The sequence below is a fragment of the Neomonachus schauinslandi genome, chromosome 2, assembly GCF_002201575.2.
Source record: "Neomonachus schauinslandi chromosome 2, ASM220157v2, whole genome shotgun sequence".
NCBI classification, from domain to species: domain Eukaryota; kingdom Metazoa; phylum Chordata; class Mammalia; order Carnivora; family Phocidae; genus Neomonachus; species Neomonachus schauinslandi.
The window spans coordinates 39067852-39174070 of NC_058404.1; the positions used below are offsets into that span (position 1 = coordinate 39067852).

A 106219-nucleotide genomic window follows, 5' to 3' on the forward strand; every position below is an offset into this window, starting at 1 on the left:
GGAGTGAGACCCTGTCTCCAGGATCCCATAGTTCCATCCTACTGTGATCACAAGAGAATTGAAGACTCAGGCTAAAAGGAGAAAGGCATCCCTTAGTCTACCAATCACAAGAGTCCTCATCTGGAAAATGTCAGAAAACATTTTGGAAAGCAGTTTGGCAATAACTATTACAACAATTATAACTGCATACTTTTTTGAACTTGCAATTCCACTTCTAGGGACTTCTATGAAATTCTTGACATGTGCACAAAGATACACATTCTATGATTATTATTATTATTATTTAAAGATGCTATTTATTTATTTTGAGAGTGAGAGAGAGAGAGAGAGAGAGAAAGGGAACACAAGCAGGGGGAGTGGGAGATGGAGAAGCAGGCTTCCCACGGAGCAGGGAGCCGGATGCGGGGCTCGATCCCAGGACCCTGGGATCATGACCTGAGCCGAAGGCAGATGCTTAACCGACTGAGCCACCCAGGCGCCCATTAACACATTCAAGGATGTTTATGGCCGCGTGTGTAATGGCTGACATTTGGAACAGCCATGAATGGGTTAAGAAGTGATACATCCAACCAACGGGATATGAAGCTGCTATTAAAAAGAATAAGAATGGGCAGAGATATATTTTCAAGACAGTGAAAGTATTAAGTAGAAAAAGATTGCAGAAAAGTATCTCTGTGAGTGGCCTTGTGTGTGTTTTCACTTTCTGTACAATACATTGCTGTATTGTTCTGATTTTCCCCCCTGAAATATATTGCTTTGCATTTTAAAAATGCATTTAAATAGGAAAAGTGTATGTCATAAAACTTATGCATGAGGACCCAGTTTATAAATTTATAGATTTATATGGAGCCCCTAGCGCAGATTAGCCAGGGATCGACGCTTACCAAATCCTAGCTCTGCAATGTCAGGAAACATCTAGGTGCAAGAGATCCTTCTTGATCTTGTTGCAGAAAACCACAGCATCCCTGTGAGAAGAGCCAGTTTCTCCAGCAGTTTTTCTGCCCTTTGACTGTCCCTACACAGCAATTTCAAGTTTCCTGACTAAGGAAGATGAACTGGTTCTTTAGACCATTGATACCACCATTTGTCTGGCTGCTCATTTTTGCCAGACAACCGTTCAGTGACTATCAGATGCTGGTGAAATAAAAAGGATGTTCCCCAGGAGGCTCTGATCTCTATCTTATTGCTTCTTTCACAGATATCTTTGGTCTCACCGTACACCGGCCATAATGTGATTGGACTCTAATAGGGTGGGTATGCCTCTTTTTAAGAGACCCAGACATCTTCTCCAAATATGAATCACAGAACAGAAAAGTGAAGTGTAGGGACCGCTTTTGGCAACCAGCTTGAACCATGGAAAGCTGAGTAAGGTAGAAGGGCCCATAGCGACCCCCAGCCCCCTGGCTGAATACAGACAGGCCCATCAGGCCACCCACTTCAAAATAGCCATAAGCCCTAGCTGACCGGTGGGTTACTTACACCCGGACAAAGGTACCAAAGAAGGAAAATTCCATATGTTCCCATACCTCCTCCCCTTCCCCCTTTTTTTTTTTTTTTTAATAATTTTTATTTATTTATTCATGAGAGACAGAGAGAGAGAGAGGCAGAGGGAGAAGCAGGCTCCCAAGGAGCAGGGAGCCCGATGTGGGACTCGATCCCGGGACCCCGGGATCATGACCTGAGCCGAAGGCAGACGCTTAACCATCTGAGCCACCCAGGCGCCCTCCCTTTCCCCCTTTAACGACACCCCCACCACTGCCTCCTGGCAGATGGTCTCTCCCTCGCTATCTGGTCTGCAACTCCTTGCAATGTATTCAGTAAACTTCTTTCTCCTTTGTTCTGCCTCCCGTGAATTCTCTTAACACCCGCACACTGCACTGCCAGCCTCCCCCCCCATCAGAACACCCCACATTTGGTGGCCCGCATTCCATCAGGAGACCCCCCACATGAAGGAGCAAATTTAACAATTGCAAAAAGACTCTGCTTTACTAGAAGATCTTTAAGAGGTTCTTTTCAACAGGGACTCTTTCTGGTTCATATGAAAAAGGATTCACTTTATAAAAATTGGTTAATACAACCTTTCAGAAACATCTATTACTAAGATTAACTGCAAGACCTTTATTGTTGGGGGCGGGCCGGGGCAGGCAGCCATGCTGATAACTCTTCTGAATCCTAGTGAGACATCAAAACCTGCTAAGCCCTGCTCTATGGCAATGCCTTTCAAACAAGCCCTGAAGAGGAACGAGAGGCTGTTGTGAGTCCCCACATTCTACTAACTTCTCTGTAGCCTGGAGCCAGTTGCTTCATCCCTTTTCCTTTTCTTCATTAGCAATGATGGAGAAATATATTTACGTATTATCTTCCAGATATTAAAACATATTATGGGGACACCTGGGTGGCTCAGTCATTAAGCGTCTGCCTTCGGCTCAGGTCATGGTCCCAGGGTCCTGGGATCGAGCCCCGCATCGGGCTCCCTGCTCCGCGGGAAGCCTGCTTCTCCCTCTCCCCCTCCCCCTGCTTGTGTTCCCTCTCTCGCTGTGTCTCTCTCTGTCAAATAAATAAATAAAATCGTAAAAAAAAATAAAACATATTATGAAGCTACAATAATTAATATAGTCCCCCCACCCCAGAGAATAAGAGAGAGCTGAACTGAACAAAATAGAGTTCAGAAATAGACTCAAAACAAATGAGAGAGATGTTTCTGCTAAAGGTGGCATTTCAATGAAGTGGGAAATAAGGTGGATTTTTATTTTTTATTTTTTTAAAGATTTTATTTATTTGAGAAAGAGCGAGCACGAGGAGGGAGGGGCAGAGGGAGAAGCAGACTCCCCACTGAGCAGGGAGCCCAACGTTGGACTCAATCCCGGGATCCTGGGATCATAACCTGAGCAGAAGGCAGATGCTTAACTGACTGAGCCACCCAGGAGCCTCAATAAGATGGATTTTTTTTTTAAAAGATTTTATTTATTTATTTGACAGAGAGAGACACAGCAAGAGAGGGAACACAAGCAGGGGGAGCGGGAGAGGGAGAAGCAGGCTTCCTGCGGAGCAGGGAGCCCGATGTGGGGCTCGATTTGGGGCTCCATCCCAGGACCCCAGGATCATGACCTGAGCCGAAGGCAGACGCTTAATGACTGAGCCACCCAGGCGCCCCAATAAGATGGATTTTTAAATAAATGGCCAGAACAATAAGCTAGCTCCTTGGGGGAGCAGTGCTGAATCACTTCCTTATTCCGCATAAAAAAGAAATTCTAAATGGATTATTAATCCTAAAAAAAAAGAAAGAAAGAAACTACAAATGTACAAAGAGAAAGTTAGATTTTTAAAAATAATCTTGTAGTAGGGAAGGCTTGTCTAAACAGAATATAAAGCCCAGAAGCCACAAAACATCAGTAAATTGGCTATCATAAATGTTTAAAAGTTTTTCACAATAACAAAAAAAATAACACTAAGGAGTGTCAGAAAATAAGTTGGGAAAAATTTTGTCAAAAGGCTAATTTTCTCAGTTTACAAGGAAGGTATATGTATCAATAAGAATAAAGAAAATATGGACTTATGAGAAAAAAAATGTGACCAGGTGGTATGAAATACACATGGCCAATAAACCAATGAAAAATATTCAACATCGGGGCGCCTGGGTGGCTCAGTCGTTAAGCGTCTGCCTTAGCTCAGGTCATGATCCCGGGGTCCTGGGATCGAGCCCCACATTGGGCTCCCCGCTCAGGGGGAAGCCTGCTTCTCCCTCTCCCACTCCTGCTGCTTGTGTTCCCTCTCTCGCTGTATCTCTCTGTCAAATAAATAAAATCTTAAAAAAAAAAAAAAAGAAAAGAAAAATATTCAACATCAATTGTAACACAAGAAACCATAGTCAAATTGAGAAAATATTAAAATTTTGCTAGTATTTAGAGTTAGTAGGATTTGGTCCAACAGATATTCCCATACCTCACTGTTGGGAGTATATGGGAAGCAGTATAATTTTCTTTTTCTTTTTTTTTTGAGTTTTAATTTTTTTTTATTCTTATGTTAATCCCCATACATTACATCATTAGTTTTAGATGAAGTGTTCCATGATTCATTGTTTGTGCATAACACCCAGTGCTCCATGCAGAATGTGCCCTCCTCAATACCCACCACCAGGCTAACCCATCCTCCCACCCCCCTCCCCTCTAGAACCCTCAGTTTGTTTTTCAGAGTCCATCGTCTCTCATGGTTCGTCTACCCCTCCGATTTCCCCCGCTTCATTCTTCCCCTCCCGCTACCTTCTTCTTCTTCTTTTTTTTTTCCTTAACATATATTGCATTATTTGTTTCAGAGGTACAGATCTGAGATTCAAAAGTCTTGCACAATTCACAGCGCTTACCAGAGCACATACCCTCCCCAGTGTCTATCACCCAGTCACCCCATCCCTCCCACCCCACCCCCCACTCCAGCAACCCTCAGTTTGTTTCCTGCAATTAAGAATTCCTCATATCAGTGAGATCATATGATACATGTCTTTCTCTGTTTGACTTATTTCACTCAACATAATACCCTCCAGTTCCATCCACGTCGTTGCAAATGGCAAGATCTCATTCCTTTTGATGGCTGCATAATATTCCATTGTATATATATACCACATCTTCTTTATCCATTCATCTGTTGATGGACATCTTGGCTCTTTCCACAGTTTGGCTATTGTGGACATTGCTGCTATAAACATCGGGGTGCACGTACCCCTTCGGATCCCTACTTTTGTATCTTTGGGGTAAATACCCAGTAGTGCAATTGCTGGATCATATAGTAGTTCTATTTTCAACTTTTTGAGGAACCTCCATACTGTTTTCCAGAGTGGCTGCACCAGCTTGCATTCCCACCAACAGTGTAGGAGGGTTCCCCTTTCTCCGCATCCCCGCCAACATCTGTCGTTTCCTGACTTGTTAATTTTAGCCATTCTGACTGGTGTGAGGTGGTATCTCATTGAGGTTTTGATTTGGATTTCCCTGATGCTGAGCGATATTGAGCACTTTTTCATGTGTCTGTTGGCCATTTGGATGTCTTCTTTGGAAAAATGTCTGTTCATGTCTTCTGCCCATTTCTTGATTGGATTCTTTGTTCTTTGGGTGTTGAGTTTGATGAGTTCTTTATAGATTTTGGATACTAGCCCTTTATCTGATATGTCATTTGCAAATATCTTCTCCCATTCTGTTGGTTGTCTTTTGGTTTTGTTGACTGTTTCCTTTGCTTTGCAAAAGCTTTTTATCTTGATGAAGTCCCAATAGTTCATTTTTGCCCTTGCTTCCCTTGCCTTTGGCGATGTTTCTAGGAAGAAGTTGCTTCGGCTGCGGTCGAAGAGGTTGCTGCCCGTGTTCTCCTTTAGGATTTTGATGGACTCCTGTCTCACATTGAGGTCTTTCAACCATTTGGAGTCTATTTTTGTGTGTGGTGTAAGGAAATGGTCCAGTTTCATTCTTCTGCATGTGGCTATCCAATTTTCCCAACACCATTTGTTGAAGAGACTGTCTTTATTCCATTGGACATTCTTTCCTGCTTTGTCAAAGATGAGTTGACCATAGAGTTGAGGGTCCATTTCTGGGCTCTCTATTCTGTTCCATTGATCTATGTGTCTGTTTTTGTGCCAGTACCATGCTGTCTTGATGATGACAGCTTTGTAATAGAGCTGGAAATCCGGAATTGTGATGCCACCGGCTTTGCTTTTCTTTTTCAACATTCCTCTGGCTATGCGGGGTCTTTTCTGGTTCCATACAAATTTTAGGATGATTTGTTCCATTTCTTTGAAAAAAGTGGATGGTATTTTGATGGGGATTGCATTGAATGTGTAGATTGCTCTAGGTAGCATTGACATCTTCACAATATTTGTTCTTCCAATCCATGAGCATGGAACGTTTTTCCATTTCTTTGTGTCTTCCTCAATTTCTTTCATGAGTATTTTATAGTTTTCTGAGTACAGATCCTTTGTCTCTTTGGTTAGATTTATTCCTAGGTATCTTATGGTTTTGGGTGCAACTGTAAATGGGATTGACTCCTTAATTTCTCTTTCTTCTGTCTTGTTGTTGGTGTATAGGAATGCCACTGACTTCTGTGCATTGATTTTATATCCTGCCACTTTACTGAATTCCTGTATGAGTTCTAGCAGTTTTGGGGTGGAGTCTTTTGGGTTTTCCACATGAAGTATCATATCAGCAGTATAATTTTCTAATCTTTTCAAGGAATAATTGGAAACATAAAATGTTTTTGGATGTATAAACTTGATCCAGCATTTCATTGCTAGAAATCTGCTCTCCAGACATATGTCCAAATGAGCCAAGATATATGTGCAAGAATATTCACAGCAGCACGCTTTTGTTAGCAAAAACTGGTAACACTCCAAATGTCCATTAGAGGTGACTGGTTATATAAATCATGTTACATACATACCATAGAATAATACTCAGCTGATAAATCAATTAGGTGAAAATGTATGAGCTGCTAGCAGCCTGATCTTGGTTTCCAAATATCATTCTCCACTAAAAGGAGCCAGGACCCCTGGGAGAAAAGGCTGATTTCAGGGCAGCTGCATAGAAAGTATAAGATGATCCTAAAACAGCTTTTCACGCCAGAATGTAAGGAAGTGCTCAAAGAATGATGGGGACCCATCAAAAGGACACTTAAATTTGAAGTGGCTTTCACTGGCCATCTGGAACAGTTTGAGCATCAGAACAAATAAAATAATGGCATTAGATTATAACTCATTGAATAATCTAAGAATCTAAGAGTTCATGGGACGCCTGGGTGGCTCAGTTGGTTAAGGGCCTGCCTTAGGCTCAGGTTGTGACCCCAGGGTCCTGGGATCGAGTCCTACATCCGGCTCCCTGCTCAGAGGAGAGCCTGCTTCTCCCTCTGCCTGCTACTGCCCCTGCTTGTGTGCTTGTGCTCTGTCTCTCTCTCTAAAAAAGAAAAAAAATCTAAGAGTTCACACTATTATAAACAAACACATAAATAAATAAATGTCAGAGAAAGGAAAGCTCTTTTTTATTGCAGAACGCCAGCTTAAAAAAACCAACTTCTTTGCAGTAGAATTCCGACTATAAGAATAATAGCAGGAGCCCTCTAGCTGCCATCTTGCGTCCCCGTGTGTGCACCTAATGTCAGCTGGTCCGCCTGAGACCCCCTGAGCGCCAACCCTATTCCCCCATGCGGTCCCACTGAGGATCCAACAAGATGAAAGAAACTATCATGAACCAGGAGAAACTCGCCAAACTGTAAACACAAGTGCGCATTGATGGGAAAGGAACTGCCCACCGAAAGAAGAAGGTGGTTCATAGAACGGATACAGCAGATGATAAAAAAACTGCAGTTCTCCTTAAAGAAGTTAGGGGTAAACAATATCTCTGGTATTGAAGAAGTGAATATGTTCACAGACCAAGGAACGGTGATGCGCTCTAACAACCCCAAAGTTCAGGCGTCGCTGGCCGCAACACTTCCACCATTCCAGGCCATGCTGGGACAAAGCAGCTGACAGAAATGCTACCCGGGATCTTAAACCAACTCGGTGCAGACAGTCTGACTAGTTGAAGAAGACTGGCTGAAGCTCTGCCCACACAATCTGTGGATGGAAAAGCACCACCTGCTACCAGAGAGGGTGATGATGGTGAAGTTCCAGATCTTGTGGAGAATTCTGATGAAGCTTCCAAAAATGAAGCAGACTGAATTGAGTCAACGTCTGAAGAAGATACAACTTGAAGAAGTTACTGAGAGCTGCTATTTTATATTATGACTGCTTTTTAAAATTTCGTTCATGGATCTGACTCTCCAATATTTTTAAGCCCAAGCCCCTTGGACACTGCAGCTCTTTTCAGTTTTTGCTTATACACAATTCATTCTTTGCAGCTAATTAAGCTGAAGAAGCCTGGGAATAAAATTTGAAACAAGGTTAATAAAGTTCTGTGCCTAGGAAAAAAAAAAGAATAATAGGAAAGTCATCAATGGATGCTGAATTGAATGGATGAAAAAGTTTGGTGAGGAACTGGACATTTACACAAATCGCCTTAATTACAAAGAGAAAATAGTAACTTTACAAGGGTAGAAATCTGGCAGACCTCCCCTTAACCAAGTGATCAAAGTCAAGGACACCAGTAGTGGGGGGGATACAATGACATCATGCGCCCCCTGAGATGCTACCCTGAAACAGACACAACATCAAGTCAGACAAACCTGTGTTCCACAAAATAACTGGCATGCACGCCTTAAAAAATGCTAACGTCAAGGAATACAAAGAAAGCCTGGGGAATTTTTCCAGATGAAAGGAGGTGATGGGATAGGAAAATCAAATGTCATTGCGCATCGGTGGGAAAGGAACTGGAACTGGAACAACTGACAGAATTTAAGTACAGACTGTGAATCAGGTAATAGTATCAATGTTAAGTCTCCTGACTATAAGAATTGAACTGTGGTTACATAAGAAAAGGTCCTATTCTTAGTAAATACTCACTGGAAATTAGGGGGAGGGGTACAGTGTCTCCAACATACTTTAAAATGGCTCAGGAAAAATAATATGTAGATGGAGAGATAGATACAGAGAAAATGATTAAAAGGGGTGAAATGTGAATAATTAGTGAATCTGGGTCATGAGTTCTATTATTCTTGTAGGTTTTCTGTAAGTTTGAAATTATATCAAAATCAATATATATGCTGGCATGGAAAGCACTCCAAGATGAATTCTGGGGTGACGAAGGGACGGTGCAGAGCCACGTGTTTATTTTGTTGCTTTTAAACAATGTCCCTTCTCCACCCTGTGTAAAGGATGTACAAGGTATGTTTCACAATGTTGGCTCTTGGGGGACAGGCTAGGAATCAAGACCTGGAGAGAGGTTTTTACTTTTCTTTTTTTTTTTTTTTAAAGATTTTATTTATTTATTTGACAGAAAGAGACACAGCGAGAGAGGGAACACAAGCAGGGGGAGTGGGAGAGGGAGAAGCAGGCTTCCCTCCGAGCAGGGAGCCCGATGCGGGGCTCGATCCCAGGACCCTGGGATCATGACCCGAGCCGAAGGCAGACGTTTAACGACTGAGCCACCCAGGCGCCCCAGGTTTTTATGTTTCATTTTGCATCTTTCTTCTTGTCAAATTTTTCCTTCCCTGTGGTAAAAGATGTTCCATACATGTTAATTTCCTTCCTTCTTTTCCTTCTTCCAATAAAAACTGAAATGCTCCCACTCATAGAAAAGGGCCTGAACTTGAAGATGGAGGCCCACGGGAGAAAGGAGAAAGGAGTTGGGTGCGACACACTCAGATAGAGCCCCTGGCTCCTGAGCCAGGACGGGGGGTGGCCCAGGGACCAAGATCCAGTTTTCCTGTTTGGCGATCTGGTGGCCCTGAGTGTGGCCCGTACGTAGCCTCCTGCAGAAAGGAGAAGCTGGGACTGGCAGGTAGGTGGGACCGAGCCCTGACAAGGGGAAGTGCTGAAGGCAGCCTGGGCTCAGGATGGCTTTGGGTCTGACAGTTGAATTGCAACACAGCCCGGGCCTGTGATTAAAGTTCCCATCTCGGCTGGCGGGCTGTGTGGTCTTCCTCCCCACCAGACTGTGCACTGGCTTTTCCCTTTCCTCTTTGTTCCTCATTCTTGGCAGAGGCTCTGCAGACTCGGTGATTAGTTGTCCTTCCTGCCTCTGCTAGCTCAGCCCTGCATTCTTCTGGAGCCGTACCCTATTGGGTCAGTGATTTGATCATCTCTGGCCTCTGACTCTTCAACATGAGAAATCCAGCTCAACCCAGCAGTCTGACCATACCTTAGCAGTTCTCCAGAAATGGTTGCTAAGAATTTAAGTGAAAATGGGCCAAACTGCAAAACTATTGTGACTGCATCAGCGGGTGCCAGGGGCTGGGGGTTAGGCGCTAGGGGAGGGGGTTGATGGCAGGGGCATGGGGGAATCTTTTGGGGTGATAGACATGTTCTGTAGAGTGATTCTCATGATAGTTACTAGGTTATATACGCTTGTAAAATAACTCATTAAATTGTACACTTAAAATTGGTAAATTTTATTATTATGTAAGTTATACCTCTATAAACCTGATTTTTTAAAAGGACCAAAATGAAGTAGAGAAATTATCTGTGTATTTAAATTATCTGACATCCTCTGATAATAAAATGAATAGGGGTCTACAGTTCTTTTTTCTCCAAGGAATTATCCCTCTGGGTCATGCCATTTTTGCCCACTTTGCAGACCTGCCCACTGGACCAGTGTGAATTGACTCAGATTGGCGTCTCTACCTTCTAAGGGGAGGCATAATTCATAGCAAATCACTACAGGTCCCTTTTTCTTACAGAAAGTGGTGGCTGGGCAGGGACAGAGAAAGAGATTAAACACCGCATGCATGGCCCGTTTAGCTCAGAACTTGCTCATGCCAAGGGGAAGCCTTCCAGGGGGTCACAAAGGGTCTGGAGTAGGTCATGTCAGCCCGAGAGGCTGCAGCTTGTGAGCTGGTGGGTGTGGCATCAGCAGGGACACTGGACAGGCTTTGGGCTGCAGCCTAAGGCCCTGGGATTCAGAATAGAAGTGAGTGGCTGTGCTGGGTATGTCACAGGCCCTGGTTGCAAGCTCCTCCTCAGGACCAAGCTGAGGTTGGGGGTTGTGGCTGAGGAGAGCTGGCTGCTCTGCATGAAAAACCAGGAGGGATCCATTCTTTGTTCAAGAGCAGGAGGTCCGAGAAGCTGGGGGAAGGGTTGGTGGGGGCTAAAATCCAGGTGGTAGAAATGGGAACTTCTAAAGAGAAGTTGTCTGATGTTTAATTTCAGATTGCTGTGGCACTGTGATGTCCATTCTCTCATCTCTCCAGACTTTTGGTGAACTCTGTGAAATATCAAGTCCTTCTGTGTATGATCATTTGGATGAATTCGAAGGAAAGGACTGACTTCCATGCCTGGGCAAAGAACAGGATCCACAAGCCCAGGGTGGCAACATGATCCTGAAACTGATTAAATTCTTCCAATACAGAAAGAATTATAGAGCACCTTCTATGCAGTCATAAATGCATCGATTGATTGATTGATTATTACGTGGAGGCCTGTACTAGGTGATGTGGGGCACCAAAGAGGCAGGCAGGGGCTGACAGTATTGGAGGAGGCAGGCAATAAACAGTAAACTAATATTGTGTCAAAATTAGTGGGAACACCCTTTCTGCCGCTGTGCTAAGGTGCTCAGTCCTTCTGAGGAAGGCTGAGTTGGAGTAAGGCCCTTACTTTGTCTGGCAACTAGCACCATGCTTGACACCTGCTAGCCTAGCACTCACCTGCACTCTGGCTTTGCTCTGAGTTCACCTGCATCTATCCACTCAGCCCTTGACGGGGACCAGGATATGCGACCTGAAAATATGCCACTTTGGCTTTTGGATTCTTTTGAGCTGAAGGCAAACATGACCCAGCAGACTCAAGAAAAACTTTTAGCTCCCCCCTTAACCCTCTAAAAGAATTTAAATATGAAGCCTGGCTTAGAGAAAGAGAGGGAGAGAGAGCTATTAGCAGAGAAAACTTTTATCTGAATGACCTATCTGGATGGCAGGGTAAACCTCTTCTTACCAAACATGTGATCTTCTTATTGTCTGGTGACTCACCCTGGCCAATGTCAATATCTGGAAGCTGAGCTGCAGGGTAGGGCTGGTGCCTTGCCCCGGCAGGAGGTCCCACCACTTCCTCTGCTGCTGCCTCAGCACAAGAGAAGACACTGGAAGCAAAGAAAGAAGCAACCGAGGGGTCCAATGATGACAGAGGCTTTGTTCTTTATGATTAGATCTCTTTTGTAACATGTTCCATAAAAAGATGAACTCTCTAAAAAAAATCAGCGAGGTGTAGGAACAAAATACCCAGTGGTGGTAAAGAAGAGGACCTATTTAAAAAGGGGGATTAAAAATTTTGCAGGGGCGCCTGGCTGCCTCAGTCAGTAAAGCATACGACTCTTGATCTCGGGGTCATGAGTTGGAGCCCCTGTTGGGCATAGAGATTACTTAAAAATAAAATCTTTTTTTTTTAAGATTTTATTTATTTATTTGTCAAAGAGAGAGAGCACACAAGCAGGGGAGAGCAGCAGAGGCAGAGGGAGAAGCAGGCTCCCCGCTGAACAAGGAGTCCGATGTGGGACTTGATCCCAGGACCCCGGGATCATGACCTGAGCTGCAGGCAGATGCCCAACCGACTGAGCTACCCAGGCGTCCCTAAAAATAAAATCTTTTAAAAAAAAAGAACTTTCCAAAGGTAGGAGTTCAGAATCAGATGTTAACTAAGATACATGCCATCCACCTCACCCACCATCACACACCACCACCTCTTACACCAAATTCCTGGAGAGATGTGAAAGGCGAAAGGACCAGAGGCCTTTTACTGTTAAGGGGCAGCGGAAGGTGTGAAACCCTTCCACTGTGAATCACAGAAGACAGGGATCTCAGCTGACTTCAGGATTATTGCATTTAAAAGATAACAGCATTAATAACTGCTATTCAGAGAGGGCTTAACAAGCACTAGGCTCTGTCCTAGGCACCTCGTGTATATAATCTCACTTATACCTTTGAACCGTGAGAAATAGGTTTTATTAGCCCTCATTTGAGAGATGAGAAAACTGAGGCTCAGTGAGGTTTAGTAAAGTGCCCTGAGTTCTCAAAGCCAAGAAAACGCAGAGCCAAGATTAGAACCCATATCTCTCAGACTCCAGTCACTATGTATAACCAAGTGCTAAAGAATACAGTGTCTTTGCATTGGCCAATTCAGTCATTCATTCAGTAAATTTACATTGAGTTACATCTCTGTCATGTACCAGGAATTGGGAATGTAGCAGTGAACAAAATCTCTGCTTCCACGGAATAAAAGCTCCGAACGGAAGTGAGAGAAGAAACACACCTGCCAGGTGGTATAAACACACAAGCCCAGCCTGTATTCAGTTTTTCCCTGCCACCATTGCCAAAGGTTGGGCAGCTGTCCTTTAGTTACTTCTTTCTCTTTAATTTGATTTACTAGAATAAAAACATGTGTGTGCAAAAATGAAGGGAGCAGGCAAAGTGATTTCCTCCCCCAAACTATCTTTCTCCAGAAAGAGTGACTCAAGTGCCCTAAATCCTCAGCTTTCAGTGTTTCATGCAAGATTTGAGGCACAGTGGCCTGGCAGTCTCTGCTTCTCTAAAGTTTCACTATTGGCCCAGATCTCATTCCCAGAGATGGAAGTGAGCCGCGTTTTCTTTCCTTCTTTTGCAGCTAGCTCTGTGCTTATCCCCTAGGGGTCCAGGCTGAAGTTCATGCTCGCCCTCCGCCCTCCGTCTCCACCAGCCCTTCCGCATCTCCTACCAGCTCCCCTAAAAGAAAAACGGTTTCTTCATGTCTTCCAACTAACGAGTTTTCCGACTTTTCTGGCAGAAGAAGTTTTGTTTGTTGAAGGAGCAAGTTCTGACTTGCAGAGTCTTCTCTCTGCAGGGCTGGAGTAAAACAAAATTGGAAAGATAGAGTTGCTGAAATCACTGAGCCAGAGCTGGCTCTCTGGGGGCTGGGGAAATCCTTTCTATTCTGAGTGGTCTGTTTCATTGCCTTCCTATCTGTTAATCTGTCTCCTCTTACTATGTATGACTCAGTTCCCAGATTATTCAGATAACAATTCTTTCCTCATTCAAAAGAGCTCAGTGCTGCTTTGCCTGGCTGCTAGTAGGTTAAGAGAGCAGTTTTCTTGACTGATTACAGAAAAAGACTGCGTAAGAAGATAGTTATCTTTGATTTATCCTCAGAAGATTTTATTTTAAAATCAACCCTTTAGAAAATTTATCCTTATCACTAGTACAGTTCTGCCTCTACAGCAGAACGAATTAGCACACACATTTTATGGCTTAGTCCTTATTACTCATCAGTTGATGGCTTTCCGTGGATCTTATGTCCTCAACAAGATTCTAGGTACCTTTGATGAGAGTTACATTGCTTGTATCCCCTGGATTAGTGGTGCTCAGGACTGTGCCAAGCACTCAGGCTGCTCAGTGTTTCCTGATTACCCTATAATCACTGCTCAAAAGCACGCTAAGCCCCAAAGCAGGAAGAAAAAGGGATATGTTTTTTTGCTGCAGCTGAAAAATTTTTTTTTAAATGGTCTGCTCATGTCTCTAGAGAAGGATAGAGACCAGATGTAGGCAGTGGACATGTCTTATCTTGAGGGAAGACAGGGCTTAAGATGATAAATATGGTGGGATATGATAAAATCTGGAGGCCCCTTCCTGGGCCATCATCAAATTTTAAAAGATCTAAATATATGTTACCTTATCAGAAAGATTTATGTTCCATTGAAAACCAAGTTATTTTGAGCTGAGCAATTGATAACTCTTAAATTATAATGGTGCAGAATAAATCTTCGGCAAAGCTGTGGCTGTCTTGCTAAGTTTCTCAGGGACAGTGATTTGCAGAAGTGACAGGATTAAAGAGAAATTTTTTATTTTTTATTTTTAAAAAAGATTTTATTTATTTACTTGACAGAGAGAGGGTGCGCATGAGCAGGGGGAGTGGCAGAGGGAGAGAGAGAAGCAGACCCCCCCGCTGAGCAGGGAGCCTATCTGGGGCTCAATCCCAGGGCTCCCAGATCATGACCTGAGCTGAAGGTAGACGCTTAACAGACTGAGCCACCCAGGTGCCCCTAAAGAGAAATTTTTTATGATGTCATATAGCAAACAGACTTTACATAGGGCCCAGAACATCTAGGTGCTCAATAAATATGTTCTATTTTATTTGTTAAACAAACACTTATGTTGCACTTGGAATACATCAGGCACTATTCTAAGTGCTTTACAACTATTCAGTCATGCTCCTTTCTCTTCCTGCTTTGAAACTGAGCTTGCTAATTAGCATAATAAGGTAAATACTGGGGGCGGGGTGTTCTGGGCACTGATGACCTGATGACCCACCTGTTTGGTTTGACATATTGATGTGGGGAACAAAAGCAGAAGGAAATGTAGATAAAATTAAATTTCCTTATAACCTGCAGCCCATTGACAACACTTGAGGCAGGTGGAGTGTAACAATCCTCCAGGAAACTCCTAGCTGTCTTAATGTTGATGCTTTGCTAGAGGGAAAAACAACCTTAGCTTGACAAGAGCAAGGCCTCCAGTATCCCCTGAGTCTTCTTTAGCATATTAAAATCCTTTTTTTTTTTTAAGATTTTATTTATTTGACAGAGAGAGACACAGCGAGAGAGGGAACACAAGCAGGGGGAGTGGGAAAGGGAGAAGCAGGCTTCCTGCCAAGCGGAGAGCCCCAAAGCGGCTTGATCCCAGGACCCTGGGATCATGACCTGAGTGGAAGGCAGATGCTTAACCGTCTGAGCCACCCAGGCACCCCAAAAGTCCTTTTGGAAAGTTCCCTCGGTCTTTACTTCCCCCAACTCCCAAGTATATAATTGGTTGCTCCTCACAATCCTGGGGCAGAAGCTCTTTCTGCCTATGGGTCCTGTCCCCGTGTTTTAATAAAACCACCTTTTGCACCAAAGACGTCTCAAGAATTCTTTCTTGGCTGTGGGCTCCGAACCCCACCACTTCAAACCACAGCATATTGGCTCCCAACGTGGGGCTTCGAGTCTTCTCGTCTGGACTCTGAGCCTCGGTGAAAACTTAGGGCGTACTTCGTCTCCTCTCCCTTTATTTTCATTTCAGGGGCTTTTCAAGGAGTGTGGTCTTATTGGAACACTTTCATGTCAATTGCTCAGGCTGAAATCCTCTAGCCCGTGGCTACTCTATGGGGAGGAGAAAGTCTGCCCTTTGGCTGGATGTTAGTACCCTGGCCGGAATGGTAATAATACCCAGAAACTTGCCCTCCCTTCATTTCTGTCCTTATACAAAATTGTCTGTCTTGGGCACAGGACAGCCACCTATGTCACCAGGACGGCTGCCAATCTTAAGACTGCTGTGTGAAGTTTCCTCCTCATTGGTCTAATGTGATCCTCCCAACATCCCTGGTCTAGCTGCTTCTGGCCACGGGACCTCCACTGGGAACCCACCGAAACCAGTACTGGAAGGAATTAAAACCCAACCAGGGACTGTTTCCTAGAGAAGTTGGCTGCAAAGACTACATGTGTTGGAGTGTTGCTTAGACCATGATGGATTTCTATCTTTGCCGTTTTCTGTCAATGTCCCCTACTGACTACTTAAGTTACAAAATTGGTAGAATAAAAGTTCCACACTTAATGCTGATAACTCTAAAGACATGTGTATCTTAATTAAACCAACAAATTTAAATTAGTTTAAATACCGAATTATGTTCCACCTGTGTCCACTTAAAAGTCAATCAATTTGATCCCCATTTTCAATTTTTACCTGGGGTGCCAGTGGGGAAATCTGAAGTGGGTGGTGTATGCAGGCTCTCACTCTCTCACTGTTCCTCCTAATAGATCCAGGTTACTCTAGCAGTATGTGGGGGCTTCTCCCTCATTCATTTCCTGGGTTAATGGCTATAACTGGAGCCAAGAGTCTCTGATTAGTCTACCTCAGCATGGGGACTTTATGGAATATTTCCAAGCAACTGCCCAAACTCCTTTTGTTTCTGGTAAGTTCCCTGTCTTTCCTGGCCTGACATGGACTGCCTATTTCCACTTTGGTGGAAAAAAAAACATGGCGGCTGCTCATCTGTCCGAGCTGACAAGTTTTAGAACTGGGAACCCTTTTTCTCTGCCTTCTGGAGCACTTCACCTTTTCTGCCTTCCCCTCCTCCTCCTCCTGTCTCTGCACCATCTCGGGTGCAGCCTGCATACACCGCCCACTTCAGATTTCCCCACTGGCACCCCAGGTAAAAATTGAAAATGGGGAACAAATTGTTTGACTTTTAAGTGGACGCAGGTGGAACATAATTCGGTTATTTAAACTAATTTAAATTTGCTGGTTTAATTAAGATACACATGTCTTTAGAGTTATCAGCATTAAGTGTGAAACTTTTATTCTGCCAGGGTTTGCTGAAAGTCAAATAAGTTCATGTTACCTCTGTTGCAATTTGTCAGCAAAAAGAGGACTTAAAATGATGGTTAATTTTTTGTCTCAAAGTTTTCATGGGTAATTGTTAAGATAGCTTTCAAAGTCTTTGGTAAACTAAAAATTTAAAGTTTTACCTGGATAATAAATGGGATTGAATTCATTGGACATCTAGGCCTTTTCCAAATGAGATAAAATACTAAGTTTGATTATTGAACTTAGGTTTGTGCTTTTGGCTTCTTATTGCTGAGGATACTAGGGTCTATTGGTAAATATGCTTTGTGCTTTATTAAAAGATTGTACTATGAAAAAAACCTGTTTTTAAAATTGTGAAATGTATTTATAAAATTGTTATTGAAAAAATTCTGTCATAACAGTTCACAGTTGGTTACTATTTAGTTTTCACTGGAGACTAAGGTTTCCAAGAGTGCAAAATTCTGCTAAATGTAGTTAAGACTGATGGAAATAAGGGAAGCAACTCTGAACGAAAAGTTGTAAAAGATTTATATAGGGAAATCTTTGGAAAGGAATTTTTTCAAAAAGATCATTTATTTCAGAGAGGGACAGAAAGAGCAGGCATGAGTGGGGGGAGGGGGAGTGGGAGAAGCAGACTCCCCACTGAGCAGGGAGCCCAATGCGGGGCTCGATACCAGGACCCTGGGATCATGACCTGAGCTGAAGGCAGACGCTTAACTGACTGAGCCACCCAGGCACCCCTGGAAAGGAATTTTTTTTTGTATGTGGTCAGGGTTAAAGTCAAAAGGAAAGGATTTTAAAGGTACACTGGTATGAGATTGAAATTCTGCTTTTCTCTCTGTTCAAAAAAGTTTTCTTGGATGTTGGTTTGCACTTGATAAGAAAATATAAACAAAGGGTTGTTTGTTTGTTTGTTTTTGTCTGCCCAGAAAAACAAAACTTATGTTTTCTCTTTATCAGGTCTTTGATTACATAAATCTCAAGGTAAGTTTTCAGCTATATAACCCTACATATCTGCCTTTTGAATCTCCTATTGTCACCTTGGTTAAAGGTTAAATAAATAAGTTATAAGCTTTGTAATGATCTGTAATCCACTATTCAGGCATGTGCTTTATAACTTTGAGTTTTTTTTTTTAACATACTTCCCAAGGTTTAAATTATAAATGAAGTCTTTTTGACCAATAGGCTTGCTTATTTGGTATGTTAAGTTATTCTGGAAGCACTGTTAAACAAATAATGAGACTTGAATTGTATTGCTTGGGTAAATGCTATAACTATTCTAGAGATTACATGCAATTCCCAAAGTTTCAATATGTTTTGGTATAAGGCCATCACTTAATATTCTGATTATTGATATGCTATGTGTCACAGAAATGACCAGATTTCCTTGCCAGCTATATTGTAACCTCTCATCAGAACTTTAACCCCATGTCCATTTTTGAGTCTTTTATCATTTATAGTTATTGTTCTTATTCTCTCGTGAAATGTGTTTCATCTTCAAGGAGATTCATAAAAAAGCCTTTTGACAAATACAGGTTTTTGATATCTTTAAAATCCTAAAACTAAAATTGGTAAAAATTTCCAGAACTAAAAGCTGCATTCACATGGAACCAAGAATCAGTAACATGAGACTAAATGAACTGAAGAAGATGATTATGGTTTTTGTGACTCTTGTTTGAAACATTGCTGGTTTTGTAATGTTTGCTCTTCCAGATTAAGGAAATTTCTCTTAAGATATCCATCATGTACAGAAATAGGATAAAATATTCCTCTGTGAACAAATTGAAGCATTTAACTTTTCTCTCTAGCAGAACCCTCTGAAATTCAAAAGGTCTCAATAAGTATTCTTTCTTCCACGGCAATCATAGTCATTTGCATAGGTTCAATAAGAATCTGTTCTCCTTTTAACAGGACATCATTAGAAACATTAGTTATTTTTCCAAGGCTTTGACTGGATTATCATATTTGAGAGACCTGCATAGACTCAGATGTCACCAGACAGCTTTAAGGAACTAAGGTTGACTTTATGAAGCAAGAAGCCAATAGAGCCCCATGGAAATGTTGGCCTGATACCTTGCTTACAGAATTTCCAGCAGCCTTACCAGGTGAGTAAAGAATGTCACTTCCTGGCAGGTGCAGGAACCTCAGGATACCTTGGGGACCTCAGGAAGAGGAATTCTCCCAAATCTACAGGTATTGCAGGCATGTCTGATGGCAAGTTTATTTGACTTGGTTTCTGGCCTAGAGATGCTACTAAAAGTTCAACCTGGAGATTCCTTACAAAAAGTTCCAGCAAAGCACATTCTAAAAGATCTATATCATCAATCATTATTCTTGCTGAGCTTATGTAAATAATTAGGCCAAGTTTGTTAAAACTGGACTTGTTTATGAAATGAATTAGTCTTGATTTGGTTATCTCTGATTTATTTATTTATTTAAAGATTTTATTTATTTATTTGACAGAGAGAGAGACAGCGAGAGCAGGAACACAAGCAGGGGGAGAGGGAAAGGGAGAAGCAGACCTCCCACCGAGCGGGAAGGCCAATGCGGGGCTCAGTTCCACGGCTCCCAGATCATGACCTGAGCCGAAGGCAGACGCTTAATGACTGAGCCACCAAGGCGCCCCGCTATCTCTGTTAAAATAAGGGTGATTAGACTACAGAGAAAATGTTTCAATAACACATCTTTGTCGGTATTCTAAGTATTGTGACTCAAGAAAACCGGATTACTCTTTTACTGTTAAGGCTTCTCAGAGTGAGAATTGCCCCCAAAACAACCAATAGGGTTAAGTCCCTTTGAGTTACTATATGAAAAAAACCTTTTCTCACTGTATACCTACCAAGAGATGGATACTATGACGCTCTGTTAAATTATTCACTTGAGGCCAGGTTAATTCATAAATCTCTAAATAATGAAAATGCAAACTATATCCTCCCTAAAACTGATCTGATACTCACTAGCAACCCACCCCATATAAACCCCAGAGAGATGGTTTATTTAAAGGATTGGAAATCTAATACAGCAGGGGATTTAACTCCAAAATGGAAGGGCCCCTATTGGATCATATTATGTGCTCCCACTGCAATACAATTAGAGGGGCACTCTTCATGGGCTGCTAGATCTAGAATAAAACCTGTACCTCCTTCACGGGAAACTAAGGAGCAAACTAACATGCCTTTTTATTCCTGTGAACCTGTGGAAGATCTCAAATTTCTCTTTAAACGACAATAAAGGACTGGAGAAAAATTTTAGTTAACTATCAATGCCATTTTTATTGGGCTTCTCTTTCTTATTATAATATTAACCTTATTTTGTTGTCTTTTCTTGTGTCTCCCTGCCTGGTGCCAAGACTTCTTCACTGCCATAACTTCCAAACGACAGATAATCTTTTCTACTCAAGGGGGTTCATATATGTTGTCTACCTTGGATTGGCTGCCTCTGACTTTGGTAACTCCTATACACCTCTATGCCCCAGGAGGTGGAAGGAGGAAGAAGTTACAGAAGATAAGCACTTCCACCCTCAACAACCTTAAAGATTTAAGGGTCAGAATTGTTCTGAATGATGTGGGGAACAACGGCAGAAGGAAATGTAGATAAAATTAAATTTCCTTATAACCTGCAGCCCATTGAAGCAGGCAGAGTGTAACATTCCTCCAGGAAACTCCCAGCTGTCTTAATGTTGATGTTTTGCTAGAGGGAAAAACAGCCTTAGCTTGACAATAACAAGGCCTCCAGGATTCTGTGAGTCCTCTTTAGTATATGAAAGTCCTTTTGGAAACTTCCCTTGGTCTTTACCTCCCCCAACTCCCAAGTATATAATTGGTTGCTTCTCACAGTCCCCGAGGCAGCAGCTCTTTCTGCCTATGGGTCCTGTCTCCGTGCTTTAATAAAACACCTTTTGCACTGAAGATGTCTCAAGAATTCTTTCTTGCCGTGGGCTCTGAGCCCCACCATTTCAAATCACATCACTATGTTCCTAAGAGTTAACTTTGGCCTCAGGCTCCGTGCAGGCAGGAGTGTCCAGTGTCAGGCATTCCCATTAACTCCCTACAACAACCCTGCTGGTTCGTTTCTCGGACGTGTGTACTCTCCTGTCTTCCCTGCTGCTCTTAGGCTGAACAAGATGAAACCACTGATGTTTGTCGCTGGTGTTTCAACTGTTTCTGTTTTATTAAAAAATGGCAATTTCATGCAATTCAACCTAATGTTGCCCACATTTTAAAGAAGAGAAATGGAAGCTTGGAGTCGTTAAGTAATTGGCCCTAAAATCTGAGAGTAGTCAATAGCAGTATTAGGATTCAAAATCCAGTTTGCCTCCTTCTGAAATTCTTAGTATGATACTTTTAACCGAATATTAAGAGCTTGGAGCTAAGAACCAGCCGCTTGGGTTGGAATATCAGTTCATCCACTTACTAGCCTGTGCCTTTGACATATTTTCCTCTCTGCACATCAGTCTTCTCATCTGCAAAATGGAGATACCAATAATGCAGTTATTGTTCCATGTGTAGGGTTGCCTTGAGGATTTGAATGACGAATTCTAAGTACAGAGTGTATGTAGATAGTGCCAGGCACTTGGTAAGCATTTTATAAATGCGAGCTATTAAAGTTTCCTTTAATGCCTTTTTTCCTGCTTGAGTAAATCTACCAACACACACCACCTTTGTGTGATAGCATAATGCCACAGACCTGAGAAACTCCATAGCAAAAGACCTTAATAATGTCAAGTAGGTAGGAGTAGAACGGTGAACTTCAGGGCTGCGAGCTTCTCTCACAATTTCCCTACATCACTGCGGCTGAAACTGCAGTTTCTCGTTAACACTACGAGATACCCCCCCCTTTTCTTTACTTTTTTTAAGGGGGTAGTGGGGGCTGACACGTCTAGGGAGTACAGCTGTGATTTATCATTCTTGATCCCGAGCCAAAAATCCTCCAGATAAAGGGGACGCAGCCTGAGGAGAGGAGGCCCGGGCAATTCTTGTAAACAGTCCCTAAATAAATCCTGGCGGGGGCGCGGGAAATTCCACCTAGCTAAAAGTCTAGGAAGCGGTGTCAAGTTCACCCCAGGAGGGCTCTGGTGAGGAAATCCCCATCTCCCCTTGTCCAGAAACTGCATCAGGTTAAAGTCACTGTCTAAACAGAGTTTGACGCATTCGGGTTCATTTTAGGGGCACTCTTTTATTTCAAGGAGCACAGCCTGTGCAGGGCTGACCGGAGCCGCCTAGAAGCCACACGCAGCCCTCCCAGAGTCACCTGGGCGAGGACGAGGGGGTCCCCCAGCGCGGCCGCGAGTACCGGGCGTGGTCTGGGCTGGCGCCCCCCGCGGCTCCTTTAAGGGCCAGCGGCGGCCCACGTGCTCCGTGACGTCAGAGCAGGAAGTGTTTGAGGAAGTCGCGCTGGGCTGGCAGGTTTAAGATTCCCGCATTTTAATGTCTTCGGGGAGGTGCCAGAGCCCCCGGTTTTGCCGCCCCAGCCCCCGCCTCCCCCGCCCCGGGGAGCGTCTCCCTTGCCCCGCGTCCCTGCCGACAGGTGAGTCCCTCGGGCGGCCGCGCGGGGGGGCCCTTGGTGGCACCTGCAGACCCCGCCTCTCCTCTGCACCGGCGAGCTCGCACCTCTCTCCTCACTTGAGGCTCCCGAAAGAACTTCTGTCGAGTTTAAAAGTCGGGGTTTCTGGGCGTACAAACCTGTCTCTTGCGCGGGGTGGGGTTGGGAGGCCCGGAACAGCTCTGGCCCGGGTGGTTCCAGGTGGCCTTTTGGAGGTGGTGGCTTTGGGAGAGAGAGCCATGATTCATTTGGACTGTGTGAAGACACACGTGACCGTGGGGAAACGCAACGTTAGACTCTGTCCCTGCCACCTTGAGCAGAATGCGCGCGGGGCAGGGCGCCCCTTGCTGGAGTCTAGGCTGGGATGCCCTTTCGAGTTCAGGGGTTGTGGAGTAACGTCTCCTTTGAGTGTCTTTCCTTTCTGCCTCCTTCCACAACAGCTGAGGTGGGGGTGGGGGAAGGTGAGAAAAAAGTTTGCTACCAAAACCCAAAAACAAACCAGACAACCTGGTTTATTTACAAAATGAAAACCAGCTGAGGTTTTTCGTCTCTCGCATCGAAGGTAAATGTTATTTCTTACCTTCTCCGTCTATCTCGAGTTTCATTTTTTTTAATCCTTTGTGCCCCACTCCAAATTGCTTACAGAGTTAGCACGGCATCAGTATGAGCTGGTCACCTTCTCTGCCAACCCAGACATGTGGGGCCTGGGAGATGAAAGAACGACTTGGGACAGGGGGATTTGGAAACGTCATCCGATGGCACAATCAGGTAGGGCCTCTGTGGAGTTGGGAAGAGCTAAGGGCGAGCGAGGGTCAGAGGTGGGGAAGACAGGTTCCCCTGGAATCACCTCTGCCCCACACTCTGCTGGGTGGGGGATGGGGCTCACCTTTGGCCAGGGGCTTCTTGGGAGAGAGTGAGAAGGTGGAACTGGGAAGGGGCTTCAGAGCTGCAGAGCTGACTCTAAGTGGTCTCCAAACTTTACTGACTATGCTCCCCAAATAAATAGTATAAGTATGTTAAGTTTTTAGCCTCAGTTTTATGTATCTTAAATTAGTATCTGTGCTACCATCACACTGTCATGTACTAATATATTACATGTTACAAAACATACAAAAATAGAAAAATTTAAAGGATGACCATAGTAAAATATATTTAAGTGTTTAAAAAGTTGCTTTAAAAATATTTTAAATATGTACTAATTATGATACCTTCCCAGTATTGTTTGCAATACTGCACAGCGCAGGATATACAGATCCATATGAAAGTGAGAATTATCGTTAAGGGTAGTGGATGAAAATCCATGTTTCAAAGAATTTTTATAATTTGGAATTATTTGGGCTGATTTCTTTTTAGATCTGATTAGATCCTCATTGTTTTTACTCCTGTGTCTGAAATGAGTTTCTCACAAGAGGAGCGTTAGTTCTTCCATTTTCCTGTTTGCTTGTGCGGGTGTTACATGTACTGAAGTTCTCTGCAGGAATTTCTTTAGGCACTTGTCCATTTTATGAGAGTCATTTTATTGAAATTGGATAATACAATCCATAATCTACCTAAGCCGGGGCCCCTGTCCACCAGTGCCTGTGGAATCACAAGTGATATGCGCTCTTCTGAAAAATAATGTGAGGAGGGTGTCATAAAGCTAATATCAGAAAAGCTTAATTTCTTTTTAATTCTTTTGGATTCCAGTCTTGGGTAACCCTGGTGCACATACACCCAATTTGGAGACCACTGCTCTAGGGAACCCTCAGTCACCAAATAACTAAAGTTAGCTTTCTGACTCCAAAATCAGACCTGTGAGGTCCTCGAAGGAAGGCACCTGCTTTTTGATCAGGGGCTGCTGAGCGCTTTTATGGGCTGAAGGGATGGCAGACTGTGCCCCGCTTCCTAGGAGCCCGCTGCAGAACCCCGCGGGAGAGTCATCAAGCCTACTGGCCAGCCACAAGAGAGCATCATTCCAGACAGCTACCCTCCTTTATCAGTTGGAAGACATTCTAGGCCCTGCCCTGAGTCCTGTCAGCTCTGAGTAGATGGAATGGCCCCTGGAGGAATGCGGGAGCCAGAGCTGAAGGGCGGTAATTCCCACGTTCAACCCGGAAGCCAGAATTCCAGCAAACGCTATGGCGGAGTGGGCCATAGAAACACAACTGGCTCAGATGTGTTCTGCTCTGAGTATAACCATGGGCCTCGCATTACAACATAAGAGCCAGATCATTCTATGGCCCCACTTAAACCTGGTCTGGGCTGCTTCTAGATAGGCCACAGCTTTTAGATTCTTGACTACAGCATCTGTCTTGCAGCAGCTGAACTAGAGTTGTTTGGTTTCCCTCAAAAGGAGTTCTGTCCAGCTGTGCCATGTGTCTGTCCTCTCTAGCTCAAAATGGCCTCCGTCTGCTCTGTGAGTTTGGAAAGCTATTGTCAGATGGAATTTGTTCCTGGCTTTATAGATATAGGCCTGAAAAAATGTGTGTGTGTGTGTGTGTAGGCTGGTCTTCTAGAATTACTACTTTCAAGTTCCTTCCCCTGTTCAAAACCCTTAATTTGTTTTTCATTTTTATTTTATCTTTTAATTGAAGTATAGTTGGCATACATTGTTATATTAGTTTTAGGTGTACAACAATGATTTGATGATTCTGTACATTATACAGTGCTCACCGTGATATAGTCACCATCTGTCCCCATACAGTGTTCTTATAGTATTATTGACTGCATTTCCAATGCTGTACTTTTCATCCCCCCATGACTTATTTATGTACTGAAAGTTTGTATCTCTTAATTCCTTCACCTGTTTTACCTATCCCCCAACTCTCTCCTTCTGGAACCCATCAGTTCTCTGTATTTATGAGTCTGTTTCTACTTTTTTTTTTGTTTGTTCCTTCATTTGTTTTGCTTAGATTCCACATGAAGTGAAATCATGTGACATTTTTTCCTCTAACTTATTTCAATTAGTATAATACCCTTTATGTGCATCTATGTTTGCCACAGATGGCACGATTTCATTCTTTCTTATGGCTGAGTAATATTCCATTGCATATATATATATATATATATATATATCCCACATCTTTTTTTTAAAGATTTTATTTATTTATTTGAGAGAGAGAGAATGAGAGAGAGAGAACACATGAGAGGGGATAGGGTCAGAGGACGAAGCAGACTCCCTGCCGAGCAGGGAGCCCGACGCGGGACTCGATCCAGGGACTCCAGGATCATGACCTGAGCCGAAGGCAGTCGCTTAACCAACTGAGCCACCCAGGCGCCCCTATCCCACATCTTCTTTATCCATTCATCTGTTGATGGACACTTAGGTTGCTTCTCTGTCTTGGTTGTTATAAATAATGCTGCAGTGAACATAGGGGTGCAGATATTAGTGTTGTCAAATTAGTGGTTTTGTTTTCTGTGATTAAATACCCAGCAGTGGAATTACTGGATCATATGATAGTTCTGTTTTTAAGTTTTTGAGGAACCTCCATCCTGTTTTCCACAGTGGCTGCAGCAGTTTGCATTCCTACTAACAGTGCACAAGTCTTCCTCTTTCTTCACATCCTCGCCAACACCTGTTATTTCTTGTCTTTTTGATTCTAGCCATTCTGACAGGTATTAGGTGATATCTCATTGTGGTTTTGATTTGCATTTCCCTGATGATGAGTGATGTTGAGCATCTTTTCATGTGTCCATTTTCCATTTGTATGTCTTTGGAAAAATGTCTGTTCAGGTCTTCTGCCCATTTTTTAACTGGATTATTAGGGTTTTTTTGGTGTTGAGTTGTTAAGTTGTTATATTTTGCATACTAACCCCTTATTGGATATATCATTTGCAAATATCTTCTCCCTAGGTTGCCTTTTCATTTTGTTGATCATTGTTCTTTTTTTTTTTTTCTTTATTTTTTAAAAGCCAAACTCCTCATTCTGCTGTTTGAGGCCTCTTTACAGTCTAGCCTTACCCTATCTTTCTAGCATTACCTCCGCTTGTTGGCTCCCAACAAGTTGGTTGGCTGAGCCTTCTCTGGGACAAGCCTCTCTCTCCTGGACAGCTTTACGTAATTCTGCCCATTCCTCCATGATCAGCTCTAGACCACTTCCTCAGTACACCTGCCATGGACTCCTTCATTCTATGGAAATTCGTTTTTCCATTGAATTCCCTCAGCTCCACTCATTTGGCATGCTTCATATACTGCCCTTTTGTCTGTGTATAAGAATGTGTCTTGTCAAGGCTCTTAAGTTCCTGGTCAGCTAGGGCCCTGTCTGGCTTTGGCTTTCTTTCAGTTCCCCCATAGCAATTGTCTTTATATTATACACATGTTAGGTGCATAAAGTCATTCACTTTCTCTAAAGATCTTTTTTTTTTTTAAGATTTTATTTATTTATTCATGAGAGACCGAGAGAGAGAGAGGCAGAGGGAGAAGCAGGCTCCCAAGGAGCAGAGAGCCCGATGTGGGACTCGATCCCAGGACCCTGGGATCATGACCTGAGCCGAAGGCAGACGCTTAACAATCTGAGCCGCCCAGGCGCCCCTCTAAAGATCTTTTTGGAAAAGGGAAAGAGCCATTAATCTGTCATTACAAATGTAAGCTCCCAACTATCATAAGTGTGACATGGAGAGGGGCCCACAGCAGTGATACCTTATACCAGGAGGTGGGATCAGTCAGGAGGTCGGGAGTGGGGGGTTGGGGGGAGAGGCTGCTTCAAGGAAGTGGCACTTAAGTAGAGACCTGAGTTATTGGTAGAAGTTAACTGGGCTTAGCCGGGCTAAAAAAGTGGGAAGAGAGTTCCAGGAAGAGGGAGCAGCCTATTCAGAACCCCTGTGGTGGGGCAGGTCTTGGCAAGCAGGTGGGACAGAAAGGCGAGCAGGACCAGAAGGGAGGAAGGGGGGAGCCAGGTGCAAGGGAGGCTGGAATGTAGAAGGTGACAGTGAGACCCTGCCAAGAGCTTTCGTTTTTATCTGAAGAGCAACAGGAAGCTGTTGGAAGGGGGTCCACTCTGACTGCAGGAAGAGTTTGGAAGGGGCCCAAGCAGTGATGTGCTGGGAAATCGGCTCCCCAAAGTAACATCCTGAGTAGTAGTGTTTACCAGTTTCCATGGGGTAACTACTCCCACCGTGGCTTGTTTCAAGCCACTGACAGTTTAATTAGCAGGTCTCACTGAATTCCCGAATGTTTAACAATCCGCTCTCAGAAGAGCTGGTACGAGGACACCCTGTCACATAGGGAGACCAGTCATGAAGCTTTTGGAGATTGGACAGGTGAGAGATTGGACGGGGCTGAAGGTGGCTGGAGGTGGAGAGAAGTGGGCAGATCTAAGAGCTATTTAGGACCTAGTAGGGGAATGGAAGGTGAGGGCTGAGAGAGCAGGAGGAGTCAACTTCACAAATACTTAGTGAAACCTTGCTGATGAGCCTGGCTCAGTCCGGGAAGCTCTCCGTCACCCTCCTGGGTTGTTACTCGGGTGGGGAAAGCCTTAAGTCTGCTGTGGGTGCTTAGGAGGTTCTTCAGTTGATGTCCATGATCAGAACAGGAGTAGTGTATTCTTTGGTGGATGCGCCGGTGTTCAGAGCCTCTTGAAGAAAGCTGGTGGGATAGGTGGTTTTGACAATTTAACTCCAGTCATATCATGATTATACATATATCTGTATACACATATAACGATTGTACTTTGCAACCATGTACGTTTCCTAATATTCCATATACTTTATCTTGTCTACAAAAGAGAGACTTTTTAGTTTATCACAAGAGCAATTGCATTAAAGAATCTAAGCCTTGGTATCCTCAGTCACATTTGTGATGCCCAGTAATCAGACCTATCATGTGCCATCAGTGGGCTAGGCATTTTACATGTTTTATCTCCAGCCTGCATAACCTAAAAGGAAGAACTGTTACCTTTTTTTTTTTTTTTAAGTTTATTTAAGTAATCTCTACCCTCAAAGTGGGGCTCAAACTCACGATCCCGGGGTCAAGAGTCACACACTCCTCCAAGTAAGCCAGCCTATTATCTTTATTTATGTTTATCGCCGAGGCAATTGAAGCACAGAGAGGTTAGGTCATTTACCTAAAGAGGCTAAGCTAGTAAGTGAAGGAGCTGGAATCTGAACCTACATTGATTCAAATCCCAACTTCCTGCTTTCTCTACTGTGGCTTGTGGCTTTTCCATGGTGGGTGATCCAAGGTTATGGACACCTCTAGAACATTCTCAGGTCTCTTCAATCAGTCTAAACCATTTTGAAGCACTAAGGGAAAAACTCTCCTTTGGAGGACAACATGCATAAATCTTTCTAAACAAATATTTTAGTGAGTAAGGGCAGTGTACCAAATGCCCCTACCCCTGTTTCCCTGAATCTGTTACCAAGCATGGGCCTTGGCAGTCCTTGCTGTGTCTGTACTCCCATAAATCCTCAGCCAAAGGGTCAGCACAAACCATTTATCAGTACAGACTAGATAGGCTGATGTTTTCAATAAGACCTTTGTTAAATACAGAGGAAGAAGAAAAAGATGACTTGAGTGACCTCAGCCTGCAGCACCTTTTGGGAATAAGGGGGGAAAACCACATGACTCCCAGTCACCCATACCTGGGTTCCAGTCCTGGCTCTGTTACTTGCCAGCTTCATGGCTTTGGGCCCAAACTTCCCCCATGGATTTTTGAGGATGCTAAGATATTGATCTCCTTGGCTCTCAGCATGTCTGGGCATGAACTAGAGCAGCTGCTTTCTGAAAGGATCTGGAAATGTCCCAGGGTGCCTTGCAAATATATTCTCTGTGCACTTTGCTGTGAAAGAGGCTGGGAATTGCTGTCTGGTTTCTCAAGGATGCCTTTTAGGATGACACGAGGTAATGTATGTATTGGCTATCATAAAGCTATAAAAGGTAAGGTGTTACTAATTATCTCTTCTACGAAGTAGTACTGACTTTGACTTGTTTCCTCACTGGACAAGAATAAGCTCACTTCAGCTTATGTGTGTGTTTTGGAAGTCTTAAAAGACTTCATTCAACTCACTAAGACTGTATTGAGCACCAGCCCAAGCTCCATTAGGAGAAGAAAAGAAACGACCTTGTCCTCGGTGTGCTTATGCTCCAATTGAGGAGGTAAAATGAATACTTAGCAGTCTATTAAATAGGTCTAAATATGGGCACCAAATTGTGTTGAACTATGAATGGCTGCGTCCTGTACCAGCAATGCTCGATGCGCTATCCATGTTCTCGTGAACGCTCAGGGGAGAGGGAAGGCTTCTTGAGGAGAGGGAACTTGAGCAGAATCTTGGAAGGAGACAGACTGTAGAGTCTGAAGAGAAGACAACTCAAATGGGTAGAGTAACATCGACACAAGGCCAGAGAAAGGAAATGATGCTACTGTAATTTGCTCAAGGCTCACTCTGTGTCAGACACTCCATCTCGTTTTGCCTGAGGGGCAGAGTCCTCTCCCTCTTATGGATAAAGACCCAGAAGCTAAACTAGTGGGCTCAGTGTCCCACATATACCAGGTGAAGGATGAAGGAGGTACACCCTGACTTATTTCACCCCATAAGCCCCTGTGGGTGAGTTTGGAGGCCACTATGTGTGTTGGCTGTTTACACCAAAGGGAATGGGTTGAACTCAGAGCCTTCTCAGCATAGACTGCTCAGCGTGGTTGAGTCAGGGGTGAAAGCTGTAGCCAGACCCTGTACCTTTTGACTCTCAGACCTGAATTCTGTCCCTAGGATCTCTCTAGGCCTAGCTTTGCACTTCCTCTCTGAAGTGTTTATCTTGGAGGGCAGGGCCTGAGAAGGAATGAGCTGGTTATTACTAATTATCCCCTTTTACCACAGTGGCCTGTTGGATGGTTGCCACGGTAACGGGAGACAGGTTTCTGAGCCAAAGGTTTGAATGTACCTCTTGGCTTCCAGCGAGTTTCCCTTCCTCATGTAAAGAAGGCTAACTTTGGGAAGCTGGGTCAGCTCCTGAGTAGACTGGCCTTCAGCTCACTTGTGCTGTCACACCTTTCGGTAGCTCTCAGCCATCTGAGGAGGTGCCCCCCACCACTTTATACCACACCCCAGTTCCACACACCTTTTATGTTTTCATGTACAAAAGAATCACAGACTTGAGGGACCTTCATGATAAACTGCATTCAGTATGGATTACACGGTTGGTACCTGTCTCCATTTTCTCAAAATACAAACCAGTTTTAAATTTTGTCCCACATGAGGTGTCCCTTAACAGAAGTTGGAGGCTGAGATGGTTTGGGCCAAGTCTGGGTTTCCACAGAACGGAGCTAAGACTCTAGGAAGTTCTAACCCAAATAAAGTCATCCGCTGCTCTTGGAGTTTCATTGCTAGTGAAGAACAAACTCCCCAGGGTTTCAAAACCAGTATTTTTAGTCTCTTTCTGAACTGTTTAACTGAATTTTGCTTTCTAGAGCAGGTATGTTTTTAGCAGCGGAAAGTCATTCTGTTTGGGTTTCTGTTTCAAATGAAGTATTACTCATGGAAAACTGGAATGTTTTAGAATACTGCCTCAAGGGTCACCGTATAAGAAAAGTTTAAGTGTGTCTGTAACTGTATGAGACATTCCCAAGCCTAGGGAGTTAGGATTTCCCCTGCAACCGTAGGGCTAAGCTGAGTTGTCCACAAACAGAAAGTGAGTTTTGATGTCTGTGCCCAGTTAGTCCACAATGTGTTTAGTATTCATATTGTGAAGTTCACTTTTTAGTTTGAATTAGGATACTGAGGCCAGGATCAAATCTTCAATCTTTAATATCAGTCTTCAATATCAAAATCTATTTCTGGACTCTGGGTTGGGCCGGGTAACAGCTGTGTGTTAGATCCAGTGTTTGTGTTGAATAGAAGATTGCAATTATCTAGAGTTATCCAATGTATAGATAGATTACCTAAAATATGTTCTAAATCACTTGATCTACCTTTGGGGTTTGATTTATTTGTCATTTTTATGAAGACAGAAGCGTACTGTCTGTGGTAGGCAGAATAATGGCGCCTCCCAAGATGTCGGCATCCTAACTCCTGAACCTGTGAATATCTTTTAAAAAAAAGTGGAAGAGGGAGGCGGGAGAGTCAGTGTCAAAGTGATACAATGTGACAAGAGTCAACTGGTCCTTGCTGGCTTTGGGGATGGAGGGAGGGACCCTGAGCCAACGAATACAGGCAGCTTCAAGAAGCTGGAAAGGTCGGGCGCCTGGGTGGCTCAGTTGGTTAAGCGACTGCCTTCGGCTCAGGTCATGATCCTGGAGTCCCTGGATCGAGTCCCGCATCGGGCTCCCTGCTCGGCAGGGAGTCTGCTTCTCCCTCTGACCCTCCCCCCCTCTCATGTGCTCTCTCTCTCAAAAAAAAAAAAAAAAAGCTGGAAAGGTCAAGGAAATTTATTTTCCCCTAAAGCTTCCAGAAAAGAACATGGCCCTGCTAACATCTTGATTTTATTTTTTTTCATTTATTTATTTAAAAAAAATTTTTTTTTTAAAGAAAGATTTTATTTATTTATTTATTTGACAGAGAGAGAGAGAGAGCGAGAGAGGGAACACAAGCAGGGGGAGTGGGAGAGGGAGAAGCAGGCCTCCCGCGCATCAGGGAGCCCGATGTGGGGCTCCATCCCAGAACCCCGGGATCACGACATGAGCTGAAGGCAGACGCCCAACGACTGAGCCACCCAGGCGCCCCTAACATCTTGATTTTAGCCCAGTGAGATCTGTACCAGATTTCTGACTCGAGAACTGTAAGGAAATAAATTTGTGTTTTAAGCCACTAAGTTTGTGGCAATTTATTAGTAGCAGCAGTAAAAAAAAACCAAAAAAACTAACTGTTCTGTGTATGGAAGTTAAAATAGGTGCAGATCTTTAAATATCTTGATTTAAGCTCTGAGTCATTCTGAGGTAACAGACCGTGGGTTGCAGTATCTTGTTCTAAACTGTTACTTTTATCAGACTGTCCATTAAAACATTACGTGCTGAATGGACTCCCTTGGCACTGTTACCTCGTTTTACACTTGGCCCATCAGTTTTAGAACTGTGCATTCCAGTCTCAGTTTCCATGGAGATCCCACCTGACTGGAAACAAGCATCTCTAATGGCATGTCAGAGCTGCCATTGATGAAGTTACCATAGAACTGGGCTAAAATGTTTGAGTGTGAACACTCAGGGGAAGTGAAACCTGAAAGCAAATTTAAATCAGTTTGAGAACAGACAGGAATCGGGAAGTTCATGATGTAGAGGGTGTGACGTTTTGTGAGATCTAACAGTCTGTACATCAATTGAAGAAACAGTATTTTCACACGTTCCCTAACTCATGAAAAGTATTAGATGGATTTCTACTCGAGTTCACTTGTACAGCTGCACTGGTTGGTTCAATAGCAACAGGATTTATGATTTTTTTTTTTTAAAGATTTTATTTATTTATTTGACAGAGAAAGACACAGCGAGAGAGGGAACACAAACGGGGAGTGGGAGAGGGAGAAGCAGACTCCCTGCCGAGCAGGGAGCCCGATGCGGGACTCGATCCCGGGACTCCAGGATCATGACCTGAGCCGAAGGCAGTCGCTTAACCAACTGAGCCACCCAGGCGCCCCAGGATTTATGATTTTTGAAAGAGATCAGCCCTTCTTCAGAGAGTGCCTCTGGATCTGGGCCAAAGATCGGGGTTCTAATAGCAACGTGTGAATGATCTGGCAGGACCTGATTATCCGTGCCTGCTACCACGGGCTGCACCCTCAGGAGTGTATGTCCTTACAAAAATAGGCATGTGGCTACTGCATGGGTAGGCCTTGGAAACGTCATGTGAAGTGAAAGAAGCCATCACAGAAGACCACGTAGCATGGGATTCCATTTGTGAAATGTTCAGAACAGGTGAATCTGTAAGGATAGGTGATTGCCCTTGCTCAAGGGGCTGGGGGAAGGGTGCCTGCTAATGAATATGGGGTTTCCTTGGGGGATGATGAACATGTTTTAAAATTGATGTGTGGTTTTGGTTGTACTATGCTGACCATACCCCACACTGTTACACGGCACACTTTAAAATGGATGAATTGTGTGGTATGTGAATTATATTTCAGTAGAGCTGTTAAAAAAAAAAAAAAAGTAGGCACGTGAGGGAACTGCTTGACACACAGCTTGACCACAGCAATGTTGGGATCTGGTAGAAGCAACTTCTGAGAGTATCGTAGAGGTGTTGTCTCTTTTCTGGCACTGGCGCTGTAAGAGGCACAAGAGGCTTCTTTCTGAAGCTCATCTTTCTCGGAGGTCAGTTTTAGGGATTGGTCTAACAATCAGTGACTCAGTGGTTTTCTTAGACTACTTCCGCCCTTGTTTGGAGACTTCCATTTTTCCTTTTCTTACTGGGTGGGTCTGTGGTCTTGCAGGGATCACGGCCAGTTTGGTAGCTGCGTGCCCGCCATGCAGTTCCTGCTGCAAGACAGTGCGTGCGCATGGGGAGGTCCTGCCGCACTTCTCCAGGTGCCTGTTTCAAGATTTTATTTATTTATTTGAGAGAGAGAGAGGGAGAAAGATGTGTGAGCGGGGGGAAGGGCTGAGGGGGAAGGAGAGGGAGAGGGAGGAAAAGAATCTTGAGCAGACTCCCAGCTGAGATCATAACCTGAGATGCCAGCCAGAGTCTGACCTTCAACCGACTGAGTCACCCAGGTGTCTCTCGACGTGTCTTGTTCAAGTCCCATTCAGCACCATATGAATTGCTACACTTACAAGAATGGGGATTCTTTTCAGGGTGCGTTTCCTAAAATGACAAAACTAAGAAAATGGTCTGTCAGGGCCTCTAGAATATCCTTCTTCACTTGGGCGAGTAGTAGAATCTTGGTACCGTTCTGCCATCTTTTCTAGCTGGAGGATTTGCTGAAAGCCTCCTGGAGGTGTGGCTCTTCCCTAGTACGTAGGGCTGTTGGGGAGGTCATTCGTTGCTGCATGGACACAGAATATACAGGTTGCTGGTATAAGTCAGCTTGCTCACTGGTGGCGGGCCCAGCTTTCAGGCCCCTGCCACTAGAGGCATGGCCAGGGGCACCCACTGTCCCTCAGCCATCCTGGAGGTCCCATGGGCCTGAGGAGGCTCGGCAGCAGTGGCTCCCTGTGGTGGGCAGAGCACCCGAGGCCAGAGTTACTGTCCCTACTGCTTCCAGCACTGTAGCCGTAGGGCTCACTCCTCTTAGTCTGTCCCCTGGGGCTCCTTGGTGCTGCCTAGAGTACCAAGGAAAAGGGATGAGTTAATCCTCAGGACCCAGGCAGGCAGTTAATTATTCACAAACGTCTTATTGATTGCCTTCTCTTCCATTCACAAAATCTCTTGGCCAAGGGCATTGTGCTAGTTACTAGAGAAGAGGTTAAAGTGCGTGAAGATGGATAAGCCTGTAATCTAACCAAGAAAAGAAAATAAAGCTCTGACTCTACAGAAAATAAGTCTTTGGTAGGTGTGTGTGATGAAGTGGCCTGTTTGGAGAGCAGAGTAAGAGCCCCTTGAGGTGGGCTCCTGGAGTGCCTGCGCGCCTACGTGATTAAGAGCATAGACCAGAGAAGCCCGGGACTGGACAGGTGGTCTGATACAGCTGCAGCTTCAGATGCGCGGGCTGGGGGGGTGGGGAGAGGGGCTTCTTGGCAGAGTGGCTGGAAAGGCAGGGTGTTGCCAAGCTGCAGAGGATTTTAAATGCCAGGAGTACTTGTGTGACACGGGTCTGCTCTGCCCCCAGCAGTGTTATTGAACGCTGCTGAAAGCTGGACACTGCTAGGTGCTAAGCTTCAGGGGAGCTCTGAAAGGTGGGTGTAGGCGTTCTTATTTTACACATGAAGAAACTGAGTCAGACCAAGTGCTCTGCCCCAGGTCACAGAGCTAGGAAATGCTAAATTGAATCATCCTCTGTGTTCCAGCTGCTGTGCTAGGTTTGCCCTCTCTGTGGAGAGAGGAAACTCTTGCATGAAATATGAAGGCAGTGTGTCATTAACTGTTAGGTTGAGTCACATGCAAGTGCCATGGGCGTGGGTCAAAATGGTCAATACCAGCAATGTCCTATGGTTCTATCTAGCAGTTGGGGCTCAGAGAAGTGAGAAAGCTCTTCGGCAGGAATGGTGAGCAGAGGTTTCATGGAGGAGGTGGGAACTGAACAAGACCTTGGTGTAGACTCTGAGTGGCTCGAAGTGAGAAAGTCAGGCAAGAGGTGGAGGTGTGGCGGCCAGCCTCACAGGCTGGCAAGTGACTTGGGGACATCTATCAGAGGACACATATGTGGGCCTTAGGATCCCAGAGGTCTTGCAGTCCATGCTCCGGGCCCTAAGGAGACAATTCATATTTGACCCATGGCTTTCTCGGTGGGTTTGGTTGTGAGTTCTGCTCCTCTTGTCCTTGTGCGTGCTCTCTCTGTAGGAAACAGGTGAGCAGATTGCCATCAAGCAGTGCCGGCAGGAGCTCAGCCCCCGGAATCGAGAGCGGTGGTGCCTGGAGATCCAGATCATGAGAAGGTGAGGGCCCCACACACCAAGCCAAGACAGGTGGGGGGGACGAGGAGAATGCAGCAGCTGCGGGGCTGTGGGGCATTGCAATGAAATCTGGAGGGAGCCCTCTGAGCTTCGGGATCTGGACCAACAACCCCACCTGCTGCATCTGGAAAAGAGAGTCCTAAATCTCAGTCCCTCAGGATAACAGATGACTTCTAGAGGAGTGGCCCTTAGTGTCCAACTCTGGGCTTTTGGTCAGCTTTATTTCTTATATTAAATAATTTAAGATAGCCATCACAGTGACTTGTCCTTTGTCACAGCAGAGATCCTTTTTTTTCCCCTCCTATATTTCCGATTCCAAGATGGTATGTGCCTCTCCACTGCTGTAAACCGATCGAAGATACTTATTCCTCCAGTGTGGAGACAGGGACTGTGAGGCCCTGCCTGGGTGCTGTCCTCCCAGGTAGTGAGGGGTTTAAGTAAGCATTTAGGTAAACTAGCAACCTAGTTGTTTTGCAAGACCTCAAACAGGTGCTCCCTCCGTGAACCTCTTAAAACACACACACACATACACACACATACACACACACATCCCCCCCAATCCCTGCTTGAATGGCCTGAGATTGGAAGTCCCTCTACTTTTTCTGCTTTTACAAGCAGCTTCAAAGTACAGTGAGGACTTGATATGGGCACTCTAAAGAAAATTAAGTTGCACATGAGGCACTCACAGTCCTTGAGCTCATGGTGCTGAAAGTAGAGCTGGGTGGATGCTAACTGACCCGGCACCGAGGTAAGTAGCCTGTGCCTGACCTCTGTCCTCCTGTTTATGCCGGAGGGCCCTCGGCTTGTCTGGGCCTTCGTTGTAAAACGTAAAATGGACAGAGGGGGGATTGGGTTTGAGCCAGATCCTGGGTTTTTCCCTCATTGCTGTCTCCTTCCTAGGCTGAACCACCCCAATGTGGTGGCTGCCCGGGACGTCCCCGAGGGCATGCAGAACTTGGCTCCCAATGACTTGCCCCTGCTGGCCATGGAGTACTGCCAGGGAGGAGATCTCCGAAAGGTGAGGCTTCCAGGGTGGCGGGGCGCAGCCTGTCTGGGCAGGAAGCAGTGGGGACACCGTTCGCCCCTTTCCTCACTGGGAAGCTCGGGCAGCCGTGGTGACTTCAGTGGGCTTGCTTTTCCTTCTCAGATCCCCCTCTTCCATGCTCAGGGTGGGGCGACGTGCGTGATGTGAATCAAGAGACTGAATCAGAAGCTCTTACGGGAAAGCCAGGGAGGGGCTTGCTGTATGTATGTCCTGCACGGTGATTACTAAAATGACAAGAAAAAGTCACCAGGTTTTGAGGATGGGGAAAGACTGGACCAGTTCCAAAACAAACTTTCCTTCCCTGGGCATGTTAGGGCCACCGGCTGTCCTTCAGCGTCCAAGTCACCACTGTCCTTATTAGGAGGGCTTTTGTCCCCCAGATGTGGCAGCACTGCAGACAGGGTCACAGAGTGGAGCAGGAAGGGAGCTGGCTTAGTAATCAGGGAACTGGGCTGATGTTCCAGAGCCACCACTGACTCACCATCTGGGTTTTCGTCCCTCTAGTGCATTCACTTCTCCTTACTAGAGCGTGTACTTCAGGGTGGGTGACGTCAGCCCTTCCTTGTCTTGGGGACGGTCGTGTCTGGCCCCCTCCCCAGTGTTACGAAACAGGATCATACAACCTGCTTTTATACTTGGCCTTGTTTGATTTTCAGCATCCCTGTGATGCTGGTATAACACGATTCCCATGTGAAGGATGTAGATCATGGCCCAGGATGGTGAGGTGGATTCCAGGCCTCACACAGCTACAGTAGCAGAGCTTGGGTCACAGCCCATGGGAAGCCAACTGCAGGCCACCTCTCCATCTAGGACACTGAAGAATGCCACATGGTATGAGGCAAAATAAAAGTTGTCTCTGGACAACTAAGTTGTTTTTGTATTGAAAAAGAGGTTGCTCTGTTATTTATATCCAAGAACATCGAAGAGCCCGTTTCCTGAGCTGGGCATACAGACTTCACTCAATCAGTTTTGGCTTCTACATTTGCTCACGTGCTGGCCAAGCTCGTGCTCATCTCCCTGAACTCTTCCCTCTAGAAGAAGGGTCACGATATTTTGGGGGGGCGGGGAGGCAGGATACCCCAGCATTTCTCTGTTTGGCAGTTTCCTGGACCCAGCATCATGTGCTGTTTCCATTACTTTTTTTGGCCCCTTCCGTCTTCTTTTTGTAAAGGAAACTTTCCGCAAGGGTTGATCTGCCTGAGTGGCTTTCTCCTGCCATGGGAGATAGGCGGGTCAAGGGAGTGGTGCAGCAGGATGTGAACAATCATTGGCACGACCTACAAGCTGGGCACTGATAATGGATGAGAAATGGGGAACTTGATAGTGCTTCAGTTTTCCTCTTTATTTTCCTAACCTTTGACAATCATCTGATTACTAAATGCAGTTATTTAAAATGGGAGCTAGAGTCGTGTTGTTGCAGTTGAGTGAGTGGTTCTTAGAGGGCAGCGTGGGAGTTGGTGGGCGTGACCTGATTACGGAGGGCTCGGAAGCCCGGCAGGGAACTTGAGACTTGATCATGCTGGCCGCGGAGAGCCAGTCAGCCAGGGAAGAAGATGACGCAAACTGCAGCGTGATTGACCTTGCATGGGGCACAAGATGATCTGGGGGAGGCGGGCAGCCCTTGCACTGTAACGGGCCTTTGTCCGTGGGGTCCCCCCACGGGGGTGGGCAGCGCAGGGAGGGCGCCACTGCCCAGAGCACCTGAGACCTCTGTTCTCTCTGTGCTCCAAATGAGGTAGCCTGTCTTTCCCCCCTCTCAAGAGTTCAAAGCCTACTCCCCTGCGCACCGAGAGACCAGCTTGGCCAGCATGTGAGCAAATGTAGAAGCCAAAACTGATTGAGTGAAGTCTGTATGCCCAGCTCAGGAAACGGGCTCTTCGATGTTCTTGGATATAAATATTGGTTAATGACTATAACCCTCAGCTGGGAAGTTATTTTCTCCATTGTTTTCATTTGAGACCAGCCGCCAGCAGCATATTGAGCCAGGGCCAGGAGGGCAGAGAGGGCAAGTGTTTGAGCTCAGGCCTCAGCTAGACACGGCTTCATATTCCAGGACTGTGCTGGAATGGCTGTGTGAGCAGACCTCACGGAACCTCTCCAGTCTCAGGCTCCTCACCTGTGAGGTGCAAATTCCGACAGTATTTCCCTTGGTGGCAGTGGAGGGATGGATGAAATGAGACAACGTAGGTAGAGCTTCACTGAGCTAAACCGTGTAGAGGTTTGCCGGGTCCCAGGCTCGTTAAATATTCCCCACTACCATCATCACCCCACTGGCCACGTTGCGGAAGCGGTCAGAGCGTGGTGTGCAGCGAGTGCCTTCCACCCTGCCCTCTTTGGGACACAGGAGCAGTGGTCCCACTGTGGTGGAGCGTGGCCTCTGGCCTGCCTCCCTCAGAACTGCGGCTCAGGTGAGCCTGAAAAGCCCTCCTCTCAGAAGGACTCAGACACCTCACCTGTGAGTATGTGAGCTCTTCTGGGAGTTCTCACTATTGCTTCCTCCTTCCCTGCCCAGGCCACCTATTAGCCCACATCCCCAAAGCCCAGGGCTGCGGTGAGCACTCAGATGACTTCAGCTGGGACAATCACACTGTGGGCTTGTCGGTGGTCGGGGACCGCTCACTCTGATGCTTCTTCTCACCTTCTTGACAGTACCTGAACCAGTTTGAGAACTGCTGTGGCCTGCGGGAAGGAGCCATCCTCACCTTGCTGAGTGACATTGGTAAATCCCAGCCCTGGAAGTCAGGCTGTGCCCTCCGGGGAGAGTCTGTGGTGCGCCTGTGAGTCCTGGCGGAGCACAGAGGGGAGCTATTTTGGTCCTCCGTTCCCTCCAGAGGGTGGGGTTGAGGGGGCACAGACAGAATGCGGAGGTCAACAGGGGACTAGTCAGGCAGGTGCTGAACTCAAATAGATTTCTCTTCCTTCCGGACTAGGTCATGAAGTGAATTGTGGTGTATATAGAATAACAGATTTCCTTCCCATTAAAAAGCTCCACTCCCTACTTTCCTGGAATGGCCAGCAATGGAATGGGTTGTCATTTGAATGAATTTCATCCCTTGGCAACTAATTTTTCCACTTCTACATTGGCAGTTCTTTTGCCAATTATAGGCATAGGAAAAACTGCTCCCGCTTTATCCTTTGGTGCTCTTACTGTCCTCGGACTTGGATGAGGGTGTCTGCCACTGTCTCTGAGAAGGTCAGGGAAAAGAGTGACCTCAGATCACAGAGCTCAGATGCAGTCTTCTGGAACCTGCTGCCTGCTCTGGAGGGAACGTGGACGGGGGTCTCCGCAGGTTAGCACATGGCTCCAGCCTTCAGACGTGAGAGAGGGCCTGATCCAAGCCTCTTTTTTTTTTTTTTTTTTTTTTTTAAATCTCCGAGGTTGTTGGTACAAGTTGATAGTTTAAAGTTTAAAGTTATCCAGAGCTTATCACTGAGTGTTTGCCCCCAGACGTGGGCACTGATACAATTTTCATCCCTCTCCCTTGCGAGCTCTTTGAAGCTGCATGTTTTTTTCTTTTCGTTTGCTCAAACTTTTTTTTTTTTTAGAAAAATGTCAAGTGTATAGAAAAGTTGAAAGAGTAGTACAGTGAAACCCACATACCTTTCAACTGGGTTCACCAGTCATTACCATCTTGCCACATTTGTAAATTTGTGTTTTCTAACTTTTGTCCTGGAAGGATACGTGGGCCTCCAGTCTCTAAAACGCTTTGCCTCGTAGGTATGGGTCCACCTCTACCTTACCCTGCGCCACTTTTCATAGAGGGTGGGCAAGAAGGAAATGAAGGCAGGGAGAGCCCAGCAATGACATCCAAGTTAGGATCCAAACAATCTGACGCAGAAAATTCCATCTCCCTCTCTGTTTCCCATGTCTTTGTCCTTTGGATGGAGTTCACCGTGAGGACAAGTTGATGTTGCACTAGTTTTATCTCACTTGAATGGTGTCCACCACCGGCCAGGCTGATTCCTTCATGAGTTGGCCTGTGTGGGTCTGCTGGAAGGGCCCTCTTTGTTTGCCTGGAGGATCTAGTCCATAGGTTAAGAATCCCACCTGTTTTCCTGACACTTAGTTTGCCACATGGCTCGCCAAGCCAAATTTTGCTTAGACAATACTTGTCTTGTTACCCCAGTGACCAGATTACTCATTTATTCTATGTTGAGTTCCGTTAAAGGCAGGTTAGTAGGTTGGGAATATTCTTTTGCTCTTCATGGGAAACTTATTTTATTTCTCTCTGGTTAGAGCTTTAAGTCATTTTTTAAAATGTTATTCTCTCAGGTATTTTTCTTTCACTGATGAGATTGTGCATTTCAGCAAATAGTTATTAAGAAAGTCTTTATTGGCTGGAGTACACAGAACATTCTACTTCCTCATATAACTTTTACTTCCTCAAGTGATTCTGTAGTGATACTAATAGTGCCTCTGCTGGTCGTGTCTTCTTTGGACTGGGCACATTTTGTATCCAGTTACCATTGACTATTGTGACAGCCGTCATATTATGTATTGAAGTTGTAGGTGTGTGTTTAAGTCCCACGTAAGTCAGAATTATGAATGCTGATAAGCGCCCAAGTGCGTATGTAGTTCAGCTCTCCTACAGGTGGATGAACATTCAAATTCTTTAGGTCACTGATTCCCTCTCTTTCCTCTTCATGACCCTAAAGTGGAAATAATGAGGCTTTGATGTACTAATGCACTAGAATTAAATTCTTGAAGGCAGAGACTTGAGTCATTACTGTATCTCCAGCGTCTGCAGTAGTGGTATCTTATGTAGCAGCTTCTCTGTAAATATCTGTCAAGTGAATGACCTAAATCCCAAAGGAAATTAAAATAAGTAAGGACCTGCTTAAAAAAAAAAAAGTTCATAGATAATAAACAGTCCCAGGTCAAACGCCCATTCCTCCGCTCATTGGCATTGTGATTTTAGGCATGTTACCTAGTTTTTAAGAACATCTGTTTTATTGGCTATAGAATGGGACTATCACTTGCCTCATTAGAATTGTTACGAGGGTCAAATGAGGTGCTGTACCAACAGCTGCCAGCACAGTGTCTCCTGCCCCTAGCATCGTGTGCCGCTAGCACAGGTTTGTTCCATTCTCAGTTCCTTCCCCCTCTGGATTTGGATTAATAGCATCCCTTTTGAAAAACCTCAGTCACCCTGATTTGGGATCTGGTAAGCCAGGCTGCTGGTTCCCTTGTTGAAACTTCCCTTCCTGGAAATGGTTACCTTTCAGAGCTGTTCCTGTGGCAGTCACTTTTTGGAGGCAGTCACATCCCCTGGTATTGTGGTTGTGGAGGTTGTTGATAAGCTTGTATTTTACTTTCATTCCCATTTCTGATTTGTGTACAAGATTTATCACATTTATTTCTTTTGCAAGGATCTCCCCACTGAGAGTTCAAAAGCTTTTCTTGGAGCTCATCTAATATAACTCTTTTGTATTCTGAAACATTTCCTGAGCATATTTTGTTCCAGTTTGTTCCAAGTGCTGGCCTCATGTTTCCTTTGTTGGAGTTGCCACTGCTGTTCTCTGCTGAGTCGACTTCAGATAAGGGGCAGAGCCACACCCTTGACCACGGGGTCCAGAATTCATAATCTTCTCTTCTGGATTAAACCTGTTTTAACGTAAAACCTCTTCTGCGCCAGTAACCTTACAGAGATGCCTACTCAGAGCAGCATCAAGATAATAGAAAAGATTTTTCCAATGAACTTTATATTGGCCAAGAAGATACTACAGAGTACACATGAGAAAATGAGCAGTTGCCTGGTGAGCATGTGCCAGGACATGCTAGACATATTAGACAAATTCTTTTTTCTTTTTTTAAGATTTTATTTATTTATTTGAGAGAGCGTGCGAGTGAGCACAAGTGGGGGTGGGGGGGGGCGTTGGCGTGGGCAGAAGGAGAGGGAGAAGCAGACTTCCCGCCGAGCAGGGAGTCCGATGTGGCCTGAGGTGAAGGCAGGTGCTTAACTGACTGAGCCACCCAGGCATCCCTAGACAAATTCTCTTGTGCTGGTAAAAGATCAGGAGACAGGTACAGATGCAGCTGGAAATGATCTGGATTTCCATATAACCCTAAAATAGCTCAAGGAAGTTACATCTAAGTGGACTCTATTTAAACAGTCTTGCTCATTATCCTTTGGAAAATATTGGAGTGTGTTTCCTTTTGCCAGCAGAGGTTGAGGGACAGATGGACACATGCCCATGTCTCCACCATCTGATGGGGACCTGCCTATGCCTTGGCCAGCTGGGTGGTCCCAGTTGTGTGATCTCATGGCCTTATTGGGTCTTCAGTCTGAGTTGATCTTCCTTGGTTCTCCGGATCGCCAGTTCACTGTGGGGACTGACCATCTTGTCCTCTGAACCTTCAGGAACCCCACTCCTCATCTCATCTGTGCTGCATTCTCAGAGTCACCATCTCTGTTCCTGTTGGAGCTCCTCCTCTCAGGCAGCAGTACGTCTACATTAAAAAGCAGAGAGGGTTTCAAAGAGAATACAGGGCTTTAGGGAAAAGAACTTCATCTATGAATCAGAAAATTGGCCTCTCTATTTAGTGTTTCTCTCTAATTGTGGATTTATAATACAGGAGGATTACCTGATCTCAGAAATTCAGATCATTGGTATATAAAGTATGTTGGAAAGCATAAGTGAACTTTGTAATAATAGAAGACAACTGCCTTTCGGTCCTGGCTTCTCCATGTTCCCAGCTCTGTCACCTTGGGCAAGGACCTTTTGGTCTGTTTATTTTTTCATTTCTTCTCTATGGAAAACTGTGGTAACTTTCTGGGCCTACATGTCCTCAACTTTAAAATGAAGGGGTTGAGCTAGGTGGTCTCTAAGGTCCCTTCTAACTAAATATTTCATTTTTATTATTCAGGGGGCTGGTTTTCAGAATGGGCACTCCAAAATGTCTTTGACACCCTCTCCACTGTCCCAGCCTGACTGCGTGCCTGGTGTCTCTCACCTCTCCCCTAATGTGTCATCTTCCGCCAGAGTTTTGTCTAGATGCTTTCTGTTCATTCCTGCTCCATCCCCTTTGTCCTTGTCTGCACCTGGGCTGACTGCCCACTGCTTTCCAGTATTCTGTTTGCCAGGCTGTTCTCACAACATCTTTATCAACCATATTCTCTCCAAAGTCTGTGTATTCAACCCTGAGCTCTATCGTCAACTCTGTACCCATGTCTGTGTACTTCTCCCAAAGTCATTACCAAATGGAAGTCCTAGATTTCTTCCTTAAGCCAGATCCTTTCCCAGCATCCCTTTGTTGTGTCACCAGCCCATCTTCCCATCGGCAACCCAGACATGAATCTCGTCTCTTAGAACCTGCCCTCTTCCTGCTCCATACCCTCCCATTTAAAGGCTCCAGATCCTTTCAGCCCTCCTTTGTGTCACATATCCCGTTTTTCCTCTCTGTTCCCACTGCCTGCTCTGTGTCAGTGTCCGAGCAAATCACTGTCATGATCCCTCACCCGGCCTCCCTAGCCCCATCTTACTCACCCATCTTCCATGCTTTTGAAGAGGACACTTTTATCATAATCCTTCAAGGCCAGACCTCTTCACCTCACTTTCTCTCAATCCACTGTCGCCAACTTAGCATCTATATGGCTCTCAAAACCCCCTTAATCAACCTCCTGCTACCCTTCGCACATGGCCGCTCTCTTTAGAATGCTGCTCCTACACCTCCCCAGCAACCCTAAGCCTTCCTGTCTTCCAGGACACGGCTGTAGACCTGCCCTGACCTGTCACTCACAGTGATTCTCCTTCTCATGGCTTTCCTCCGCCCGCTGCCTCCTGCACTCGGTACTTGGTGTCTCTGCTATCGCTGTGGGATCTCTGCCCGTGCTTGACTGTGGAGACTGACTTCTGGCATGGGGGCTGCTGACCAGACTCTGCAGTAAGTGAAGAAAATGCCTTGCTTCAGTGGCACATTTCCCACAATACCTAGGAAATACAAGACACCTTATCAGTACTTGTTGAACGAACGAGAATGGTTGTGCACTTTTCCCTCAGCACTCAGTGTGACTGCCTTGTTAACTTTGCTGATTAATCATAGGGGCTATTTTAGCCAAGAAACCCTCAGCTGGATGAAGTCTTTCTCCATGTGTTCACACTGGGCCTTCTGATATGTTTTGTTTGGAAAGTCTAGTGACAGCAGAGTGACTGGCACATAGTAGTATGAAATGTGAAAAAACAAAATTCAGCTGAGTCGATTTTAAAGATCTTATTGGCTTTATTCAGTGATTCATGAATTGGGCAGTGTCCAATCTAGCAAATAGAAAGGAGTTCTGAAGAGCTGTAGAAAATGAAAGACTTTGATAGGCAGAAGGGGGCAGGACAAGGAAGTTACTAGTAAAGAGTGGATTGTTTCAGGTAAGGTCACCTTTTTTTGGAGATGGCAGGGGTCCCATCAGGCAGATTACCTCATTAGTGCAGACCAGGTAATTCCAGACTGACTAAGATTACATTCTTGGGAGAGGCTGAATCTATGGTTAGGTTAGGTATTAAGTCTCAGTTTGGTGACGTGGGCTTAGCACAAGTGACTCCATTTTGGGCCTTTTATCTCTCTCTCTTTTTTTTTTTTTTTAACAATTCCTCCCTTTTGATTAGACTTTCAGCTTAACTAAGAGATGTGATCAAAATTTAAGGCATTAGCGCCACTCCAAGCTACTGCTCTGAAGTTCTTATAGCTCTTGCTGAATCTCTGTGGTATTCACAGGTCACGACTTGAGGTTCTCATTTTTCAGTCAGTAACTCTCTTCATTCCTTTTTCGACATTCCAGTCTTACGGAGATCATTTGGTGGCTAGTGGCAGTGAACATGCATTTACAACTTTTTGAGGAAATACAGTGCACCAGGGAGATGACTGTGATTATTATATGCAGGGTGATTCCTGATGTCTAGAGTGCACTTCAAAGCCATGGTCTCAAGACCCAAGCCAATCAAAATTAAATAAAGAATGACTGTGTTGAGTCCCTTTGTTAGGCCAGGCGGCTTAGTTCAGTGATTTTATGTAGCTGAGTTCCAGCTTCCCCAGAAGTGTCAATGCAGGGGCAGCAAGCACTGTCGCCCATAGCACAGACACCTTGCTCAGCTGCCGGATTATCAAGAAGGACTGTCCTTTTATTGAGCGCAACTTTGGTCAGAGTCTAAGGATTTTTGTCGGGCACCTGTTGCCATAAGAGTTCAGGAGAGCTTCTTGATCATTTGTACCCCTAACTGGGAAAGCAAGGATCTGCAGAAGGGAGCTAATTTTGAATGCCTCCTGGTAATTCCCATTTGAGTCTATGGCACGGGACTGGCATGGAGGCCGGTGAAATTTAGGGGTCTGTGGTCCACACAGGCGGTTTTTATTCTCATTACCCTTGCCTTGTGTCCCTTTCTTTGTGTAGAGCCTGGATGCAAGGTTCCCTGGGTTTGGGATTGTTTTTTTTTTTTTTTTAAAGATTTTATTTATTTATTTGAGAGAGAGAGAATGAGAGACAGAGAGCATGAGAGGGAGGAGGGTCAGAGGGAGAAGCAGACTCCCTGCTGAGCAGGAAGCCCGATGCGGGACTCGATCCGGGGACTCCAGGATCATGACCTGAGCCGAAGGCAGTCGCCCAACCAACTGAGCCACCCAGGCGCCCTGGGTTTGGGATTGTTAACCAGGGACCAGGAAATGGGCCCCCTGGGGTTAGGGAGTCTGACACAATAGAGAGGGGGCAGAGTTTGTTCTAGAGAAACTGATACATTGGAAATCGGATGTTTGTGATAGGCAGAACTGCACAATCACCACCATTGTTGCCTACCCAACAGTTATTTGGCGGTTGGGTTACCCACCTTAGCAGTGGCTTGCAAGATACAGAGGACGGTGTTCTCTTCCCAGGCCAGTGCCAGAGTAAAGGGCAGAAAAGGAGGAAGAAAGGATTTCATATTTAAAGTATGAAGTCTTGATCTGGTGGCTTGGGTGGAAGTAGACTACTTTGGTGTTAGCTATTTCTCTTCCTAGTCAATTTGATTTTGAGGTCTTTAGCTGGTGTGTAGTCCCTGAAGTCTGAAGGAGCCCTTTTTAACTGGTAGACGTGGACCTAAGTCCGTGAAGTCTGGCTGCCATTTGTGTGGTGAGGAGGACCTAGTGTAGTCCCTTCAAAGGAGATTCAAGGGCAGTCTTTGTCCTTATTGATTCCAAATCAGAAGGGTGGGAGAAAATTAGAAACGTTAGTTTGGAGAATCATAGCTAGATATTTGAAGAAACTAGAAGAATTCAGGATCCAGTCCAGTTTACGGGTATATAACAAAACCTCAAAGAAAATTAACAGGACTAGAATCTAATATTTACAAAAGTGCAAACAATTTTTCTCTACAGTTACCCCTATTTTTTAATTAAAGATAATTGCAGTAAAACCGATTTGTTTGCATTCAACTTGGCCTGATTACTTAGATAAATGCAGCAAGAATTGTGATTAGTCATATAAGCTCCTTTTAAGACTACTTTGTGGAACTTTTCATAAAGAATCAGAATTCTTAAAAGCCTCTGAGGCCAGGAAACCACTCCAAGGACTTACCATCAGATTTTACCTGCAGTACCAATAATTTGGGTGAATTTCTCTCTCCTTGAGGTTCCCCTAAATATCCTGAGGTTTCTGGGCCTGCCAGGAAGTGACCTTTCTTACTCATCTGGTAAGGCTGCTAGGAACCTTTTATAAGCAAGGTACCAAGTAATTTTTCCAAACAGTTCCTTAAACTGTCCCGTCATATCTGAGTCTATAAACATCTTTCTTAAATGTGACATTTCAGTCAAGTCCTTGGTAATATAGCCGATGTTTTTAATTTTGTCCTGTTACAAGGAGAACGGAGTCTTACTGAACTTACACAGATACCTAACTATATTACCATGGTAAGAATACTCAAGAGATTCTGGATTCTGGAGGGATCGGGCAGGGAGAAAAAGGAAAGGTTTCGTTCATACTTTTGTTACAAAGTTATGCTTTATCAAATTGCTGTAAGTCATAGGTAGCTTAAAAAGTTTCCTTAAATCTGGAAAGGAAAAACAAAACATTGAGGAACCAGCAGTGTTTCAAACAAAAAGTCATAATCATCCTCCTCTGGTCATTCAGTCATTTAATTAACATCTGTTCTGCTTGAATCCAGTTCTTCCATTAGTTCTGGAAATTCTTACTGAGGACAGTTTTATGATCTTAAAGTGATCAGAAACCTGTACTCGCCAAAGTTCTTTCCAGAGTACAGACCTGTTCTCTTTGAAGATGGAGCACTTGCACAAAAACACTTTCTTAAGAGCATCAGAGTAGAACAGTAACTCTCTGCAAGTGACAAAGACTTAAAAATGCCCATTGTTAAAAATCTGATGAGAGTTCATTTGATAAGGACATTTAGTAATTTCTGTGATATACAACATTTTAGGATAATAACTGGAATTATCATTGGTAATATTCTAGAACATGTAGATTTCCAGGAATTTCATACAGTTTCTGGAACACTTCCAAATCCACACAAGTACAGAATAAAGAAAGCTTAGTATTACTCCCCACTTGACAATGCTTTCCATGTAATTTAACATAGCAAATAAGCCCAATTAGTTTTCCACACCCTGTTGTATGGAGAGAATAAATCTTTTGAGATGTTCCAGGAGCCCTCTGCAAAATATCAGGTAGTTCAAGGTCAGAAAGACTTCATTTAGACCAATAGTCCAAGAAAACTTTGTCCTTTTAACAGAGAAAAACTAAATTCTAATTTTGTACCAGCTTATTTTTGATCTTAAAAAACTCCTCTTTTATTCAAATAAATTCATTTTAATCTTAGCTAACTTGACCACACATAAAATTCCTTTCCCAGGATTTCCTTTTTTACAAACCTTCTACATCTTTTTTACATTCAGATTTTGTCCTGTGTTTTTCCTCTTTTCCATTCTGAAATAAGTAGCCTCACTTTAAGACAAAATGTCTTTTCCCTCAACAGAAATGCCTCTCTGTTCCTCATACCTTCTTTTACCAAAAACACACACCCTGCTTTCCTTGCGTACAGAGATATTTCTCTTATCATTTCCAGTAGCTTTGATTATGTATTATTTAGAATTTTTAACCCTTAGAAACTTTATAGTGAAAACTAAGACGTAAGCAGTTGTGAACTGCCTGTTACACCAACATTCATTACCATGCAAATGTATGAATATATTTAATAATTTTTAGAAGCATATGCTTTTGTTTAAACTACCCAGGGAAACTTCATGAGACATTAGACAAAGTCAGCCATCATCCTCTTATTTTTCCTGTTGACGATATAATATAGATATCATACGTTCATATCATATTATCATATAGATAATATCAGGTTATTTGACTTGTAAACCTACGTAGAATAAATGTTCTATGTCTGCATCATATTTAATGCTGACAACACTGAAGACATGTCTATTTTAATTGAACCAACAAACTTAAATTAACTTTAATACTGAATATTTTCCCAGAACATATGAACCAGAAAGGCATTTGGGTTAGTTTCTATTATATTTCTGAGAATTTTAGGAATACTTCATATAAATGCTTGTTTGTTTTTAAGCCAATTAAATAGAGGCCTTTTGCATATGAATTTTGGCAGTACCATTCAGAGGAAGAATATACCACACATCTGCAACACACGTACGTATAGGCACCCATAAATATACAGACGTATGCAAACAGAGCCCTTATAGCTTTCGTTTTAAAATTGTAGCAATAAGGGCGCCTGGGTGGCTCAGTTGGTTAAGCGACTGCCTTCAGCTCAGGTCATGATCCCAGGGTCCTGGGATCGAGTCCCGCATCGGGCTCCCTGCTCTGCGGGGAGCCTGCTTCTCCCTCTCCCACTCCCCCTGCTTGTGTTCCTGCTCTTGCTGTGTCTCTCTCTGTCAAATAAATAAATAAAATCTTTAAAAAAAAAAAATTGTAGCAATAAGATGGGTATGATAATGCAAAACTCACTAATTTATAAAAGAGAATTTGGATCCAAATCAGATTTCTGGCAGATGAAATAAGGTTATCTACTTAGGTGCTTAAAGCTTTTTTACCAATATTCGTGGGGAAGACACTTAAGATTTGTAGTTGTCCTTAAAAGTAAATGTATGGAAGCTGTGGACCAGATTTGGGACATGGGAGCTTCTATAGCAATTTGTATTTGTAAATAACCTCCCCCGCTTTTTTCTTAAGTCCTAGGAATTGGGGATGGTCTAGATAAGAGTTCCTGGAGACAAACAGGTAGAGCATTTACCTCTCAAAGGCTCAGGGAAAGAGTGCAGGTTCCTCTAAGAAGTACTTTTGGGGGTGCCTGGGTGGCTCAGTCAGTTGTGTCTACCTTCGGCTCAGTTCGTGATTCTGGGGTCTTGGGATCAAGCCCTGCATCAGGCTCCCCGCTCAGTGGGGAGCCTGCTTCTCCCTCTCCAGCTCTGCCATTCCCCCTGCTTGTGCTCTCTCGTTCTCTCTTGTCAAATAAATAAATAAAATCTTTAAAAAATAAAAAAAAGATTAAAAAAAGAAGTACTTTTGTTCCCCAAAGTCAGAATTTTCACAGTCCTTACAAGACTTTTGAGAAAACTAGGGGAGGTTTTGGGATTGGTAAAAAGGATAGGTGGGCTTTGAATTGTTTCTAGAGCTGCATTTCTGGTTTTGTAAAGATTTGTAAGGCAAGGACAGTTGCTTTTAATTTCTCAAGGAATTGGGCTGTAACTTAAGTGATAACGTAGGCTGATTTACCCATTTAAACCACATTATCTTTAATTTGCTTTTTTTTATATATCAAGGAGAAGATTTCTAATTAAAATCAAAAGATTGGGGCGCCTGGGTGGCTCAGTTGGTTAAGCGACTGCCTTTGGCTAGTTGGTTAAGCGACTGCCTTCGGCTCAGGTCATGATCCTGGAGTCCCGGGATCGAGTCCCGCATCGGGCTCCCTGCTCAGCAGGGAGTCTGCTTCTCCCTCTGACCCTCCTCCCTCTCATGCTCTCTGTCTCTCATTCTCTCTCTCGCAAAAAAAAAAAAAAATCTTAAAATCAAAAGATTGCTGTGTTCTAGATTTAGAGCCATTTGTCTTTGGAATGTTTAGCAAATCCTTCTGCAAAGGCTTCAGAAGTTTTTTTCTTTCCCTCTGGATACATAGTTTTATTTTAGTTTAGGGGAGAAGGCCTAAAAAAAAAAATTGCCTATCAGGCTCTGAGTATCAGCTTCCAATTTGGCCAACTTCTGACCACAGTGTTATTTTTAAAAAGTCCTTTCAGGGGCACCTGGCTGGCTCAGTTGGTAGAGTGTGCGACCTTTGATCTCAGGGTTGTGAGTTCAAGCCCCATGTCGGGTATAGAGATTACCTGGAAAAAAAAAAAATCCTTTCAAATATTTTGTCAAGTTGGAGCTGGGACAAACAGTAAATATTCCTGGCAGTACTGAACGATCCTTTGGACTCAAGAGGCCTCCCCAGAGAAGATGCAAAAGATATTTTCTTTTCTTTCCTCTCTCCACTGGGTACTAGAAACAGATACCAGGAAGAGCTGACTCTAGTAAGAATTCTCAGCTTAGCTGGCTTCTGCCAGTCTTTTAAGGATCCCATCTGTAGACTCTGAGTGGGGTTTAAAGTAGAGAGTGTAGCTCCTGTGTCTACCAGAATTTGGTAAGGATTTTCATTAGTTTTAATTTCAGTTTCCCCTTAGCTGTTTAAGGGAATAATGTAGCACTTTACCAGAAAATCCCTCAGAGTCTCATAATTGGGGGCCTTCCTTCGGAGGCAGATATGTGAAGGACATGCACAAAACCTTTGAGAAAACCTTTTTTCCAGTGTCCCAGTTGATTGCCAATGAAACATTGATTTCCAAGCCAGTTTTTTGATAATGCACCCCTGGGAGGAGGCAATGCAGAAGACCTAGGTGTTTTATTTATTTTTTATTTGTTGAGAGAGAGAGGATGGGAGGAGCGTGTGTACAAGCAGGGTGGGGGGACAGAGGCAGAAGGAGAGGGAGAGAGAATCCTAAGCAGGCTCTACATTCAGCACAGAGCCCGGTGCGGAGCTCAGCCCCACAACCCTGAGATCACTACTTGAGCCAAAATCAAGAGTCAGACACTCAACCAACTGAGCCACCCAGGTACCCTAGGTGTTGTTCTAGATACCTTTTGTGTCTGATTTTTCATTAGCCTTTTTGCAATGAAACTTTCTTTTTTTTTTTTTTAAAGATTTTATTTATTTATTTGACAGAGAGAGACACAGCGAGAGAGGGAACACAAGCAGGGGGAGTGGGAGAGGGAGAAGCAGGCTCCCCGCAGAGCAGGGAGCCCAATGCGGGACTCGATCCCAGGACCCTGGGATCATGACCTGAGCCGAAGGCAGACGCTTAACGACTGAGCCACCCAGGCGCCCTGCAATGAAACTTTCAATGAAGCTATTTTGAAATCTTGAGACCTTTTGAAAGCTTCTATACATCTATTAAAATAGGTATCCTGTTCTATTTGTTTGATTTGGGAACCCTTGCGTTTAAGTGTACTTCTTCAATAAAGTATCTTGTTTAATTGGAATGTTCCTCATATTGGTCATTGTAATTCTAGGTTGTCTTTAGTTAGTAAGATTTTGTCATTTTTGTAGATATTTATAGCTTCCCAAACCATAGTTCTTAGTCATTAAATAAGCAGGTTGCTGGAAGGTAGTGCACTCAACTCTTTGGAATTTAAGGACTTTTTTCCTTTCTTTTTTTTTTTTTTTTTAGCTAAGTCTTTGATTCCCTTGGAGCCAACCTAATACCTAAGGGGAATGTGCTGGTGGTTTACTGATTATAAGGTGTTGTACGGGATACCTCATCATGTGGAAATTTTCTTAAGGTTGCAGGTGCCCTAGTGTCAATCTAACCCAACCTGTAACCAATTTATTCTTAAGTTAGGTGACCAATTTAAAACACAGGAGTCTCAAGAGTTAGGTAGCATGCATTCTAACAGCTTTTACATGCTCATTTGTGCCCACTAGTTTTGTGGATTTTGGCTTCTGAGATTAACAATAGCCTTCATCTACACAAATCACAGTGGACCCAATCTGACCCTGGTCAGTAACCACCAGCAATTCCTCACATGGAGCTGGGGACTGGGGAAAGGACTAAAGCACAGATGCCAAAGAATGGGGACTGCGGGCTGGGATTCTAAATAGATGGAGAACTGTGAACTGAACCGCCAGCAGTTCCCAAGGTGGAATCTGGGGACTGAACCAAGGGCTAGGGATTCCAATCAAATGGGGAACTGTGGAAAGCCAGTTAGGTGGGGAGCCATCTTATTGCCAGTTAGTGCAAAGAGCCGAGCTCAGAACCAAGAGGAACTTACCAATGGCCCTTGGACAGCAAAAAGGAGAACTTGAAGGGTTCGAGGGTACCATGCCTGTGTTTCTTGTTGTTCCCGAAGTTATCAGAAGTTTCCTTCGGATCCCACGTTGTCACCAAATGCGTTGGGAAAACAGAAGCCAGCTGAGTAAATTCCTAAGATCTTGCTGGCTTTGTTCAACTATTCATGAATTGGACAGCATCCCATCTAGCAAACAGAAGGGAGTTCCAAAGAGCTGTCCAAAATGAAAGACTTACAGACAGAAGGGGGAGGGACGTGGTAGTCACTAGCAAAGAGGTGGATTGTTTCGGGTAAGGTTACCTTCCTTTGGGGGATAGCAGGGATCTATCAGGCAGATTACCTCACTAGTGCTGACCAGGTAGTTCTAGACTGACTAGTTAAGATTACATTACTGGGACAGGCTGAAGATGCAGTTAGGTGAGGTCTTTTTTTTTTTTTTTTTTAAAGATTTTATTTTATTTATTTTTGAGAGAGAAAACATGAGCAGGGGGAGGGGCAGAGGGAGAAGCAGACTCCCCACTGAGCCAGGAGCCCAATGTAGGGCTCGATCGCAGGACCCCAGGATCATGACCTGAGTCGAAGGCAGATGCTTAACTAACTGAGCCACCCAAGCACCCAGTTAGGTTAGGTATTAAGTCCCTGTTGGTGATGTGGCCTTAGGACAAGGGGTACCATTTGGGACCTGTTTCTTTTTTAACACAGTCAATTTTTATTGAGTGAACAAACATCCTGTTCTACTTCTTAGTCATTGGTGACTTAAATCAGTTGGCGACTGTCTTTCCTTTCTCATCTCTTTCTCAGTTTTTTGGTCCATTTATCTTTCCATTTCTTTTCCACGGAATGTATCCCAAGCAATAATTTTTTTTTTTTTTTAAGATTTGATTTATTTGAGAGAGAGAGCATGAGCAGGGGGGAGAGGCAGAGGGAGAGGGAGAAGCAGACTCCCCACCAAGCAGGGAGCCCGACGTGGGGCTCGATCCCAGGACCCTAGGATCACGACCCAAGCCGAAGGCAGACGCTTAACCGACTGAACCACCCAGGCGCCCCAAAACAAGAATGTTCTTAAGGGAGTTTAATAATCCCTTTAAATTTGGGCTGTGGTAAATAGGGATTCATCGATACAATTCTTACAAAACTGCTTTTCTACATGGAAATCTCGCTGGTCCTGGCTGGTCCCTGATTCGTGGTTGTAATCTGAAAAAAATACGTAAGAGCTGTGATTTGAAATTCTGGTTCATCAGTAAGAACTCCAGAGCGTAGCATTCTTCAGTTAGATATTTATATCTTCTCATGAACTAAGGGAAAGTTGGGGTACTTACCCGGTTGCCGTTCCTGAAAGGGATAACAGAGAAGGCTGCTGTTCTCCTGTGGCAAGCCCTTAACCTGGACCCTCTCTACAGTCTTTCCTAGGAAATGTCACTGTGTAGCTTAAAAGTTCACAAAGAGTCAGTACTTCTTACAACTCTTTTCTAGAATTAGAATGTGAGAAATTAACTTTTAGGCTTTATGCACTGTGGTATGATTTTCAGTTTTTATACACGTGTATTATCACTATCACTAAGGGTTTAGATTTTTTTTTTTTTTAATATTTCTCTGAGAGAGAGCATAAGCAGGGGGAGCCAGAGGGAGAGGGAGAAGCAGGCTCCCCGCTGAGCAGAGAGCCTGAAGTGGGACTCGATCCCATGACCCGAGCCGAAGGCAGACGCCCAACTGACTGAGCCACCCAGGCGCCCCAAGGGTTTAGATTTTTTATAAACTTTCAGGTGCAAAAGTATTTTTCTTAATCTCAAATTCTCATTTTTCCATCCAATTAAATTAGGTTCTCTCATCTCGAGACAAGTTTGACTCATTCTGTGACACTGCTCCTCAGGTTCTATTTTGTAAAATGCAACACAGTCAGGCTGTGCCTTTTACAGACTGATTCAGTAAGGGGAGCTGTTTCAGAGTTGTTGCCTATCGAAATTTCGACTATCTTATTCAGTCCAACAAACTACATATAACAATACTTGAAGAATTCTTTATTTCCGGACGTAATATTAAGTTGACAAAGGTATTTGAGAACAAATGTCCTGAAACGAGGGTTAAAGTTAGTTATGCGCAGTTGCTTAAACATAAATAGACAGCTATTAATGGTAATCAGAGGATTAGTTACCAGCTTGTATCACTCCTCACCAAAGATCAAATGATATTTCCTGATCAGCCCGGTGTAGAGAATAGTGCTTTCAGGCTGATCTGACTGTTCTTCTCCATCACTGGGGGGCTTCTTGGGACGTCTCCCCAGCTTGTGGCCCATGGTATATGCGATGAGATGCGCACACCTGACTTCAGAGGAGTTATGTTAGCCTGGGTGTATGTACTTGCTCAAAACACAGTGTGTCTTAACTTTCATATATTCTGTTTGGAGCAACAGGCCCACACTTTTAGAGATCATGCCCTGACACTCTTGTCAGATACCAAAATGGGCCTGTTGTGAGTCAGTCAGTGTGCACACATGTTGAGTTACTGCATGCAGGGCTCACAGCCAGCCACGAGATCTGCTTCAGTTGCACCATCCCTGCGTGCAAGGTGGTGTTTGTGCAGTTATTCGAATGTTTTGCTGTACTTTGCCTTGATTCTTTAATAAAAATTAGGAAAACACAGGGGCACCTGGGTGGCTCAGTCGGTTAAGCGTCCAACTCTTGATTTTGGCTCAAGTCATGATCTCAGGGCTGTGAGGTCGAGCCCTACGTCGGGCTCCAGCCTCAGCATAGTCTGCTTAAGATTCTCTCTCTCCCTGACGATGGACTCTGAAAAACAAACTGAGGGTTCTAGAGGGGAGGGGGGCGGGAGGAGGATGGGTTAGCCTGGTGATGGGTATTAAAGAGGGCACGTTCTGCATGGAGCACTGGGTGTTATGCACAAACAATGAATCATGGAACACTACATCCAAAAAAAAAGAATAAATTGCTTTCAAGCATCCATTCAAAAAAAAGGATTCTCTCTCTCCCTCTTCCTCTTCCTCTGCCCCTTCCCCCACCCTGCACTCTCTCTTTCTCTAAGAAAAAAAAAATTAGTAAAACAAATGAAAGTGCTGGTCAGAAGCATCAGTCTTTTTTTTTTTTTTTTTAAGATTTTATTTATTTATTTGAGAGAGAGAACAAGTAGGGTGGGAGGGAGGCAGGGGGAGAAGAAGACTCCCCACTGAACAGGGAGCCTGATGCAGGGGCTCCATCCCAGGACCCTGAGATCATGACCTGAGCTGAAGGCAGATGCTTAACTGACTGAGCAACCCAAGCACCTCCAGAAGCATCAGTCTTTAAAAGTTAATACAGTTGGGGGGCGCCTGGGTGGCTCAGTCGTTAAGCGTCTGCCTTTGGCTCGGGTCATGGTCCCGGGGTCCTGGGATCGAGCCCCGCATCGGGCTCCCTGCTCCGCGGGAGGCCTGCTTCTCCCTCTCCCATTCCCCCTGCCTGTGTTCCCTCTCTTGCTGTCTCTCTCTGTCAAATAAATAAATGAAATCTTTAAAAAAAAAAAAAGTTAATACAGTTGGGAACAAGATAGAGTGGAATGTTTTGCAGCATGACTTTCACTTCATTTGGACATTCATTGGACCTAAGCCAGTCCTCTGTATTCAGTTATGAAAGAAAAGAAAAATAAGGAACAAGTATGAAATATGGAACTATATGGTCAAAGCCTGGGTTAAAAGGGCAGATGTAATTAGATGTTTCGTAATTAACTTAATATTCTGCGATGGAACTCCCCTAGTAAGATGGGAGTCACTTGTTTATCTGGGTTGGATTTTCAGAAGTGTTTTCAGGAAACCTTCAGCATGAAAGTCTTTATGCAGCGTGTTTGACAGCTTGGTTTCTGTGGAAGGCCTTCTCCCGCTCTGCAGAGAAGACAGAAAATGCCCACATCCCTGGTTTGCCTGCATTCTGTCTGGTGTGATGAGTGAGTGAGTGAGTGAGAGAGATAGAGAGAGAGTGTGAGTGTGTGTGTGTGTGTGTGTAGGGGGGCGTGGCAGCACAGGGAAGCCTCACTGTTGAACATCTTAGTGTTGTCTTTGCTTATTACCTTTTTAAATTTTATTTTCTTTTTAAGAGAGAGAGTGCAAGCAGGGAGGGGCAGAGGGAGAAGGAGAGGGAGAATCCCAAGCAGGCTCCACCCCCAGCATGGAGCCCGACACGGGACTCTATCCCGCAACCCTGAGATCATGACCTGAGCCAAAATCAAGAATTGGACACTTAACTGACTGAACTACCCAAGCACCCCATTGCTTATTACCTTTTTAAAACAACCCCCCCCCATCTTTGACATCCTTCTGACTCGAATTATCTCTGAGTTATGTTCTCTATAAATGTAAAAGATTTTGAGACCAGTGCCTGCTCTAACGTGGCTCTGTTATCGTTGGTCCAGCCGTTCCTAATTGATGACTTCCAGTTCATTTCTAAGTATTTTACTCCAAGCTATGCAATAAGCATCCTTATCTATATGTTATGGAGCTTTTGACTTTATAAGCTAGATTACTAGAGGTGGAAATAATGGGTCAAACAATATGTACATTTAAGACTTAATAGATATTGCCATATTTCCCAAAAAGGCACAGCAATCTGTACTCCTTCAGCCATGTAGGGAAATGCCTTTTATTTCTCATCTAAAATTCTTGCCGGTTGAAGAGATGGAAGAAGGCATTTCATTTTGTTTTATTTTTATTAATTTTTAAAATATTTTTAAAAAGATTTTATTTATTCATTTGAGACAGATACAGAGAGAGAGCATGAACAGAGGCAGAGGGAGAAGCAGGCTCCCCGCTGAGCTGGGATCCTGACATGGGGCTCAATCGCAGGACCCTGAGATCATGACCTGAGCCGAAGGCAGACGCTTAATCATCTGAGCCACCCAGCCACTCTTCATTTTGCTTTAATTTGCAGTTTGTGGATTACTCATGAGCTCAAGCAACTTTGCGCAGAGTTGTTCACTCTTTGCATTTCTTGTGTAAATTGCTCCCTTTTCTCCTGAGCTGCTTTCTTACTGATTTGTAAGAACTTTTTGTCCATTAGGTATATTTGCTGTCATGTGTGTTGCAGTTATTTTTTTCTAGCCTTTTTGTCTCTTGACTTTGTGTATAGCGTCATGTTGCCATAAACTTTTTTTTTTTTAAGATTTTATTTATTTGACACAGAGCAAGCACAAGCAGGGGGAGCAGCAGAGGGAGAGGGAGAAGCAGACTCCCCACTGAGCAGGGAGCATGATTCGGGGCTCGATCCCAGGACCCTGGGATCATGACCTGAGCCGAAGGCAGACGCTTAACCAACCAAGCCACCTAGGCGCCCCAGTCTCTTGAGTTTCTAATCATAAAGTCATATCAAATAAAGATAATTTTATCACCTTCCAGTATTTACCCCATTTTTTTCTTTTGTAGTACAATGAGCTAGGACTTCTGTTAAAGTTATTAAACCTCTTTCATGGGTGCAGATCACATCGGGCTTGGAGCCCTGCTGCAGCGGGAGCCCTGCTGCAGCGGGAGCCCTGGTGCTCTGTGCCGTGGCCCTCCCGTACAACATGCTCACATCTCTGCACAGCCAGGGTTGCGCAGGCTCCTTCCTTCCTTCCCAGCTGGATTCTGAGCTCTTGGCCATCATGCCTCTTCTTTTATGTCCTTCCCAGAGCCCAGCAGAGAACTGAGCACATAATAAACACGTGTTGAACTGTCAGATTCGTGGAATGTGCTCCTAGTCTCTTCTTCAGGGCTCTCCACTTCTTTCTTGAAGCTGGCTCGGACATCAGTGGACTTTAGATCAGAAGACCAGAGTGCTCTCTGCCCAGAAGGCCCTTCTCCTTTACCCACCCTGTGGAGTTTAGACTTTTGAGCTTCTACACCAGAGACTTTCCCCTTCTCAGACTTCATCAGCGTCACCTGAGATCTTGTTAAAACACAGATTGTGGGGTCACCCCTACATTTCTGAGTTAGTAGGTCTGGGGTGGTACCGCAGAATTTTGCGTTTCTCACAAGCTCAGACGCTGCTGGTCTGGCAGTGCAGTTTGGAAACCATGGCTCTAGACTAATTGGTGACTTCGTGCGAAAAAGCCAGATTCCTGTGGTGCTCCAAATTCTGCTTGAGTAACCAGGTCCCCCTTCACTCACCCCAGGAGCTTCTGCCCCAGGCCCTGTCCCTCCCTCTGAGTCTGCGCTGAGAGAGTGTGTGTCAGGGGCACACAATATTCATCTTTTACAGGATAGGCGATTTTGAAGTGAAACACATTTTGTAGGTTTAATGAAAATTGACCCCCTTTCCACCCTCTCAGCCTCTGCACTTAGATACCTTCACGAAAACAGAATCATCCATCGGGATCTAAAGCCAGAAAACATCGTCCTGCAGCAAGGAGAGCAAAGAGTGAGTCACCTTCCTGGAAAGTCCTGGGGACTGCCTCAGGGGAGCTGCTCTAGCAGAGAAAGAACACCCTTTGTATCTTTGTTTATGTTTGTGTTTCCTTGACTTTGTGTTTGCTTTGATTCTCTGTGAACACTTTTTGATTTGAAACAGAATTCAGCAAAAAACTCCTGCTTGCAGATGGAGGCAAATTTGAAAGGATCACATTGTTGCCCAAGTTGCAGGAATCTGATAAGGAAAATAATGTTTCTATTCCCACCTCCGCCCCAGCCTTTGGGACCAGCCCCTCTGAGAAATAGACTTTTTGTTTTCTCTGTGTTGAGAGCACAGCTTTTGATGCTAACCTGGAAACCAGCTCTCAGCTGGTTCTGGATGTGACGCAGAGGAGGCATTTGGAGCTGACACCTGCCCGTAGAGCCTGGCCCAGGCTGTAGTCTCCCCAGAGCTCTTTGGGACCCTCCTCAGGGCCCCTCCTGCTTGGGTGTGGCGGTTACCTCCCCATGGGGCTTGGTGCTGTACCCTTTCATAGCCTTGTTTGTTTAGCTGGGGGTGACAAGCAAGGGCTCAGCCGAGTGGAATATAGTAACCCAACCTGTGGGCCACTCAGTCTCTTCTGGTGGAGCTTCCATCAGCATTCTGGGCCTGACCCATGACTGTCTTAGCGCTCACCTTGGTTCCGGTTCATACTCTTTCTTGCCAGTGGTTCTAAGATTTGAGAACTATGGGTATTCACTGAGGAGGTCTTTCACCTCATCAAGTCCAGGTTTAGCAATCTTGAGGGCTGGTGCAGAGTCCGTTCATTTTGACCTTCCTCTGGTGAGTAGTTGCAGAGCAAAGGAGAACATGTGCCTTTTTTCAGCATTTTTACCGTGTATGTTTTCTCTTGCCCTCTATCTGCCATGTTGAAGGCAGTCTCCTGTGTATTTGGTGGTTCTTAGGAATTCAGGATCTAACACCACCTGGGAAATTCAGAATATCCTCTGCTCTGGTCAGCAATCTGTTCTTATAGGAGGACAGTGTATTCTCATAATCCTCCGATTTTTCCTTCTTTTTCAGTTAATACACAAAATTATTGACCTAGGATATGCCAAGGAACTGGATCAGGGCAGTCTTTGTACTTCCTTTGTGGGGACCCTGCAATACCTGGTAAGCGATGGGGTTTACATGTTTGCTTATCAGCTGCTCTCTGATGGCTGTACGTGTGCGGCTCCTCTCTGTCCTTGCCTTCTAGCATCTAAATCTTGCCAGCTCTTGAGAGGTTTCCCAGATGTATAGGAATTGTTGTATGACAGAGACATACTCTGTTCAAGTCAGCACTTTTTGCCAGTGGAGGCCCAATGGAAAGATATGGTCATCTTCTCTGATGTCAAAAGGGCTTTGCTAGTGTGTGTCTTCGCACACATCTCGTAACATCTTGGGCTTTAGTATTTTATCTGAAAATAAAGAGTTTAAACTAGATTCATGCTGGTTTGTAGAAGCCACAGTTTCCATGACATGTCTCGGGCCACCAAGAAGGAGCTGAGCTCTGAGCCCCCCCACCCCTTCTTTACATTATTTGGTCTGAATATTGGTGTTCTATTTGAGTCACTCATTCATTCAGAAAATACTGACTGAGTATAGTCTATGTTTGCCAGGCACTGTGCTGGGAACTGGCGATGGATTGGTAAAGAAGACAAGCATTTCCCTGGTCTTTAGGAGCTTGGAGTTTAGTGAGAAAGCAGGCATTAACCCCACACTTACACAGATAACTAAGAAATTAAAATTGTGACAAGTACTACAAAGGGGAAGTGCAGGGTGTTATAAGAATATGTATTAGGAGGACCTCACCTAGTCTGGGACCGAAGGATGAATAGATGCAAGGGGCTGGAGGTAGAGGAAAGGAGAGGAAATTGAAGCAAAGGATGTAGTCCATGGAGAGCCAGAAGGACATTGAAGGGTTTTAATTTGGAGAGGAATTGGGTTTACCCTTTGAAAAGATCACTCTTGATGCAGTGTGGAGAACGAATTGTACTGAACAAGTAAATAGTGGGTGAGTAGTAAGGAGGCTGTTGTGAAAAGCAGCAAAGGTAAGTCAAGAAATGCCTAGCAAGAGACTCAGGAAGACTTGGTAATAGATTGCTTGTGGATTGTAACAACCAGTAAAATTTTGATTGAATCAAAGGGTTGGCAGTTTAATAAACAAGAAGAAGTTGAAGGCCACTGGGCTAAATGAGCTTAAATATTTTATCTAGTTCTTAAATAAAACAGAAAAATTCTTTGAAGTCTCTCTGAATGCGTTTCTGCTTCCTGCTTATCCCACCAACTAGGGTAATGGGCTCCATTGCTTTATGACCTGCTCTATGGAATAGAGGTTTCAGAGTGGTGACCCATGGGGGGGCTGTGATTCGGGCTCTGTGTCCATATCCCATAATTATGTAGGTCCTGCTGAGCATCCTCTGAGATCTTCATGGGCTCAGCAGCAGTTAAGCAGGGGGACCCCATGCTCTGACCAGGATGCTTAGTCAAATCCTTCACCTTCAAGAACTAAAACTTCTGTCCATAACCAGATACAGAGATTGATCTGCCCATCCCCCAATTTTTCCTCATGGTTTGCACTCCCTGGCCCTTCCATAAGTGTCACACTTCTAACCAGACCGTGCACGGTCCTGTCTCCCTGCCTTTGCCTATGACGGTCCTTTCTAGAATGTCTCTTCACAGACACTCATGTGAGGTGCCGCCTTCTGTGCCAGGTTCCATTCCCACCTGTGCTTCAGAGCTTTGCTCGGTCACTCCAGCTCTCTCTGCTTGGGCAGCAGTCATGCATCTGGCTTTTTTCCTGCCTGATTGTAAATATCCCATCCCATTGTACGACCACACATCCTGAGTCACGTCGGTTTAGGAGACGTGGTCAGCATTTAATGTGTGTGTTATGCATTTGGTGTGTCTAGCCTGGTATCATTTTCCTTTGTTGTATGTAACTTATCTTCCCACCTGGACACGGCACCCAAGAAAAGGGTATATGATGTGCTCTGGTCTACCTAAAAATACCCCTAGGGGCCCTTGTATCAGCATCAGGCATGCATGAGGTACAGAAAAATTCTAGATACCCCCAGCTACACATGTGGTCACCTCCTCCCCCTTGAGTGTGGACGTGCCAGTGTCCTCTGGATGGAGTCAGGGGAATGGGGGGACATGATGAGAAGGGCCTGTTGCCCCCTCCTGTGGAGGCTCCTCAGCAGGAGGAGCAGCTCAGGTGCTTCCCCACCACATGTTCTTCTACAGGCCCCAGAACTTCTGGAGCAGCAGAAGTACACGGTGACCGTGGACTACTGGAGCTTCGGCACCTTGGCTTTTGAGTGCATCACGGGGTTCCGACCTTTTCTCCCTAACTGGCAGCCCGTACAGTGGTGAGTGAGGGACTGGGGCCTGCGGGTGGAGCCAGGAGCACCCCCTGAAGGGGCGAGTGTGTCCCTCTGTCTTTGTCATGTCTTTCACCTGTTCCCATCTCACTGGGTGCTCCCAGCCTAAGACCTCTGTCATCTGTCTCCCATAGAGGATGTCCCTTTAGGACCCAGCATGTGGGTGGTCCAGGCTCTGGAGTCCTAGAAAAGGAGAGCAGTTGTTAAGTGTTAACGTCTTTAAGTATAACACCGTATGAACGTTTGCCGTGTGTGCAGTGGTAACATGGCCGTGTTTACAGACCGTTGCATACATTGTGCACTTCCGCTGAGGATGCTGTGTATTAGTAAGAAAAGGACATGTACACCTGACAAATGAGAAGTATTTACATGGAAATGTATTATTGACATATTTTACTATACCTCAATAGAAATTTTTGTTTCAAAAGCATAAGAAAGTGGCTTAAAATATGAACCAGTATGTACACAAATAAGTTACCAAAAAAAAAGATTTCTTAATAAAAACTGAAGGATATAATTAAGGTTTTAAAAAATTATATCTTTACCTTTTTTTTATTACAAAAATAAGTATTCATTGTATATGTGAAGGTTAATCATTACCAAAATGCATAGTACGAAAACTTAACGTTTCCCTAAACCGGGTTTCATTCGGAGTGTTCCTTGAGAGGCCACACGCTAATTTGAATGATGCTACTGTTATTCCAAATTTTGTTTTTATTTCCAGTGTTTGTCCTTTTGGAGCAGTAATAAGTTCACATGGTTCAAGCTTCCAAAAGTAATAAAAGAGTATGCACTGAAAGTCATCTCTGACCAGCCTCCCAGCCACCTGGCTTCCTTCCCCACAGGCACCTGATACCACTGGTTTTGTGTGTGCTTCCAGGGATGTTTCAGATGGGTACAAGCAAATTGGCCTATATTTGTCTGTTGGTTCATTTATGTGTTTCACCCCTTTTTTACATCAATGATAGCATAATGTGAACTGCCCCGCAAGTGCTCTCAAAGCATTTCTACGCCGTGAAAATTTCCTTCACACAATCCAAAAACAACCACTACAGACGTTTTTGTGTGTCTCCAGGCTCTTCAGTATATGTGTTATACTTTTAAAAAACCCACAAATAAATTACTACAAACACCCTCATATAACCTCTTTTTCAGTCTTGCTATTGAAAAGGGCTTTATGTTTTTCCATAATTTGTAATATCTGTTCGGTATTCAACTGAGTGGCTACACTGGAATTTTTTTTTTTAACTTATCCCTTGTTGCTGGAAGCATGGGTGGTTTATAATTTTTACTTCTTAAAAGAGCACCAAGAATAATGTCCTTGTATGGAAATCCCTGTATATCCCTAGAAGTGGAATGAACTGATCAAAGATTATGCACATTTTAAAGGTTTTTGATGTGTATTAAAATGCTCAACAGAAAGGCTATATAAGTAATGTTTCCACAGGAACATACAAAGCTGCCTCTTTCACCACACCACTGCCAGCACTGGCTATTATCATTTTTCTAAATAGTTTTCTGGAAGTAATGAAAACATTAACTTTTTCAAAGGACAGGTATTTGCATTATGAATTATTCTTTTTTTTTCTTTTTTTTTTAAATCTTTTTTTTTTAATGTTTTATTTATTTATTCATGAGAGTCAGAGAGAGAGAGAGGCAGAGGGAGAAGCAGGCTCCCTGCCTAGCAGGGAGCCCGATGCGGGACTCGATCCCAGGACCCTGGGATCATGACCTGAGCCGAAGGCAGACGCTTAACCATCTGAGCCACCCAGGCGCCCCATGAATTATTTATTTATAAGATGTAACCTTGGAAATCCATTCCAGAAGAGTGGTTTTTGTGATGGCAGTCCAGTTTAGTCAATATGTATAAGCCAAACATTGGAAATGCAAAGATGATTGCAGCCAGGTCCCTGCTCTTCAGGAGTCTGGTGAAATGGCAAAGTATGCCCTCCTCTGGTGATTTATTTTAAAACAAGCAATACTTGTTGAGCTACATAGGTTCTGGAGTATTGAGGAATTAGCTCATTAATTTATAGTCACACTGGATACTCTAGCCATCGTAAAAATAACTTTATCTGTATATCAGTAGTGTTTTTAACTAACCAAAGAATTACTGCATTTCTGCAGTTCAGATGTTGAGTTTTTCCAATATTTTTAACAAGATGAGTTAAAAATCCACTCAAGGGGCGCCTGGGTGGCTCAGTGGTTAAGCGTCTGCCTTCGGCTCAGGTCATGGTCCCAGGGTCCTGGGATCGAGCCCCGCATCGGGCTCCCCGCTCGGCGGGAAGCCTGCCTCTCCCCCCTCCACTCCCCCTGCCTGTGCTCCTCTCTCACTGTGTCTCTCTCTGTCAAATAAATAAATAAAATCTTTAAAAAAAAATAAAAAAAAAAAAATAAAAATCCACTCGAACTGGAAGAACAAGTGCTATTTGAAAATATATCTCTAATGTCTCAGCATCTTTATAGTAAGTCTGTTGTCTGCAGAATCCGCTTCTTAGAACTCCCCTCACCAGTGCTGGAAGACCAGATGACACTTTCAGGTAGTCTTCTTGGACCCCCAGTCAGGAGCTGTTCAGTGGACTAGTTTGTGAGAAGTGTCTGTCTCATGTGCCTTGTAATGCCTCAGACAACTTTTTAAAAACTTCACTCTCTCAGTAATTGGTTATCTTTGAAGCATTGTTCACACTTAAGTTCTTTTCCTCATCACCAAAAAGCTTTGAAACTAGTCGGGTTTAAAATTTTTCTCCTTCAGGACGCCTGGGTGGCTCAGTCGTTAAGCATCTGCCTTCGGCTCAGGTCATGATCCCGGGGTCCTGGGATCGAGCCCCGCATCAGGCTCCCTGCTCGGCGGGAAGCCTGCTTCTCCCTCTCCCACTCCCCCTGCTTGTGTTCCCTCTCTCGCTGTTGTTTCTGTCAAATAAATAAGTAGAATCTTTCAAATTTTTCCCCTTCAAATACTATTTCAGATGCATCAGTGCATCCGTGAGTTCTCTAAACTGGGAAATGTAAAAGTTCCTTCACCACTAGAGGTAACATCTAGCCATCTACATTTAGAGGGATGTGAGTTGTGCATGCATGTGTTCATATTGCCCATCAATGTGATACGCGTGCAGTGATCCTGGTTTGGAAGTTCTAATTTTATCCTCTGTCAAAACATGAATTTTGTATGAGATAAAATGAAAAGTAGAGGAAATGATGAAGACACGCTAAGGGTGAGATCAGGAGTCGGCTGTCCTGGCTGTGGAGCTCTGCGCACAGGATGGTCGCTGCCTCCACTCCCACAGGCAGTCCAGACTAGCCTCCGGCTCTGAAAGAAGCCATCCTAGCAGGATCCTGAGGCACTGACTGTCACCCAAAGATAAAATCGCGACCTGGGGGTATCCCGTACAGTTGTAAAGTGATCTGTTACAGATGTAAAGTGCGTCTTGCCCATTAAGTGACTTAGAGGCTGTAATTAAGGAGATGACACGGTTCACAGGCATTCCAGAGTCCGGCAGAAGAGTGAGATGGACATTGTCGTCAGTGAGGACTTGAATGGAGCGGTGAAGTTTTCAAGCTCCTTACCCTACCCCAATAATCTGAACAGGTAAGGCCCAGTGGCGCTTCTCTACGTAGTTCTCTTCCTCTTTTACAAATAAATGTCTGCAATGACATCGCATAGCTTTTAAAGAGGTTATCAGGATAGCATCCCGTGACTAAGGACTTGACATAACCATCTCCATCTTAAACTTAGAATGGATTCCCACCCCTCACCCCATCTAGAAATCATCTCTTTCCTAAATTCACATAACAATTTATCTGTACCTCTTACCACTCTTAGTAGCTTCTACCTCATATTACATTTGGTTTTACCTCATACTACATTTGGTTTTGCATAGGGCTTATCTCCTCAACTGTAAGCCTTTTCAGGGTAGGGAATTATATTTTACTTCTCTTTGCACTCCTGTGTAGACTCATACTGTGTCTTAGTCAACAAATAGATCTTTGTAGTTTGAACAGCATTATATTCTAGTCTTAGAGCCCAAATGTGAACACTCAAATAGTAATATCAGCATTGGGTAGTAGTACAAAAGAAAGTGGCAAGGCAGTCACACAACTGAGTAGCATGGATAATAATTACCATGAGTATTTAGAGAATGGGGAGAGAGGTATCGTGTGGACTAGAGCTGTGTGGAATGACTTTGGATGAGCTGAAACTTTCTGGAAGGATCTGGAACGATGTGCAGGACATGGATAGATGAAGAGGAAGGAAGTTTGAGGGGGAAGGAGTGAGGGGAGCAAAGGCATATTCCAGGGGGCAGTGAGTAGGGTGTTGGCCTCTGTGGAGGCTGAGAGCACCTGCATAAGGCGGACCTGTGGCCAGGAAGGAGTGTAAATTTTGTTGTGGGGCTACGAGTGTTTTTTTTTGGTGGTGGGGGGCGTGGATTAACAAATCTGGCAGGATGGCATCTAGCTTGTGTGTGGGGCTCGCCGGGAGGTAGGACATGCCTGCAGCGTTCAAAGAGCTTCACAGATCATTCTCATGCAGCCAGGTGGAGATCAGTCAGTTGACTCATCTGTTAAGAAATCTTGGCTTTCAGGGGGTGTCATAGCAGACCAGGTGAAGGGATAAGCACCCGAATCATTAGTTTGGCTGGAAACGTTCGCTTTCCCTCAGATTAACTCATTTTCAGTAATCACATACTGGCTGCCACGGATGTGTGTAGCGGTGAATGTACATGAGGTCGCGTGGGAGGCTGCCTGAGAACGGCGTTGGAGCTGTCTCCTTCCACACCATGCTCTTGTTCTCCTCAGCATCCTGGCACAGCGACTGGAGAAGTGGCTGCAGCTGATGCTGATGTGGCACCCACGACAAAGGGGCACCGATCCTGTATACGGGCCCAACGGCTGCTTCAAGGCCCTGGATGACATCTTAAACCTGAAGGTGAGTGTGGAGCCAGGTCAGCCTCGAGGCAGCAGGTCAGGTCCCCGATGGGCTGTGGCAGGGCTTGGGAGAAAGAAGAGCGCCTTAAGAAGCAGGTCATGGGCCATCTGAGCAGTGGGAAGGGAGGCCCCGTGAGAGTGCCTGCCCCTGGGCCAACTGACGTTGGTTGTGAGGTAGTAGCTGTGGACAAACAGGAGTATTAAAGACCAGAATGTATGAACCTTGGCACTGGGGCTCCCTTCCCTCCCGCTAGCCTAGCCGCTCTCTTTGTGTGGCTGGGGAATGTTGGGAGCAGCAGACGATCCAGGCAAATAGGCGGGCCTCTCTGTAAAGATGGGTTTTTTCCAGTAACATCTGGGTTGTGTTGCAGCTGGTTCATATCTTGAACATGGTCACAGGCATCATTCACACCTATCCAGTGACAGAGGACGAGAGTCTGCAGAGCTTGCAGGCCAGAATCCAGCAAGACACAGGAATCCCCGAGAAGGACCAGGAGCTGCTGCAGGAAGCTGGGCTGGCGCTGATCCCTGACAAGCCTGCCACTCAGTGTATTTCAGATGGCAAGGTGAGCCCCTGCTCCTCACCGAAGGCCCTGTGTTCCTCGGACTTCCCCTCCCAGCTGTTCAGATTTCAGCTCTACTTTGTCACACAGTGCAGACACCTGCCTGTGTTTTCAGTTCGAACGTCAGATCCCCTGCTTGGCCCCACGGGAGACACGAGTCCCTCCACGCTTGACTCGTTACTTCCAGAAGCTCAGAGTGCCTTTCCATTGCTTTTGTTGCCAAGCAATGCTTCATTCCTCCGAGTCAACCAAAGCTCTCGGGTACAAAACTGTGCAGGCAGCCACAGCTATGCACGCCACGGCCCCTGCCCCAAGGAACTGATAAAGCCAACTTAGGAGAAACAAGCATTGGATAGGAAGGGAGATGGCGAACGTCTACATTGCACAGTAAAGACAACAGAGAATAGATAGAAAGTAATAAGTTGTAAATAAGGCATACATTTGGATAATAAGTGTAAAAGGAACAGGAAAGGGAAATCTAGGCTGGAGTCATGAAGAAAGCCTGCATGGGCACTCAGTACTTGCTGGCTGAAGATGATGCCATTGGTGAACAGTGGGAAAAGCTCTGAAATCCCTGTGTTATTAATTGGAAAAAGCAGGGTTGGGAGCCACAAGATCTCATCTTGTTCTTATTCCTTTGCAGCTGATTGAGGGCCGCACGCTGGACATGGATCTCATCTTTCTGTTTGACAACAGTAAAATTGCCTATGAGACTCAGATCTCCCCCCGGCCCCAACCTGAAAGTGTCAGCTGTATCCGTAAGAACAGCATTGTTTTCTTAAAAAAAAAAATCTTTTGTAATGCTTGGGACGGGGTAGGAGGAGGGAGAGACATGGACCAGGGGAGGGGGTCCACACCAAGGAGATGAGCTTACCTGGTCCCCAGGGCAGCCTTCTTTACTTGGGGCCTCTGTGTAGCCCAGCCAGAAAAGAGGAAAGGGAGTCTTCAATTTCAGTGTCATAGGTAGAACTTTAAACACAGGACAGAGAATACTGCCTGCAAGTCTCTGAACTTGATCAAATCAGATGGCCATTTTATTTATTTTTGAAGTTTTATTTATATTTTAATAATTAATACATGTATGTGATACAAAAAAAGCAAAAGGTACAAAAAGAATAAACAGTGAAAAATAAGCCATCCTCTCTTCCCAATTTCCCAGTCTCTTCCAGGGAAACTGCTCCTGTCAGATTCTTGGGTATATATATATCTTCTGGGAGTATTCTACTCATATGTAAAGTTTATATATATATATATCCCCCCCAACAAATGGTAGCATACAACATGTACTGTTCTGCACCTGTCTTTTTCACTTAATAATATATTTTAGAGATTTTTTCCCCTGTTGGTGCATATAGAGCTGCCTAATTTCTTTTTTTTTAATAAAACTTTTTTCTAAAGATTTATTCATTCATTTGAGAGAGAGAGTGTGTGTGAGCAGGGGGAGGGGCAGAGAGAGAGGGAGAGAGAGAATCCCCAAGCAGACTCCCCACTGAGCTTGGAACCTGAAGCAGGGCTAGATCGCAGGACCCTGAGATCATGACCTGAGTCAAAATCCAGTCGGCTGCTCAGCCAGTGGAGCCACCAGGTGCCCTGAGCTCCGTAATTTCTTTTTTTTTTTTTTTTAAGATTTTATTTATTTATTTGACAGGTAGAGACACAGCCAGAGAGGGAACACAAGCAGGGGGGGTGGGAGAGGGAGAAGCAGGCTTCCCGCAGAGCAGGGAGCCTGATGCGGGGCTCGATCCCAGGACCCTGGGACCATGACCTGAGCCGAAGGCAGACACTTAACAACTGAGCCACCCAGGCGCCCCATGAGCTCCCTAATTTCTAATGCTTGTGTAGTATTCCATTGTATGAGTGTTAGATGGACATATTAATGCATTCCCGCATTACTACCCCACCCCCCCCACACACATTTAGAATAGATCAAGAGTCCAAAGTCTTAGTTCCAGACTTACTGCTTGTTTAAACATATTCTAATACTACTGGTTGAAGCTGAATTTTTGGAAAAGTTCACGTGACTTTAAATGTTATAAACATAAAGGTTTCTATTGAAAGCATGTGAGCCTGTATATATGTGATTGTCTATACATGGTTCACAGACTGTTTCTTCAAATCGATAGGTATTTATTGACTGGTACATGCTTGTGCTATTAATGGAGTGCAAAAACAAATGTATGTGACAGTAACCAGGCTTATCACCCAAATAACTTATGTAATAGCATAGTAGTTCTTTTTTTTTTTTTTTTAAGATTTTATTTATTTATTTGAGAAAGAGAGCACAGAGGGAGAATGAGAGGGAGAAGCAGACTCCCCACTGAGCAGGGAGCCCATTGCAGGGCTCGATCCCAAGACCCTGTTCATGACCTGAGCTGAAGGCAGACGCTTCACTGAGTACCAGTTCTATAACTAAAAAATGTGAGAGTACACATTAACCAAGGTAGGACATGGTTAATGTGAGGGCAGTTATTTTCTGACGGTGGCATATGTCTCTGTTCCAGTTCAAGAGCCCAAGAGGAACCTGTCTTTCTTCCAGCTGAGGAAGGTGTGGGGCCAGGTCTGGCACAGCATCCAAACCCTGAGGGAGGACTGTAACCGGCTGCAGCAGGGACAGCGAGCTGCCATGTACTGTACCAGGCGGTCTGGGACTTCACTTATTTTAAATTGCTTGGTGGCTTTTGCCACAGGGAGGGGCCCAGAAAGCCACTGATAGGAGAGACAAGAGGGAGACACTGGTTTGGACGGGCAGGAAGTGGTTGGCTGGGCAGGATTGACTTTATGAGGTGAGTGAGGTCAGCACATGGAGCAGGAGTATAAACTGAGGGCCGGGCTGGCTGAACTAGGGGCAGAATTTGGACTGTGGAAAAGCTTATGGCAATTTGGGTCAGCAAAACTCCCCTGACTGTCATGCCGGGGACTGCCTGACTCCCTCTCTGGGTTATTGGCCCTTGGTGTGGTTCTGTGCCTAATTGCAATTTTGGTGCAGAACCTCATGCTCGCCGAGGGCTAGGAAATTGTCTTTATGATTAGAGGTGGCTGCTTTTGTTACAACAATAATAATTATAATAGGGACCTGCCTTGGCCTTTGAGATGGTTTTGGTATTATATAGGAAATGGTATTTGTATCCCAGGGATGCCCGAAGGTTCTGTTTCTTGTGGTCCCTGCAGGATGAATCTGCTTCGGAATAATAGCTGCCTCTCCAAGATGAAGAACTCTATGGCTTCCATGTCTCAGCAGCTCAAAGCCAAATTGGACTTCTTTAAAACCAGCATCCAGATTGACCTGGAGAAGTACAGTGAGCAAACTGAGTTTGGGATCAGTGAGTGTACTCTCTGCAATCCGTGTGGAGAGACCATTCTTGTCTTTTTTTTTTTTTCCCCCTCTTCCTGAGGTTTCTTTTGCTTCTTATAATTGAGTTGTTTGTGTCTATTTTGGTTTTGTGGTGTTTTCATTTTGTTTTTCTTTTTTTCCCCTACATTTTTTTTTTCCAGCATCAGATAAGCTGCTGCTGGCCTGGAGGGAAATGGAACAGGCTGTGGAGCTCTGTGGGCGGGTAGGAGACTCATTTTATTTTTTTAAAGATTTTATTTATTTATTTGTCAGAGAGAGAGAGAGAGCACAAGCAGGGGGAGAAGCAGGCTCCCTGCTGAGCAGGAAGCCCAATGTGGAACTCGATCCCAGGGCCCTGGGATCATGACCTGAGCTGAAGGCAGACACTTAACCAACTGAGCCACCCAGGTGTCCCAGGAGACTCATTTTAGATCCCTGTTCTTACCGGAGCGGGGGGCGGGGGGGGCGGAGGGAAGGGGGGTGAGGCTTCTTACTACCGTTTCTCACTCTCTCCTCAAACACTGGATCGATTTGTATGTCCGAAATCAGGTTGTCCTTGTCATGCTGTCTGACCTTAACTAGGCCTTGCTAGGAAGAGGCCAGGGCGGTAGCCAGTAAAGGGGGCCTTACAATGGCAGATGGAGGAGCGCCCCCAGACCTGGTGCAGACTTGAGTAAGGAGCAAAATGTGAAGCATCCTTGCAGGCAGCCCAGACCTCTTCCTCTTAGAAAGGGTCTCGGATGAATGATCGACACTGCATCCTGCCAGGGGTTTTGCCTGGTTTTGCTGAGACACTAAATCCACAGGAAAGAAAAAGTCTGAGCATAAAGTAGTAGGATAGCATAAATCAAATACCACTGAAAAGCGTGAATTGTGAGGTAAGGGAAGTATGGCTTTAGTAAACCCCACACAAATTGAAGACTGAAGCCTCCAAGGCCTTTTCTGTACTTTTCGCCATTTTCTGCTGTGAACTTGGGTAGGGACCTTCACCTCTGTGTCTTAACATCAGTTTCTATGAATCAATACTGACTTAAAGGTGGGTATTACGTAGATAATGCCTCCCCTAGCCACAGAGACAGTCCCACCTTGCCCTCACACACAAAAGCTGTGAAACAGAGGAGTCTGGGCCTCCCACGTGGGATGGACAAAGTAAGGGAAGAGAAAGGGATGCATGTTGGGCATCTTCTCTATGCCAGGCACCCTGCCGGGTACTTTACATGCTGTATCTTATCTAACCCCTAAAGTGGCCCCTTTAGAAGCCTGTTTCATGGTTCCATGAAACATTCCCCAATCAAGACAATGCCAGTCTTGCTTCTAAAAGTCAGGAAACTACAGCTCAGGGGTTAGGTGATTTGCCCATGGGTCACACAGCTAGAAAGTGATAGACCTGGGCTCCAGACCCAGGCCATCTGACTCCAAAGTCTGTATCCCTTCTAGCCAATCTTTCGAGGGTCTTCAGTGCATTTGGAGGGTGTTCCCCCCAAATCTCACGCCTCAGAAGGCTCTTATTACGTCAGTTGACATTAGCACAGCTTTTTCATTAGGAGAATGAAGTGAAGCACCTGGTGGAGCGGATGATGGCGCTGCAGACTGACATAGTGGACCTGCAGAGGAGCCCAATGGGGCGGAAGCAGGGGGGCACACTGGACGACCTGTGAGTAGCAGCCGGGCAGCAGGCCAACCCGCAGACGCCCCAGACAAGCTTCTGCACAGGTGTTGCGATCATCCAAGGGTTCGAGTGCGTTTATTATGGCAGCTCTGTGAGACCATTCTGTGGAGCATGACCCCCTGGTGAAGCATCTTGGCATGTTCCAGGGGAGTTCCAGAGATGAGCAAGGGACGATCAGCGGCGAGCAGAACTGTCTGACCTCACAGAGTTGTGAAGGTCAATTCAGATGATTCAGATAGAGCATGAGTTCGTAAACTTACAGGCTGTGATGGAAGCAGCCTTCACCACAGTATCAGACGTCACTGTTCGTGCAGCCCGGCCTGATCCAGGCGTGGTTCGAAGAGCAGAAAGTACAACAGAGAAGGAGCCTGCCAGGTCTTGAGAGTTTGAACCCAGAAACTGTTCATTTGAGTCTTTATCAGGAATTTGGCCTTGGCTCTAGGAGGTGATAAGGTGTCCCGGCAACACCGTCCTACCCGAAGGGAATCACGTGGAGCTCCCAGGGGGCAGGTGGGAGGAAAGCAGGCGAGCTGCATCAGACTCACAGGAGCTCTGGCTCGAGCTCAGCTGGGTCCTCTAATGCCTTTACTAGGGTTCTCAGGACCAGCAGCTCAAATACCAGAAATCTGATGATCCAGATTCTATATTTTCTTTCTTTTTTTTTTTTAAGATTTTATTTATTTATTTGAGAGAGAGAATGAGATAGAGAGAGCATGAGGGGGGGGAGGGTCAGAGGGAGAAGCAGACTCCCTGCCGAGCAGGAAGCCCGATGCGGGACTCGATCCCGGGACTCCAGGATCATGACCTGAGCCGAAGGCAGTCGCTTAACCAACTGAGCCACCCAGGTGCCCCGGATTCTATATTTTCTTCAATTATTTAACCCTTTATTCTCTTTCGTTTTCAAATGAAAGTCACCTCTGAAAATGTCAGCCAGTTTCACTGTGTGGAGGCCAGAAAGGGATAGGAGATTGCCTTGCCCCTGGGCTTGAGTTTTCAAGGGCTTAGGCCCAGTGATGGTACTGGGGTCGTTACTGCAGAAGCTGCGTGGAGAGGAAATTCCGAGGGACAGAGGAGAAACGCGCTTCCTTGAGACTTTCATTAAACCTTAGAGATGGTTCAGGTTTGATGACGAGGGCCATCATTACCTTCTTGTAGGCATCACCTATGATGTCTCCAGGGGTAATACTTTTCCCCAATCAAGACAATGCCAGTCTTGCTTCTAAAAGTCAGTAATTGTACTGGCAGAAATTAGCTAACTAGTGTTTCAGATGTGCTTATTTGATCTCACATCTTGACAGAGCTTCTCCTTCGTATGTTTCAGAGAAGAGCAGGCGAGGGAGCTTTACAGGAGACTTCGGGAAAAACCCAGAGGTATGTCGGGCTTTCTGTGTGTGGCGGGGGCCTTGTTTTGTCAGTGTGTGGTGTAGGCGCTCTCTGTCAGCTGCCTTGAGGAACTGTGCGTCTCCGTCCCTCTCTCCAGACCAGCGAACGGATGGCGACAGTCAGGAGATGGTCCGGCTGCTCCTCCAGGCCATCCAAGGCTTTGAGAAGAAAGTGCGAGTGATTTACACGCAGCTCAGGTATACGCCCTGACTTCCCTTCCCGAGGGTGGAGTTCGGAGAAGCAGCGAGGCCACACGTGAGGTCATTTTCTTAGTCCCCTCTGACTTGCTTAGCCTGGAGAAAATTTATCTGCAGCTGCTGTTGGATTCATAATTCCCAGGGATTATGTTCTCCTGCTTTTTCCAACCCCAGTGCCACTGGAGCTTGTCCCGCTTACTCTTTACAGTAAAACTGTGGTTTGCAAGCAGAAGGCCCTGGAATTGTTGCCCAAAGTGGAAGAGGTGGTGAGTTTAATGAACGAAGATGAGAAGACTGTTGTGCGGCTTCAGGAGAAGCGGCAGAAGGAGCTCTGGAATCTCCTGAAGATCGCTTGTGTGAGTGAGCCCCACGGCCAGGCCCTCAGCCCTCAGCCCGCCAGCTTCTCGGGGCCTTTCCACCTCTGTGCTGCTGTCACCACCCTCCAAGGGAGACCACAGAGCCACGGACCAAGCACTCAGCTGCCGCCACTGCGTTCCCATTGCCCTCCTCCAGGACCGGGCGTGGGCGGGAGGGGCGGAGTCAGACCTGCGCCAGGTGTTCTTACTTCTGCCTGCATGCGTTTCCTGTGGCTACTGTAGTGAGGTACCACCACAGAGTTACTCCGTCACGGTTCTGGAGGCCGGATGTCTGAAACCAAGGTGTTGGCGGGGCTGGGCTCCCTCTGCAAGCTCTAGGGGAGAATCCCTCCTTGCTTCTTCCAGCTTCTGGTGGCCCCAGGCATTCCTTGGCTTGTGGCCGCATCACTCCAGTGTCTGCCTGTGTCTTCACAAGGCCTTCTTCTCTGTGCCTGTCTCCTCGGTGTCTCGTATAAGTACCCTTGCCATTGGATGGGTCCCCTCTCGGGGAGATCCTGATCTCCTCTCAGGATCCTTAACTGCATCTGTGAAGACCCTTTTTCCACTAAGCTCACATTCCCAGTTTCCTGGAGTTAGGACATGGTGGATCTTTTGGGGGGACCTTCATGCAGTCCACTACAGGGCATGTCTGCATGACCTGGTTGATCCTCATCCGGGTCTGCACTGCTTAGTATTGTCACCTGCACTTTCTTGCCCACTGTCTTACTGTAGATTTTATTTATTCACTTGGAGAGAGACAGAGTGTGCACAAGCTGGGGGGCGGGGGGCGGCAGGCAGAGGGAGAAGCAGACGCCCCGCTGAGCTGGGAGCCCGACACAGGACTCAGTCCCAGGACCTGGAGATCATGACCTGAGCCGAAGGCAGATGCTTAACCATCTGAGCCACACAGGCTTCCCGCCGCCCCCCCCCCCGCCCCCCCGTCTTACTGTAGCTGAGATTTTGCTGCATGTTGCTCAGAGAGAAAACAGGACACGAAAAAGAGCCTAAGACAGAGAGGGAGAAGAGCCAGGTAAAGGCCATGGAAGCCAGAGCTGAAGGGAAAGAGACCACACTGTGCAGGCTGCAGAGAGCTTGCCTGGGATGAAGAGCGATTAAGTCACTGATAGTGTTAAAGAGCAAAGAGGAGAATGGGAAGATAGTTGCCTAAGGTGGAAGCAGGATGCAAGGGTGTTGTTTTTAAGATCATGGACTGGAGCAGATTTGTAGGCCAAGCAGAAGGAGACAGTGTACTGGGAGATTCACAGAATCAAAGAGGCAAGAGACAGTTGAGTCTCTAAGTCCTGAGAACAATGGGGTATCAGCATGATGATGAGCATGCATGGCCTTGGGAAGGGGTGGGTGACATTTCCTCCTGTAAGAAAGGAAGAAAAGAAAAAAGGAGAGAAGATTGAGGAAGGAGAGGGAAGTTGAGGTATTCCCAGGGATGGCCTGAGCCACCATCTGCATTCATGTGACATTTATTGAGCACTGACCATGTGCCCAGGAGCCTAGGAATGTGATGAAAACTGGAGGTAAAGGAGGAAAGAAGCATGGTGCCCAACCCAGGAGCTCATAATCTGGTGAGGGGCAGGGAAGTGAATTTGAATTTGGGGGCAGGAAGTGTTAATCAGCAGCTTTAGTGCTAGAAGCTGAGCTGTAGCATGAATGCAAAGAGCTACGGCCGCTTCAATCTTGGAGGGGAGGGAAGCACAGGGAACGTTCACAAGGAGGTGTTGCTTCAGCTGAAGAATGAGTAGGAGTTAGGTGGATAGGTGGAGATGACCTTCAGGAGCGAAGACTTTGCTCTGTCAGAGGCCCAGGACTTTGGCTGGAAAGAGTGGGTGTGTTCTGGGTGCTACACGCAGAGTGTTGGGGGGGGGGGAAGGGTGTCCTGTGGGATGAACTGGGGAGGCAGGCGAGGGCCATGCTTACACAGGCCACACTTTGTTTTGAAGGCACAGAAAACACCACAGAATTTGTTTTTATCTTCCATGTTGCAGGAAGTTAAGCATGGGAATGGTTTGATCACATCTTGGTTTTGGAGAAATCCCTCATGGCAGCTGGAGAAGGGATTTGAGGCTTGGACAGACCTTGCCCCCGAGAGGGGCTGGAGTCGCAGAGCCCTGGCTGCACAGGACAGGACAGTGGGAGGGCTGCCCTCCTGCCACACTCGCAGGCCCAGGCAGAGGGGAGGAGGAGGATGGCTGGGTCTCTCCATGGGTGATGAGCATCAGGGCAAAAGGGGGGGGGGGGGGGCCTGACTGGTTAAAGCTGGACCTTGATGTTCAGCTGGAAGGAGGGATGTGGAACCAGGGTGGGTCCCCCAGCTTGCGAGGCTGAGTGGGATTGAAGTCACATGGGCTGCGGCAAGCACAGGAGCCCAGTCCGCGAGAAGATGGCGAGGCCAACAGAAGAGCGCTTGGCTGGGGCCGTGGAAAGGGGAGGGGCATGAGGTGCCGAGAAGGTTGACAGTGGGTCATGTCCGCGGGCGGCAGGCACCTGGAGCCCGAGCCACTGGTTTAACCTCTTGACTGAGGTGGAGTGGCTGCGGCAGCCAGCGGGCCGCTGGGGGCGGTCAGAACATCTTGGTTTTCTTCTCGGCCGTCCCACAGATGATGCGGTTCACAGAAGGCCACTTACAAGCTTTTTGTGTGTCTCAAGTCTTCTGCTTGGAAAAGCGAAACCATCTCTGTCTTAATTTCCTTGTTAGAGTTTGTTAAGCAAACTAGTGAATAAAGCCTATGAATACAGGTACTCAAATCTCCCTAATTTAGAATCTTTTATCAAAAAGTACACCTATAGGGCGCCTGGGTGGCTCAGTTGGTTAAGCGACTGCCTTCGGCTCAGGTCATGATCCTGGAGTCCCGGGATCGAGTCCCGCATCGGGCTCCCTGCTCGGCGGGGAGCCTGCTTCTCCCTCTGACCCTCCCCCATCTCGTTCTCTCTCTCTCTGTCTCATTCTCTCTCTCAAATAAATAAATAAAATCTTTAAAAAAAAAAAAAAGTACACCTATAGCATCTGCCTTCGGCTCAGGGTCCTGGGATCGAGCCCCACTTCTGGCTCCCTGCTCAGCGGGGAGCCTGCTTCTCCCTCTCCCTCTCCCTCTGCCTGCTGCTCTCCCCGTGCTTGTGCCATGTCTCTCTCTCTCTCCCTCTGTCAAATAAATAAAATCTTAAAAAAAAAAAAAAAAGTACACCTATAGACACAAATTTTCCAAGCCAAAATGCAAACTGTGGTCATGAGTAGGGATGTTGACTAAAAATTTGTAGGAATAGCCAATGTCCTGGTCTTGTGACCAATTGTTTCATGAGAAAATACCATGGTGTGAATACAAAATTGGGATTGTCCCTTTCTCCCAAATTCTATTGACTTTCTTTTGGTTTTGTCCTTTAGAGCAAAGTCCGTGGTCCTGTCAGCGGAAGCCCAGACAGCATGAATGCTTCTCGCCTCAGTCACTCAGGTCAGCTGTTGTCTCAGCCTTCTGCTGCCCCCAACAGCTTACCCGAAGCCGTCAAGAAAAGGTGGGTCACTGTTCAGTGCCAGGCGTGACAGCCATGGGCGCATCGGGAGGTCATGGGAATGGAAATGCATGTTTATCATTGAGAGATCATTTCATCTGTCTAGTGATTTCGTGCATGTTTTTCTTTGTGTTGGTTCATATGCTCTGCAGATGTGGTATTTTACTCTCCAAGTCCCTTGTAACTTGCTGGCTAAGTACTTTTCTGGTCTGGGGGTTGGATTACGAATTGCTTGATGAGGACATCGAAAGTGCTAGTCCCGTCAGCCATCACCTGTTGTTGAAAACCAGATTCCCCACAGGGCATGCCCTGTTGGCCACGCCTCGGTCATCTTGCCTCATCCTTCTCACCCCCCACCACTCTGAGTTACCAAGCTGCGGTTTTCCTCCTCCTGCCTGTCCTCACCCCCCACTCCTCCCTAGCTTTCCCCCTCCTGTTGCCTGGGCCACTGCCACCGAGGTGGGGAGCAGAGCGTCTCCGCCTTTTCTGTAAGGCGTTTCACCTCCCTGCTTCCTGTCTAGTACCGCCTCCAAGCCCTTTCTGGTCAAATGAGTCTTCACAGAATACGAGTGGATCAAGTTATTTTCTTGGCCAGTAACTAGTAGTGGCTTCCCACTCCCCTAGAGGATCCATGCTGAGCCTTTTCAGACATTTGAGGCCACCTCGGAGCCACTCTCCGAGGCTGATCTCTCCAGGCTGATCCCCTATTCCCGTACAAACTCCTGGCCTCGCCCAGTGGTTCGGAAAGTCTGATCCAGACCAGCAACAACAGCAGCATCTGGGCACTTGTTAGAGATGCAGATGCTGAATCAGCTGCTCAGGGGTGGGCCCAGCAGGTAGCTTTTCAGAAGCCTGGGCTGGTTGCTGATGCACACTGAAGTTCCAGAACCTCTGGCCAGTGTCCTGCCCTGGGTGGTCCTCCTACCTGCAGGACACATCTGTTTCCCCCTCCTCCAGTGCCCTGACCACTCACACACACAGAGCTCTCTCTTCTTAGACCACCGGGGGCGGGAGGGGGGGGTTGTTTTCTAGTTCAGCCCCACGAAGTTTCTTCACCACCTTCTCTGTGTTGGGCCTTAGGCACTGGCGATGGTTAAAATCATTCCCGTGACCCAGTCTTCAGACATAGAAAATAGATTAATGAGGGGCGCCTGGGTGGCTCAGTCGTTAAGCGTCTGCCTTCGGCTCAGGTCATGATCCCAGGGTCCTGGGAGAAGCCTGCTTCTCCCTCTCCCACTCCCCCTGCTTATGTTCCCCCTCTCACTGTCTCTCTCTCTCTGTCAAACAAATAAAATCTTTAAAAAAAAAATTGATTGCCTAGGGCAGGTGGAGGGGGGATGGGAAAGGGCTAATAATGGGTACAAACAAGGTTTCTTTTTAGATGATGAAAATGTTTTAAAACTAGATTGTAAAAATTGTGTAATTCTGTAAGTATACTAAAACTATCTAATTATACAGTTTAAATGGGTGAACTTTAGGGTCTGTAAATTATATCTCAGTAAAGCTGTTTTAAAAATCCTGTTCCTGTGCTTGGGGAGTTCATAGCCTCTGCTGTTGTGGAACTTAATCATACATGGCCTTAGATTCTTAACTCTGCCCAACCTGCGGTGAGCTTGAGGACGGTAACCGGGTCCTGTGCCTCTTCCATTGCCCTCTGGAGCTGGCACTGAGCCTTCACACTAGTTAGTAGCCACGCGGAAGGGGCTGAGCAAACATGTGGTCTGTGTTCCTTCCATCAGAGCATCGTGTTTTGCAAGGTGAGCAGAGTTCCAGGGCACTGTCTTCCTGGATTGGGCATAGTCCCTCCAGTGATACCCTGGAAGCTTTAGAAAAGTCGTCCCGGGAGAGGTTGTCTGTCCATGTCATGAGGCTGAGGTTGGACTAGGACAGCGGCTTGTTGTACTCTCCCCTCTCTCCCCACAGCGGTTCTTGAAAGGACATGTGCATTTCTTATCCTAGAAGAGAGAGAGTGAATTAAATCAAATCAGCTCCTAGAACTTGCTTTTTCACAGATCTCAAGAACTGTGGACATGGTGAAATTACTTGGTCCATATAATTTTTTTTTCTATTTCAAAAATTGGGAAACAGGTGATTTGTGAAATATCTTCAGATTTTGGCAATTTGGAGAGAATTAAATTCAACTATCTAGTTAAGTCAGAAAGCGCTCATTTACTTCTAACTTTTCTATTAAAAAGAGAGGTCGGAGGGGGAGACGAACCATGAGAGACTATGGACTCTGAGAAACAAACTGGGGGTTCTAGAGGGGAGGGGGTGGGGGGATGGGTTAGCCTGGTGATGGGTATTAAAGAGGGCAAGTTCTGCATGGAGCACTGGGTGTTATACGCGAACAATGAATCATGGATCACTACATCAAAAACTAATGATGTAACGTATGGTGATTAACATAACATAAAAAAAGACATTAGGTAAAAACTAATGAGATCTGAATAAAGTAAGAACTTAAGTGAAAAAAAGAAAAAGATCTTTTTCACAGTGTGAAATGGTAATGCTTATTTATGGCTGGGTATGGGCTTCTGAAAAGTGCTTAACGAGATGAATGAGATTACTAGTCAGGACATGGTGCTTTAAGACACTCAGCATCAAAGTAATTGTAATTTAATTTTTAAAATCTTGTCAAAGGCTCTGTAGCATATTATCTCTGAAAAATCACGCGGAGCATTTTCTAACACTGTGATCCTTTCCTTTAGTGAAGAACTGGTGGCTGAAGCACATACTCTCTGCACCCAGCTAGAAAATGCAATGCAAGACACCATCAAAGAACAGGACCAGAGTTTGAGGGTAATGGGCTGTGTGAATCCCAGCTATACCATGTCCGTCCTTTCCACGGCAAACCAGAAAAAGAAAACGGAAAGGCAATCCAGCATGTCCTCCTTCTCAGTATATGCTTATGCTTTTCTAGTACATATTATTATTATTCATAGCAGTAGGTAGTACTCGTTGAAGGGAAGCTAAGCTGACGAAAAGTGAGTCAAGACACAGGTACATTTTAAGGCAAAGCTTACCTTGCTGAGAGGACCCTAAGTCATTCCTCAGATTTTAAAAGGCCCTTTCCTGCCAAGACAGTGACCTGCCAATCTCCCCCTAACTTCTCAGTTGTCAGAGGAATCAGACGGGATACCACTACTAATTGTAATCACTTCTTATTTATTCGAGTGTCCGTCTCTGGTTTGGGGCTTTCTCTGTTCTTCGTCGCTGTTCGTCCTCCTCCTGACAAGGGTGTATGTGGAGCATTTCACTGCTGAGTTGCACTTCTGCCAGAGGAAAAGGAAGTCTTATCAGGCCATTTCGTCTGGTAGGGTTGGAAATGGGTAGCTGAGGTTAGCTCTTGGTACCACCTACCCACAGCGAGCATAAACAAGTGCTGTGAGCCACAGGTCATACTAAAACTTCCCGTCTAGTTTCCATAGTCACAGCATCTGAGGGACTTCATGCTAGGCCAAAGGAAAGTTCGTGTACGGTTTTGAAAATGTAGCTTTAGCCCAAGAGTGGCCTAAAATAACAAGACTGCTATGAATGAGAGGATTTAAATTTCCTTCTGAACTGTACTGGTCGCCTCCTGAGGAAGACAAACAACCTGAGGTGTATTGGTGGCCACTGTATTTTTAACGTGCCTGTTGACTTTCAGTCTCTAGACTGGAGCTGGTTACAGACGGAAGAAGAGGAGCAGAATAGCCTGGAACAGGCCTCTTGACTGTGTGGGTGGCCTTGACCTGAGGGGGCTGCCTGGCCTGAGGTCCTCCCACGGTGGCCCCTGCTCTAATGACGTCCCAGAAGTCTTCGGCACCCAAAGATCTTGTCACTTCCCCACGAGTTGAGACATTGGCCACGGGCCAGGGGTGTGGCCCTCCGTGGGCACTACCAGCAACTTGTCAGCACACTGGAAGTCCTCCATCACAGAGGCTCAGCGAACACTGATGCCAGGCACGAGCTGCTTCCTCTGCTCTCAAAAAGTGCTCAAGGTACTTGCCCCACAGACCACTGGACAAATGTCTAACGGGACTCTTTCAGGACACAGTGTGAAGGACACTCGATGTCAGCCTATCCTCTCCCGACCTTCTGATCTCCAGAGGCCCTGATCCACCTGTCCTCACAGCTAGTGTTTCATCTGGATTCGGAACCAAACCGACTTTTAAATCATAGACTTGCCTGGCCCCATCCTTTCTCTTCCTCTTTTCATTTCACTGCTGCTAAAATTTCCCTTTTACCGACGACTTTGGTGGTTGTGCCCCCTCGGCAAGGTTGTAGGTGAACACTAGCCCTCCCTGCCACAGCCCTTTCAGCCACAGAGTGACTCGCGAGAGCTAGTGCAGACGAGCCGCTTCCTTCCTTCGGGCCCCAGAGACCACCTGGGAGTGAGTCATCGTGGGGAAGAAGGAAAGAAGAAAAGCGTACCTGTCAGCCCCACGTCTGCCGGCCGCCGTGCCCACACCTGAACTTGCTCAGACACAGTTGTGTGGGGCCGGTGACGGGACGGGGGTCCCCTGCTTCTCATATCATCTAGCAGTATTATTAAATTGATTTATTTAAAAAATAGTTTCTATATTTTGTAACGTAACTCAAACATTTGTACTGGGTTCCACAATCTATTTTTACAATATTTATGGTTAGGACTTAGGAACTCGAAAACCAACTTAATGGAAGATGTCATGAAATTGAATAGCACATGGATCAAATGGTGCCGTGTAGCCCTAGCACTGCTTCTTTGACATTTCACCAAACTTCTGTATATTAAAGCAGGAAAGTAAGACGAGTTCAGATGAGCACAAATAGGCGAGTTTGGTCAGAGAAGGAAGTTGGAATAGAAGAGTTTCACAAACTGGCTTCCATGGAAACAGTACAACGGGTTTCATGGTCAAGTAAGTTTAGGAAATGCTTCATGCTTTAATTGTCTCTTGGAGATTCACATTGTACACTGGCCTATTAAAGTTTCTGAGAGTCCTGTGATAATAAACTGCCTTAACTGTGTAAATCTGTTTACCGAACACGGACAATAGAGCCTTTCCCCCCACCATGTGAGTGTAACATTTATTAACATCCCAAAGAGCTGGAGTTGGATACAGCATGATTTTGGAAACACTGATGAGAGGAGCATAGTGGGAAATCATACCACAAAGACAGGCTGGGATGGGGCCAGATTGGGGAGGGAATAAATGTTGGGCTAAGGGTTATGGGCTTATTTATAGGCACTCGGGAGTCACTGAAGAATTTTGAACAAGAAAATGACATCACCAAAGCAATGGTTTAAAAAGACTAATGTAACTGGGATATGCTAATTGATTTTTTAAAAAGTGAAAACTCGAGGTAGGACTTCTGCTTCCAAGAACAGAAGCAGATGTACTTTCCCCAATCCTCCCTTTAAATATAACTAAAATCCTTCAGCATTTTTTATAAGCAAATACAAGAAGTTGCTGAAAGGTAGAAGGCCAAAGAGCAGCTGGAGACCTTGGACCTGAGCAGTGACGTGGTGGTGAGTTCCTTGGGTTTTCCTTTTGCTTCATCTGTCCCCAGCTGGGCGCTGGAGAAGCCAACAGGCACAACTAAAGAGCCTGCTCCCTCTAGTGGTATTAGACTCCCAGGGCTGCTGTAACGAATCACCACCCACTGCATGGCCTAACACAGCAGAAATTGGTCTCTCACAGTTCTGGAGGCCAGAAGTCTGGAATCGGGGTGCTGACAGGACAGCGCTTTCTCCGAAGACTGTAGGGGAGTTTCTTTTCCTTGCTCCTTCTAGCTTCTGGGGAGTCCAGGTGATCCCTTGTGGCTGCATCTCTGCTTCCATGGTCATATTGCCATTTCGTCTTCTGCCTGTCAAACCTCCCCTGTGTGCCTATTATTAGAACCGTTGTGACTGAATTTAGGGCCGATCTGGATAATCCAGGATAAGCTCCTCGTCTCAGGACCCTTCATTTAATCACGTTTTGCCATGTAAGGCAATATTCACAGATTCTGCAGTTTAAGATGTGGACATTTCTTCCAGCGGGGGCCACCATTTAACCCACTCCAGTCTACTATCTAGCCCCTCAAAATTCATGCTCATCCCACACGTAAAATACATTCACCCCATCCCAACATCCCCAGAAGTCTCAACCCATTACAGAACCAGCTCCACGACCAAAGTCTAAATGTCGTCAGCTCAGAAGTCCTGAATTTCATCATCCTCATCACATTCGGAGAGACTTGGCATGAACCACCTGGGTTGAAAGTCTTCCATCTGTAGACCTGTGAAACTAGAAAACAAGTTACCTGCTTCCAAGATACAATGGTGAGATATGCATATAATAGTCCTGTTCCAAAAGGAAGAGATTGAAAGGAATAAAGGAGTCACCAGTCCTAAGCAAGCTTGAAATCCAGCTAGGCAAATTCCATTAGGTTTCAAGTCTTGAGAATCATTCTGTGTCACTTGAGGCTCTCCCCGCTGGGCCCACGCCAGCTCCATAGGCCTCAAGTTTGTGCCCACAGTGACTCATCGGCCTCTGTTTCTGTGCGTCCTCCTCCAGCCTCTGTCTTTGTATCCAAATGTATGCCCCCAGAATCATTCCACTTTCCCTTGAAGGCGCGCATATGTTTACAGCTGAGTGACTCTTACCAACCATTCTCAGCCTGAAGAGTTGGAAGTCCAACAGACATCTCTTTTCATCCTCTCTCTGCCCCTTTCAGTCCAAGCTGGTTTTTGTGATATTCTCAAAAATGTTGCAGGTCTCCTGTGTATGTTCTGAGAGTCTACATACCATTAGACAAAAAGCCCAGATCTTTCTTAGGCAACCCCATCTCAATTCCTGGCTTCTGCTGAGATGCTTGAGTGAGTCTATGAGTCACACACGTAGTCCAGCTGCACCCTTGTCCTACTCTGCAGAGGATGCCTTTCCAACAGTGAATTTCTTAATTTTAGCATCTTTTGCAATCTGGATGGGCTGAAAACCTTGAAAATCATCAAGTGCTGGTTTTTTGTTTTTGTTTTACAGTCCTTCATGTCCTTCCTTTTGCATTTTACTGTGAGCAGCAAGGAGAAATCAGGCTGCACCTTCAACACTTTGCTTGGAAATCTGAGCAGCTAAACATCCAGGTTCATTGCCTACAAGTTTTGCTTTCCACATAATGGCAGAATACAGCTCAGCCAAGTAACATTCATATTTCTACCAGCATTCTGTTGATGATGATATATGTATTCTCTGAGATGATAGAAGCTTTATCTACCATGCTCCTCACTTTCTGAGCCCTCATCAATGTCTTTAATGTCCTTTTTTTTTTTTTTTTAAGAGAGCACATGCACATGAGCAGGGGTTGGGGGGAGAGGGAGAGAACCTTAAGCAGACTCTGTGCTGAGCATGGGGCCCAACACGGGGCTCGATCTCATGACCCTGAGATCATGACCTGAGCCGAAATCAAGAGTTGGACACTTAACTGACTGAGCCACCCAGGCTCCCCTAATGTCCATTTTTATACCAGTAGTCTGCTTAAGGCAACCTAGGCTGTTTCTGTCACACTCTCAGAACTCCTCTAGCCTCTATCCATTATCTAATTCCAAAGCCACTTCCACATTTTTAGGGATTCTTTATAGCAGCATTTCACTTCTCAGTGCCAAACTGGAACAAATTACCACAAACCAGGTGGCTTAAAACAACACAAACATATTCTCTCATAGTTCTAGAGGCCAGAAATCAGAAATCAAGATGCTGGCATGATTGCATTTCCTCCAGGGTTCCTGGGGGAGATATGTTCCTTTCCTCTTCCAGCTTCTGGGGGCTCCAGGTGATCCTTGGCTTATGGCTACATCTGTCCAGTTTCTGTATATGTGGTCATATTGCCTCCTCTCCTATTTGTCAGATCTCTCCTGTCTCTGTAAGGACACTTATTGTTGGATTTAGGGCCAATCCTTATACTTCAGGATAACTCCTCAAAATCTTTAATCACATATTTTGCCATATAAGATAATACTCACAGGTTCTGGGAATTAGGACATGAACATACCTCTTGGAGGGCCACTGTTCAACCCATTACACTAGTCAGAGAGCCAGGACGGGGACAGCTTAGCAACACAGAAAAATTTTAAACAATAACCACTCTATTCCAGAAACACCACAGAAAAAAAGTGTCTCACCCCTGCTAGGAAAACCAGGTAGGAAGCTTAAACATCTAGGCACATCAGGCTATAATGAAGTGCCCCACTGGAGTGATGTCAGACAAGACCAGGTGAGGAACCGGGACTTGCAGTGATGCTAAGCAGGTCTCTCCCACATGGGTTAAGTGGAGACCACATGAGGTACAGTAAGTCGATATTGGTGGAGACACAGGTGGGAGCTTCCAGGCCCACCTCTGCCCAGGAGTAACAAGGAGCTCCTGCCCTCAGGTGTTAGTGGAGGCCTACTGGGGAGCCTGAACCCATACTACCACCCAACAGTAATGAAGAGCCCTTCCCACTCAGGTGTCAGCAGAAGCCAAGTAGAAAGCCTGGGCTTCCATTTGCCCTTGGTAGTAATGAAACAGCATTCTGCTTCCCCCCCCCTGGAATGATGTCAGAGGAGACCTGCTAAGACAGAAGAATTAAATAAAAGCCAGAGTCTCATGACCTAACACTCAGATGTCCAGGTTACAGTCTAAAATCATACCAAGAATTAGGAAACCTCAATGGAGGAAAAGATAAGACACTGAAGTGGCAAAAATTTAAAATTATCTAAGAGGATTTTTAAAGCAACCACCACAAAAAATGCTTCAAACTTGCTTGAAACAAATGAAAAAAAATAGAAGGTCTCAGCAAAGAAACAGAAAATCTGATGAAGAACGTGAAAATTTTAGAACTGAAAAATACAATAACTGAAGTAAAACTGTCAATGGATAAGGTCAACAGCAGAATGCAGAGACATAAATCAGTGAGCTTGAAGATACAATAGAAATTTCCCAATCAGGGGTGCCTGGGTGGCTCAGTTGTTAAGTGTCTGCTTTTGGCTCAGGTCATGACCCCAGGGTCCTGGGATTGAGCCCCGTGTCGGGCTCCCTGCTCAGCAGGAAGCCTGCTTCTCACTCTCCCACTCCCCCTGCTCATGTTCCCTCCCTCGCTGTGTCTCTCTCTGTCAAATAAATAAATAAAATCTTTAAAAAAGAAAAAAAAAAAATCCCAATCAAAACAACCGAGAGAAAACAGACTGGAGACCACAACACAACCTCAAAGGACTGTGGGACTATAACAAAAGAGCTAATATTCATGTCATCCAAATCCCACAAAGAAAGAGGGTGTGGTTGAAAAGTACTCAAACAGGTAATAGCTGTAAATTCCACAAATTTGGCAAAAACAAACTGTATATTCACTAGGCTGAGCAAACCCCAAGCAAGATGAACCCACACAAGAAAGTCCACACAAACACATATAGTCAAGCCTCTTAAAACTAAAGACAAAGGAAAAATGTGTAAAGCTCCAAGACACATTTTACTTTTGGGGGAGTAAGGTGGCAGGAATGATTTGAATGACAGCATATTTCTTATCAGAAACCATGGAAGCCAGAAGAAATAGCACAACATTTTTCAAGTGCTGGAAAAAAACAAAACAAAAAAACTGTCAACCCAAATCCTATTTCAATCTAAAATATACCAGAGGCACATTCAAAAAGTGTCTTCTGAATGAAGTGGAAAATCAGAAAATTCTCAAAGAAAACTAAGAGAATTTGTAGCCAGTAGACATACGCTAAAAGAATGGCTAAATGTAGTTCTTTAAATAGGAAGAAAGTGACAAAAGAAGGATTCTTGGAACTTCAAAAAAGAAGGAAGAATAAAATAAAGAGTAAAAGTATGGATAAATACAATAGACTTGACTTTTTTGGAGTTTTCTAAATTATGTTTGATGGTTGAAGCAAAAATTATAACATGGTTTGATACGGTACCTGATGCATGTAGAGGAAATATTCAAGACAAATTTTTTATAAATAGGAGAGGGTAAAGGATATAAAGAGAGGCAAGGTTTCTATACTTAAAGTGAATTCATAAAATAACACTTTAAACTCAAGTATCTAGTTAACTGAGGGGGAGGAGCAAGATGGCAGAGGAGTGGGAGACCTAAATTTCGTCTGGTCTCAGGATTTCAGCTAGATAGGGATCAAACCATTCCGAACACCTACAAACTCAACAGGAGATCAAAGAAAAGAATAGCAACAAATCTCTGAACAGAAAAGCGACCACTTTCTGGAAGGTAGGACGTGCAGAGAAGTGAATCCAAGGCGATATTCGGGAGGATAGACAGCGGGGAAGGGGGCCTCCGTCGGCCACTACCGGCAAGTAATAGAGCAGCGGAGCACAAAATTGGAACTTCTAGAAGTTGGCTCCGCTGAGGGACGTCGCTCCAGTGGCTAAGTGGGGGGTGGAACCCTTATGGGACAGTGTGGTCTCAGGACCCTCGGGGTCACAGAAAGACTGGGGGTGCCTGAGTGTGGCAGAGCTCCCAGGTATCGGAGCAGGGAAGCCAGCTGCAGAGACGGAGCCGAGGCGCGGGCTTTCAGCTCAGAGTTGCCATAAACCATGATCTGCGGCACAGTCGGGCCACTGCTCCCCCAGCAGGGACCCAACAAGCGGCAGATCCGGGGAGACTCCCCTTCCTCCCCGGGAGGAGCGGCGCGGGAGCGCACTGCAGGGATCTGCTGGGTTTGGAGACTCCACACCGAGTTGGGTGCCAGAGATAGAAATGCTCGGTCACAGGCCGGGTGAGCACAGAGTGCGGCCGGAGACCCAGGAGACGGTAGTGACTGACTACTTTTCTCTGGGGGCGCACTGAGGAATGGGGCCCCGAGTTCTCGGCTCTTCCGGGGCAGAGATTGGGAGGCCGCCATTTTCACTCTCGTCCTCCAAAGCTGTAAGGAAAGCTTGCAGGGAACAAAAGCTCCGAGAGCAAACCTGAGCAGATTACTTAGCCTGGACCGGCAAGGGCGGGGCAATTCTGCCTCCAGCAAAGACATTTGGGAACCACGGCAACAGGCCCCTCCCCCAGAAGATCAGCGAGAACAGCCAGCCAAGACCAAGTTTACCGATCAATGAGAACGGCAGAACTCCAGGGCTAGGGGAATACTGCACGTAAAATTCATGGCTTTTTCCCATGATTCTTCAGTGTTTCAAAGTTAATTTTTTTTAACTGTCTTTTTTTTTTTTAATTTTTCTTTTTCCCTTTTTCAACCAACATCTTATCAATCCCTTTTTTAAAAACTCTTTTTTATTTTTCATTTTTAGAGTCATATTCTATCCCTTCATAGTAGTTAACCTTATTTTTGGTATATATATAAGTTGTTCTCTCTTCAAAATTTTGGGATACAGTTTCTTCTAACAGATCAAAATATACCCTAAATCGGGCGCCTGGGTGGCTCAGTCGTTAAGCGTCTGCCTTCAGCTCAGGTCATGATCCCAGGGTCCTGGGATCGAGTCCCGCATCGGGCTCCTTGCTCGGCAGGAAGCCTGCTTCTCCCTCTCCCACTCCCCCTGCTTGTGTTCCTGCTCTTGCTGTCTCTCTCTCTGTCAAATAAATAAATAAAAATCTTTAAAAAAAAAAAAAAATACCCTAAATCTCTAGTGTATGGCTTCTAGTCTCCTGCCTGATCACATTCTCTCTCCCCCCCCTTTTTTTAATCCTCTTCTTTCTTTTTTCAACCAACTTCTTATCAATTCCTTTTATAAAATCTTTTATAATTTTCATCTTTACAGTCATATTCCAACCCTTCATCGTATTTACCCTTATTTTTGTCATATATAAGTTTTTCTTTCTTTAAAGTTTTAGGAGGCACTTTCTTCTAACAGACCAAAATACGCCCAAAATCTAGTGTGTGGCACTGATATATGCACCAGTCTGATCATATTTGATGATATTCTTTTTTTTTTTTTTTATCTTTTTCTTTTTTCTTTCTTTCCCTTTCTTTTCCCCTGGTTTCAGATCTCTTCTGATTTGTTTAGTGTATGTTTTTCTGGGGTCGTTGTTACCCTGTTAGCATTTTGTTCTCTCAGTCATCTAGTCTCCTCTGGATAAAATGACAAGATGGAAAAAATCACCTCAAAAAGAAGAGGCAGTACTGACTGCCAGGGACCTAATCAATAGGGACATTAGTAAGATGTCGGAACTAGAGTTCAGAATGATGATTATAAAGATACTAGCTGGGCTTGAAAAAAGCATGGAAGATATTAGAGAAACCCTTTCTGGAGAAATAAAAGAACTAAAATCTAACCAAGTTGAAATCAAAAAGGCTATTAATGAGGTGCAATCAAAAATGGAGGCTCTAACTGCTAGGATAAATGAGGCAGAAGAGAGAATTAGTGATATAGAAGACCAAATGATGGAAAATAAAGAAGCTGAGAAAAAGAGAGATAAACCACTACTGGATCATGAGGGCAGAATTTGGGAGATAAGTGATACCATAAGACAAAACAATATTAGAATAATTGGGATACCAGAAGAGGAAGAAAGAGAGAGAGGGGCAGAAGGTATATTGGAGCAAATTATAGCAGAGAACTTCCCTAATTTGGGGAAGGAAACAGGCATCAAAATCCAGGAGGCACAGAGAACCCCCTCAAAATCAATAAAAATACGTCAACACCCCGACATCTAATAGTAAAACTTACAAGTCTCAGAGACAAAGAGAAAATCCTGGAAGCAGCTTGGGACAAGAGTTCTGTAACCTACAATGGTAGAAACATTAGATTGGCAACAGACCTATCCACAGAGACCTGGCAGGCCAGAAAGGACTGGCATGTTATATTCAGAGCACTAAATGAGAAAAATATGCAGCCAAGAATACTATATCCAGCTAGGCTGTCATTGAAAATAGAAGGGGAGATAAAAAGCTTCCAGGACAAACAAAAACTAAAGGAATTTGCAAACACAAAACTAGCCCTACAAGAAATATTGAAAGGGGTCCTCTAAGCAAAGAGAGAGCCTAGAAGCAACATAGACCGGAAAGGAACACAGACAATATACAGTAACAGTCACCTTACAGGCAATACAATGGCACTAAATTCATATCTTTCAATAGTTACCCTGAATCTAAATGGGCTAAATGCCCCAATCAAAAGACACAGATTATCAGATTGGATAAAAAAACAAGACCCATTGATATGCTGTCTGCAAGAGACTCATTTTAAACCCAAAGACACCTCCAGATTGAAAGTGAGGGGGTGGAAAACCATTTACCATGCTAAAGGACACCAAAAGAAAGCTGGGGTGGCAATCCTTATATCAGACAAATTAGATTTTAAACCAAAGACTGTAATAAGAGATGAGGAAAGACACTATATCCTACTTAAAGTGTCTATCCAACAAGAAGATCTAACAATTGTAAATATCTATGCCCCTAACATGGGAGCAGCCAATTACATAAGGCAATTAATAACAAAAGCAAAGAAACATATTGAAAACAATACAATAATAGTGGGGGACTTTAACATGCCCCTCACTGAAATGGACAGATCATCTAAGCAAAAGATCAACAAGGAAATAAAGACTTTAAATGACACACTGGACCAAATGGACTTCACAGATATATTCAGAACATTCCATCCCAAAGCAATGGAATACACGTTCTTCTCTAGTGCCCGTGGAACATTCTCCAGAATAGATCACATCCTAGGTCACAAATCAGGTCTCAACTGGTACCAAAAGATTGGGATCATTCCCTGCATATTTTCAGACCACAGTGCTTTGAAACTAGACCTCAATCACAAGAGGAAAGTCGGAAAGAACTCAAATACAGGGAGGCTAAAGAGCATCCTACTGAAGAATGAATGGGTCAACCAGGAAATTAAAGAAGAATTAAAAAAATTCGTGGAAACAAATGAAAATGAAAACACAACTGTTCAAAATCTTTGGGATGCAGCAAAGGCAGTCCTAAGAGGAAAGTATATAGCAACACAAGCCTTTCTCAAGAAAAAAGAAAGGTCTCAAATACACAACCTAACCCTACACCTAAAGGAGCTGGAGAAAGAACAGCAAATAAAGCCTAAACCCAGCAGGAGAAGAGAAATAATAAAGATCAGAGCAGAAATCAATGAAATAGAAACCAAAAGAACAGTAGAACAGATTGACAAAACTAGGAGCTGGTTCTTTGAAAGAATTAATAAGATTGATAAACCCCTGGCCAGAGTTATCAAAAAGAAGAGAAATGACCCAAATTAATAAAATCATGAATGAAAGAGGAGAGATCACAACCAACACCAAAGAAATACAAACAATTATAAGAACATATTACTATGCCAACAAATTAGGTAATCTGGAAGAAATGGATGTATTCCTAGGATGTATAAATTACCAAAACTGTACCAGGAAGAAATAGAAAACCTGAACAGACCTATAACCACTAAGGAAATTGAAGCAGTCATCAAAAATATCCCAACAAACAAGAGCCCAGGGCCGGATGGCTTCCCAGGGGAATTCTAGCAAACATTTAAAGAAGAATTAATACCTATTCTTCTGAAACTGTTCCATAAAGTAGAAATGGAAGGAAAACTTCCAAACTTGTTTTATGAGGCCACCATTACCTTGATCCCAAAACCAGATAAAGACCCCATCAAAAAGAATTACAGACCAATATCCCTGATGAATATGGATGCAAAAATTCTCACCAAAATACTAGCCAATAGGATCCAACAGTACATTAAAAGGATTATTCACCACAACCAAGTGGGATTTATTCCTGGGCTGCAAGTTTGGTTCAACATCTGCAAATCAGTCAATGTGATACAACACATTAATAAAAGAAAGAACAAGAACCATAAGATCCTCTCAATAGATGCAGAAAAGGCATTTGACAAAGTACAGCATCCTTTTTTGATCAAAACTCTTCAGAGTATAGGGATAGAGGGTACATACCTCAATATCATAAAAGCCATCTATGAAAAACCCACAGCGAATATCATTCTCAATGGGGAAAAACTGAGAGCTTTCCCCTTAAGGTCGGGAACACTGCAGGGATGTCCACTCTCACCACTGCTATTCAACATAGTACTAGAAGTCCTAGCCACAGCAATCAGACAACAAAAAGAAATCAAAGGCATCCGAATTGGCAAAGAAGAAGTCAAACACTCACTCTTTGCAGATGTTATGATACTTCATGTTGAAAACCCAAAAGACTCCACCCCAAAACTGCTAGAATTCATACAGGAATTCAGTAAAGTGGCAGGATATAAAATCAATGCACAGAAATCAGTGGCATTCCTATACACCAACAACAAGACAGAAGAAAGAGAAATTAAGGAGTTGATCCCATTTACAATTGCACCCAAAACCGTAAGATACCTAGGAATAAATCTAACCAAAGAGGCAAAGAATCTGTACTCAGAAAACTATAAAATACTCCTGAAAGAAATTGAGGAAGACACAAAGAAATGGAAAAACGTTCCATGCTCATGGACTGGAAGAACAAATATTGTGAAGATGTCTATGCTACCTAGAGCAATCTACACATTTAATGCAATCCCTATCAAAATACCATCCACTTTTTTCAAAGAAATGGAACAAATCATCCTAAAATTTGTATGGAACCAGAAAAGACCCCGCATAGCCAGAGGAATGTTAAAAAAGAAAAGCAAAGCTGGCGGCATCACAATTCCGGATTTCCAGCTCTATTACAAAGCTGTCATCATCAAGACAGTATGGTACTGGCACAAAAACAGACACATAGATCAATGGAACAGAATAGGGAACCCAGAAATGGACCCTCAACTCTATGGTCAACTAATCTTCGACAAAGCAGGACAGAATGTCCAATGGAAAAAAGACCGTCTCTTCAACAAATGGTGTTGGGAAAATTGGACAGCCACATGCAGAAGAATGAAACTGGACCATTTCCTTACACCACGCACAGAAGTAGACTCAAAATGGTTGAAAGACTCAATGTGAGACAGGAGTCCATCAAAATCCTAAAGGAGAACACAGGCAGCAACCTCTTCGACCTCAGCCACAGCAACTTCTTCCTAGAAACATCGCCAAAGGCAAGGGAAGCAAGGGCAAAAATGAACTATTGGGACTTCATCAAGATAAAACACTTTTGCACAGCAAAAGAAACAGTCAACAAAACCAGAAGACAACCGACAGAGTGGGAGAAGATATTTGCAAATGACATATCAGATAAAGGGCTAGTATCCAAAATCTATAAAGAACTTATCAAACTCAACACCCAAAGAGCAAATGATCCAATCAAGAAATGGGCGGAAGACATGAACAGACATTTTTCCAAAGAAGACATCCAAATGGCCAACAGACACATGAAAAAGTGCTCAACATCGTTCAGCATCAGGGAAATCCAAATCAAAACCTCAATGAGATACCACCCCACACCAGTCAGAATTGCTAAAATTAACAAGTCAGTAAACGACAGATGTTGGCGGGAATGCAGAGAAAGGGGAACCCTCCTACACTGTTGGTGGGAATGCAAGCTGGTGCAGTCACTCTGGAAAACAGTATGGAGGTTCCTCAGAAAGTTGAAAATAGAGCTACCCTACAACCCAGCAATTGCACTACTGGGTGTTTACTCCAAAGATACAAATGTAGTGATCCGAAGGGGTACGTGCAGCCCGATGTTTATAGCAGCAGTGTCCACAATAGCCAAACTGTGGAAAGAGCCAAGATGTCCATTGACAGATGAATGGATAAAGAAGAAGTGGTATATATATACAATGGAATATTATGCAGCCATAAAAAGGGATGAAATCTTGCCATTTGCAACGACCTGGATGGAACTGGAGGGTATTATGCTGAGCAAAATAAGTCAATCAGAGAAAGACATGTATCATAGGATCTCATTGATAGGAGGACTTCTTTTTTTTTTTTTTAAGATTTTATTTATTTGTGAGAGAGAGACAGCGAGAGAGGGAACACAAGCAGGGGGAGTGGGAGAGGGAGAAGCCGGGAGGGAGGGAGCCCAATGTGGGACTCAATCCCAGGACCCTGGGATCATGACCTGAGCAGAAGGCAGCTGCTTACCCGACTGAGCCACTGAGGTGTCCCGGATTTTTTTTTAAGATTTTATTTATTTGTCAGAGAGAGAGCACATGGAAGGGGAGCAGCAGGCAGAGGGAGAAGCAGGCTCCCCACTGAGCAGGGAGCCCGATGCGGGACTCAATTCCAAGACCCCAGGACCATGACCTGAGCCGAAGGCAGACACTTAACTGACTGAGCCACCTAGGCGTCCCCCGAGTGAATTTTTTAAAAAGACCCAACTATATGCTGCCTTCAGGAATCTTAGTTAAAATATAATGATTGGGCGCCTGGGTGGCTCAGTCATTGGGCGGCTGCCTTCAGCTCAGGTCATGATCCCAGAGTCCTGGGATCGAATCCCACATCGGGCTCCCTGCTCAGCGGGAAGCCTGCTTCTCCCTCTCCCACTCCCCCTGCTTGTGTTCCTGCTCTCACTGTCTCTGTCAAATAAATAAATAAAATCTTTAAAATACAATGATTGAAGTAGGTTGAAAGTAAAAGGATGAAAAAGATATACCATACAAACATTAATCAAAAGAATGTAGGAATGACTATATCAGTATCAGAGATTAAAATTACTAGGGACAGAGAGGAACATTACACAATAATAAATAGCAGCAATCCACCAAAAACAGCAATCCTAAATCTATATGTACCAAACAACAGAGCTGCAAAATATATGAAGCAAAAACCAATAGAGCTGCAAGCTGAGATAGAGAAATCCACAATTATAGTCCGGGATGTCAATACTCAGTTCTCAACAATTCATAAAACAACTATGTATAAAATGAGCAATACATAAAGAATAAAGAAGAACTCAACACCATCAACCAACAGGATCTCATCAACATTTATAGAGCACCCCCCCAACATTGGTAGAATATTCATTCCTTTCAATCACTCAATGAATATATACCAAGATAGACCAAATCCTGGGTTATAAAACAAACCTCAACAAATTTATAAGCACTGATATCATACAGAGTGTGTTCTCTGACCGCAATGGAATCAAACTAGAAATTAATAATAGAAAACTGGAAGAGCGCCTGAGTGGCACAGTCAGTTGGGTGTCCAACTCTTGGTTTTAGCTCAGGTTGTGATCTCAGGGTCATTATCTCAGGGTCATGAGATTGAGCCCCATGTTGGGCTCCATGCTCAGTGCAGTCTGCTTGGGATTCTCTCTCCCTGTCCCTCTGCCCTCCACGCTCCATGCTTGCTCACTTGCTCTCTCTCAAATAAAGATATCTCTTTAAAAAAAAAAAGAAAGAAAGATAACTGGAAAACTCCAAACATTTGCAAACTAAAAAATATATTCCTAAAAAATCCATGGGTCAAAGAGGAAGTCTCAAAGGAAATTTTAAGAATACATTGAACTGAATAAAAATTAAAATACAACATAATAAAATTTGTGGCACACAGCTAAAGTGGTGTTGAAAGAGAAATTTATAACATTAAGTGAGTAAATTAGAAAAGAAGGACCTCTCAAACAAATCTAAGTTCTCACCTCAAGGACTTAGAAAAAAGAAGAGCAAAATAAAAGCAGAAGAAGCAAAACAATAAAGATAAAACAATAAATTGATAAAAAGGAAAACAAAAGATAAAATCAAAACAGTGAGGTGGGGGTGGTGCCTGGGTGGCTCAGTTGGTTAAGCATCCAACTCTTGGTTTCGGCTCAGGTCATGATCATAGGGTCTTGGGATTGAGCCCTGCATCCGGCTCCACACTCAGCAGGGAGTCCACTTGAGGATTTTTCTCTCTCCATCTCCCTCTGCCCCTCCCCCCAGTCACTTGCACGCACATGCGCACTCTCTCCATCTTGCTCTCTCAAATAAATCTTTAAAAAAAGAACAATGAGGGGGCGCCTGGGTGTCTCAGTTGGTTAGGAGTCTGCCTCTTGGTTTTGGTCCAGAGGACCAGCCTGGGCAATGTTGTGTTGCTGCTCAAGAGCTTAGGGATCCATGACCTAACGCCCTTGGATTTCCTGGACCCTCCACCATATGAGACCCTATTGCTGGCTTTGGAGCAAATGTATGCTCTGGGAGCCCTCAGCCACCTTGGGAAGCTCACCACGGCTGGTTGAAAGGTGGCAAAGCTACCGGTGGACCCCATGTTATCTAATATGATTTTGGAGAGATCCTGACGGTGGCTGCCATGCTGTGTGTGAATAACTCCATCTTCTACCAGCCCAAGGACAAGCTTGTCCATGCCGACAATGCCCGTGTCAACTTCTTCCTCCCTGGTGGAGACCACCTGGTTCTGCTGAACGTTTATACGCAGTGGGCTGAGAATGGTTACTCTTCCCAGTGGTGCTATGAGAACTTTGTACTGTTCAGACCAATGCACCGAGCCCGGGATGTGTGGGAACAGCTGGAGGGGCCCTTGGAGCACGTGGAAGTTGGTCTCAGCTCTTGCCAGGGGGACTATATCCGTGTCGGCAAAGCCATCACACCTGGTTACTTTGACCACATGGCCCAGTTGACTCGTAGCAGCTACGGCACAAACAGCAGCAGACGGTGTTCATTCACCCCAACTCCTCCCTCTTCGAGGAAAAGCCACGCTGGCTGCTCTACCATGAACTTGTCTTGACCACCAAGGAGTTCATGAGACAGGTATTGGACATTGAGAGCAGTTGGCTTCTGGAGGTGGCTCTCCACTATTATAAGGCCAAGGAGCTAGAAGATCCCCATTCTAAGAAAATGCCAAAAAAAAAAAAAATAGGCAAGACATGAGAAGAGCTAGGGCAAAGGGGAGGGGACGCAAACAGAACCCAACACCAGCTCCTTTTCCTTCTGTAACATTATTTAATATCTATTTTTGGAATAAAGCTTGCGGGAACTTAAAAAAAAAAAAAGGCTCAGGGTTGTGAGATCGAGCCCCACGTTAGGCTCTGCGGTAGGCGTGGAGCCTACTTAAGATTCTCTCTCTCCTTCTCCCTCTGCCCCTCCCGGCTCTTAAAAAAAAATAGTGGCAATCAAGTGCTCCTGAACCTGTGGGGAAGCAGAATCTCTCATACTTTGCTTGTGGGAATATAAAGTGATAGTCTGAAATAGTTGGGCAGTTTAAAAAGAAAAAACAACAACTGGGGCGCCTGAGTGGCTCAGTCAGTTGAGCGTCAGATTCTTGATTTCGGCTTCGGTCGTGATCTCAGGGTGGTGAGATTGAGCCCCGTGTGGGGCTCCATGCTCGGCATAGAGTCTGCATGAGATTCTTTTCCTCTCCCTCTGCCCCTCCCCCTGCTCACGTTCTGTCTCTCTAAAAAAATAAACAAGTAAAATCTTTAAAACAAACAAAACTAGATACCATATGAGTCAACAATCACTCCTGGCATTTATCCTAGAGAAATAAAATTGTATGTTCATACAAAAAGCTGTTTGTTGCCGCTTTGTTTTTAATAACCTAAACCTGGAAGCAAAATTTCCTACAATAGGTGAGTGAGTGGTTAAACAAACTGTGATAGATCCATAGTGTGGAGTACCACTTGGCATAAAAAGGCATGCAACAACTCAGATGGAATCAAGGGTGTTACACTGAGTGAAACAAAGCTAATTTCAAATGTCAGGCACAATCTGGTTCCACTTATATGATTTTCTCAAAATGATTATTGTAGAGATGGAGAATAAAGAGAAATTCGTAATTTCGACGGATTAGGAATCTTGGAGGGGAAGACGGTGGGTGTTTAAAGGGAGAACACGAGGGAGACCTGTATGGTGATGGGACAGTTCTGTATCTTGATTCTGGTGGAGTTACACAAATCACACGTGATAAAATGGCATAGAACTATACGCACACATTGAACCAGTATCACCAGCGTTTTAATATTGTAGTGTTGTTACGTAAGATGTAACCACTGAGAAAAACCAGGTGAAGGGGACATGGGACCTCTCTGTAGAATATTTGCAACTTCCTGTACATCTGTAACTATTTGTAACTTCCTGTGAATCTATAATTATTTTAAAATAAAAAGTTAAAAAAGAAATAAGAGTAAAGAAACCCCTGGAGGTAGAAGCCCAGTTTTGTGGGTGGATGTTGGGTTGGAGGGTGAGAGAGGGGAAGAGAGGAAGTGTGGACAATAAAGGCTAGGAGAGGAAATGGAAAGAATGTGGGGAATGTGAGTGACATGAACATTTAGTAATATATTCTATGTATATAATAAGTGCTTAATGCAAATTGACAATAATCTATTTGCTAGTCAGCAATGCTAATTTTATCTTTATCCTTTTCTTCTAGACACATCCTGATGAATAAATGAGGTAGCCCTCTATGTCATCTTGACTCCAATTTCACTGAGATTCAAACATTTAAATAGAGATATTATGGCATATAATTTGATGTCCTCATTGATAGAATTTCCTAGAAAACTGTTGTTCAATAGAACTTTGTGTGATGATGAGAATGTTCTAATCTGCACCGATCCATAGATAGCTACTAATCACATACGATTGTTGAGCATTTAAAATGTGGTTGGGGGGCGCCTGGGTGGCTCAGTCATTGAGTGTCTGCCTTCGGCTCAGGTCATGATCTCAGGGTCCTGGGATCGAGCCCCGCATCGGGCTCCCTGCTCAGTGGGAAGCCTGCCTTCTCCCTCTCCCACTCCCCCTGCTTGTGTTCCCTCTCTCGCTGTGTCTCTCTCTGTCAAATAAATAAATAAAATCTTAAAAAATAAAATAAAATAAAATGTGGTTAGGGCAACTAAGGAACTGAATTTTTATTTTATTTTATTTTATTTCATTTTAAATGTTAATAGCCACATGTGACAAGTAGCTACTGTATTGGACAGAGCGGTTTGAGAAGAAAAACACTGTCTTTACAAGATGTGTTTGGAACAGGACCAGCATGTATGAATTGGTTAATATATGCCAGGCAATGAACTAACTTTACCTGAAATGCGTGTTTCATCAACTCTGCCACAATCAATGGCAGGTCACAGTTACGGGGGGTCAAGTGGCAGTTGTGTCAGTTATAATGACATGGGTGAACTGAGTCATGGCTGTCACTCAGCAGAGCTGTATCCATTTGGTACCACCCATGTTGAGTTTATTGCCTTTTAAAATCTCTTCAGAAATATTGCCCTTTTGGTTTGATTTGAGACAGAAATTGTGTACCCAGAAAGGCATAAAAACAGAGCAGTGAGCATAAATCTGATATTGGTCAAATAAATACTTCTTGAGGAGATATGACCGTAATTCCATATTTCCTTTCAAAGTAACAGCCAAATTCTTATGGGTCCTAAGAAAGGAATATACCTAGAAGTAGGTGAGGCTGTCCATTTGTCACTGAAATACAAGCAAAAAGACTGTTTATCACATGTCAAGCAATGCAGCTGAAGGCAAGAGAAATTGCCAAATCCCTCAGAATAGCTAGAAAAATTCAAAGCAACAAGAGGCTGGTGTGACTAATCCATTTGTCATCCAGGCTTATAGTTAAGACATTGTGCCATAGTTTAATTGATAGCATTTTTTTCTTAGTGGTACATAAAATGATGGTGTTTCTTACAATTCAGTGGATTCAATACTGTTAAAAAATATAGTCTCCTGCAGTCCTCACAATTCTAATGAGGTAAGTGTTATCATTATCTTCATTTCATCCATGAGGAAACTGAGGCATGGAGAGGTTTAATAAGGTTAAATTAAATCTGACCTTCTTGAGAGGGCCAAGAGATGTCTCAAAAGTGACTCTTTTTCTTGGAGGTGTTGGCTGTAGGAGTGGGCAGAAGTCCGATTTTTCTCAACACAAACTGCCTCCCGGTTTGTTGGAATGATGTTCAGTTACTGTACACTAACATCACGGTGTTCAGAGTTTTTTTTAAAAAACTTGTTCTATGAAGATTTGACAAATATACAAATACAAAGTAGTATAATAAACTTGTATATTCTATTCACCCAGATTCAGATTAATCAATACATGGACAATCATATTATTTCCTCACCAGATGCTCTATTAATGAAGAAAATCTCAGACATCATAACATTTCACCCATATGTATTTCAGCGTGTATCTCTAAAAGTTTAACCCTTTTTTTGTTTTCAACATAAGTACAAAACTATTACCATAATTCTTTCATTCAGGGTCCAATCAAGGGAATGAAACTACACAGCAAATTTAACAAGGAAAGTTTAATATAACAGGGAATTGGCTTCTTAACCAACTGAGCCACCCAGGTGCCCCCCTCCCCCCTTTTTTAAAGATTTTATTGAAGCCAATTATAGAATTGGCTTCTAACGGGTAAAGAAAACTAAGGAAGCAGGAGTAGAAAAAGAAAGTAGCCACAGCCCCAATTGCTGAAAAAGCCCCACTCCATCCCCCACCCCCCAGGCTGAGACCCAGACATCATCAGGCTGTGGTTTACCCCTACATGATGGGGAAGTTTGGTGCTGAGTTGGCCAGCCTCACTGGGAAGCTGCTCGCAGGCGCTGGGGAAAGCTGTCCGTTGGGAGGTCTGGACCACACAACTCACTGAGAAACTGCCAACAAGAGTGGTGTGGCACCTTTGGGGTGCCAGGGGAATCTTCCTGCTGATTGCCACACATGCAAGGAGATGCCAGTAGGAGCCCACCGGAACCAGGAAGAAGAGCCCCTTCCCCTTCCAGTGCTCCTCTAATGTCCCTTTTTGACAGAGTTTAAAATTGTGCCAGTTGTCAAGGGAGAGATGTCCCAGTAGCAAAAACAAGACAATAAAGGATGGATTTGGAATTAAGAGGCAATAGATTGGGGATCCTGGGTGGCTCAGTTGGTTAAGCGACTGCCTTTGGCTCAGGTCATGATCCTGGAGTCCCAGGATCGAGTCCCGCATTGGGCTCCCTGGTCAGCAGGGAATCTGCTTCTCCCTCTGACCCTCCCCCCACCGTGTTCTCTCTCTCTCAAAAAAAAAAAAAAAAATCAGCACAGCCCACCCCTTTGACTACTCAGCTTCCATAAGCATCCTTCTCCCTACATTAAACCTCCATGCAAAGACTAAATAACTATATCACCTAACAAGATACAGCTACCCTTCATAAAAATGAAAATCTCTCACCTTTTCCCCCAAATCAAAAGATGCACAGACCCAATAATCACTGTATCCATCACTAGTCATATAAAGTGTGCCCCAAATTCTATCACACTAAGTTGTACAGTTTATTTACAACAACTTGTATATAAAATAATATTGGGAAGGGGAGAGAAGAAGAAAATGGGTAGCACATACAAATAAGCACACACATATATTAAGCAGAGAGAAAATACACAGAGCTACTGCAGGCCTTGCGTCTACAAGTGATATCTGTCTTCTGTGAGCCTGGAACTGATAGCTACAGGATTATTTCCCCACTCTTCATCCCATATTTCCCCAGCCCTCAGCCACAGCCTTGGCTAGTCAGGATTCTTCGTCAGGTGTAGTGATCCTAAAGGATCCAAGTCCAAAATTGTCCAGACTTTTTTTTTTTTTGGCTATAATTTTGCATTAATTTTAGCTATTGCATATGAAATGTGTCAAAAGAAGCCCCAGAAAATCCCCTGGCTCCAGACGTAGTCCTCACTGCCCTGATTGCATAGCAGCAACTCAATTTCTCCTTGGCAATCAGGATCAATCATTCTAATCAGTAGTAACCTTTTTTGGCCTTTTGGCTCAGGGGCATAGGAACCCAAAATGGCCAGGTAGTGACCTCATGTCCCAATTCAGTGGAATCATTGTGATGCTGCTTGTTGAAGTATTCCCCATCCTTGGGCACTAAGAGCTCCAGACAAGCAGAGATCAAGACTGCCAGTGTGGGAAGCCCAAATGTTGCAAGTGGGTTTTTGTATATGCAGTGAGAGAAGTCCCTCCTACTTTTCACCCTTTGAATCCCAGACCTATGCATTCTCACTGTAAGGAGATAGCATCATAGAATGCTTTCTGATTCAATGTACAGACTGCATCCTGTAAGACAGAACTCCATCTTCATAGGATGGTGGCCCAACTGGTATTGTAACCATGTCCTCCATTAAGCTATTCCAATTTCACTTACCACCACTTTTGGATGAGAGGGTATGTGGCCACATTTCCTTTGCTGCGAAATGAGTCCTTTGATCAGAAGCAATGCTTGAGGGATTGCAGTTCGGGGAGTCCACAGATGGTGGTGCAAGCAGAAGCAGCCAGGGAAGGCAAGCCCATGTCCAGACTATGTATCTATTCCAGCGAGGAATGATGATAAGGATGAACATCTGCCCCTTCTAATATCATCAAACTGCCATTATTTGGCTGCCTTGTTTCCCAGGGCAGCTGTGCCATCCTGGGGGCTAGTGTTAGTCTCTGTTGGCAGGTTAGAGGTAGCATTATCCCGGTGAGCCTTGGTAAGAGGAAATTGAGCCTCATTGTTGAGCCTGTGCATAGCCTCCATCCCTGCCACCACGGCCTCTGTGTTCATAGTCTACTGAGCAAACAGAGATGATGGGGCAAAATGACTCACCATGGAGTTTTGTCAGCCATATCATCAAGAGCCTCCTGTACAGTGGATATCCTTTGGTGGGCGTTCACGCGAGATGCCGTTATCTTCAGTCTGCGTCCGTTCTTAGAGGTTCATCCACATGCCTCTTCTCTGGACTTCCTTGTGGGCAGTCTTCCAATCCTACTCTCTACAAGTTCCTGATCATCCAGCCAATCCGTTAGTAACAGTCCATGAATCAGAGTAGACCCATACTTCCCATCTCTTATTCCAGACAAAATGGACAAAAACTGTAATTCTTCCCACCGAGAGGATTTTCCTGCGCTACTGTGCTTCAAGAGCTCCCCCTGAGTGGGGTGTAGGGCTGTAGCTCTTTACTTGCAGGGGGCACCTGCATGTCACGTAGAGCCATCTATAAACCAGGCTGCAGTTTTTCTTCTTTACGTAACTTGTCATAAAGGACATTGTCCAAATGCCACAGACCCAGATCGAGAGGACACAGAGCAACATCAGTACTGAAGGGCTGAAGGGATCTGAGCCACCTGCTCATGCAATTCACTCACCCTTTTGGCTATTCTTCCAATTACCCTTAGCACCCAAAGAGGACAAGTATTCTGATCTCTATCACAATACAGCAGTTTTGCCTCTTTGAACTTCCTATATTACCAGTTAAGTTATTTTTCAGTATGTTTTATTTCTACAGTTTCTTTTTCATTGGTTGTTGTTGGTAGAGAAGAACTAATGTTTGTAAGTCAATCATGTATCTGGGAATCTTACTGAACTTTTATTAGTTCCAATAGTTTATCTTAATTCTATAGCGTTATCTGTATGAATTACTCTTCGCTGCACATAATTATGGTTTTGTCTTTTCTAATACTAATGCCTTTACTGTTTGCACAATTGTGGTAAAAGCGGACATCCTTGCCCTGTTTTGAGGCTAAAGTTTCTCTGTCAAAAAAAGGTTTTTAAAGATTTTATTTGAGAGAGAGAAAGAGAGAGCCTGAGAGGAGGGAGGGGCAAAGGGAGAGGAAAGAAGCAGCCTCCTGCTAAATGCAGAGCCCGAGGTGGGGCTCGATCCCAGGATCCTGAGGTCGTGACCTGAGCTGAAGGCAGACGCTTAACCGACTGAACCACCAGGCGCCCCTCTCTGTCAAAAATTATGTTTCCTGTGGGCTTCTGGCAGAGTCTTTATGGAGTAAAGGATATTTTCTACTATTCCAGTTTTCTGAGCCCTTTTAAAAACACAAATTTGGGGGCACCTAGCTGGGTCAGTTGGAAGAGCATGTGACTCTTGATCTCTAGGTCATGAGTTCAAGTCCCACATTGGGTGTAGAGATTACTTTAAAAAAATCAAATCAAATCAAATCATAAATTGATTTGAACTTATCAAATGCTTTTTATTTGTATACTGTATATCTATTTTTATTTGTATACTGAGATAATGTGATGTATTTTTTCCTCTCTCCTATTACTGTGAGGAATCCTGTTAGATTTTTCTGATGTTAAACTGTTCTTGCATTGATAGAATAAACTCTACATGCCCATGATTTTTTAAATAGACTTTATTGTTTAAAGATTTTATTTATTTATTTGAGAGAGAGAAAGAGAGAACAAGCAGGGGTGAGGAGCAGAGGGAGAGGAAGAAGCAGACTCCCCGCTGAGCAGGGAGCCCGACACCGGGCTTGATCCCAGGGGCTTGATCCCAGGACCCTGGGATCATGACCTGAGCCAAAGGCAGACGCTTAACCAACTGAGCCATCCAGGCGCCCCAATAGACTTTATTTTTTTAAAGCAGTTTTAGGATCACAGCAAAATTGAATAGAAGGTACAGAGATTTCCCATATACCCCATGTGCTTACAAGTTCACAGCCTCCCCCACCATCCATATC

The 106219-nt window shown here is 44.7% G+C and overlaps 1 protein-coding gene across 1 annotated transcript; it reads left to right on the forward strand.

Annotated features, from left to right (window-relative positions):
• Positions 1-22313: 22313 nt before the first annotated feature.
• IKBKB (inhibitor of nuclear factor kappa B kinase subunit beta) lies at positions 22314-84002 on the forward strand. The gene is made up of 22 exons (XM_021681596.1): positions 22314-22446; positions 23107-23229; positions 35794-35888; positions 36807-36924; positions 39601-39670; positions 59556-59644; positions 60698-60787; positions 62903-63027; positions 66518-66625; positions 67834-67963; positions 68334-68528; positions 69169-69283; positions 71027-71150; positions 71694-71845; positions 72018-72079; positions 73401-73510; positions 74847-74896; positions 75006-75105; positions 75314-75461; positions 78856-78983; positions 81689-81779; positions 82627-84002. The coding sequence occupies exons 2-22, from the start codon at positions 23125-23127 to the stop codon at positions 82690-82692; spliced, it is 2271 nt and encodes a 756-aa protein (XP_021537271.1). The 5' UTR covers positions 22314-22446; positions 23107-23124; the 3' UTR covers positions 82693-84002.
• The last annotated feature ends 22217 nt before the right edge of the window (positions 84003-106219 follow it).

What these genes read in the sequence shown, in the direction of transcription:
- IKBKB (XM_021681596.1), top strand. Translation starts at nt 23,125, where the DNA reads ATGAGCTGGTCACCTTCTCTGCCAACCCAGACATGTGGGGCCTGGGAG. An exon ending in TCATCCGATGGCACAATCAG is followed by an intron (nt 23,230 to 35,793) that starts GTAGGGCCTCTG and finishes CTCTCTCTGTAG; the next exon opens with GAAACAGGTGAGCAGATTGC. An exon ending in AGTGTATTTCAGATGGCAAG is followed by an intron (nt 68,529 to 69,168) that starts GTGAGCCCCTGC and finishes ATTCCTTTGCAG; the next exon opens with CTGATTGAGGGCCGCACGCT.